Source organism: Melanotaenia boesemani, chromosome 2, assembly GCF_017639745.1.
Source record: "Melanotaenia boesemani isolate fMelBoe1 chromosome 2, fMelBoe1.pri, whole genome shotgun sequence".
NCBI classification, from domain to species: domain Eukaryota; kingdom Metazoa; phylum Chordata; class Actinopteri; order Atheriniformes; family Melanotaeniidae; genus Melanotaenia; species Melanotaenia boesemani.
The window spans coordinates 12999679-13119313 of record NC_055683.1 but is presented as its reverse complement, the minus strand read 5'-3'; the positions used below and the strand labels follow the sequence as shown (position 1 = coordinate 13119313).

General features: G+C 39.6%; 6 protein-coding genes across 13 annotated transcripts; 2 read left to right on the top strand and 4 right to left on the bottom strand.

The window, feature by feature from the left end:
- Positions 1 to 1312: 1312 nt before the first annotated feature.
- On the bottom strand, positions 1313 to 2578 carry LOC121630291 (pleckstrin homology domain-containing family F member 1-like). Its single transcript, XM_041970516.1, has 2 exons — positions 2296 to 2578; positions 1313 to 1892 (listed from the first exon to the last, which is right to left on the bottom strand). The coding sequence occupies exons 1-2, from the start codon at positions 2537 to 2539 to the stop codon at positions 1414 to 1416; spliced, it is 723 nt and encodes a 240-aa protein (XP_041826450.1). The 5' UTR covers positions 2540 to 2578; the 3' UTR covers positions 1313 to 1413.
- A 5932-nt stretch (positions 2579 to 8510) lies between these two features.
- Positions 8511 to 11009, bottom strand: LOC121631327 (bone gamma-carboxyglutamate (gla) protein). Its single transcript, XM_041972164.1, has 4 exons — positions 10761 to 11009; positions 10531 to 10578; positions 8988 to 9072; positions 8511 to 8798 (listed from the first exon to the last, which is right to left on the bottom strand). Exons 1-4 carry the CDS (start codon positions 10816 to 10818, stop codon positions 8696 to 8698), a joined length of 294 nt encoding a protein of 97 aa, XP_041828098.1. The 5' UTR covers positions 10819 to 11009; the 3' UTR covers positions 8511 to 8695.
- Positions 11010 to 15266: 4257 nt separating this feature from the next.
- Positions 15267 to 17988, bottom strand: LOC121634168 (matrix Gla protein). Of its 2 annotated transcripts, XM_041976675.1 has the most exons (5): positions 17845 to 17982; positions 16451 to 16531; positions 16305 to 16334; positions 15992 to 16097; positions 15267 to 15817 (listed from the first exon to the last, which is right to left on the bottom strand). In XM_041976675.1, exons 2-5 carry the CDS (start codon positions 16509 to 16511, stop codon positions 15652 to 15654), a joined length of 363 nt encoding a protein of 120 aa, XP_041832609.1. In that variant the 5' UTR covers positions 16512 to 16531; positions 17845 to 17982; the 3' UTR covers positions 15267 to 15651. The 2 variants fall into 2 exon arrangements, with proteins under 2 accessions (XP_041832609.1, XP_041832617.1); XM_041976683.1 differs by lacking the exon at positions 16305 to 16334 and having other exon boundaries at positions 17845 to 17988.
- A 30189-nt stretch (positions 17989 to 48177) lies between these two features.
- On the top strand, positions 48178 to 50950 carry LOC121631000 (retinal cone rhodopsin-sensitive cGMP 3',5'-cyclic phosphodiesterase subunit gamma-like). The gene is made up of 3 exons (XM_041971597.1): positions 48178 to 48266; positions 49779 to 49937; positions 50037 to 50950. The coding sequence occupies exons 2-3, from the start codon at positions 49795 to 49797 to the stop codon at positions 50152 to 50154; spliced, it is 261 nt and encodes an 86-aa protein (XP_041827531.1). The 5' UTR covers positions 48178 to 48266; positions 49779 to 49794; the 3' UTR covers positions 50155 to 50950.
- A 591-nt stretch (positions 50951 to 51541) lies between these two features.
- LOC121634766 (retinoic acid-induced protein 3) lies at positions 51542 to 60465 on the top strand. 2 transcript variants are annotated; one of them, XM_041977685.1, is made up of 4 exons: positions 51542 to 51601; positions 57456 to 58631; positions 59577 to 59632; positions 59756 to 60465. In XM_041977685.1, the coding sequence occupies exons 2-4, from the start codon at positions 57509 to 57511 to the stop codon at positions 59843 to 59845; spliced, it is 1269 nt and encodes a 422-aa protein (XP_041833619.1). In that variant the 5' UTR covers positions 51542 to 51601; positions 57456 to 57508; the 3' UTR covers positions 59846 to 60465. The 2 variants fall into 2 exon arrangements, with proteins under 2 accessions (XP_041833619.1, XP_041833610.1); XM_041977676.1 differs by lacking the exon at positions 51542 to 51601 and adding an exon at positions 56547 to 56838.
- A 3581-nt stretch (positions 60466 to 64046) lies between these two features.
- On the bottom strand, positions 64047 to 117474 carry LOC121649356 (RNA binding protein fox-1 homolog 2-like). Of its 6 annotated transcripts, none has more exons than XM_042000140.1 (13): positions 116512 to 117470; positions 104294 to 104344; positions 89571 to 89768; positions 88623 to 88796; positions 88144 to 88197; positions 87830 to 87922; positions 76080 to 76167; positions 75679 to 75732; positions 74899 to 75052; positions 73750 to 73792; positions 68622 to 68722; positions 66893 to 66968; positions 64047 to 65576 (listed from the first exon to the last, which is right to left on the bottom strand). In XM_042000140.1, the coding sequence occupies exons 1-13, from the start codon at positions 116755 to 116757 to the stop codon at positions 65532 to 65534; spliced, it is 1377 nt and encodes a 458-aa protein (XP_041856074.1). In that variant the 5' UTR covers positions 116758 to 117470; the 3' UTR covers positions 64047 to 65531. The 6 variants fall into 6 exon arrangements, 5 of the variants coding, with proteins under 5 accessions (XP_041856074.1, XP_041856064.1, XP_041856084.1 ...); XM_042000130.1 differs by lacking the exon at positions 73750 to 73792 and adding an exon at positions 73245 to 73287 and having other exon boundaries at positions 75679 to 75735; positions 116512 to 117468; XM_042000150.1 differs by having other exon boundaries at positions 75679 to 75735; positions 89619 to 89768; positions 116512 to 117467.
- Between the last annotated feature and the right edge of the window lie 2161 nt (positions 117475 to 119635).

The following is a 119635-nucleotide window of genomic DNA, read 5'->3' as shown; positions in this document are numbered from 1 at the left end:
GTGATATGACTTTATGTATTTTAACACTAGCCGTTTGAAGCACTTCATAAGAGGGCTACGGGATGGTGATTGTTGAAACAGGAGGATTCTTTGGGACAGGGATGATGGTTGTGGTTTTGAGGCATGTGGGGACAACAGCCTGGCTCAGTGAGATGTTTAAGATGTCTGTAAAGACCTCTGTGAGCTTCCTGGCATAGTCCCTCAGCACACGACCAGGTATGTTATCAGAACAAGAAGCTTTGCAAGCATCAATTCTGCAGAGCGAACTCCTCACACTGTCCGGGGACAGCATCAACACCGGTTCACCCGGGGGGTACAAGAACAAGAAGTACAGTACAAGAAATAAGTTTTTTGTACTTTTTTTCCCCCTGTATAGGGTTTAAAAGCATTATCATATAAATTGTTTTTACCTTTCACACATTTCTTTTGCAATTTTTTAAGAACTTATTAAAAAAAGCTATTTTAATGTCCAATGCATGACTCACTGACATTATAAAACCTCCACCATGCTGCTCCAACTCACCTGGCCTTAAATAAATGTGTCATCATGATGCATCTCCAGAAACTGAAGACCGGCCATTAGGGTGACTCATTCATATGAATTAGGGATGTTGGAGCAGGAAGTCATTAAAAGCACTGCTTTAACAAAAAGCAACTTACACAGCCCAACAACATGTTGTAGTTTGGGCTCATTATGTAAAAAAATCCCAAATGTTAAGATTATGACAGCAAGTCTTTGATTTATGACATGAAAAGTAAGAATGGTGCATAATAAGATACTCAAGACCAAACATAGATTCTTTACCAACTCTTTAATGTTTTTTTTTTCATGTAGCAGCAAAATGACAGATAAAAGGTGCAAATACTTGTTCACATGTAAACAATGACTGGAAGGAAATGAACATTTCGGGTATCAATATTCACAGAAAGAAGTTCCATCAGAAAAGTAGGCTAGTGTCAAAATCTGAGACAAAAACAGACAAAAATATACATTTCACAATACAAATCATATTTAATCTCAAGGACGTTTTGACTTTTGTAAACATCTTCCTTTTACAGCTCTTACAGTGCAGTTCTCTTGTTTTTCTACCTGTCCTAATCTCCTCCCTCCAAACAAACATAGACATACGAAAGTGCTTCAAACAAGTTAAAAATAGGTCCCCGCTGACAGGTGTCAAACCCCACCCTGCTGGAAGATGTTTAACTCCACTGCATACCTCACCTGAATGGCTGGTGTCATATGTCATATCATGGACTACATTTCCCACCCAGATGTCGTGCAGAAGTCTGGACTCCACTCGGATCGTTTAGATTACAACATTCTGATTAGATATTTTAGTCTTAATTATTCATTAATTGTCAGTGTGTTTTTATGCCCTTTCAGGTGTGCAATCAGCAGCTGGGATTATGGCTCTACACCTCCATATCATCACTAAATTCATCCTCATCCTCTACGCTATTCTTCCCAGTGCTGTCCCCCCTCTGGCGAACTATCTCCTCTTCACTAGTCAGCTGGTGGCACCTCTTGCATATCCTCAGCTGCTTGGTGGGGTGAATGTGATCTATGACTCCTTTCAGCTTGGAGCACTGGTGGCACACCACAAAGCCACACTTTCTGCAGTGGTGCCGACGGCTGGTGTTGGAGAACTTGACAAAGCAGCGCATGCACTTTTGGGCAGCTTGGTCAGGAATCCAGGAAACGGCAAAGCTGGAGCTTGGTTGGTAGCTGCCGGCCTGCAGCAGCTTGCGCTGGCAGCTGTCGATGTGCTTCATCCAGCCCTGCTTCTCCTCGTATGACATGGCGGACACAAAAAAAGACTTGCGAGGAGTGCAGATGAGCCACTGGTGCTTGAAGTACTCAGAGTCCTCCATATCTTCCAGCTTAATAGTCTCTGAAATTACATTAAGATTATTTTAAATCAGCTGACAAAGATGTGTTTATGGTGGAAAATATTCAGTCTTAAAAGTGCTTAACATCAGAATTTCTGTTTTTTATGCTATTCATATCTTTGATAATTGATGTGCAAATCTTCGTCTACCCCTATGTTAGCCTATTTCCTAAAAATATAAAATCATGTTTGAAACAAGACATTCACATCCGTGATGAAAAGTGACTGAAAGTTAGGCAAAGATTTATTAACCAATTAAACTCTACATCTACTACAAAACTAAAGCACCTTGATAGTGATGCAGTTCAGCATCTTGTCAGATGGATCCTTGTCTCTCTTTTTAAAGCATATTTTCTCCTGAATTAAAGAATCATTAGGCAGCAGGGAAGACAGAACAGTTCCTCACCTAAAGGGATGATCTTCTGGTTTTTGTACCAGCGACCTTTCAGCAGGATGCTGCCGTACACCAGAATATCGTTGAAGAGGAAGAACATCTTCGGCTCCCATCCCTTACGACCCTGCTTCATCAGACAGCCCTCTCCAACCAGAATCCGATCCGGGCTGTCCAGCGGTGCCCCCAATGAACCAAAAGCATTCTGCACCTCTTGGATACGCTTATGGTTTTCCTTCTCAAATGATAGCTGATCCATCTCGGTGGCCTAATCTCGGTTCCTGGTGCACAGTTTGTACTGCAGCTGCAGGAGGAGTGAAACCTTTTATAAAGCCCTGCTTCCTGCTGACGTAGAGGGACTTTTCAGGTTCAGACTGAGAGGAAATGTGTTGTATAAGGAAAGACAAATAACACAGAGCAGCAGGGCAACATTTGCATACTTATTTATGTTGGATAACTAGTTTTTTGTTATGCAAGATTTTGATGATTGAAACTTACGGTAAAAGTTGACATGATATCATACTCAAAGGAATGTGGATCAGTGGAGAAAGGTTGGCTGAGTTAACCATCTCAGTTATGACGAGCAGCCTTTTCTTTAAAACTAAATAAATAAAATAAATAAATAAAAATAAAAATGATTTTGTACCTTTGGATGTAAAATGATTCATTCATCTTTTTGGAGTAATTATTGTCGATCAAAGTACGAGACAAATCTAAATTTAGTCTCAAAGGTGATGAAAACAACTAACCAAATAGAAAATAATCATATAAAGAACTCAAATGTGCATGATTTGTTTTATTAAATGTAAGTATTAGCTGTTTTAATATTGAATTAAAACAAAGTCCAGCTCTCAGTCATAGAAACTCTTTATGTGGGAGCTGAGATATTTCATTTTCTGACAGGTTATTCTCTATGCAGCTATAAGCCTGAAATTTGATTTGATTTGAATTATTTCACACAAACTGTGCCAAACACAATACACACACCAACACAATAAGAAAACAATATTTAACACAGAATTGAAACTATGTGTACATATATACATATGCATGAAATATACATGTAGTCTATGAATTAAATCTGTACCCACCTTGCATACACCCGTCTTTATGCATATTTACATACTTATAGACATACCCCTACACATACACTCACACAGCAACACACATAACACATACAAATGCATCCACTAAACATGTCTGAAAGGGGGTAGGAAGAAGCAAAACTTATTTGATCTTACTAAATGTTAGTTTTACTCCACTTTCCTCCTATTTCAGACTAATTATATTATTCATTTTGAGGACAAGCTTTAAGAGTGTGTAAAAATGGAGGAACAATCAATAAAAAGATGTGAATTTTCTGAAGAGTTAATGAAGGCGGACTAGAAAAGAGTTAATGTTTCCAGATCAGAGAATGTAGCAGAAATGCTAAAGTCAGACTCCTTCATGCTTTCTTTTTGCATTGTGAAATATTTATTAAAATACATCCTGATGTGGGTTTGGCACTGAGCTGCAGCTGTTTTTCTGTAACTGCGGAAATGAATCAGACACTAACAAAAGGATTCCAGTTAGCAAATCAAATCCTCTCCTCTAGAGGTAATCATTTTACCGTATAAATCTGCACCACAAGTTTCCCTGGAAAACCTAAAGTGACAGAAAGTTTTTTTCTCTTTCTGATCAGGAAACAGTTTTATAACTTCAGCCATGCAGGTAACAGTAATGTTAAAACTCAAGACAGAGAGGCTTCACCTCCATCACACTGCCATGCAGCCCACACCTGCCAAGAGTTTGTCAGCACCTTGAATTTATTGAAGGCGCATTAATCTACCTTTAAGGTGATGATTCTACAAATAAGAAAATAAAAAAAGGGCCCGGTACCTCCAACAAGTCCTCCAATCAATAAGATCACACAGGCATGTGAATAAACTATGAAAAAACCAAAAAATAAATAAATAAACTGTGTTTATTTAAATATTTTATTTGTAGTTCTTTCTTAAAAACAACAACAAAAAAAAACCAATATGACATATGAATATTTATCAACTTCTTCAAATATGCTTGTAAAATCTGATTAAAACTAAGAAGTCCATTTCAGGCGCATCCCCACATTTATTCCCACACAGAATCTCACACAGGTTTACCACACCAGGTGCAGATCAGCTCATTTAGTTTGCCGAGACTGAACGAGTTGCCTCAAAAAACAAGATAGTAGCAGATCTTTAAAAAGATCTCAAAATAATCTGAACTCAGCCATTGCACTGTCTGGAAAAACCACAAAACACCTGCTGACATGCTCCAGTCTGGCTGTCCGATCAAGCTGACCCAGAGAGAAGACTGCAAGATGGGGAAAGAAGTCGCCAAAAACCCTACAATCTCATCACGGGACTGATCCTATTTTTGGGTTTTTATGGTAAATAAACACAGTTAGGGATAAAATATAACCTTTAAACTCCTCTTAACATATGACACATTTTTCTGAGGAGGATGCTAAGATTTTACACACTGGATTTCTAGAGTTACTTTTGTACTTTTTTTAAATGTTGGCTTTAAGTTATTTATTTTTTTAATTCAATTAATCTCTAAGGCTAATGTAGCTACGTTCGACATGAATCAGAGTTAAAGGAATTAGTTTTATTGCTTGAACAATGATTTATCTCAATGCCTGGCAAACTGTTTGTGTGCAGGACTGAGACAAATGCTCCCGTTTTTCTTCTTGTCTCATTATTTTTATTTATGTGCTGTTTCCAAGCATCTTATTTCAGTCGCTCTCTGTTATCTTTGCCACAAAATTTAATCTTTTTGCAGAAATAGACAAACAGTAAACAACAGCTGAAAAAAACTGGACCATTAGAATGTGGTACAACGAGGAGTATTTACACGATAAACTTGTTGGACTGAATACTCAGAGCTCAATCGGGGTCAGAAAAGCACAGAGCCACGCTTCAGAAGTCCTTTTAGAAATTCTTTTCAGCTGTGTAATGCGCAGTATTTATCAGTTCCTTACTGTAAAAGTTTTTATGTGTCCAACCAGATACTTCGAGTACCGCAAGCATCTTGAGCTAACCGTCATTATCTCATTTACTGGCCGTAAAACTGAAAATATGTGCAGGGATTTACAGAAACACATCCAAACATAAATGGAAATTAAATAAATGAAAAAACACTGAATGCAAGAACAGTTAATTAAAAATCATTTCTGATGAGGCTTCAGGGAACAGTAGATGAATCAGCTAATAGTCAAGATGCATTTCTGTGGACTTGTGTCAGGTGCTTTTTTGTAAAATTTGTTCCTATTTCTTCAGGACGTCACTTTTAGATAATGTTGATCTGCTGTGAATACGTTTTAGGCCACCTATCATTTGTTCCTCCACTTGTCCAGTTTTACTTAATTTATGTAAGGACTCACTGCACATCATGCTGAGTTATCCCAGCTTTGTTTTTTTTTAACTAATAGCTCTTTAAATGATCTTGTTGGTGCATAAATACAATTTTGTCTGTGAAATGCTGTCATATTTGTCATTTTGATAAATACAAAAAAAGAAATGGAAACAAAAGTGTGGCTGCTGAAAAGTTTAAATCCTCTTCTTCATCTCTTGATTATGGTGTTCCACAGGGATCTGTTGTGGGGCCTTTATTGTTTATTTTATATTTGCTGCCTCTGCGGCACATTATAGGCTCTTTTAAAGATATTTCTTACCATTGTTATGCTGATGATATTCAGCTATTTATTTCTTTTAAACCTCAGGATGTATTTAAGATTCAGATCTTTCTGGGTGGTGGGATGCTGTCAGGAGCTGGATGAATGATAACTTTCTTCAACTTAATGATGCAAAAACTGAGGTTCCTTTTTGTGCCTCTGATAGATTTTTCCCAAAGATAGCTGAGAGTTTTGGTCCACTTGCCTCATTTATTAAGCCCTCGGTTAGAAACATTGGTCTTCAGATGCTCATATAAAATCACGTGTTTTTATCATCTCAAAAACATTACTAAGCTGAGTTCAATTGTTTCACGTGATGTTTCTCTAATGTGACACTAATCCATCTCTTGTTCGAGGAGTTTTTCTATGCTTGAGTAATGCACAGTTCAGCGCTTCCTGACTTGAACAAGTAAACACATTACTTTATTAAAGTCAGCAATCAGGAAGAAGGACAGAACTGAAAATGCATGAAAGAAAAACACATATGGAAGTTTTAAACCATTACAAGAAGATTTTTTCATTACAATTTTAAGATGTGAAGAAAGTGCCCCGCTGTGTGACATACACTCACAAGCTGACATTTTGTTTTAGGTCACATTTGCACCTGGATAGTCAGGGGGACTTTGTTGGTGGGGTGGGGGAATTGGAAAATCTTCACACCTTTGGTTTAGTTTGCTTTCACACTGCATTTTACCCAAGTGAACTAAACTTATGTTAGTGATTAGGATGTTTTAAGACTTACCAACAGAACTTTTGTAATGTTTCTAGTGAAGGTCCCCCCATCAGTGACTAATCCAGCATCCATTTTATATCCTATCTGTACTGTGAGCTCTCTTCAGCCAGCAAAAGCCTATTGCATATTGTTTTCTAGACATGGAAGACATGGAAACAGAAAACAACCATATGTTGTGCCCGTTTAGTCCCTTTCCCACTTTCTTTTCTCTCTCTTACTCTGATAATGTCTTCTTGCATTTCTTTGATGAATCAGCTATGACACATGTTCAAAAACGGCCGATGTGTTTGTATCAGTTTGCTAGCGTGTGAAGTGAAACATGCAACGTCCTGCAAGAACAAGTGCATAGTGTGTTTAGTGTAATTTCTCAGCCTCAGGACGCTGCTGGGCAACGATGGCTCAGAAATTGGTTGGAAATTTACGTAGTGCACCTGTAACTTCTATGCTGTGAGACTACAGCATTTTTGTTTAGAAGTTTGGGCCTCATTTCATAATGTTACATTTCACCTCAAGGCATGTTACAACTCACCCTGACCATGGAGTCAGTTGTAACATTTCATTCCTTGTGTTTGAGATCAAGCCATGCATTTTTCTGTTTGTGCTGCACAGGCACTTTCCATGCCATTTATTAGCAGACACTTGAAGCTAGTTTGCATAGCTGTTTGAACACACTGGGTTAAAAGAGCTCGAAGTAAGAGACAGAAATGTCAAAATTGTTACAACTGTCTCCCCTAGCCATCAATGATGCTACACTGCGATCATAAAGGGATGGACATGGTCAGCAACAGTACTGCTGTGTTGTTTAAATGATGCTCAGTTGGTATTCAGGGTTTCATTTACACCTGATTCTGACCCTGCTGTCTGAATGTTGCAGCTGAAATGGATAGTCATCAGACCTGTTTACACTTTTCCATCTTGTGTTGTCCAGGTTGTTGTCCTGATCTCTGACACCAGCAAAGCATTTTCTTCCAAACAACTGCTGCTCACTGGATGTTTTCTCTTTTTCAGGCCATTCTCTGTAAGGCCGTGTATGAAAATTCCAGCAGATCAGCAGTTTCTGACATAAGCAAAAACAATGCTCAATCTCTTGTAAATCCTCTTTCTTCCTCATTCTGATGCTCAGTTTGAATTTGGGTGAGTCATCTTACCCATGTCTACACGACTAAACGCACTGAGTTGCTACCAGGTGTATTTAATAAAGTGACCAGTGAGAGTTTTTATGGTGCTATAAGTCCACATGGACTGAATGCAGCAGTTTGTTTTTTATTTATTTAAAAAGAAAGTAGATATGATGAGTACGCAAACTGTAGCTACTGTGTGCACAGGTCCAACCAGAGCCTGGCATGTTGCCATTTTTAATGACTTACTTTTGTTTAGCAGAGCCCTCTAGTGGTCAGAACATGTAAAAGCAGCTGGATTGGATTAATCCTTTATCGAGGACTCGTTGAAATACATTGAAATTAAAATTTTCAACCATAGAAAAGAGAATTTAAAACTTGGATACTTTTTCTAAAATAACAAAAGCTATGCAGTAGTAAGTGGTCAGTACCAACTAACAATTTTTTCTCATTTTTATCTTGCAGACTGGTCTCAGTGAAGTAGCTGGGATGTAGCCTGGTCTTTCAGGGTTGGTGTGGAGAACTCAGTGTGGTTCTATGATTTCATGGACAAGCATGCAGAGGCATTTTGTATGTTCAGTGAAGTCTACAAATATGGTCTTTTGCCCAATAAAGGGTTAAGGATGTGGAGCTCATTGATCCATTAATGACAGATGAGGCTCATAAAAGAGATCACACAGCAGAGATTTATTTTCTTTTATTTGCTTTCATCACACTACTGAGATACAACTTTTGCAAGTCTGTGCAGGAAAGACTACGATCTCATTCCGCTTGCAGAAAAGGTTCAGCTCAAAAGCAAATCTGCAGATGAAAAAGAAGATAAGAAAAAAGGCAGCTTTGCTGAGCTGTAAAGTTTTGGTCTTGCTTCTAATATGGGATTGGCCCGTAGTAGGCGGTGTAGGCGGCAATGATGCCATTTGTGTCCATCATGTGCTCACAAGCCATGTTGGCCTCACAGACTTCTCTCAGGCTGCAGAGGAGAGAAGCACAGAGGCGACACAGATTGTTATTCAAGATAAAATGTAATCTAATCTAACCCTTCATCTCCTCTGGAACCTGACTGGATGATGCTGAATAAATATAAAACATACAGATTTGCAGTTGTGAGCATGTTTGCCTGCAGTTCTTTCTAGATGATGAGAAAATTGTATAGAAGTACCTCTCCAGCTGAGTCAGGGATAACTGCCCGGCATTTCTCTTCTGTCTCACCACCGTGGAGGCCTGCTCCCTCTCCACAAACAATCCTGCATGTCACGCACATTCAACATGGCACTGTGTTATCAACAGCTTCTATCACCAAGAAGTGAGAATCTGAACACAATTTAACCATCAAGCAGATTCAAATACATCTGTAGAGAAAAAAAATCCACTTTTATTATAATATGTCAGTTTACTTTGGTAAAACTTGGCTGATGTTAATTAAACTACCTGATTTCCATTTAACTGTCCCACCACAACATAACGTTTTATTTCCCTCCCACTTACATTCTTTTGTCCAAAGCTTTCTTTAATCTTTCTTATTTCATGGCTGGTACTGTTTAGTATTCTAGACTTTTATGAGTTTTATATTCATGTAATTAGAGGTAACTTTTCTTTTCATAATAATTAAGTTGATATTTAATTTACATCTTTTCTATGAGGGGAGGTGCAATTTAGATTTTAAGCATGAATGCGTTGCATAAATGTATGTGAGTAAATGTGATTTATTATTAATCTGATCTGAATTTTTTATCATTTGTCAAGGTTTGAATATTATCAATATTAGCAGTGTATCATGCATTTTTAAACAACCCCCTTCCTTTCTTCTTTTCATCCCCCCATTGTATTTAGATATGTATAACATTACAAATATTACAGTTAACATGAAACAAAAGGCATCAATTTTTTTATTTTTGTGAAATTAATAGAACTTTATGTAAAAGATTTAACATCACAGCACAACAACAACAACAATAATAATAATTTATAAAAAACCAAACAGCTTTGTGCAGATGTCTCCAGTGAGATGTGGATAGTTACAGATTTTATTTAGTAATAAAGGAAAATAAAAGGCTGTAATAAATATTACTTTTATGAAGTAAAATATCAGACTAATTCTCCTTTTTGGGCAGACAAGCTGAGTTACATTTATGAAGTATTAGACTCCAGCCACCATTTTCTTCCATGAAATATGAATGATTTTCTGTTCCTTGTTGCTTTATTTATTTATTTATTTATTTTTATTTTACCAACCCTGTCTTTTTGACAAATTAAATGATTTCTATGTGAAACACATTGTTGGAAAATGTAGCTACCACGCCCTCAGACGATGCTCTAAATGCCCGACGGGAGACTTGTTCCTGGAGTTTTTATGGCTGGACACATATGTTTGGCAATTTTCACAATGATATCAAAGCTTTATTTAAAAAATATAACAAAACAAAACAAATTTACATCAGAATCTATTAACATACATTTAATTTATATAATTTAACTGACAACACATACACGCATGTGTAAGTTAAAATTTTGATGCAAACATGGATTTTTTTTTTTTTTTTACTGTGACGTAATTATGATTTTAAGAAAAAGATGTAAATCCATCATAAAACTGCAGCACTGAAATTTTTCGTGAAAACGTACCTTATTCAATTATTTTATAAAGCGGGGGATAAATATTACACCATAAGTAATTAAATAGTAGGGATTGGTCTTTTTCATACCCTCATCAGCTGGTTTGTCATCTGCAGGCTGGGGTCCGGTGGCGGCACCTGTCAAACATGAAGGAAAATAATGCAAATAAAGATAAGCTGAACAGTTTTATATAATTATTTTCCACCCATTGGCAGGTTTTTAAACATTGTTTAATATTAAGAAAAATTAGAGGAATCACACAGTAATAAAGCTCTTTTAAAAATAGCTTTTCTTGCATGTCTTGCTTAATAGATCTTACCTGAAGTCACACAGATGACTGCCACGGAGCACAGAGCCAGGATGAGCAAAGTCTTCATCTTTTTGCTTCTTTCTTTCAACCTTCCAAGAGTTTGACCTGAGACTTGAGCAGCTGTATCTCTCTCTTTCCTCTCTTTCTGCCCGTCTTCCTCTCACAGGAACATACTTAAACACAATGTCAGTTTATAGATGTGGCCCTCGTTGTGACATGGGTGTGTGCTTGGCTGAGGGATTGTATATCACACACACCCACACAGCTGCAGAAATACACACCTCTGCAAAAATCATAGATATAAAACGTTTTTATATGTGTTTGCATAAAAGGAGGGAAAGACTCAGAGGTAAATACATAACTCTAAATACATAAACATAGTGAGAACTCTGCTGCTCAAGTCCTCACTAACACCAAGAAAGTGGATCAGATCAGTCCAGCTCTGAGGTCTGAGGTCTGAGAATAGACTTTAAAGTTCTGCTGCTTGCATTTTGTCTATTTTATTTTAGCTTTTCATTCTGTTTTTATTTAATTAATTTTACGTCATTAATATTTGTTTTTTATGCACTTGTATTGCTTTCTGCACCCTGCTGTAATGTTTTATGTAAAACACTTTGAATTGTCTTGTACATGAAATGTGCTTTACAAATAAATTTGTCTTGCCAAATGAAGAGAGTGATGCAGACAGTGAAAGATGTATTATACAAGGTAGGGGATGAGTAGACGTGTGTCAGGTGCATATATCCATCCCTGGCAGGGATATTTAAATAAAGCAGAAGTTAATGATCAGTTTAAATAACAACATAAAGATGAACAGAATAATTTCAACTTGCATTAAAAGGTACACACAGTAACTCCTGCTGTCCAATTCAAACATTTCAAGAAATCTGCAAAAAACCGTGGCAGCTGGCCTCCTGGAGAGATTTTTCCAGCTACCACAAACTTTTACATTTAGGTCACTAAGTGCATGTTGTGAGGAGAAGCACGTAAAACTAAACTGATGAAGAAAAACCGCTGTCTCTCATGATGTGACATGATTTTAATCAGAGGGGCCTGGTTTTTATAGCAAACCGCAGAGACTTCCTACACAAAGAAGGCAACAATTACAAGCAACCCTTGTTTGTTTAGGAAATATGCAAAGCTATTTTTACCATAACACATTTGTGGTTTGGTAATTAAACTGCAGGAAGCAACAATGGTACATTTTTAGAACCCAGCTTTCCACAAAAAGCACATTCCTGTATTTTTATTATTATTATTATTTTATGAAACTTAATATTGATGCTTTATTGACAGCTGCATCTGTTACAGATAAAAACCCCAATTTTAAAAAGTTAGTAAAATAAAAACAGAATGTAGTGACTTGTAAATCTTATAACCTGTATTTCATTCCCAACAGAACATTAACAACAAATCACACAGTGAAGCTGAGACATTTCGCCATTTCATGGAAAATATTAGCTTATTTTAAATCTGATAGCAGCAACACATCTCTAAAACGTTGGAATAGGGGCAACAAAAGGCTAGAGCGGTAGTGGACAGAAATAAAAAAACTAGTGGAGGAGCATTTGACAGCTAATTATGTTAACTAGCAACAGGACAGTACTGGGTATTAAACGAGCATTTCAGAGAGGAAGAGCCTCTCATGTGTAAAGATGGGCAGAGGTTCACCAATCTCAGACAAGCTGAGTCTAAAAATTGTGGAACAAATTCAGAAAAATGTTCATTAATACAAAATTGTTAGGAAAGATTCAGTGAATTGGGAGGAATCTCTGTGTGCACAGGACAAGACCAATACTTGTGATATTCAGGTGCTCACAGCATTAAAACAGACATGATTCTTTACTGGAAATCTCTGCAGGGGCTCAGGAAGACTTCCAGAAATCACTGTCTGTGAACACATGTTCACCCTGAAATCCACAAATGCAGGTTGAAGCTCTTTCATTTGAAGAAGACATCACAAATTTACACGGTCTTCTCCGGACCAAAGTTCATTTAAAATGGTCTGAGGCAAAGTTTAGAACTGCTTTGTAGTCTGATGGATCAAAATGTGAAATTTTTTTGGGAAACCATGGACGCTGTGTCCTGCAGACTAAAGAGGAGATGGACCATCCAGCTTGTTATCAGCCGACAGTTGATAGCCTGCATCTCTGATGGGATGGGTTTAGATTAGAGGCTTTGGCGTGAGCAGCTTCCACATCATTAAAATGTGAAAAGCATTGCATTCTGTTTTTATTTATATTTCACACAGCATCCCAACTTTTTTTTTTTTGGAATTAGGGTTGTACAAACTGTTTAATTTCCAAAAGCCAGCACTTTAAAACATACTATGAAAGATGTGTTTGGTTTATTTTTCTTCCTTCTTTTCTTGTCTCAGTGGACACGTAGATTTTGGACCGGCCATGGCAGTGCTATATGTAGGGTGTAATTTCCCTGTCTGGGTCAGTGCTGCTGCCTTTTGTCTCCTTTCAGGGACAAACTTTAAGAATTCAAACAAGATAACTTTCGTTATGCACACAAGTGGCAACGTGGCAACACAGACAAATGCAGTATAAAAACATTTTTAAGTGTGTGGCATGCTGGCAAGGACAGTCATGCACAGAAGCGGACTGCACAGATTCCCCCCACAGTTTTGCATATACATATATATATATATATATATAACTGATTAGTTTATTAGAAAATATCTCTGGATGCCACATGGAATAATTCTTGTTCAGAGCATGGCACTAGAAAAGGTGGCTGTCGACAATGTTTTGTTTACATTTCAGAATGAAGGCTTAAACAAGAGCTTCATGAAGTGAAGTGAAAGCAGGGCAAGGCAAAGCTTGAAAAGTAGAATAAACATTGGTAGGACTTTTCCCAAGAAGAAAAACACTGATGAAGATCAAGTGTTTTTAGAGTGATGCCAAAGGTGCTTGTTTTTCCTGCACAGGTAATTTAGCTTGTGTGTTAACAGATGGGCTGCTGTGTGAAATGTCACAAGTCCATCCATCATTTTCTATGCCTGCGTATCCAGATCAGGGTAGCAGGGGGAGGTGCGGTCCGTCCAGATTTTCAAAGCTCATAAACCCATATCTTATTCTATATAGAAAACAAAAACATCATCTAAATGTTGAAAGTGAAACATTTCATTATTTTATGATCAAATATGACCTCTTCTTTAATTTGATAGCAGAGAAACATCTAAAAACAGTTGGAATAGTGGAAAAAAAAAGTAAAAAAAAGTAAATGGTACTAAAAAGCAAACAACTGGAAGAACATTTTGTTACTAATTAGGTTAATCGGCAACATGTCAGTAAGATGAGCACCAAAGAGAGGCAGAGTCTGTTTGTTGTGGCACAATCTCAGAAATTTATTCTTCAATGTTAAATTGCAAATACATTAAATATTTCATTATCTGCAGTACATAGAATCAGAACATTTTAAGAATTTTGAGACTTTTCTTTGCATGAGTGACATGCAAGTGGTAAAAATTCAAATTTGGACACTTTGGGACCCCCAGGTAAAACTGCTTTAAAAACCAGAGATGATTGGGTTGTGGATATCAATATGTGGGCTCAGGAAAACTTATGGAAATCCTTCACACAGTTCATTATGCATCTATACATGCAGGTTAAGCTGCAACTATTGGTGAACGTGATGCAGAAATGCTCCATCTTCACAGGGCAACAGCTTGTTTATAATGGACTGAGGCGAAGTGGAAAGCTGTTTGTTTCTGTATTAATACCCCCCCCCCCCCCTTCAAATATCTTTATTATTCTGCATTTCAGAAGGATTTATTGTTCTTTATCACTCATAATTACTCACTCTTTGATAAAGAGTGGTAAAGATAAAACCATTTGCTGAACTTGGAAAAAATGTTCATGCAATTTTATTTAAAAAAAAATTTTAATTTAAAAAAAGTATTAAATAAAAAGTGATGTTAATAAATCATCTGAGCCCTGTGCCTATTTTTTTAGACCCATAATTAAACAAACATATTTGCAATCGCAATGTCTGTTTGAATACTTTTGCAGTCATAGTAAAGAGAAGACTTGTGATATATTAAGCTGTGTAAATATCAATATATATGTTACTGGTGATGAATAAATGAGGATGGCACATGGCACAAAGATTTAGTTGGGCCTAAAAGAAAATAAAAAACAAAACAAACATTTTCAGGATAAATATCAATATTTCCTTTTGGAACAACGCCGCTGCAGCTTCACACCTCGATCAAATCATAATATGTGAAGATTAACTCAGCAAAAGCCAATTATGATAAAAAAATTAAGCACAACAGTATTTGAGACAGTTGAGCTGGGGTTTTCAAAATGGTCATTTAGACACAGCTGGGTGACCTTAGGTTTTAAAACTTTAATTAAACTAAACTAAAACTTTAGCTGTTATTGTTTGAGCCTTTAAAATACATGTAGCTGTACAACCGCATCGGTTTCTTGCAAACTGAGTTCAAGATGTGATTCAACCCTTCGGAAACCCAGACAAATGGTTAAAAACAGCTTAAGGACCAAACCCATGGAAAGGAATTTTATTTACATTTTTTTAATACAATGGAAATCATCACTGACAGCAGAGCTTGGATAAGTATTGGATAACATAGACGAGTTAATGCACAGTGAGAAAAACAGTTAATTCAAACACATCCCGTAAAGCTCATAAATGGTGGGAAGGTGTGATAATTGTAGATAAAAGAAATCCATAGAGATGAACTGTAGATTTCTACATGAGTATAATGATGGGTTGTTGAGCCCCCCCCTTAATGCCTCTGCAATTTTTTAGCTTGCATCCCAAAGCCGAAAGTGACACCAAATACCACAACATATATGATATGAAACATGATAAAAACATGGAGTAAATGGATCAGATGAAAAGGATGATTTTCTGTTTATGTTTCACTTTAGATGCGGCGAGTCCCAACTGCTCTTGGGGGCTGTTGGGGTTGATTTTGAGCTCCAAAGTATCTCTGGTAGGCTTGCTGGACACCGTAGCGATTGGCGTAGAAGCGGCAGGGAAAGTAGTCCTCACAGGTCTCTGCACGTCTCTCAGCTGGAGACTTTCTTTTCCTAGAGGACGATGAAGGGAAGCGTTATTTAATTCAAACTGTTGTTATTATGGATGTTTTACGTATGTTTAGGTATTTAACAGTCTATCTGGGCTTGACTATGATGTGGCATGTGTGTAGTGGTTTTGAATCTACTTGTGTGGTTTGTGTGCATGCCTGTGGGTGTGTGTTTCACCTCATGAAGTTGTATTGCGTGGATGGGTTCCCTCTGGATGGGCTGTATACGTTGCCCCTCTGTGGCGGGATGAATGAGTTGGCTCGAGTTCGAGGCACAAACAACTCTAAAACCACAAAACGTTACTGAACAAAAAAGCTAATCTTAACATGACCGGCATGCCCGCCTTACAGCTGTTCTGCATCAGGAGAAATAACGACTGGGGTGATGTTAGTAAAGGGTAAACTAAGGATTAAAATCTTTATGCTGTGCAGCAGGCTTTGTTAGAATTGCATGCATGTTTTTCCAGGACTGAGATACAACATTTAATCACCTTCAAAGGATTCTGAGCTTTCATGAGAATCTATGGGAAAAACATGGAATTGGTTAATCATAAATGATGAGTTCCTGTTTAAATGTGAAACATTATAAGGTAAAAATAACTAATTGCAAAATGAGGGCGTCTGGGAGGATTTGTACCATAGCAAACACAGACAGAGACTGCTGCGAAGAGTGCCAGAAACTGAAGAAGGCTCCTCATCCTGGGGCGCTTAATCTAAGCTGGAAGAGAGTAGAGAGGAGTCAGATCAGTGAAGTGAGAGTAAAAAAGGAAAACAAAGGAGAGAAAGAGGAAAGAAAGATCATATGATAAAACTATGGGTAAACAGAAGAGAACCACAAACTGGGACAGATGGCTAAAAATGGCAAAGTTTCTATATCTGTGCCTGTGGTTTATTTTCTGCTGGAGGCTGAGAAGCAGACATATAAACAAGCAGTATATGTTGTGTTATATGTGACATATTGCTGCAGAATGTATGTGTGGCGCAAATGCATGCCAATGAAACGGTGTATTCATTTAGCCAGACTGAAGAATCAGTGTTTTAAGTAAAAGTCAAGGCCAATCTACAGCACCCTGCTCAAACTTCAGTGTGTCAAGATGAGCCATGAAAGAATAGCTGTGGCTGAGAAAAGAAGCCAACTAATTAAATCCAAACTCACTCAGCTTTGCTTAACAGACTGTATTTGTAAGCTGTGTGTGTTCTGAGCAGCTCAGCACACTTATACTGCAGATATCGACATGCATCTGCTCAGTCACGTGTATAGATGACCACAGCAGAGCAGATATGACACCTGTACAAATACTAAGTCTGAGCGTGCACACCCAAACACATGCAGATGTACTTGCACGCTTTTGCTGCAGAAAAGCTTTCATCCCCATCTTCTGTTTGTAGGATTTGGAAGGAATTTTGTTTCAGAAGCCCTCCTTTTCGCCATCAATAGCAGCTTTCATTATACACGAGTACGCATGCATAAAACTCACTGACGTGGGCTTACACACAAACATGCACTCACAGCATCTACCGCAGAGGCATATTTTGGCTTCAGATGTACCCAGATGCACAGCGGGCAGAGGGTGAGCCAGTCTGGACCCCTGAGTTCACAGAGCAGCTTCTAAAGACTGGCATGGACAGCGAGACGAGTGTGCATGTGTGTAAGTGTGTTTGTGGGCATCAGCTGCTGACAACAGTGTCTGCAGAGTTTTATGTCTGTCTGAGTCTTAGTAGGGGTTTTCCCCCCCTGGAGGCAAAATTTGCCCACCTCATTGGAAAAAGCCCCTGGCACAATGTTAGTTGTGCAAAGAGCCAACCCGAGACACCATATTAAGTTCTGCTTCCACAGAAAAGAGGCCTACTGTACTCTGAGAGTTACATGTTTTAGTTTAGAAAAATCTCATAGAAACTACAAGATTGGACGTCAGCTAATACAGAAATTTATCATTTCAAAGACTGTTTGCCTTTTTAAAATGTGAAAAAAAGCTTTCTAAGTTTCACCTGGAACAGATTTTAATAGACCATTTGCTTTAAGGCACTTACCGTAAAAGATAAGTATGGAGTTAGAAGAATTGGGAAATATCTCTGTGTTTTCTCCTGAAGAATATGTCCTAATTCTTCACAGCAAAGCTTTTATACTCATCCCACCCCCCCATCCCTGCATCTACTACCTACTGACTACCTCACCCCACCTCCCTTTAGCGCTCTCTCCTCCTCTCTCATGCTATCAGCCCTCTTTTCCAACACTTAATCAGACTGGAGTATTAGCTCACTCTCTCCTCAACTTCCACGCCCTCACCGAACAGCACAGGACTGGCTGGAAAGGCCATGAAGAACAGAGAAAAACAAGCAGGAGACAAACACAGAGAAAAGGGTCGGGGCAAGCTGGCACAGGGACGTATAACTTGCCTTATAGCAGGTACACGATAATATTCACCTCTGTTTGCCAGCATGGCAGCATGACATGAAAAGATTCCCCATGTGGACACAACATGGACCGGCTCCACTTACTGGCCCACATATATTTGTGAGACAATGGAAAATTGTTCTGCACAGCTGACATTCAGGGAAAAATTTTACTTTAAAATTCCCTGCTGGTGTTAATTCAACAATTTTATCCTCTTGCCACAAATGAGAGCTGCAGTACAGACAAATAACAAATGACAGCATAGTAAAGCAATATCAAACAAATTGTGTCCTTAGAAGAAATTTTAGGAGATAAGAAGTGTACACTCAATGTCTATTTATCTTTATAGAACAAAATAATTCTTTGCGTGTCTCTCAGAGGAAAAATATTCATTACTGAGGCAGCAAAGGATACCCTATATGTCTTACCCAAATGAACAGTCCATAAAAATACAAATAAGCATATAAATTTAAATTAAAAACTAAAAACTGTTTGGTCTTCCCTGGTCTAGCATATTACTTCCAAATCTGCTGCCTTCTTCAGCATCATGATTCTAACTTTCCATACATGCCATCACCCTCACTTTCGATGATCTGTTAGGAACCCCATTCAATTCTAAATGACTTACTTCAAGAATAAATGACTGTATAACCTCTTATAAGGCATAAGAGTGGAGTGGGTGGATGAGTTAACGGAGAAACTGAAATTAGAAGACAACATCTGGGACAATGCTCTTCTAAGAGTATGTAAACAGCAGCACCCCCTGAAATTAAGCATAATACAACATTCTGCATTGCATCCACAACTCCAAAGCAACACTAACTAGAATATATCCAAACCCAGATGCTCGCTGTGACAGGTGCTGAAATAATGCCGACTATGTCCAACTCTGACAACCTACTGGTCTGTGGCTTTGATAGAGGCTCTTAATATTAATCACCAACCCAATGCTGCATTAACCATATTCAGTGCCACAGACAGAAGACACTCTACAATAAAGAAGTTATAAAGACATTATTTCTTTTACAAATTGCTTGCATGCAGAAGGATATCATTACATTGGAAGTCAAATAATCCAGCTGGTGTCATCACCTGGTTTTTTCAAGCATCTACTGTCCTCTTTAAATATTTTTTTGGAAACTTATTAAACAAAAACAAAATCAAACATAGAGCTTTTTCTGACCCTTTGCTCATACCACAACTTTGTCTTGTGAGAGTTCATGCAAGCTTTAGACTGTTAATGAGGTGCAGTGCAGAGTCGGAAGGGGGGCTGGCCCAGTGCATGCACAGTGCTTCAGAGTCCAAAACATTTTAGTGATAACAAACAGTTTAGTGACGGCGAGCGAACCTGACCGAGCAGCAGCTTACGGAATTCAGCCATATATGTTTGAACCAGACTCCGAGCCTGAGAGTGAAAACACAGAGATGGTGGAAGAAGCATGTTTACAACAAAACGTTTACAAAAATGTACGTGTCAGGTCACTTCACCCCACTTATAAAAAAAGAAAACACAGGGCTCATTTGTGCATTACAGGGGGTTAAGCTTCTAGGCTTGTCCCTTAGCATTGGCATTAGCTGTGTAAGCAGTAAAGCATGACTTTATATCATTATATTATTCCATGCCTAAAGCGTGACTTTAGGCGTGGAAGAGGGGCTGACTTATTCAAATAGCCTCCTGTGATGATGAAATCCCAGGGGCAAATTAAAATGTACCCTTGTTGGTGGTTCTGCTGTGATCAAAGGGCCCAAACGAAAAACTCAACCGTCTTTAAAAGAAAGGCTTTCAGGGAAGTTACGGTCCAACACCAATACACATTTTAACTTGAAAAAGTGCAATTTCAGGGTGATGACTCTTTTAACTGTCTCAATGGTTTTATGACCTAATTCAACATATGCAGCTAAAGAAGATAAAAAATACTCTCCGGGGACCCAGAGACAATTTTTGTACCATCTGGGACCCAGTACTGTCACACTTTGTACACTTAAAAGTGTATCCATTTAGTACCATTTAGCAGCTCCTCTGGCATATGCATTTTTACTTGTGATATTCTCACAACTAAACACTTAGGACACAGTCGGTCTTTCTGCTCAGTTTAGTAGTCTCTTCCTCTCAGCAGCTCAGGTGTTGCTCCAACAAGATAGCTAATGCCACAAGTTGAAAAAGGGTCTTCAGGAGGACCTCCTGAAAAAAAAAACAAACCAACAAACAAAAAAGCAAACAAACAAAAGTTTGTTTCCAGTCTCTTTGGACCTTCCCACAAAAGGCAGCGACCAGATACTTGTACAAGTCTACTATCTTGATGTCCATTTTCTGGACATTTAGCTGTATCACAAGGAGTGTTTGCCTCAATTACGGATGTCCCTTTCACTGTTATCAATAATGACAATGGCAGCGTGGTCAGAAAACTTTTGAAGGTGATATCTTCTTGGATGAAAAATCTCTTTACAACAATATTCCAGAGAGATATCAAGGGTGTAGCTTTATATATATATATATATATATCACTTTACATTTACATTTAGTCACAAGCCCTGGTATGAGCATTAAGTTCATTTAAAGCAAAGTAAGTAGAAAGGGTACAAAAATATAAAATAACTGCAAATAAGGCATGTTAGAGGTGTTAGGATAAGAGATTTTCTCTGAAAACAATGTATTTAATTGGTTAATGAGGTTAGAATGGGATGCCACTGGTCTGAAAACATTTGAAGGCTCATTGTACCATTGTGGTACTGAGGTGAAAACTGTTTGTACAGAACCTGCCTTGTGTGTAGGGATGGTAGCATCAGGCGATCGCTGACGGTCAAGAATGAGCATAAACATAAATGAACTCACACAGCTTGGCGCACAACCTGAAGTCACTCGATAAGTAAACATTAGTGACTTGAATTTTATTGAGACAGCTTGTGGATTTCAGAGATTAATGAAGTGCTATGTTCCTTTTTTGGTTGACTGGATACCAGATGTACCTTCGTGCTCCAGACTACCAGGAGTTTTATTGAGCTTGTTGTAAAGCCTGCTGGAAGATCGTTATAGTAGTCAAGGCAAGACGCTGGAGAAGGATAGCGGGTCATCAACCCTGACACCAAGGTTTCTCACAGCTTTGGTGAGGGAGATAGACGGATTAACTCCAATGATCAATAGTCATTGAAGTTTAGTTGAACTTGGTGCTCCTTCATCCTCCTTCACTGTCCTTATTTTCTTCTAAGAGAGACATTAGGGTCCTTTAGCAAGAATGACAGCTATCACTGGGTATCTTGTTCATCGTTGTAATTCAATAAGCCATACAAGCTGAAGGAGGTGGTGTATGCTGCAAAAAGAAGGTGTCCAGTACTAAACATTGCAACAATGCTGTGAAGAGCCGATAGAATATTAATGTTTGTTGTTGCATTTTAACAACATAGATAGAAGGAATTCATGGCCATGTTAAAAACTGCTGATAAGTCTAGTCTTTAAGTAACTAACTATGGAGCCTCTCTCTTAAAGCAGCAGGTCTACACTTGGGACATGGGGGATCAAACTGCCAGCATGAGGTCAGTGTACCAGCTCAGAAACCACAATCATGTTGGCTTAGTGCGCTATTACAAGAGCCCAGCCTCACTCCCACCTCCTCACACAATGATGCTTTTCAGGACCCCTTTATGACTCTTTTACCAAAGGCACACTGCATAATGTTGGCCTAACCAAGTAGTTTTGGTTGTTTAACCGAAAACAAAACATGGGACTTAAACATGAATAAAAGAGATGTATTCCACAGCTAACGTAAAACATGCTTTAGTCCTACCTGCATATTATTTAATAAAAGTAGCATTGAATAGCCAACTACAATTCTGTTTATCATTTTTATTTATGTATGTGCACAATTACATTTTGATTTTTTTTATTTATGTTTGTTAATGTGCAAATGTGCAAAAAATTCAATGAACTCATTTAACTTCTATTCACTCCCCTACTCCACATAAGTCCATTTAACTCACAATATAAAGTAGGAGCAGGGGTGAAGTTACTTGATGCCAAAACATAAAGTTAAGTACTCGTACAGCAGCTGCAGCTTTTTCAGTAAGTCTTCAGAGCGCCTGCATTAATGTTAACATGCATGAACAATGTCCCATGGAGTTATGTAATTCTATGCTACAGTTGCACCAGCGCTCTGCAAATAGCTCAGCGAGAGCAGACCCTCGCCGGTAAACAAACCAGAATAGAGAACATGCCAGGATTCAACAGGACTCAGACAGACAGATAAACATTTAGTCAGACATAAATATTGAGATAAAATTCAGTAACAGATAAGAAAGGAGAAAAGGGAACACAAAAGCACAGAGGAGCAGAGGTAAATGGAGTCATAACGAGGGATGGAAAGCACATGTAGTAGTTGGATGTTTTTAGCTTTGTGGTTCGGTGATGTAGTCATTATCAGCACTGTGGAACCACTGAGCTGCAGTTTGGTCTTTTTACATATATTCAATGTCCACTTTACACAGATGTTGACACAAAGGTGCAAATAAAAATTAAAGGGAGATATTTAGATTTCAGAGTTAAGCACTCTTTCACTTGGTACATGTGGTTAGGCTTAGTGGGTAGCGAAAGATAAGCTTAGAAAAAAGGGTTCATGAATGAAAAACAATAGAACTTTGTTTTACGTTTCCCCCAATATTTGTTTAGATGTGCACCTATACAACCATACTGTACTTTTCATATGTCTCCTCTCTCTTGACTTGTAGGTAATTTCTGTGTTTTAGCTTTCATTTACTCCCTCTTGTGCAACTTATGTCTTGTTCTGAGCAGTCACTTCCTCAGTCAACCATGGCAAGATAAAAGATAAACGAGAAACAGAGGGAAGGAAGAAACAGGATAGGAATCAGTTGGCAAGGACGTGTGTGAGGGTTGTGACTAATGAAACACACCTGTACAGCACATCTGCACATGAACTGGGATTTGGGGCTATCAAAAGTTATCTTAAGGAAATTAGGTAGGAGAGAGAGACACACTCTGTAAGACCTTGGAAAGGGAAAATTACTGAATAACACTCTGTTGACTGTGAACATAAGAGGCGTGCAGGAAGTGGGTGGAGGAAGCTGTGAGAAAGGAAAGAATGAGCATTTGGCAAAAAGAGCATCAAGAAATGAGCATGCACTTCATTACGAAGCCTTGACCACAAATGTGTAAACTATCCAAGTAATGTCTGCAAAAACACATTTTCTAATCTGTTTGGACAGACTTGTATTTCCCTCAGCGGTGTGCAGGTGGACCTCAGACTATTTTGTGGCGCAGTCAGTCAGAATGGACAAAACACAGGCAAACACAGGCAAAATGTGAGCTCTGGTAATTTTCCTATTTTTGTATCTGATGTTATTAATAGTCATTGCTCTGATTCAATTTTACATGTGGACACTTTAAGGAGTGTGTGACTCACACAGAGTCCATAAAAACATCATGTGATGTAAACATGCTGCTCTGCCCTGTCCGTGGAATGACAGGGAATCCGGCCAGACTGGATAAAGGACAGACATTACTCAAGACCGTCCTCCTCAGACGATTCTCTTACCCTGCGGCTGTGATTTTTGCCATGTGAATGTGAACAAAACTTCATGCAGATTTATGTGCTTTTGGATGTTGGAGAAAAGTGCAGAACCTTCAGAACTTCAATTCGGATTTTCATGAGTGACATATTTTGAAACCTAACATATTGAATTGGGCATATACAGAATACTTATATAAAAGAGTCATTTATTTGTGGAGTTTATTTGCCTTTAGGATTCTTTTCCAGGGATCAAATTAACATAATTCCAAAACTTATGAACTAACAAACTTACACTGAATACTGGAAATACTGAATACTGGAAATTTTTCTATACTCCAAACCTACCCTTCTACCCTCTACCTGCCTTTATATGCCCTGAATATTCCTTTAAGCCTTTAAGTTTTGATTATGATTAAAATATAGCTACCGTCTGTCATAACATACACCCTATACCAATACAGTAAAATCAAACATTTACATTTCAGAAATTTTCAGAATCTATTGTGACTCTGCTAAAAAGTTTATGTGGACAAATGTATGTATTTTGTTTTCTTGTAAAACTGGACTGAAACTAATTTAGTTGCAGTTTCTGGTATGCACACTGTTTATTACTAGTCAGTTTTGTACCCTAAAAAGCTTCCATTTGGGGAAATATCTTTGTACTCTGAAGAATTGGGAAAACTATCACTGTTGACAATAGAAGGGAATATATTATATATGTTGCGTGTAAGACTTGCGTGTAATGTGCTCATGGGCTTAAATTTAAGGCCCAATCCTGTTTCTGTTTTTTTTAACCAAGCAGCAACCTCCACCCGTAAAATGTGAAGCCTATGCGGAAGTGAAAAATCACTCATCACTCACTCATCCTCTAGGGGCTGGCTCCAAAACAGAGCAAATCCTTATAGACTCCCATGTTAAAAAGACTAACTTCACTCCAGAATTAAACATGTTTAAATCCTGGCGCAAAAAAGACATTTTAGGACTAATAGGTCAAGTTTACCTTCATGACAACTGTTAGGGGGTGAATTTTTTTCTAACTCATCAGTTTGGATGCTATTTAATTTTGAAATTCTGCATAATTAGGGGCGTGTCCTTTTGATTGACAGTTATCCAATATCTGCCGCAAGAAGGGAGAGTGCAGCACAACCGTGGTTTTTAGCCGGTGTTCTGTCAGTTTAGCATAGGCATCAGAGTAGCATACATTAGTTAATGTGTGTTAGGGTTAGGTGCAGTCGTCAGTTTGCACGATGCGTATGCTGATCGGACAATGTATGGTAAACTGACAGAACAGCGGCTAACAGCGCACCTTAGCTTTAGCCTGCCTGCCTCTGTTACCTGGTTAGCTACCGTTAGCTCTGGGTTAGCTCGGTTAGCTCTTAGCTACAGGCAGCTCGGAGTTTGATGGGTGGCAATCATCCACCAAGATGGAACACAATTTTAAATTTTTTGCATTCTTATTGATGCTGAATATACATTTATGGGTGTTCTGACTTCCTTCTGTGTCCATCATTGCAGATGCATCCGGTGTATTGTGGGAAATTTTTGAAGCATGGTCCGAGGCTGCCTTTGTTTGGGGTGTGGCCCTCAACCTTAGGCCTTCCCCTTCATCCAAAAGAGAATCGAGATAGCCCTTACCCTAACGCGCAAAACAGAGGAAGGTTAAGGGGTAGAAATTGGATTCAGCCTTAGGGCTGGGATATACTTCCTGTGAACGCAGCTTACATGTCAACGTTCTGCTACGTTTCTGTATATACTTGCTGCAAACGATGGAAGAACAGTGTGGCCAAAACATAGTGAAAAAGTCAATCTACAGGTCACATTGTATTTCTGTGGCATCAAACCCCAAAATGCTTCCAGTCTGTTACCAACTGTTCAGGTACAGAGTACAGAGTGTTTGTCACTGTACAATGAGGAGAGAAAAATCATACAGATGCTTGTGGACAAAGTCCAAGAGATGGTCTTCAAAACTATCCACTATTGTGTTTACATCTGACCTGTTGTGTTCATGCTCTTGTTTGCATGAGCACCTCTAGCATTCAAGTCAATATTGCAACTCGCACACATGACACTTTACCTTGTGTCAGTGCAAGTGTCTTATGTGACAAATGAATACTAGGAACGTGTGACAGCCATGATACGTACATGGACATGTTGCTAACAGCAAGGACTGTATATCCCAGCCTGGATTTACTCGGGTGGCGTCTTCATCACTCCGATAGGGTCTGCGTAGCTCCTCAGAGTCCCAACCAAGTGGCAACCCCTGCCGGTAAAATGTGAAGCCTATGCAGAAGTGCCAAAAAATTGCAGTTCACCCCTCATCCCCAAAACACAGCAAATCCCCATAGACTCCTATGTTAAAAAGACAAACTTCACAGCAGAAATAAACATGTTTGCAAAAATCTATTTTAGGATTAATAGGTCAAGTTTCATGACAACTCTGAGGAGGGTGAATTTTTTTCTAAATCATCTGTTTGGATGTTATTTAATCTTGAAATTCGGCATAATTAGGGGTGTGTCCTTTTGATTGATGTGTATCCAATATCCGTGGAAATAAGGGAGAGTGCAGCACAACCGTGGTTTTTAGCCGGCTAAAAGCACGCCTTAGCTTTAGCCTGCCTACCTCCGTTAGCTGGTTAGCTACCATTGCTCGGGGTTAGCTTGGTTAGCTCTTAGCTACAGGAGTTTGATGGTTGTCAATCATCCACCCCCACGCTCACAGCCCCCCTCTCAGCTTGACCTCTTTGCCCATTTTTGGACAAAAATGGTGACGGTGGGAACGCCCAACGAGTTCCACTTTTGCGCTTCAGAAACGAGCTGAGGTACGGGTGACGTCATGGAGGCTCCGTCCATCTTTTATATACTATGGTCCCGACACACAGCTCTTTCCAGACCTGACGTGCACCCTTGCTACACAGACGGTTACGCAGAGGGACTCCTTTATGATTGGTCAATTGTGATTACGATTTTCCGGATTTCTGAATTGTCTCGCTGAATTTGTGTAGTAACCACCATTTTTAAAAACAACACCCAAGTTAATAAGAGGCTGATCAAATTGTTTCTTTGTTTTCTTCCTCAAGCTAATAAAGACACTGAACCATACTGGATGCCATTGTTGTTTTAAAACAGAAAATACGTACCAGGACTTAAGAGAACCTCAGAAAGAACCCTGACCTAGTGACCTTACCGGTCGATACCACCTCTGCTGCCACCATTCAGATTAAAGGGAGAAACTGCAACACGATACCAAAACGACACGTGCCCCCTATGTTCGAGTGCGAGAGCAAATTCACTAGCATCGGCTACGCCATAATCGACTGCACGCAGACGCCGCGTGAGTATAAATCCACCTTTAAAAGTCAGATCCTCACCACTCAGCCATACTTCATATTAATTTAGCACAAAAAGTAAGTAAGTCTGCTGGACTATTTTTATGTTGTAACAATGCTTCTTGGCAATATTAATCAAATCAAATCAAACTTAATTTATAAAGTGTTTTTCATGCTGAAGGCAACACAAAGTGCTTAACATGATTAAAAAAAACAATTCATGCATATTAAAATTAAAACAAGACTTTATACACATCAAAATAGATTACATAACAATTAATAAAAAACACTCATTAAAGTCTTTCATAAAGTCACACGCACACACGTATACACACACAAAGGACAAACATGACTCCCTAATTTCTATCTCTAAACTAAAAAAGTATAAAATACTAAAAATGATAAACATCTGGCTTGATCCTGCTGTGAAGAAACAATATCATGGATCCATCCACACCAGGAGTCAGTCCAACCATGTCCACAGAGGCCGCTGTCATGGCAACCACCCCAATCAGGGCCTACACAACACCCACAGCATATTATGATAGAGTATTATGGCCACATTTAGAAAAATATTTTTCACGGGTGTCTGAAACGCTAAGATTTTTGGAAAAATGTCAACTCCATTATCGAAATAATCCTGGACAATCAAATACTTTTAAAACTATGTACCTTGGCAATACTAAAACATGTGTTGTGAATTAATGATATGTATTTGACCAAAATCTTATTGATTGCTGCCAAGAAAGCTATCACAAGAAACTGGCTTAGACTGGATCCACCGACTATAACAGAACGGATGAACATTACTAATGAAACTTACACAACGGAAAAAATGACCTATGCTCTCAGACTGAAAGAAGACATTTTTATAGTGGGAAAACTGGACACTATATGACAACAAAGAAACAGTTTGAATATGTTCATATCCATGGACTATATACTGGACAGCCACAACCAAAAATATCTCAACCTTTCTGCTTTATTTTGAAGTTTCCTGTTTCTGTTTTGCAGATTGAATCTAAGTATGTGTTTGTTTTTCTCTTGGTTTTACTTTTACTATTCTTTTGTATGTTTTTGTCTGTCTGTATGTTTTTGTTTTTCTGTCTGGTTTTTAATTCTTGGACATAGCACCTTGAGTTTTATTTTGACATGAATATGGATTTGAAGCAAAGGGTGAGGGAGCATGAAAACTGTAATAAAAAATTATAGTGTAAAAAAAAAAAGAAATAGTTGGTACAGTGTCCCGTATCTACCTGGAGTAGCTTCATTCAGGACACTAAAAGATTTAGTGATAGATGCTGAATTCCAAGGGTACAGAAAGTAGGATCTATGGATAACACAGCTTGAGTAAGATCATCTTGGGAAAATTATCTTACATTTATCATGTCTGATGAGGAGTGGAGTACAATTTGGAGATGATAAGTATATTACCTAACCACTAAAAGCCTCCTGACTACCAGAAAAAAAATTGTTTAATCAATATTTTTTCTTTATTCCACCGACTGTTTGAAGGGTAATGAGAAAACTCTGACAATTAAACTCGTTCTCCTTAACTGAAAAATACAGAACAAAATTCAGGAAATAGCTACAAATGTCCACTACAGAAGACAATTCTCAAACTCTTAAATGTTGTGGTAAAATGTTGTTATATTCATTTAGAAAATGGTTTAATGTGTTCTCAAGAGATATCATAAAGAAATATTACAATAATACTTCAGGACTACATTTGCACAAAAAGAAGTTATGCACTTACTTTTCCTCTTCTTATGAAATGTGATTGTGGTAATGAATGCCATTTTCCTTAAAGAAAAACAGGATGTTCCCAAAGCCCCACCCCTATAAATGTGGTACCATTCAAAAGCCCTGGATGTCCTTTTTAGAGAACAAAATGAGTGGGTTTAATAGCGTGCAGGGGGATGGAGATATTCAGGTTTACAAATGTCCTCCACAGAGGACAAATTTATACTACTGGTAGTCAGGAGGATAGAGCAAGAGAACTACAATTTAAAATTATGCACCGACTCCAAATTTCCCCTGCAACATGTAATGAATTCAACTCTACATTTTTAAAATAAATGTAAAGTCTATGAAGGTTCTAATTTACATTGGATTTTTTCTTGGACACTTACTACTGTCTTTTGGCACAAGATATGTGAGGAAATAGACAAAAAAAATAAAATTATGAAAATAAAATAAAAATTTATCCTTAGTGGAGCATTTTGTGAAGTTGTACTTCAGCACAGGTTTCACAAACCAGGAGAAACTCAGTCCACATTGTCATTAGCATTACGACTTTGAAAAGAATCTGCAAGAAAATAAATCTATTCTGCGGAAAGAAGCAGTCGGACTTGGAGGAAATTGCTGCTTTTGTGGAAGGAGAAATGGCTGGAACTGGTACAATTCTGACTTTATTCTCATAAAATTATGACATTATTCTTGTAAAATTAAATGGACTTGTACTTATAGCACTTTTCCAGTCAGCTTGACCACTCAGAGCCCTTTCACATTCACCCATACTCATATCCCGATAGACATATTGGGAGGCAATGCAGGGTTCAGGGTCTAACCCAGAGCCTGGAATCGAGCCCATGATCTTCCGGTTGGAAGACAACTGCTCTTCCTCCTGAGCTACAGCCATCTTTATTTTCATAAAACTCCAACTTTATTCATGTAATATTCCAACATTTTTTCTCGTAATATTATGACTTTTTAAAAATAAAATTATATCTTTATTCCTATAATATTACTTTATTCTTGAAGCCTGTGAAAAAAGTGTTTTTCTTAATGTGACCCTAATACTCCATTGTCCCATAAATCATGTACCATTGGGAAGTCTTTTAATTTCTCTTTAAAATTGTGCGACATTTGTAAGTAAAATATTTTTGTGGGATCAGCAGCAGTTGGGAATTTGGGTTGTGAGCACGGATCCTGCTAGAGGTGTCAGTTGGATCATAGTGTCAAGTGTGGAGAAGATACAGAGAACAATAACATTGCTGATCGTGGCACAGATAGGGGTTCAGTTGGAAGCAGTGTGATGGTGTGGCATCATCCTTACTGGAAAAACAAGGTTTGTCATCCTTGGAGGTGATCTAACTGCAGAGATATACAGAGATAAAATCCTGTAACCAGTAGCAATTCCATATCTCAAAAGTCTGGAACTGAACTCTGTCCTCCAAATGAAAAAGCTCATTCCCTCAGAGGGCGATCCAACACTACCTCCACAATTTGGGGCTTCAGTAGATGGGATGGTCTGTCTTTAAGCCTGACCTCAACCCTAGTGAACACCTGTGGGGGTGCTATGTGTGCCAGAGTGACCAACACATGCCCAGCTTGAGGTGGAGGTACCAGGCTGTTCTGGCTTTGTATGGTTCTTCCATGTGAGGGACCGAGGCCAAGGATGAAGAGAGCGCAGAAGGTTTGTTTAAGAAAAAGTCTTTTGACATTTAAACTTACAAACTTACAAAGGAAATGGTAACTACCGCTACAGAAACGGTAACTGCTGTTGTAGCGAGAGTGGCTGGCCTGGATCTTAGCATCTCTCTCTCTCTCTCCCCGCCGCCACCCTCCCCTCGCCCTCCCTCTGCTTGTAGCTGTTGAGAACAACTGCACAAAACTGACGTTACTCCAGCTGCGATCGACTAGTTTTGCCTCACGTCAGGTCCCGGATGTGTGGCACAAAAGTTTGAATTTCAGATCTGAATTTGAATTTCAGATCTGAATTTGAATTTCAGATCTGAATTTGAATTTCAGATCTGAATTTGAATTTCAGATCTGAATTTGAATGGAGAGAACTGAAACTGAACTATGAAAATGAATTAGGGAATGAATTTTTTCAAATACGAAAGGTTCAAAGTTACCAATATACACATTCAAAAAACAAAGATTCAATATCAAATATGGTAATTTGGATTCAGTTTTTTAAAGCAATTATTCAAACAGGCATATTCAGATTCAAATTGAATTATTCAAATTCAAATATAAAGAATTCAGATTCGCTCCCCAGTGGCACAAAATTTATCCTATAGTTAGTCAACCACCCTGCCAAACTTGCTAATAAAAAAATGTGAAATATAAAAGAAATATTAAGTATTACAAAGTGTGTATTAAATTAATGGAAATAAAGAAAAGGGTTACATGACCAGACTCACTGTGTGTGGCTGCCGAGGCGGCCATCACATTCCACATCCTATTGAGGCAACTGTTCACTAAATGAGTACATAAATTGTTATGTCTTGTTTCTGCACACTTCAGACTCCACTCCAATAAACAACACCAAACAAGAGTCAATCGCAGAATAAGCTGTTTGTACTGGCCGAGAAGATTTTAATGGGCACAGCCCACATAATCAACTCTGCTGCTTATTCCGGCAATTTCCTTATAAATGTGGCTCCATTTAAAAGGAAAACAAAGCAGACTTTTCAATAAGATTTATTGCCAAGAAGCATTGTTACAACAAATAATCAACCAAACATTAATTTTCTTTTGTTTGTACAATCCCTGATTAGCTTATCATAAAGGGTGAAAGGAGGATAAGCTAGCCTAGCAACAAAATTCTACCAGCCCCCAAAAAAGTTCTCAGATGGCACTGAGATTAGTACATTAAATGAACCTCTCTTGGCAGCGGTGAAAGAAAAAAAAATCTATTTCCTTGTGACACAGAAAACAGGCTGAGAGCCTTTTTATGCTAAACTGAGATAAGCTATTATAAACTAAGCTAAGCTAATCTAAGCTAACCAGCTACAAACTCCAGCTTGCTTCACATGAGAACAGTGCCAATGTTCTCATAAAAGTTTTCCCAGTTGCACAAATTACATTTCCTTTGCACACTTAGTTCAACAATGAACCTTATTTTTTAAATTTTATTTTAAATAACATTTATAATTAATGTCATGTATTCTAATAACAGAACAGTCTCCACTCTGGTGATTATTTAAGAAAACCTGTTTCTGTTACATGATTGATTGACTCAGCCTGAGCAATTAAATGTCATATTCAATGTCGAGAGTTGGTTTTCAGATCTTGAACCGCATAGTAGTCATAATATTTATATACTCTTGCTATTGCAGAAAAGCCTTGATCCTTAAGAAAAGATTGTGATTTTGCTCACTGAGAAAAGTCCTGTTTATTTAAATTCAAACTGCCTGGTGCTGTAGATAAGAGAAAACGATTGCTGAGTGTTTTTAAATGACTTGTGGTCACTTACCTCTTCTGTAATCTCCCACTTCTGCAACCAACCAGTTATTACAGAGTGTTTACATTGGTACATGTAACTCCAATTAAGAAACTGTGTGCCTCTGTAAAAGATGGTGGCATTATTTGAGTTGGTTATAATTTAGCTTTAATCTTAAGGGAAAGCAGATTTCACAACATTTGTTTCACAAGACATGTAAGTTTCCATTATATTTGCGTGTGTTGGGTTTAAAACTATTTTTAAATATCTGTGTTTTAAAGTAGAAGTTCTAATATTGTAAAGTAACCAGGATTTGACTGAAGAGGTGCTTAGCTTTGACATATGAGCTATATCTTAATTGCTGAGTAAACTATTTAACTAGCCTTCAATGTAGTAATAAATGAGGTTAAATGGGAGATTTACTACACTTTTTAGTGAATCACACAGATGTGTGTATGTGTCTGTTCATGTTTTTGTTGCTGCAGATTTACCTGCTTCTATTTCTCATAAGGGTTCTATCCAACATTTTTCGTTTTATGTGCTATTTACTTTAGCCCCCCTACTGCTCTTCAGGTGCCAAATATAACAAACAGACCTGCAGGGCATGCAACCTAACCCATGAGGAATTTTTCTTGCACTCTTTCATAAATGCACAGAATCAGATAACGTGTGCAAACAGACAACACAAACAAGTGATCACAGAGAGTGGTTGTGTTTATAAAAGGCTGGCGTGTGCCGCGATGATGTGAGAGTACAGGATGGAAAGACTCAGCCATGTGCAGTCTGCCACTGAGGAATTTCCTCAGCCGAGATCTGACTATGGTTGTTATGCATGACCACAAACAGACTTACTGCAACAATCTGCACTGCATCTGTAAATCAGTCAGATATCCAACTCTTGCCTCTGGTTTTTGTCTATTTTTTTCTCTCCCTCTACCCTTAGGTAACCTGTAAACCCCCTCTATGTATTATCTTCCACTCTCTGCTCCCATTCCCAACATTAAAAGAAACAACAAACAAAGATGTCCCATTCTCTGCTGCTGGTCTGCAACATTTTCTCTTGGCTCTGTGTTCCTGCTAATTATCCAAAGCCAGAGTCCAAGTCCTGGACTGTATTTGCACTTTTTGGGATTCTAAACTTAAACTTTACAGCTGTACTTCAAGCTGTCCACAACCTAAAAATAAAACATATAAACATGCAAATATTATTGTTAACACTAGATATTCATGCAAAGGGGTTCATAAATGGGTAAGAAATGATGACCTGTCAAGTGCATTTCACCCTCTGTTTGTCTATTTTCTTTTTCAGACATCGCCCCGACACTTCATCTTTTCATATACCCCTTTGTGGTTGTCACAAGCAGTTGGCATAATGATATGTATGCACAACATAACAGGCTAAGCTGAGAAACAACAAATCGCCCATAAGTAGCTTGTGACACGCAGACAGCTGGTTGCAAACAGTGATGAGAAGCCCCAAGATGCCACAGTTGCACCCGACAACCCTTCAGTTTCTTCCTGGCCCACATTCTCCTGGCATCAAGAGCATCAAGTGTCAAGTTTTACCCAGTGTAAAAGAACAAGGTCTGAGGTTGAAGTCTTTCAGCAGTACAACAATATAAAGCAGACCTACAGCAGCATAAAGGACTGAGTGTGCAGGGAAAGTTGGTCTGCACTGACATGTGACCTAAGTACCAGAGGTTTTGATGTTGGCAATAAGAAGCATTGAGAGGATGTTCGGCCATGAAGGACTACAACCTGGTGTGGCTGAACATGGCTATAAAAGTGGCTTCAGCTATTGAACCAAACCTGGTTTCTGACTCTAAGCAATGTCAGACTTTAGAGAGAAACTTTCAGAGAAAACACTATTTGTTTAGATGTTACACTAGTTGAAAAACATTACCTTCATGAACCTTGTGAAGTTGCAGTGATTTTTCTTTTAGTCGTGTCTCTCAGCTAAAGGTTACATAGTGACCCAGTAATAGACTGTACGGATGAACATATTATGATTTATTTGTGCATAAATCACAGGCGCTATGCTCCCACTGGGATACCACATAAATTAGAGGTTTCTACAATGTGATATTATGTAATAATATGTCCTAATGTATTATGATTGTCCATAAGTAATCAATTAGTCCTAAGCTCAGGCCTTAACAGACAAGTCTCTCCAGTTCATTATGAGGCTAGATAATGGTGTGCAGTGGAATGCAAGTCCACACTGCCAGCAAAACCTCTGACTTTATTCATAGCTGACTCTGGTATGCATGAAGTGTCTGTAATGCTGACCTGTGGTCAGATACAGCAGTGTGGAACCTCAGTAATCTGCCCTCTCTAACCCTTTTGGCCAGACTGGCTGACAAAAAAGTGAAAGGAAGATTTTTCTCTTTCTCCATGTAGAGGCTCTGTTAAGTGGGACTCATGCACCTCCTAGTGGTGAGAAATGATAACTACAAGTGGAAATAAGACTTGTATGGAATAAACCGGTTTTTGTACTACTGTATATAAATAAAAATGTGATAGAAAGTAAACATACACCATAGATTTTGAGGTGTGAGCTTAAATGCTTGTTATATACATTTCTTTGGCTCTATTGGCCTTGTCCTGTCTCTTTTGATTTTTGGTCTAGATCCACATATTAGACAAGCTTAATTTCCTCTGTAATACATCAAATCCCCTTTTCTTTCAGCAAATTAAATGTCACACATTTCCCTTATAATAAATGAGACAACATAAAAAGTATGTGTTTGGACATTTTTTGGCCTTATCTAATTGTCCCATCATGGATGTGAGCTTTAAAGAAAAGATCAGTTCCCACACATAGAAAAGTTTCTCCATTTCTTCCTCTGAGACCATTCATCAGAGTCTTTCAGAGTCTTTGGACTTAAAGCTATTAAGCTCGATAAGAGCCATCTCTCTGGAGCTTTTTTGACCTCTTCCTGACTGCCTGAGAGCTGCTGGCTAAGACTTCTAATGAGATATTAGACCTAATGGTGGTACCTGGGGAGGAGTGTAAAGTGTTATTCCTTCCTTTCTTCTTCCCTGTTCCTTCTTCTCTTGGAACCCCACTTCAAGACTTCTCTATTTAACTGGGAGATGAAACATCTCCCCATCAATCACTTTGTTCTGTTGACCTTTCTCTTGATGTTTTGTTCCGTCTTTCTACCACAGCCTGTCATTCCTTTGTCTTTGATTTTCTGTGGGACCTCACTGTCATACAATCTGTCTTTTCTATTATATGTCTGCATATTGCTGCAGTGTGAGTGGTTGATGGACTGAAGAAAAACTTCCACTTTTTTCCTCATATGCCCACAGCTGAGATTTAAATGCAGAGGAAGCTTTCAAAGTTCATTGAGGTACAGGAAACAAGATATACCGCAGCAGAGCTGTATCCTTATGAATAAATGCCCCCATGAACGGATCAATCTGGAAATGTTGTTGCTGTCTCAAAGAAGAAATCCAATTCAGGATGAATGGTTAGTAAAAATTAATTGCTATCGGGTAGTGCAACATTTTTATCTTAAAAAGACATAAGGACTTTAGAGAATGAGTGGGCAGAGGAATGATAAATACCCAAGATAAATGCCCATTCTCAAAAGGATATATTTAACAGCTTGTCTCTGTCTGTTTTATGAGAAGCATCCATGGGACAATGGTGCATGAATATTAAAATGGAAAAATACTAACCATGTGTTAACTATAGAAGCCAAGAGCAATCCTTCCTGTAATTACTGTGTTTATTTTTTATGCCATTATCCAGCGATCAAGAGTTAATTATTCCATTCCAATTATTTCATTATTTCATTATTTGAAGTTTTCATAAATTAAATTTTCTCATTATATCAAGAAACTGGTCTTTTCTTAAAATAACCACATACTGTAACTGGTTATTACAAAACAACAAGTTTTCTCCAGATCATGAGATGATTAAAATAACCTAAAAAATTAGTTGTTAGCACCTAATTTAATCGGTAATTGTTGAAAATGATCACAATCTACAACAGTACATTAAGGCAACTATGTGATATTCTATGTGCTTCCTTAAACAAAGACATCTTTTTGCTTTATTTCCTTTTTTAAAATTAAAATCAAGTATAAAGAGTGCTAAGCATTAAGAGCAAACAGAGTGATATTTCAAGATAACATAAATAATTCTGTAATCTCGAGGAAACAGTTGTTGTTATCTAAAGATAATGGGATACTTAAATCATTATCTCAAGATAACAATGTTAAAAACAGGCTGTTTCTGAAGTTAACATCTAAACTTACGTACGTATAAATTCCAACACTGACCATGTAAAATGAACTCTTAACCCTAACTATTTAGGAGTGAGAGTGAAGCAGAAAAGTTAAGTGACTTTTGAAAACATTGTGTCGGACAGGTTTTACGAACATGATCTTTAGAAACTGTGTCTGAATATCATCCTCCACCTCCTCTACATGAACAAATACAAAGTGTGTAACTGTTGTCGTGTTTTAATCCACAGTACACAATAGATGACCGACTCCCTATTCTCCTGTTTCCTGCTCAGAAGATGTCAGCTGAGGGGACATCCATTAAAAAAAAAAAAAAAAAAAAAAACATCAACCTGAAACCAAACACTCTTTCAAACACTCTTTCCATGTTGCATGCTCGTCATTCAATCACCTGAAACACCTGTTACTGCTGCTGTAGCAATTTTAGCACCAGAGGCTATCAATTCCACAGTTAAGCTAGCCAAACCAAAGTTAGCTTAGCTTACTAGATTTTAGTCAGCAATAGCTTGTTTGTCAAAGACATTAGATCATTTTAGCATTTTGTTCTTTTGAGCTAACTTAACAATAACTTAGCTATAATAACAACAAGAGCTTAGGTTAATTGCTAAACTGTTTTACAAGCTTTTGCTATTTTTGTTTCTAACTTGGAACTCGAGCAGGCCACAATAACAAGGCAATCTTGCTGTTCCACTTAAACTGAGCAGTTCGTTCCCACTTATTTTAGATAAAACTGAGTATCTCCATTTCCTTTGGTATGAAATGTTTAAACACTGCTGTCCAAACAGAAAGCAACTGGAAAATCAGAGCATACTCAGTGTGTTATGTAGCAGGAATATTGCAGTTGAAGAACATTATGAAACATCGATTTGTAGTAATAGCATGTGGATATTTGACCAGGTCTTAGTTATTTAAAAATCTGCCATAGCTTCTTTTTGTGGTTGCCTCCTGTCACAGTAGATCCACAAATATAATACACATAATAATATGATTAAGTGATTAATTTACCTGTTATATTTAGATGCAGAGAAAAAACTTTTGAAAACAAAATTTTATGTCCCAAACTGTAATAAGGAGAAAAAACTCAGCAGAATAAGTTTTTGATTAAATTTCATTGGCTCATACTTATTATTAAACATTCATATTCACCAACTTTCTATGTCAGAGTCTAACTTTGGCTGTTAGACTTTCCAATAAGAAATATTTAGAGCTTTTGAAGCTTTGTGCTGACTGAGGGAGACACCATCGTGGCCTTTTAAGCTGTATTTATCGGGTTCAAGGGGTTTGTTTCACTGTCATTTTAAAATGCTCAGTGTGGCATTGTTTTTATTATCTCACAGCTGCTCAAAACTTATAGGATTCATAATGTGTATTCCTCAGCCTCCTGCGCATTTTAATAAGTGCCCTGAAAGCTAAAATCCCTGCATTGCAAAGTTATAGCCTTTGTGAAGTATTAATGAGTATATTACTGCACTGTGAGCTGGAAATGGGATGTTTAGATCGCTGAGGGCAAATCCGGTCTTGCATTCATGTGGGACTGAATAATGAAGCCGAACAGATTTTGAATTTGTGGGCTACAACTGCAGACATAAACATATAAATAGGCTTTAATCTTGTTCATTAGTACTGCCATCCAAACATGTGTGTGTATTTGTGTGTGACTGAGAAAAAGAGAGGTGGAGGGAGACAGTTATGAGAATGCTGTTATGGCTTCAACATTATTAAAACTCAGACTCGGAACGATAGCTTACTTGATGCATAAAATCTGCACGGTGACTTTTAACTTATCTTGTTTTTAAGTATTTGAATTTTTGCTTTTATTATAATTTTTTGGTGATTTTTGCTTTTTGTTGCTTCCTTTACTACTTTTAATGATTTTGTTGCACCATCTGTATTGCTTGTGTTTTATTGTACATGACATGTGCTATACAAATAAACTTGCCTTGCCTTATTTTTTTTTTTCATACCTTTTTTTCTATATCTAATGTAGTTGTCATAATCAATCTTTTCATTCCATTCGTTTTGTCAAAGCCCAACAACACATGCAGAATTTATCAGGTCTAGAGGCAGTGAGGAAATGCAGTAAATGTGAACGATGCTAAATGAAAGACAAAAAGGTGCAGATGAGCTGGAGGAAAGCTCTTTAACTTGTGTGATAAACAGCAAAATGATAACAGAGTCACCCTTATAGTGTGCAAACCCTCTCAGCACACTGAATAACCTTTTGTTTTCTTATTTCTCCTCCATTCAGCTCTATCTATAATCTGTCACCACACTTTGCTGCATTCAAACACAGGCAACACACACTCTGTCTTTTATGTCCCCTTTTTTTTCCTCTCTTGGTTGCTTTTTGTAGGAGCCTGGTAAATTGATTTTCAGGCAACGCTGAGCTTCAACGAGAGATCTCTGTGAAATGTAGGTAGTGAAAAATCTAATTACAGCGCAAGCATTCATGATCCACACGTGTTGTGCATTCCAACACAGTGAGATACATTCACCCCCGAGTGTGCTGCTAATATTTCTGCCTCGGCAGGACATGCGACCTGGAAGAGCGCAGTATATGTCTGCACTTTACTACAATACAGTTTGTGTTTCTGGCTTTTTTTAGGCATCATTACCCTCTGATAATTACTTTGAATACTGTTTCTGGCTCTTTCCAGGCTCCAGGAACGCTACCACCTACACTATCCTGTCTTGTGTCATGACAACGTCAAGCTCTTTCACTTAGTGATATCCAATTAGTCTCACCCTCTGAGGAAAACACACTACAATCTAATGAGTGTCCTTAAAGCTTAAAGCCTTGATTACAGCCACGTTACTATGTTGCAGCTTCGCCCATCAGCCCTTTTGCTTTGTAATCTTTTGTATTTCAGTTTCGCTTTTCTTTTAAATCTCTCTGACCACAGTGAGGAGCTTGCTCGACTGCAAACGCTACGTGGGCATCTCAAAGCATGAAGGGTTATTTGGGGCATCTGCAGGTCAAGTTTACTCTCAGTGCATGTGCATCACTCTTCCTGCAAGACTCACACATAATTTAGAGATTTTCTCTTATGTGTGAGAAGCAGGTCTACCTCAGCTTTACACACTAATGGGTTTATGTTTCTCTCTGCAGCTGAGCAGCTCTGCTGTCTCTATGGGGAGCCATTCATTTAATGCAAGTGATAAGGAATGAAAACTACATTTCCAGCTGTTACAAAGGGGTTAAAGCTACGAGAAAATGCACATGAGGTCGGAAACATTTGATGAAGATAAATATAATGTGCTTGCTTCAACATCTGGTCCACACAGAGCAAGAACTCTTGTTTTTCTTTGTTTTCTGAGGACTTCAGATTCATGCTGAGGAGCTGCTTGCTCCAGTAGTTCAGAACTTACAGGAAACTTCTGCTGCTGTCTTTGCTCACCCTCTCAGATGAGTGATTCTCTGCAGTCTCATGTTTTTGTAAATCTGCTTTGCAGTTTGTGGCCGGCTGGTTGCTTTATGTCTTTTTTCATGTTTCACATTTGTTTTAGGATTCTGCTCTTGGCCAGCAGATTGTGTCCTGCTCTGAGGAGCTTATTGATCTCTTGAGATTCCCTATGCAAGCACAAATGTCTCCTAGTTCTTCAAAAAGGAAGTCCAGCGGTGTGCAGCTCAGCAGGAGAAAACATTTTATATTTTACTGTATCATCATTATATGGGAAGAGCCTACATCATGCAGGCTAATACAGTAGCTTCCTCCAGCATTTTTAGTGTTATTTTACAAAGAGAATTATTAGCTCAGCTGTGATATCTGCTGCAGCTTTTAAACATATGGCATAGCACATGTCATATGGACAAATGATTTATGCTTGTAAATGAAAGTATGTGTGTTTGGATTAGATTGTGGTTGGTGATGAGCATGAGTTATTCATTTATGCTGCATCAACTATTCAGCTGTTATATTATTAAAATTTAAGTCTTTTCATAACATTTAAACCTTTCATTAAGTATAGATCTAATGTGTTTACTTCACCTTCATTAGATAAAATCAAATAATCAAGGACAAAAACTGATCGTGAATTATTTAGTTCTTGCTTCCATTTCTTTTTCATAGAAAGTCAAGGCTGCAGCAACTCACTGTGCTCAGCATGTTTTATGGAAGAAAATCTCAGTGTTTATTCATCTATTTTATATTCTGACATGTTGGCTGCAGGGCAGCCAAGTTGTTGGCCTGATGTCTCTCCTCAGCACACTGTTGCCTCAAATGAAATATGGAAAACAAATGATTGCACACCCACTTGCTTGCTGCTCTGCATGCAGCTCAGCTCAGCCTGAGAGGCAAAGGAAAAATAGGATTTTATGACAGAAAGAGAACTTGCTGTGATCAGAAAGATGATTTATTTATACACAGTAAGTTTATGTTTTCCCTCTTAAACACTGAAAAATTGGAGAGGAAAAAATGCAAATATGAGCACCAAATAAAAACAAAACAACTACTTTCTACATATGATTTCTTTAATAGAAAAAGAAGACAATGGTTTTGTTTGTTTACTTAAGCAGCGGCAGCTTTTAGATAACGGGAGGAGGAGGAACAAAAGGCTTTCTAAAAATGTCCACAGAAAGGCTGCGTGACGATAAACGATGTAAGCCTGTGAAATGAGATTCAGGTCAATCTGCCCTTCGGAGAATTGTTTCCTCTGTTCAATTAGTTCAGCATGCTGACTTCTTAAGGTCTTACATAACACTGACACACAAAGGAAAATTGGCATCACCTCCGAAAGAATGCCAAAATTAGAAAAGCTTTGGCCATTAACAAAAGTATAAATGATCTGTTTTGTGCAGCAATAAATAGGCTAAGAAAGAAGAAGAAGAAGAAAAGATTTACTTTCCCCTCCTGAAAACACACAAGTTACTAAAACCAAGGAGTCAACAGGTTGACAAGCAGGAAAGACTGCTTCCCAGAAACTGAAACAGATGTCAACAAAACAGCTAATTCACTAAAAAAATAAATTAATTACTTCTGGAATGTGCTGGTTGCCATTAAAGCCAAAGATTTGCTCTAAAACTGACGGGACTTTGCACCTAAAAGCTTAAATGAGCACGGCAGAGAAAATGGAAATGTGTCATGCATTTGCATTTCAAGTGAATTTCTGTAAAGCCAAGCTTTGGAATTTAATTTCATGGCTAAAAAGTAATGAGTTGTGTAAAATTCAAAGCACAGGATGCAAAAATCCACACAACAGAAACAACAATAACCACTTTGTGAGGTTTACAAGTCTGTCCCCTTTTAAAGCAGATGCATGGGATCCCCAAAATTTTGAACACTGAGTAAAATGTGAATTTAAACAGAATGCAGTATGGTATATTAGTATATGTACAGCAAAGCAAGTCAAGTAAAGCAAAACCTTCACAACTCTTTGTTCCAGGAGGTGAAACATTGCTTTAATTGATTGATAAAGTGTAATTCTAGACATTTTCCTTTTAATTTATCCCCTTTTCTCAATATTTAATTGCTCAAACAAACTTGTGTAGAGATGATGGGGTGGTTGAACATTAATAGGGACACATGAAGAATATTTTGAGAAAACTCTTTCATTTAATTTGAGAAAAAGTCTCATTCAGTAAGTTGTTCAATATTTGGCAACATCACAGGCTTAACATCTGAGTAAAGTTCTACATCTGTGGTTGCTGTCCCTTTGAAGTGGAAATTCAAGACTTTATTTTCCTCTTTTTTGCTTTGCAAATTACAGCAAATTCATCAGATCATAAATATCAGAAGATAAAATCAAAAGAACTTTTAGTGCTTCACCGATATTTTGTTCAACAGAAATAAAAAAAGTTTCCTACCAGGAGATTAGAACCACTCATGTAAACCCAATCCAATGCGATAATTTTAGATGTTGATGCATGTTAATATAGACTCATTCAGTAGATGTGTTAAATAATTTCAAACTGATGGTACATGGCAGATCTTTTTGTGTGCATATGTTATTTTATTGCAGCTTGGAAGGATGAATGTTGGATTTTTTATATTTCTTATTACTCATTTAGCAAAACCTTTCAAACGACGAGCAGCATTAAGCTTCCATGCAGTAGGAAACCCTGTGGTAAGCTTTAAGTACCAGATCTATTTAAAGGATAGAGTACAAGCAGAAAAGAGTAAAGAAGTGTAAGTGCATGTTAGAGGTGTTCCTGCAAGACTCCTGCCTTGTTAGCAAAGCATCGAACATGAAATGAGAATATAATAAGCTTTGATCACTTTGATTAAACAGTTGTATATTTTATGCTTTCTATATCATCTAAATGAAATTTAGCAAGTGTTGCCATGTACATTAGATAAAACAGTTAATTACTTATTATCAGTTATCAGTTACTGAGATATTTCTGCCTGGTCTCATACAGGCTGCTATTGCAAATCAGGTGTAAAACTGTGTTATTTGTGGTTCTCAGTTCCATTTCATGTTGTAAAAAGATAACACCATTCCCTGTTATTTTACCCTAACTCTAGTTATTTGGTATGTTATTTTAGCTTGAAAAATTATTATTACATGTAAAAAAGGTCCAAAGTGGTGTGTAATTCGCATGCACTGCCATGACATGTTGGGTATTTTTCATGAAAAATATCCAACATGATGATTTTAAAGGTAAATATTTACCTTTAAAAGATCAGCTAAATGATGTTGTTGATGATGATTGGCATTTTTAAAGCATAAAATTAGAAGAAAAGTACTTTAAATTAATATATTTCTGAGACAGACCTAAAGCGGTTTTAGGTCCTGTGTACAAGCAAAAATTTGCTAGTTGGTTTTTGCACAGACTGTATATGTAAAGAGGACCTCACCATTCCAACATCACTGGTCTGTGAACTACCATTTTGAACTCTACAAACCAGCATACTGGTCAATTTAGAATGATGTACCTACAGTATATTTTAGGACGAATATTTAATGGATAATCAGAGACTAATTGGGTTCAAAGGACACAGATTTAAAGACACCAGGGTTTTTTTCAGGAAGCTAAAAGACCTTTACAAAGACTGGGTCCTTTTGTATGATGTCTAAGGTTTAAAGTCGAATTCACTCAGCAAGATATTAAGCCTTTTTTTTTTTTTTTGTCCAGCATCCTAACATACAGAACGGTGGTCTGCGTGCCATATTTTGCTTAACAAATTTGCTCTACCAAGGGAGACATGTTATATACATGGCTGCCTTTGATATTTTTATTATTTTTATTGTAATTTTATTTTCTTTAGTTTTTATATGTCAGTACCGAACCTGACAGGGAGATAGAGGAAGAGTGAAGAAAAAAAAAAAAGGGGGGGGGGGGGGGGGGGGGGACAGGATTAAAATGTGTAAATAACAGTTGTCTAGGCTGCCTAAAATACACCACAAAAAAACCCCTAAACAAAACAATATAAACTACCACAGTACTACATGATACATAAAGAAAATAGGATAATGATGATGTGAAAAAGTACAGTAGTCATCAAACGTACCTGCAGAGAAACGTACCAACACACAAACATCAGCAACATCTAGTCAGAAGCGGATGGGGAGACGAGCACGTTTGTGAGCATGCACGTGTGCACGTGCGTGTGTGGCCATGCAACAAGGAAGAAATGTGTGCTTGCAAGGGGGCCATGATCATGCCACACCTCGAAGCATCAGTGGGGGACGGGGGGAGCCCGAGGCCCCAAAGGCCCAGCAGGTGCACAGAGCACCAAGCCCATGACGGCCAAAGCAGACAGAGCAGCGGCCCACTTAGACCAGAGCAGAGGGGACCCCAGACTGGAGCTTTATTCTAATATCTGACAAAATGTTGGCAGCTCTAGACAAGAAGTCCAGTTGTACAGAGCCGATTAACAAAGATGTCCTTGTGTTTTAGTGTTTTATTTCCACTTTTAGGCAGCAATCAGAAATTACAGCCAAAAGCTTGAAATTGTTTTAAATGACATGAAAAAGGTGCCTGAATCGACGCGCTATTTGCATGGACGGCCTTGAGATCATATAAAATAAACTATGTGGAATAATCGGAGCCTTGAGCTGCTTGTGGTTGTGTGTTTGCTGTTGGTCCTTTAGCTGTACTCTGCCATGAAAACAGTAATATTGTATTAGATTTCTGTAGTGTTTTTATTGCACCCAAAACTCATACCAGTGAATCCATTGTTCATTCACCAGTCAATCCTCAACAATCACCATTACACAATCATACACCAGTGATGCCAACAAGGAGGATGAGGCATCTCGTCCAAGGATAAAATGACTGGAACTGAACCACCAACCTTCTGCTTCCACAACCTGCTCTACCACCTGAGCCACCCCACACCAGACCATAAAGTAGATCAGCTGTGTTGGTGTAAAAGATTTACACAATGACTATTTACAGACAGAGCTGTAGTCTCAGCTTTTTTTTTTTTTTTTTGCTATCTAACATTTTTGGAACTGCTGTGAAAGTATTTAAAATCAACCTAAGTCGGCCCCTTCTGGCTCAAACCAATCTTCAGCCATCAGCATCAAACCACTGTAGTCAACACTGACAGTTATGTGCTGTTAGGTTTTTGGAGGACTGCTACAGAGATTCAGATTCTTAATTGTCATTGTATGATATCACAAAATTAAAAAAAAAAAAAAGTGTCTCTGTGTCTATGTGGGCTGAGGACTGCTGCCTCTGTGAAAGTATAAAATAACTAAAAAAACACCTTTTCTTGACCGCAGCCCCTTTTGAAGCTAAAATATCTCACCTAAAAATGTGTTTGCCTCTCAGTTCTCACACTGGAAACGCAGTCGTCTAAAAAAAGTAAATATTTGCTTCTGCCACTAAAAAGATAAATGATCAACTTAAGAGTAAAACCCAATGAAATAATATAAAATCTTGATTAAAAACAGTTTTGAGTTTAGAGGCCAACACTGCTGCCTAAAAATGGAAGATATCAGGTGAGAACGGAACGTGTTGCATGTTTAAAGTAGGCTCTGTAGGTCTGTGACCTGCTCTATAACTTAACACTAATACCTCCATCTGACCTCATATCCACCAAACCAGACAGTCTGAGCTCTCTGCCCCTGTTCATACATGTTATGACATGTGTAGATGGATGTAGTTCAAACAGGAGACTATTACTTGTCAAGGTAGTTAAATTTTCTTCGTAGAAGTTTCCTTACTGGAGCGACGGTCCAGATCATGGCTGCTGACAGTCCAGAGTGACACCACGTATGGTGGTTTATTCCTGTCTAGACATATTTTTTAAATGTGTTTTTATTAGTTAAGAATAACCACTCGTGCTTTCTTTGAGCTTTATGTGTAGCAGGGAGCAAATGTCCATTCATCGCTCTGATCGTATGTCATGCACACATGAAGAGTTTACTGTGCTGCTTAGTTCAGGCAGACACCCAGAAACCCACAACGAGGAGCATGTTTGTTTAAGTCATATTTAGCTTACGTGTACAGAAATTTGACAAGCTTTAAATGTTCCCTTCCAGGCCAAATATATGACGCACACAAAAACACACACTGCACAGTGCAGCTCTAAAGTCTTGCCTCCGTTTTCTGTCCCGATGCCATGTATTAATGCTGTGTCCCTTCCTTAATCTAATTAGTAGAATAAGTATTAGTGAGTTTTACAGACAGAAGCTGCGAAAGGTGACACACTGACCTGTAAATGAGTTTGTCATTATTATTTATTATTAAATAAATGGGTAAAAAAATGCTAAAAATCCATAAAGATCAGGGATATTTCAGCTTTCTTATTATTATTTTCATTATTATCTTGTTTTCACATAATTATCACAAGAATTATTATCAGTCATTACCGATATTATTTTTATTATTGCTTAGTATTTATTTTTCTTTTATTTCTTTCATGTTAAAGATGGCCACTTTACAGTGTGTGCTCGTTTTCACTGACACTAATATAAACACAGTCAGATGGTAGATTCTTACTGTAATGGCCCAAATTAAACCATTACATTACAGTGTGTGTTGTACATATGCAGTGTGTGTATTAAAGAGGCCAGGTCCTGCCAGTCTTCCGTCTGTTGTTAAAGAGGCTTATTCATTCTCCTGGCCTCCTTTAGATCCAGGAGCCCATTAACGGCCTTTAAAGCCTCAGCTGACACATGCACAGGATATGACCAAGCCTAAACCCACATCAGTTCAAATAATCTGGCTCGGTTTGTTCCTTTTCTTGAAAGGAAATGAAACTGAAATGGTTTAATAATGTGAATAATGCAGCTCTGAATATGTCAGTACATCTGTTGCTTATTCTATAACCCATTTGAAGGTTCGCTTATGGCATCCCAGGTCATCACCTCACCACTTTAGTTCAAACTCAAATGACTCCATGACTTCTTCAGTCAGGCCTTAGGATAAATTGTGTAGCTGTAATGTAATGAAAATTCCCATTACATCTAAAATGTATGCATATGCAGTAAAAACTAATTCCTGTATTTGTGACCTCTAGACTATTGCAACTATTGGAACAGACAAAAGGAATCTTAATTCTCCCACATTAGCTTCTCTTCAATGGCTCCCTGTGAGAATCTAGATGAGAATCTTATATTTTATATCCATAAAGACATCATAGCTTCGCTTTATCCCAGCAGGCAGAGCGCTTTGCTCCCAGGCTGCAGGTTTACTCCTGTTTTCTAAATGTAGAGAGTAGCAGAGCCTTCAGCAATCCTTTGCTGTAGAACCACCTTCCAGTTTGGCTTCAGGAGGGACACATCCTCTGTACTGTACGTTCAAGCTTAGGCTTAAAACTTTCCTTTTTGATCAAGCTTACCAGGTGCCTCTGAGCCATAGTTGTTCTGCCAGCGGACCTCCCATTGTTACTGTGAATGCTTCTCCTCTGTTCTAGTCTCTTTAAAAGTTGCATTTAGGCCATTTTCATGCAATGAAATACAAAGATTTTCATTAAGCAGACAGAATGAAGAAATACTGATTGATTATTAAGAAGCATGAGGTTAAAGGTAAACATGCCCTTTCTTTTGTCTTAAGGCGTCTCCATGCAGCAACCAGCTGCTTTTCTGAGTCTTCTTGACAAGCACCAGGTGTTAATGACTGTTTTATCATTCTACCATCGGTCCTGCCAGCATGGATGCCTGTTTCTCATAACAAGTGTGCAAAAACCCCAAATCATGAAGTCTAAACAGACATAAAACACATACTAAGTTATTCAAAATACCTGGAAAATTATATGTGAATGAAGACAAAACAAAAAAAGTTGAGTCTGATTTTTCGAGGTCTCAGTCTGGTCATAAAAAGAAAGGCATGTTTTTGTTAATTTTTTACTCCTTAAATAAAATAATGTCTAAAAGGGTTAGCTTAAAATGTAAATATCAGCATATAACAATTTGTAATTTTTGATTAAATCTTGTCATTTCTACAAGGTAAGCTGGACTTTTGTTTGTTGCATTAAAAAAAAGCCCCAACAACAGCTCACATGTGAACACAGCATCTCACATGGACATGAAACGCGAGCGGTAGATTGTCTCCGAACAGTACAGCTAAATGCAGGAGTGCTGGGGTTTAGAGGGATAAGCCGGTTAAAATCTTTCCAGAGTGATCTCTGACATAGTCTAATGGGTCGCCTGCTCTCCTTCTGTAACATGGCTCGGCGGGAGGGCAACGGTGGGATAATGATAACAAGGGCACTGACGAGAGGGGAGGGAGGCAGAGGAAGCTGGTTTGGCTGACCTTTACCAGTGACCATGTGACTGGAAAAGAAGAGGACGTGGGGATTAGAGATGGAGGTATAAAAGCAGAATGTGGGCAAGCTGAAGGAGAAGACACAAGGAGCTCTAAGGAGAAGCCTCGCAGAAAACTCTAACAGGTAGGAACCAACGCTTCTGCTGACTTGACTAGCACTGACTCAAGAAGTCTGACTTTTCATCTATTACTAGCTTCTGTTAAACTAGCCTATGTTTACAGTGGTGTATAGATCAGGAACAGTGATAGCTGCTTTGGATTAATTCCAAAATAATACAAAGAATTTGGGTAAGGGTGGTTTTTGTTCAGCAACTGTGTGTGTTTAACTACAACTGTTAAAACCAAAATTACACACCAGGGGTCACCAGCTCTGGACCTCTTGGGCCACTATTCAACAGGTTTTAGAGAATTACCTAATGCAACAAACCTGATTCAAATCAAAGGGTTCTCCAGCAGCTTGTTGTCAAGTTCTACACAAGGCTTTTGAAGACCCATTAATTTTAGTCAGGTGTGTTGCAGCAGGAAAACATCTAAAACTTGCATGATGTTGGCCCAAGATGTCCATAGTTGTTAATTTCTGCTATACACTAATGCAAGGAAGAACTTTATGAATGAATGAGGGACAAAAACAGTCTGTCCATTAACTTAAAAAATAAAAAAAGCCTCTGTAGAAAAGAAAAAAGGAGTTAGGGAATTATAACAGTATCATTAAACTAGCATCTCATGAGAAGGAGGCAATGATCTGGAATCAAGAATAAAACCTTAGCTAATGAGGAAATGCAAATGCAAAAAGACATTGCTAAAAAGCCAAAGACAGGGCACATGTGCATGGATTTTCCAGTGCTTAGAGAAAAGCCGATTGACTGTGGGAGCAACAGTCATGGCAGACAGATGGCTAATAACCTGTTGGACAGCATCACTTCAGTGCAGCCTGCCAGAGGAATCATGTACTCAGGAAAAAACTCTAGTGGCCCAGATCTGCTGCTGCTGATGCAGGAGGTGCATATGTTTACGAGTTACATAATGGGCCAAAGCAGTGTTTTTCACAAAGTAGCCTAACAGGATTAGCAGTGTCAGCAGTCAGCGGAACAGGGGTGAGATGTAGGCTTAGGCAGGACACTGCTTAAGATCTGGTTTAAGGTGATAAGTGGAACAGACAGGGATTATTTTTTTGTTTTTCTAGAGATTGGCAGTGGCATACATTAACACTTACTGACAGTTGTAGCCTCAGTTGATTAGCAAGAGACTAACAATGACTAATCAAACCCCCCCCCCCCAAAAAAAAGTAGATTTAACTGATCAACTGACCTCAGTCCTGAATAATCCAGTCAATTTAAAGTTTGGTATCCTAGCTGCATACATATCCACCCCCCGGTTGGAGCTGGAGAGCTGATGGAAAAGTTTGAGGTCAAGAATGAAGGTTGTTTTCTTGCTGCACATGTGAAAGGGCAATTAGTCAGTCGAGGATTGCAATGGGATTAGAGCTAATCTGGCTGTTTAACCTAATCTGCATAATCTCCACTGATTGGCATTAAGAGCTGGATGAAAGCAGGATTAAAGCAGCAAAGCAGAAGGCAGAAGAAGCCACAGGAGGAGAAGAGGGCACGTTTTCTTAAATTTCTTCTCTTTTTCACAGCAGAAACTCAGTAGAAATGAACGCAAGTCCACCTGCAGGAAGCGCCCTGGCCCCCGGTGGCGCCACTGGCCCCACAACACCCAAGAAGGGACCACCCAAGTTCAAGCAGAGGCAGACTCGTACATTCAAAAGCAAGGCCCCCAAACCAGGCCAGAAGGGGTAAAAATCCCATTTACAATTCTGTTTCTGTTTATCTCTTCGATGCACACAGTCAAATCAGACTGCAGCCTCTGATGTCTGTGTTCCCTCTTCTTCCAGCTTCGGTGACGATATCCCTGGCATGGAGGGTCTTGGCACAGACATCACAGTGGTGTGCCCATGGGAAGCCTTCGGCGACATGGAGCTCAGCGACTTGGCCAAATACGGCATCATTTAAACTGCCTGCCTTCCTTGCCTGCCTGCACCTTTCCTCTGTCTGATCCTCTCCTCCCTGCCTTCTGTTCGTCCCAGCTCGGCACTCCGTCATAAGCCTGCCGGCAAACTCCCTAATGTCCTCTCGTCTATCTACCTCATGCCTAACTCCACTAAGTGGACAATGTTATTTTTATATTATTATGATAATAATATGATACTGTTTACAGTATGTATATATACTTGAAATAAGAAGACGAGAAAAAATCTCCACTTACCTTTTTCCCTTACCCATCCACCTAAACTATTACAGATGAACTTTCCTCTCTTCCTCTGGACTTTCCTCTCTTCCTCTCTGTGTCCCTTCTCACCCATGGCAACGGATGCAAGCCAAATGCTAGCACAACACTAGCTTGTATTTGCTTCTACATGTCTGTTAAAATGTAAATATATGTTCTCAGAGCTGTACCTTTTTACCTTGTCTTCCATCTCACCTTTTGTACTTCCCTCTTTTGTTTCACATTGTATTTTCTACTCCTTCTGGCCGATGCTATTGTAAACACCAGGGGATGCCAGGAGAGTGTGCAACATGCATTAAAAGGTGAAAGCTACAATGCACTTTCAAATGATCATGGAGGAGGAACTCCCTTTTATCTGCTCCGTCTCCCTCTCTCCCTGCTGCTATCTGAACCCAGGTCCCTCCTAAGAGAAAATAAAGACATATACTGTATGTGTTTTGTGTGTGTAAGCACAATACTACAGAAAATGTACTGTGAACTGGTATTTACTGTAGCTGCAGTAAAGTGTGTCTATTTTCAGTACTCATGGTGTCCCTCTCTTTTTTATTTATCTGATACACAAAATGCAAACAACAAAAACAAAAATAAAACATGGTGGGGTAAAGGTATTAAATAGCTTGTTTTTAGATTAATTTTTCTATGAATGTAAGGTTTAAAAACTTTTTCCATTCATGTCTCTTAGCTCATTTAGCATCCGATTGGCCAGTCTTTATTAAATCACGATAGCCATAACAAGTCATGCTCATTCAAATGATATTGTAACACATAGTACGTAACCATGTTTATATAAATATATATCTGGGAAGGTTAATTTGATTTGCAAAAATGCATGAAGTAATATAAGCAAGACAACAGCTGCAACAAAGTCTGAGTTTGTTGTTTGACAGAAGATGAAAATATGAACTCAAGTCGTTATTTTCAGCCTGAACTAGGTGCTGCGCTGGCAGGAAAACCAACAAACTTGATGATCAAACAAACTAGAAACAACACCAGAGAAACTCACAAAACAAGTATACACAGCAAGCTATAATGAGGACCTGCCAAACTTTCAGGACGGGGATGAGTAATTAGGTGGATGGATGCAGGTGGCTGATAAGCAACAAGAGACAGGTGGTGATACTGGGATCCAAAGAGTAGATGAAGATAACTGAGAGCATCTAGAGGCAATGCCAGGTAAACTCAAACTCACACGCAACATGACAAACTAAAGAACAAAACCACTAACAATACAAAGCAACAAGAAACAGAACAAAAACAAGAAGCTTCAAACTGAAAACCCCAAAACAAAGTCCAAAGAAACAAGCTAACACCCAACAGCACAACAACCAGGAGGGTTTCAGCACTGAAAAAGATTATGTAGGCAAATAGTTATTTAAGAAAACATGTTTCTCAATGTAAATTTACAAGTATTATGGCGTTTTCATTATAAACTGAGTGTATTAACATTAAAGGGATATTTTGTCTTTGAAGTGAAGTTGTCTTTTTCTTAACGCTATGCTAACTGCTACTCCGAACCACACAAGCAAATTTTCACTGTATAAAACTATTCAAACCTGAAAGGTCTCAGAGCTTTGGGTGGCTGCTGTGTAAAGGGGTTTTTACTTTTGGATCTTACTGTTTTTTAATCTGTCTCTATTTTTTTAACCCTAAAATATTCCTGTGTTTTTTCAAACTTGTTGGGGATTATTTTTGCTAATTTGTTTGCGCTCTTCTGGGCTTTTCATTCATTTTTACTGTCTTCCACATCAAGGTTAAACTCAGAGATACTTGTTTAAAAAAAAAAAAAGGTTTCCTGTGAAATGTGTGTGTCACACAAAACCACTGAAGACGTTGCGGTATATGTGTCCTGTTAGCGCTGCTACACAAATACACCAAAAACAGAGAGTAAGACATGGAGCAGGTGCATAAACTAATATGATGAGAATGAACATACAAAGAAGAAGATGGCAGAAATATTACCCAAAAAGACAAAATTTGTGTGGATTTTTCTTTCACTGATTTTACTTTACAAGCCATTTCATGCTCAGTAGCTTTTGTAGCCCAAACACAGCAATGCAATCCACTGTTGCACCTGTGCATGGATTGTAAACAAAATGGTTAGGTTTTCAGAATTATTCACTTCGGGATCCGGTGTCGTAAGTTTGTGTTTTTGGGCTTTCAAAAAGCTGGTTCCATGTAGACGAAATGTCCAACTTTAGCAGATTAACCTAAACTTGTCTTAATGAGGACATGCCTTTAAGAATCAGCCGGCAAAACTTTGTCACAGTTGATCAGGTTGTAGAAAACCTTGAGCTGTTACAGTGATGTGGAGCATCTGACAGTTTTCAGTTAAGAAGGTAAAATAAATGTATATAAAATATATAAATATATATGTAAATATATATATATATATTTAGAGATATATTTAAAAATTCAGATCTGAATTGGTATAAAACTCTTAAAATTTGCTGCTGTGTGGCCCCCTTCTATTTAACTCTTAACTTGGCTCCTCATCAAAGATCCCTCTGACTGCTGTCCTGTTCAAAAGTGCTTTATAGACTAATCCAGGCAAATACTTGAAGTATAAAAAGTATAAAAAGTTGTCAATCTGACACTAAATTCTGGGTTTCCATGGTGCTGTCAAGCCTAACATGTCGCAACAAGTCATGCTTATTATGCTAGTTAATGCTAATGGACTAAGAGACAAAGGGCTGGTCTGCTTCTGAGAGTAAATAATTTAGGAGATGACATGTTACTGAGCCTAGACCGTCCACACAAGGACAAAAATGTTTGGACTTCAGCTCTAGTCTCATAGATTATTGTAAAAGCGTGGAATTTGCATGACACATTCAGATAAATGTATGTTTTTGTGTTTAAAAGAGGAAATATGCATAGAGCAGATCAGAAAAATGTCTCATTTACTAAACCTGATGAAGTTGTATTTCATTCTGGGCTGAGACAAGGAGAGATTCTGCTGTTACACTTTGCAATGATCATGTTGACGTTGGACCCTTAAATCAGACACGCTGGGAACTTTATTCTCGCTGCTGTTTATGTAAATAATTTTATTGTAGTTTTCAGAAGACTATGAAATTGGCCTAACCACTGGTACATTTTAATCCAGGTAAACAAACACACAGACGCATCGTTTCACCGCATGCAGGCAGGTGACGCTCCCAGTCGCTCATAACTGTCCCTTTATGAGAGACCTGGAGTTTGCATTTTGTTGCTTATCACAAGCTAGGTGATCGATGAAATAATCTTAAAATACTGATGAAAAAAAACCCCAGATATTTAATTTATTAGGATCATTGGTCTGCAGTGATTGAGTACAACTAATTACTCTAGCTAGTGCAGTATTACTACAGTACTTAAACTGAAATGGGGAGGAATGTCGAGTGGAATTTTTTATTCCCCGTGTTTCTCTTTTCTTTATTGTGGTTGTTGTTTTAACCAATAACTAACAGACACAAAAAAAACAAAACAACTCATTGGCTCACCTGCCCTGCTTTAACAGACATCCCGTTCTTAATCAAATGAGTTCAATATGACGTTAGCCCACCCTTTACAGCTATAACAGTTTCAGCTCTTCTGGGAAGGCTTTCTACAAGGTTTAGGGGTGTTTATAAGTATTTTCGACCAGTCTTCCAGAAGCACATTTTTGAGGTCAGACACTGATGTTGGATGAGAAGGCCTGGCTCTCAGCCTCCGTTCTAATTCATTCCAAAGGTGTTGTATCGGGTTGAGGTCAGGACTCTGTGCAGGTCAGTCAAGTTTATCCACACCAAACTCGCCCATCCATGTCTTTATGGACCTACTTTATGCACTGGTGCACAGTCATGTTGGAACATGAGAGGGTCATTTTCAAAATGTTCCCACAAAAATAAAATTCCAGGGAACTCCTTTCCCTGGAACTAAGGGGCCAAGTCCAGCTCCTGAAAAACAACCCCAAACCATAATGCCCCCTCCACCAAACTTCACACTTGACACAATGCAGTCAGACATATACTGTTCTCCTGGCAACCGCCATACTCAGACTCTTCCATCAGATTGCCAGATGGTGATTCGTCACTCCAGAGAACGCATCTCCACTGCATCCAACGCTTTGCATTGCTTTTGGTGATGTATGGCTTGGATGCAGCTGCTGCTCGGTCGTGGAAACCCAATCCATGAAGCTCTCTTCAAAAACTGTTCTTGAGCTGATCTGAAAGCCACATGAAGTTTGAAGGTTTGTAGCTATCATTCACAAAGGTTTGTAGAAACAGTATGCATGCCTCGGTGCTTGATTTTTATACACCTGTGGCCATGGAAGTGATTGCAACACTTGATTTCAATTATTTTAATAGATGAGTGATTAATTTAGGCAAAATACTGCACATTCATCAGTAACTGCGGACCACTGCCTAATGTTGCCAGTCTAGATATTCATTCTGCTGTCAGTGTTGGCAGACAGCAGCTGGTACCAGGTTGCCAACACAAAAATGGCAGAACAGACAAAAAAAGCTGTCGGATTTGTATTGTATGGATAAATCTATGGATGTAATGGACATGACAGACAGCCAAATTTAAAGGACTGATCAGCATGCCAGACATGATTGTGTAGTTTATTTTTAGATTATCCATTAGTGCTGCATATGTGGAGGTTTTAAACAATATGCTGCTGTAGATTTCCAGAATATATGTCCCATTCAACTGGTGCTTTGTTTGGGATGAGATTTGGTGACTGAGTAGGCCATCATATATTCAGCTTACAGTCATTTATAAAAGAAACTGATATGCTCATTGATAGATTTAATGTTATTATGCTGAAACAAACCAGCCGAAAAAGGGCACAATCTGGTCATGAAAGGATGGATAGACAGCAACGATACTCAGGTTGGGACCAGGATTTAAATAATGCTCAAAACATATGCAAACCCCATTTTCAAAAAAGTTGGGAAACATTATGCAATGCAATAAAATCTATCATTTGTTCAAACCTTTATACATTTATTTAACAAGTTCAAATTTCAGTTTATTCACTAAACTTGTGGATGTTTTCTGACTGAGTTTGCAAGTGGTGAGACACGCCGCATCCTTACCATGAAAGACGAGCCTGTGGTGGATGGTCCTTTTATACCCAATCCTGACACCCTCACCAGCGAACATTTAATTTAACTGTAGCATCATTGAAAAAGCCAATATTTGGATATTTCATAAATATTTGTGACTTTTATGGGTTTGTTTTGAAAGAATTAGTAAATTGCTGCTCTTTGTTTTGAAAACTTAACAAATTTTCCAGAAACTGTGGTTGTAGAACTGGAACACAGTTCTTAAAGTGAGCAGGGATGGATTCATGCTTTCAAGTTGTTTGTCGAACCCTAAGCCATTTTATAAGGACTTAACAAAAATCCATTGCTATTTTTGGCTTTTTATTATCAAGGGATTATACACTTCCCAGTAAATCCTAGTGTTGGTTGTGTATATAACTAGTTTTTACAAAGCTTAAACAACCTGTTGAACATCAGTTACCTAATCATGAGCAAAGTCTTATAAATGTTTGGCTCAAACTACAAATTGTCTCATGCTTACACTGACTGTTGGGTAAGTGGAAAAGTCCTGGAAAAGTATATTACCTGAGACTTAAGGCAGCCTATTGGTGCTTTTGAAATATTAAGTAGATATTGATGTAACCGCTTACCCATGTATGTGCATCTGTTCTGCTGTGGCAACAAAAAAGCTTGAAAAAAACAAAAACAAATAAAGGTCCGTCTCTCCAGGATTTGTGAAACTGGTGTATTTAGAGGCGAAGTATGATTTCAGATTAAACTAAACACACCCTGTGAACACTTGTACAGACATGAGCTGGAGTGTTTTGTAGCGACTTGCAAAAAGCAACAGTCAAAGCATTCTCTAGTCCTGATCTCGCTCCCCCCAGGGCCAACTACCAAATTTCAAATGCTGTTGCTATGCTCCTGTTTTGTATGACGGTGACACCGGGATGAGTCAGTTGGACTCACCTTAACACCTTACCTCAGAACATTATGACACAGTTGCTTCAGACACAGATACAGTATCTACCTTATTAACCAATGGGATGCAAATTCCTATGGGAATTTCAGAACCATGGAGGTGGGACTTTGCTGCCATCATTACTTCCAGGTGTATGAGCCCCACCTATATTCTCAGGGAGGGACCTGGGCAAACAGAAAGGAGGGGTTTAGGAAGGAAGAGTGACTCGGGGTGCAGGTTTCAGTTGATGCGAGGTCAAAAAAATCCTTTCTTCTAGTGACTTCTTCTTCATCTTGTAACTTTTCTGTTGTTTGGACTTGAAAGAGATAGCAGCGCTTCATCATGCTAAGAGGTGTAATGAATGCACAATGCGAGATATTTAAAGTCAAACTTTAGATTTAGAGTTGTAGAGTCTAAATTCACTTCTGAAAGGATAAAAGGTAAGTGACTTTTTTTAAAAAAAGTTCTTCCTTTTATAATTATGCTTTACTTTGTCTCAACTTTTAACTGGCAACTCATCAGGAAAATGCTTTGTGCTTCATATTCAAATCAGTAAATCTCTGTGATCTTATAGTGATTTGGAAACATTTTTTAAACACATTCACAAAAAGCAGGTCAGAGTCGGTGTAGAGATCATATTTGTTCAGTATTAAATCTACCAAAAGGTCATCTTTAAATCTTTGACAAGGGAACAAAGCCTCCACTGTAGGCTGCAGGAAGTAACAATCATCTATCAGGAGTGAATATCTCTGTCCGTCTCTAACCTCCAGTCTGACCTGTACAGCGTATAATAAACTCGATGTGTGAGAGATCTTTCTGTCTTCTTATTATTCTTGCTCTGCCTCAGCCTCTCCTTTTGTGCAGCTTTTATTTTCTCTCCATGGCTTTCACCCCGATCACTCACTTCTCTGCTTTGTTCTGGCATGTTACACTCCCTGCTAAACCTCTCTCCCTTTTAGCTTTTCCACACTGAGGTGTGTTATTTCATGTTAAAGCTGAAGAATCAGACTTATTTTCATTGATAGGGACTAACATAGTGTCTATTTTTTTGTCACAGGAATAACAACCGGCTGTATTAAAGGAGATTTAGAAAGGAAGACTGAATCCTGAATGATGGCTTTTTCATCCAAAAAGCACAAATCTGTTTTCCCGCTCCTCTTCCTCCTCTATGCCCCTCTCACTTGTCTATCCCAGTCAACCAACAGCAGCTCCAACAGCAGCTCAGTCAGTCCCACCAGTTCCTCTGATATCACCACCCCGCAGAATGTGCGAGGCTGCGGCACAGGACTGGATCCAGTATACAGGTATCTGTGTGACCGCCGGGCAGCATGGGGGATTGTGTTAGAGACCCTGGCCTCTACAGGCTTCCTCTTCAGCATGGGTCTCCTGTTGGGCCTGCTGCTGTGGTCCTTGTGCACTTGCATATCATCCCGGCACCAACGCAGCAGCATCGGGGGCGTGGTGCTCTGCATGTGCATGTTCCTGCTGGCCACAGCTGGGATCTTTGCCATCACCTTTTCCTTCATCATCAGCCTCACCCCTCAGACCTGCCCCACCAGGATCTTCCTGTTCAGCGTGCTCTTTTCTCTGGCCTTCTCCTGCCTGCTGGCTCGCTGCCTCGCTCTGCTGGGCTTTGCAGCTGTCCGTGGCTGGGGTGAGCCCGCTGTGGCCCTGGGGCTCTTCATCGTGCAGGTCATTATCTCAGCCCAGTGGCTTATCATCGTGCTGGTCCGGGACAAGAAACCCTGCGAGTACAGCCAGGAGGAGTTTGTCATGCTCCAGATCTACGTGCTGTGCCTTCTGGCTATCGGTTTGATCCTTTCCCTGCAGGTCTTGTGTCGCTCCTGCCTCACGTACAGCTACAGCTACACAGGGCCCACCAACCAGCAGTGGAGGGTCCAGGCCATGCTGCTCTGCCTCACGCTGTTTGTCTGCACCTGCATCTGGGTGGTGTGGATCACTATGCTGGTCAAGGGGAACTATGAGATGGGCCGCCGGCCGACTTGGGATGACCCACTAGTGAGCATTGCCTTGGTGGCTAATGGCTGGGTATTGCTGCTGGGGCATGGGTTGGCCCAGATCACCTTCTTTTGCAGAGGGGAGGCCACATCTAAGGATCTCCCTCTGAGCTTTGAAGGCTGGACCAGCCCTAATGCTGATGTCCCCGGACTGGGAAGCCAGAAAGAGGGAAGAGAAAATGGAAGCTTTGAGAGTGACGGTGAAAACAGGAGAGGTGAGTTGCCGCAAGTTGATAAGGGGAAGCACTTCAGAGATATCAGAAAAGGGACTGTAGGTGCTTTCATGGCTGAGAGATGGTCCAAAAGGGACTTGACTTCCTGTTTTCCACCAGGAGGAGAGTAAAACTGTTTTTGCACAAATGTAAACAGTCAGATTTGATTGTTTTTGTTCAGGATTAGATTGCAAATTATTTCTCCCATTAAATAAACAAATTGCTTCAGCCAACAATCTAAGCGCTGATATTATTCAAGATACCATCAAATTAACAATTAAAACAAATGTGTTTACCAAAGTAGCTGCCAAGTCATTATCTGACAATTAGCTGATTAACTGGATGATTAGTTCAGCTGCTCTCCTATGAACAGTTGGATAGTTAATCAAACAACACCTTAGATTTCATTAGGTTTGTGTGCAAACACCTTAATGTTTAAATTAAGCAGAAAAGCTGTAAGATACATAAGTAAAATGTTTCTAAGTTAAATGCTTTGGAGAACTCAAACAGAGCACCTAAGTAACTGTTTAATTAACTAGTAAAGACACTTTAATGATGATAATCCAGATTTAACAGGGATATTACTCTCTCTGGTAGATTTAGTGGCAAGATCAAGATTTTAAAGCAGGATTATCTAATGGTCTATAAATAGTAGCCGCCTTACATGGAAGCTGCACAACTTCAGTTTCAAACTTAGTATGTGGGCGGGTTTTACTTGTGTTTATAACATTTCACCTGTAGGAGAGTCACAGATTTCTTCTTAAACAAAGTCTTGTCTTAAAGTCCTAAAAGGATTTGATTCTACCCAAATCTTAAAGTAACAAAAACAGCATGTTTGGGTGTTAAATCCAGGTTAATTGAATGCAATAACATCAGGTCTTGTTGTCCATCTTTGTGATGAACTATGATGAGCTGATTATTAGCTCACTGTATCTCGTCTCCTTTCAGGCAAGCGAACTGAGCCGAAGCTACGATCGCCCTATGAGTCTGCATTCTCCATGAAGGCGAGTATTAAAGCAAACTGATTAAACGCGCTCTGTAATTACACTCTGAGCAAGGCTACTGAAAGCAGTTTATTGTGGTTAGTAACTGTCATGACTTGATAGATGTATGATTTTGTGTTTCAGGAGATCGACCCTGACAAAGATTACAGCATTCCTCGTCCTCAGACCACCAACTACAGTGAACCGTATGATGACTATTATGGACAGGATTAAAATGACAGCTATTGTCATGATTGTTCACAAACATAAAGTCTACAGCAAAGCCAAAGGAATAAAGACGGCCAAGTTGTGCACTTTTAAATATGCAAATGTAAATATTTATGTGTTTGATGTAAAATGTTCTGCTGAGGTTTGTTGCCAAGACAGAATGGGAAATCTACATTATGTGGAAGTGAGTCTGCTTTGGGTCTGGGTTGTGTCTTACTCAGAGATAGTGTATATAAAGGCCCTAAGGTGATAAAGAAGGTGTGAGGCTGTCGGTCTGCGGGTGCCAAACTGCTGAGCAGAGCAGTGATGCCATGAACGGGGGCAGAGCAGGGCAGAGAGGACAGAAAACAAGAGGAGAGAGAGGAGGTGAGATTGGAGAGGAAGACATTTTGGATGAGATGAGACAAGACAGAAAGGAGGACAGGAGACTTGTCAGCACTGTGGGACAGCTCATGCCATCACTGATTAACATCCTCACATTCAAAGTCACAGCTTGAGGGATCTACTGGTGTTCCTGAATGAAAAGTTATTTTTTTTATTTGGACATTTGCTGCTTTTTTCACTCATTTTCTATCCAGTCCTTGTACCGGTCCATTTTAAGGGTTAATTAAACCATTTAACACTGACCTATGAGTCATTCAAGGATTAAATAAGGCACCTCACTCCAAAGAAAGAACCAGTTTTGTGTTTACAAAAAACTTTATAGGCCACTTAAAGAACTAACTTTAAATGGTCTCTTAAGGAACTTTACCACCAGCCTGCTGCACATAATTTATCTCCATAGTTGCATCTATTAAAACATGACAAAACATTCTGATAGATGCAAAAATACTGTTTTTGCAACAAGGTGATTCCCAAAGAGCTATTAAAGCGTGTCCTTCAAATAGTGGAGGAAGAAGAGCAAAGAAGGAGAGGCCTAAAAAGTCAACAGCATCTGAAAGTGATGTCCTAACAAAACAGAGGGAAAAAAATCCAGCAAAGACCTGAAACAGGACCACAGAGATGCATCTTGATATATCTACTGTTCACTGAAGCCTCATCTGAAATGGTCTCCATGGAAGGGTGGCTGTCAGGAAGCCATGCTTAAAAAGGGGAGTGGGGAGAAAAGGCTGAGGTTTGCCAAATGACACAAGAACTGGACTGAAAACCAGTGGCAACAGGTCTGAGGATGTGATAAATCCTCCCCAGAGTCCAGACCTCATCATTTATTGCAGCAGTTTGGGAACATCTGGGTAGATAACAGAAGAAAAAGTAGAAAACATCCAAAAGGAGAGCTTTGGAAAGGCGCTTGTCTAAGAGCGATCAGACGGTGTTAGAGACCAAATATTCACTTTCAAGTTGGTAAAAATGGTAAAACATCTGTTTTGCATCATGTGCTGCATTTCCATTTGTTTGCACTCTTCCATTTTTTCCTGCTAATGAAGGATAGCACGAAGCTCGTGCATTGGGCTGGATGAGGGATACATGTCTCTTTACCACAACACTTGCAGAATATTTTACAAATAAAAAGTTGTTTAAAAAAATATAACTGTTTTCTTTTTCTGCCCACAAGCTGCACCTATGGAACATTTTTGGTCGATTAACCTCAGGCACCCACTCATCCACACATGGAACTCAGTTGCAGTGTCATAGCTTCACCACCAGGTGGCAACATTTGTGCACTTCAAGAATTATAGAAGTACTCCAGCAGTAGTTATCAGATCAGAGGCAATGTCATCACAAACCTTAGCAAGTTGATGGCATTTCTCTACATTTGTTCATGCTTTCCTACCATGACCTCATGTGATCTACCATCCACAAAGGTCAGCTCCCGACACCAGGCACAACCTCTTACACTCACTCCTTTTATCACACAGCCCTCAATCTATTCTTCCAATTAGCCAACTTCAATTACTCAAAAAGAGCATGCCATCAAATTGGCAATTGGCCTCTTGTGCATTAGAGCAATTAGTAGGGATATGAGGTTTCCTGCCACATCCAACCCATTTACAGCCATTAACTGCACATGCAATTAAAGCTTGTTCCAGATTGTTTCCCCCCATGGCTGTTATGAGAAAGTTTTGGAGGCAGCGGAGGAGCTTATCGCAGCAGAGGATTTGCTTTTTCTGGAGGGATAAAAGTCAAAAGTGGACACCAACCCAGCGTTATTAGTCGGGCTGCCTCCATCAATCATTTGATTCGCATGAGCTAATGCAGAGATGAGGAGGGTTTTTTGGGGGACGATCCGAGATGTGATTCAACAGTCAGTTTTACATTCCTGTCCTGTTTAATCTGAACTGGTTCTCCAGCTCATGTTGCCCTAACTGGAATCCTTCATGGCACTCAGCCTGGACAGAAAACGATAAAGCCATATCTGGAAAAGAAAAGAATTAAAACTTTTACGCAAGCACCTGACCCTGCAATCCTGTGAACAAAGAATTGAAAGACCAGAATAAAAACCAAACAGTTTATTTATTATATACATTCAATAATAATGGAGAATAAACAGAAGGCAGACACAAGGATGGCAAAATAACAGTGAGAAAATACATGTCACTTATTGAAGAAAAAAAAATTAAATGAGCTTTTAACAGCATGTGACCCAATAAAAATACAAAAAAAACAAAACCAAAAACCCTCCACATGCAATCAAAACCCATTTATTAAACACATAAATCCCACTGGGTCGACTCGAGCACAGCGCAGGGAGGACTTTTGCTTCTGTGGCTGTCCAGCACACCTCTGTGGTGAGTTCACGGCCTTCCAAATAAGATTTGCTCCAATTAGCAGAGATGACAACAAGCTAACACAAACAACACTGCAGAGTGAGGTGGAGATGCTGCCGTGTGAGCATCTCCATCCCTTAAAAGATCACCATCATTATCGTTTGGAGCTTCATTATCACCATAAAAGCAAACCACAGGGGTCCAGACAAAGCAAATTAAACCTAAACCATCTGATATGACTTGTGATTACCATGACGACCACAGAGGCACAGAGCAGAGATAACCTAGATTATTGCAGGAGGCTGACTCAGGTATCATAGAGCTGCTGTGGGCCACTTGAGTCTCTTATTCAGATGCTTCACACTGGACTTTCCTCATCACACCTCACCATCCTCCTCCAGCACTATGATTTGAAGTCATGCACAAAAGAAAGACTGACACTGTTCTACTCTCCCAAAAGCATGCATAGCAACACTTCTGATAATACTTGCAAGGAACGAAAAGAAAAAAAGAAAAAAAAAGAAAGGGAGGTAATGCTCATCAAAAATATTCATTGGACTTACTGCACAGTTTCACAATCATACAAAACGACATACCCCTCGTCACGCTGTCCGCTCCACCCTGAGCGCGCCGTACCCCCTTAAAAGAGACAGCGGGGGACGTTGTTATCCTGTCAGCTAATGATTAACGGCTCAGCTTCTCACCTCCACCTCCAGCAAAACGCCCACACGTTGTTCCATTGTTCAAAAAGGTTGCCACTGCTGGGCCGCGGGGGCCTTTTTTTTTTTTATCCCACATTGTGCGACCGGCCCTTCGGTATTTTGGCCCTGCTGAGAAAAGCGATTCTAAATATCCTCTCGTGTCTACACGTCTGTCTTTCAGCGAATCCCTCATGTCTCCATCTGTCTGCAGCAAATACCTCCAAAACAATCTGTGTTCACATGAAAGCAGAAAAAAAAGCACCAATAAATTAAGAGTGACTCTAATTTTAAGTGTTTGCAGGTCAGAAAATCTGAGTTGCTGCAACTTTTAAACATTTATTTTGTTGTCTTTTCTCTTGAAGATGCTGCTTTAATAACATTTCCTAGCTGCTACATCTCCGTACTGTAAAAAAAAAAAAAAAATACAGCTTCAACCCACACTGTCAAATATTGCAAATAAAAAAAAAAGAAAAAAAAAAAAGGCAAAAGTAACGGCAAGACACAATCACAGAAAAAGATACATCAGAACAAAAATGTGCTTTCTTCTTAAAAATCTTTGGAACCAAAAAAAAAATAATAATAATAAGGCAAACAATAGCAGTAACAAGTTTGCGAGCAGGTGGAGATGAAGTAGGACAGGTGTAGCTGGTAGTTTGGTTTACCAAGTCCTTTCACTGATGCCTTCAGATGCACCGGTAAGGACAAAAATGTAAAAGTATTCAGAAAAAGGAATTCCTTACAGGGCTTAAAACTACATATGCATGTGGATAAATGAATTTAAATATGACGAAATCCCCCCCCCCCCCCCCTACGTCATTACATCAGCTGCAATGTGCTTCACTGTTTTCTAATCTGGGCTTTTCTGTTGGGATCTCCTGTTCTGCTGAGCTGGGATCAGACACAGTTTCTGTCCTGGAGCCTGTAAAAGCTCTGGTTCCCATTTCACCGCCTGGCAGATGATTAGCTTCTCGCCGCTTCTGCTAAATCTTCTTTTTGTTTGTGTTCTTTTGTCCCATCTGATCCGTTCGCTCGCTGCTATCGCCGCTGCAGCTGGAATGTCTTGACGGTTTAGGAGTCAGAAATGTACAAAGTCCTTATTTGGAAGAAGCGCTAGCGGATCAAGGACGAGCCACAGAGGGTGGGGGTGGGGGGGGTGAAAGTGTTTCAAAACGAACACGCGTGTGGAGGTCAGTTCACAGCTGAAATGAGCAGAGGCAAATTTTCCTTCTTAGTGCTGAAATCACTGAAATGTATTAAGGTGAGAAATAAAAGGACGAAAAAAAATCTGATGCAGAAAAAAACAAAATGCATTGATTTTTTTTTTTTTCATTTTTCTTTTTTAAACTTATTAATGGCAACAAAAAAAAACACAGATGAAAGAAAAGCTGAGGTACTGCAGAAAAAACATTACTTGTTTTTCCTTGTCATGTTCACATATAAGCATGTTTGTAATTTATTGGATTTCCTTTTATACTTTAGAAGTTGTAAAACTTTTGAAAATGACAAAAAAGAAAATCATTCATGGTTGTTGTCAGAGATAACAGTGGTTGCTGTCAGTCAGATTCTTCTATGTTCCCTTCAGATTAATCTTCAGTATTCTAGTTAAAATAAAAAGAAATAATTCCTATATCTTCTGTATCAAACACTCCATTTGATTTATCTTTTTATTATAATATAATGACAAACCAGAGGGTTGATGGTAGTGGGTCGTAGTTATGTGTCTATGTAGTGTTTAAAAACATGGGTACCTTTTTACAGTAGCGCTGTGGCAGCTCTATCATTCGCTTCAATAAATGGAGAGAAAACGTGTACTTGTTGCTTAAAGTAAATGTGTGTATACAGGTCAGATTACAGGGCAGTGGATACACCGTAGAGTTCAGCCACTTTTAGGAAAAAAAAAGGGGGTTTGTAGTGTGTCGGATCACACAGGAACAGCCGTCTCTCTCCTTCCGGGTCCCATAGTGTTTTTAAAAACATCCCAAAAATCCTCCTCTGTGACTCCAAGTAGCAGCTCCAGCTTTTTTTTTCTTTTCTTTCTTTCTTTTAGAAGTGGGAGATGCTCCTGGAAGTTTTTTCATTGATTCCATGTCAGCGACAGACAGAAGAGTACAGAGTTTGACTTGATGATGTGGCAATGACCCATCCCGCCACAAAGGGAAATAACAAAAAAAAAAACAAAGTGTGAGTTGTCACTATAGTCTGCCTGCAGAAAAATGGAGGGGAGCTCCTGCCAAACAGAGCTTGAGAAAAGGGATTTTTGGAGCAAAGTGAAATTCCTTGTGGTTTTTAGTAAGGAGCAAACCTACTGTATCCTGCTCGGTATAAACTGGCCTGAAAGACAAACAGACAAAGTTGTGAAATAAAAACTTTGAACATCTGTTGTAGTAAGTCTATCCATGAAATGCTGTAAAATACACAAATCATTTATTGTACAACACAATTTCAAGAAAGTTGGAATACTGTTTGCATTGTAAGTAAAATAAAATTCTAAAATTCGAGACGCAGTTTGTCTCAGATTGGTAAACCTCTGCTCATTTTTACATCTGAGAGACTCTGCCTCTCTGAAATGCTCCTTTTATACCCAGTCATGTTACTGACCTGTTGCCAGATAACCTAACAAGTTGTCACATGCTCCACCAGTTGTTTTTGATTTGTACCAATTACTTTTCCAGCCTTTTGTTGCCCCTATTCCAACTTTTTAAAAAAATGTGTTGCTACCATCAGATGCCCGTTTCCACCAGCAGGGCCGTGTCGGTTTGGTTGGGTAAATCCTGATCTCTGTTCCACAGCCAACCGTACCTTTATCTGGTATCTATCTGGCATCTATTGCCATTTCAGCCGAATAGCAATAGATGCGCCAGCTACGTACAGCATGACATTATAGCAGCACAACGTCTTCTTTGAGTTATGAGGAAGAATGCGATCCAGAAACAAAGGAGGAGAATGGTGGACATCCAGAGGATTGTAATCTTCTCTTTTTTTAATGAGTTTATTTATCAGGGACAATTCAAACATAAGACATATGGAACCACTGATTTTGCATAGAGAGTATAAAGCATTAAGCTAATTCGTAACTCTTGTCCTGAATGGAAAATGGAAAGTTTTCTAGTTTTGTGGCTTTAATGAACAAAAAATTCAGTTTATTCAAACACAGTGCTGTCGCTGCTTTACTTTGTCGGACAGGAAGTGATGACTCTTTCGACCAATCAACAGAACGCAGTCTGTCAAGCTCCACCCTTTTGGGTTAGATTGGTAAAATTGGGACCCTGATGGGGTCGGATATTCTGGTGCTCTTCCCAGTTTTTGTCTGCAGAAATGCAAAAAAATACGCACCAACCCGTCCTGTACTGAACCGGTCCCCGTTGGTGGAAACGTGGCTAAAATGAGCCTGGTTAAAAATGAAAAATAGCTAAAATTTTTCCATAAAATGGTAAAATGTCTCAAGGTTCAACACCTGATATATTTTTCTGTACTATTGGGATTCAAATCTGGGTTCATGAGATTTGCTAATCACTGCGTTCTCTTTAAATCTAACAGCACCCCATCTTGTGGAATCAGGGTGGTAAATGTACTAACATCAATACAGCATATGCTTAAAACAAAGCACTTTAAAAACAAAAAACAATGTCATGTAGTTTTTTACTCACCATGGCTCCCACTCCGTAAGCAGCAGCAGCTGGAGCTAAAGCGTGGTAAGGGTCTGTAGTGTACACCCGACCATAACTACAAATACAAGCAGAAAACAGAGTATTTTAGCTAAAACATGGACTTTTCTGAGGTTTTTTTAAAGCTATTTTCAGACATTAATATATATGTTGGCAACTTTTGATGCACAATGAGGTAATGTGAGTCTTTTGAAGTGACTTATGAAAACATGATTAATATATTCTGTTACTGTTGCTCTGATGCAAACCTTAACTAATATTTTTTTAAGAGAGATGAGGATTTCTCTTGCAACTCTTCCAAAAAAAGACATTTTTATTCTGGCTTTTTTGAATTATACTTTTTTAAATTTATCACGCCTATAGAGTCTGAGATGCATCTCATGGGTCAGTTTTTTTTTTTTTTTTTTTTTTCAGTATTTTAAGGTTTACAGAATCTGATTTTGTTCTGTCAAAGCCATATTCTCAAGAGTAAAACCCACTAAGTAGCTTGTTCTGCTGGTTTCTACTGTCCTCTTTGCCTAGTTTGGAACAGCTTCTCATTTCATCCCTTTCTCACAGTCCATGTAAAGTAGCGGGCCAGCCCAACGCATCGGGTAGACGGGCTGGTTCCTCGAACTTTCTACGAGATACATGAGACTGTCTGACCTTGACCTGTCTGACCTAGGTGGAACTCGGATGGTTGATTTGGCTCTTTATGTCCCGTAAACGGGGCTCTAAATCAACTCTTTGATCACCTGCTGATGTGGCTCCTATATTTCTAAATTTAAAGCCAGGATATGAATACAACTGGGTGCAATTAATAATATGTTCTTTCAATATTTTTTTCCCAGCAAGGAACAAAGCAACTTTAGCTCTGAACCCATCTGAAATGATCAACTTTACACTATATCTTAGTAGATTATTTTACATTACGTAATAACCATTAGCTGCTCAAGGCTTGGGAATATTTAATTAGAAGTCAAAGATGTATTAAAGTAAAAACACAATCATCTTAACTAAATAATCCTAAACAGTAATCTGAGTAAAAAATGCCTTCAGAGCCCCCCTCTAAATCTCTGACCTGCATGAAAGCAAAATATCCAGATCTCAGTGGCTCTTACCAACATTTTGTCATCAGCATGCTCCTCTACCTCCTTTCTTTTCCTGTCACCAGCATCAATCTTTGCACAGTCCAACCACTAGCCAACATCACTTACTTTCTTTAAATTTCACTCCTCATTCAGCTGCACTTTGTTCAGGCAGTACTGTGTAAACTATGCTACACATGCTAAAATAAGCAGCCAGCCAATGGATGTGTGACTCTGGTAGAAAATTGTTCATAGGAAGTGTAGTAAAAGCACTGCCGCTTGGCTCTAACCACAGGGGCTCTTATTTCTACTCATGGTACTACAGATGTAGCCACAGTTTAGATTTTTCCAGCATATACCAGCAAAATAAAGGAAGATCCAGCTAATAACTAGACTAATAAAAAGCACACAAAGAACTATGCATGAGCCTGACCCCCTTATTGCACATGACACAGGATGAAGCAGGTACAGCTGACAGAAAATGACCACAAGTTCACTATGTCTGATAGGTGAAAGATATCAGATACAAAGATCCAGATCCTGAGACTCCTGATTCTTCTCTGTGCATCATGTCTGTACCTTGGAAGCGAACCATACAGAAAGGTGTGTTTATCTTGTCAGCGAGTGTCCTGGGCTGACCTCACCTGTCACTGTAGGCAGCAGCTGCAGCGGTTGCTCCGGTTACAGCAGCAGGTTGGGCGTAGCGATAGGCGGCAGCAGCGGCAGCAGCAGCAGGGTACCCTCCCTACGGACGGACACACACACACACACACACATACATAACAATACTAAGTCGTAAGCATCCAAGGAAGCTGCAGCTATGATGTCTAAATGAGGGGAGATGCAATTAACTGACATTTGCATGAGTTAAGTATTAAATACTGGTATGTAATAAACACATACATGCAAAATTAGGACTAGTGAATGGTTAATTCAAGATGGAATTGAAATAATTTAATTTAAACATGTTTATGTACCACATAAACAGTGCAAAATATGTTTCCGTGTGCTCTGAAAATGTAAAGCTTCAACGTGTGTGAGTATTTGTGTACTGCATTTATGTATAAGGAGAGAAGGAGGTGTGTGGTGCTGGCGTGGAACAAAGAGCACTCTATCAGTGAGAGAGAAGGGGAAATTGGACTGCCAAAGTTATTGTATTACCACTACAAGAGAGAGGGGCAGTGAAAACAGTGGGAGGAGAAAATGTTCACACACCTCAGGCCACATAAAAGCCTCACTGTCTTTAAAGGACACAAGTAATGAGGAGATGCATCAAACAAAATCCTACAGACTGAAGACACTAATGGATGCCAGTGTTTATGGCACATTTGTTACTATTATCTGTTCTTTCACATGAATTAAGGTAAAATAAAAACAGAAAAATGGAAAACAAAGTCACACACAGACCCCACACAATCCTGCACCGACTCTCAAATCATCTCCTTGTGCTGAAGCTCTGCATGCAAGACCCAGTGCTACAATTCAGACCCTTAAACATAATTTAAATAAAAATAACCTCTTTCTCACACACACACACATGTACATGCAACACCCCACTGCATTTGGACTTGATCAGAATAAAGATCAGCAAAGCACAACAGAAACACCGAAGCATTATCTGAGACGCCTGCAGGACACGGAGCAGAGGCGAAGGGTTGAGGAAGAAAAAGAAAAATAGGAGAAAAAGGGTTATAAAGGGGAAAGAACGAGGCTCTGAGAAAGTCTGCATGCAGCAGCTGATCAGCACATGCTTTAATTATTATCCTGGGAGGGGCAGTTAATTCAGGAAGAGAGCATGTTCTCCATTTCAACTTCAGCCCCTTAAGGCAGAAGCTTCTCACTCCGCTGACCGGAGCTTATTGTTAAACCAGACCCTCTGGATTTAAAGGAATAATGCAGGAAACCTTTTGCAAAAACACTCATCATTACATCCAATTTAAAAGCAAAATGTATTTTTTTTATTTATACTTAAATAAAGATTACAGTTAAAAGTTTACATACACTTGTAGAGGGAATAATAATTCTTTCTGCTGTTGTTTTTGGGACAAAAGCAACATATCTGAAGGATTAAACTTTCCATTCTATATATATAAAAACTCAATGGAAAAAAAAGGATATGAACAGACTTATGTATACACACACACTGGTCACTTTATAAGGTACTCATGCACAGTTGCTCGTTAACACAAATACTTAATTAAATAAATTCAGTCATGTAGACATGGGAAGTTCAAACTGAGCATCACAACACGAGAGAAAAGGGATTTAAGTGAGTTTGAACGTGGCATGGCTGCTGGTGGAGAATGGGTTAAGATGAAAGAAAGGCAACTGGAAGTCATATAAGCATCTAACTAACAACACGTCCAGCCTTGAAGCAGATGGGCTGCAGCAGCAGAGGACCACACCGAGTGCCTCCCGTCAGCTAAGAACAGAAAACTGAGGCTATAAATGTGGAACTGCCCCCCCCCGCCTTCATATTTAGACCTCAGCAACTGTGGACATTTTTAAATCTTCTTTAAAGACTTAGTTTTACAATCTTGCTTTTAAACCACTCTGAGCTTTGGCATTTTTATTTATTCATTACCTTTTTTGCTGATTATTTGTTTCATATCCATTTTATTATTATTATTTTTTTTTTTTTTTAAAAAACATACTTAAAAATAAAGTTGACTTGACTATAATTCACACAGAGTCACAAAAACTGGACAACAGAAGATGTTGTCTGGTCTAATGAGTCTCCATTTCTGCAGCTACATTCAGATGGTAGAGTCAGAATTCGGTAGAAACATAAAAACATGGATCCGTCCTGCCTTGTAATGGTTCAGTTGGCTTTGGGATGTGGTGGAACGGGAGATTGTCATTGTGGATGTGCAGCAACTTTGTGATGCTCTCAGGTCAATATGGAGCAAACTCTCTCAGGAATGCTTGTTCACCTTGTTGAATTTATGCTATGAAGAATTAAGAGGGTTCTAAAAGGGCATCTGACCTGGTACTAGCTAGGTGGGTCTAATAAAGTGGCTGATCAGTGTGTAGAATATGTTCTTTTAGACAACATATCACAAAGCTTGAACACAACCCTCGCTACCATCTGATAGACATCACTGCCAGTTCTCCAAAACTTATTCCCATCCCCATCTACAAAACTCCCCTGATGTAATAAAGTTCAGGGTAAAAACAGACTCATAAATATTCTTTTATTAACTTCCCAAGCCTGTTTTATCTTGTCCAGGGTTTCAGAGAAGCTGCACCCAATCACAGCTGACACAGAACGAACAGGCCTGTCACGATGAATTAAGTTGTATAATCACAATTATTTGAGATAATGGTGATGTCTGTATAATCACCAAAATCATCTTTATTCTAAAGTCTAAAAGGCAAAAAGATAAAGACGTATAAAAGTGTTTATATGCATGTTTTTATATAAACTTTCAATAAATTATTGATAAAAGAGTTTAAAGCAAAGCATTGACTTCAAACTGAAGAAAGACACAATTATGTTTATGATAAATAATCTGGAGTGGTGCACAGTCGCCCTGCGATGGACTGGCTCCCTGTCCAGGGTGTACCCAGCCTCTCACCTCCTAATGGTTGGGATAGGTTCCAGCTTCCCTGTGACCCTGAATTTAACTAAGCGGTGTAGAAATGGGTGGATGGATTCATAAACTATCAGCACACAAACACTTAAAGTCAATTTAGAATCACAACAGAAAAAATCCCTCAGGTACTGGGAGAAGACCAGTGTGACCATAAATAATCGGATAGTGATTCATAAGTTTGTGTGTTAATCAGCCCCTCCAGGATTTTGTGGTGTTTTTGTGATTAATGTGACCTGAAATGCTCGATTTTGCAGCAGCTTTTTGTGAAATGTTGACAGAAGTTTCAGTATTTTATTTAAAGTTCCAGAAATTAATTTAAACAATTATTTATGAAGTTCCAACATTATTTATTAAAATAAGTACACCTGGAGCGTATTTCAGCCGAATGCTTGTAAAGCTGCAAATTATTGTTAAAAGAAAGAACAAAATAAATAAAATCTGTTATCACATTTCAGATAGTCTCCTGCAGCGTTCAGAAGTAGAAAAGTGTTTGTTTTTCACTAAAATACTGCACGAGGTACAAAATAGCTTTCGTCCATGATTCCAGTCTACACGGGGAATGCAGTTTCAGGCTCTGAGTCTTTATTTGAGCATTGATTAACAGGAAAGCAAGCGAGAAATAGAAGAGGTAGCATGCAGCAACAGGCCCCAGACCGGGATTCAGACCTGAGCCGACGGCTTTGAGGAGCTGCTGCCTCTGTTTGCGAGACAGCTGCTCAACCAGTTGAGCTAAACTCCTCCCTGAAGGTTGCGGAGATGTCATGCACGGTGCTGCGCTGTGATTTTAGATGGTAGTTAAGACACATTTCTCCCACACACGTCTGCACGTTAATCAGAAACAACTTGTTACTCATGTTTTTCTCAGCTTGTCTTCTTGTCGGTGCTCCTGATGATTGTCCGCTTTGTTTTCATACAGTTATATTTCTTTACAGGTATATCAGGTAACATAGACGAGCGCTGAGATTTGTCAAGTTGCAGCAATTGGACAAAATTGTGCAGAATTTGTGAGTATTGGCTGAATTTGTGTAAATAGTTGAGATTGCGACATTGCACATCTCTGGAGGGACTGGTTAAAAGTGGAGGGACAGCTGAAGCTTGTGTGTGTGACAGAGAGAACAGTGAGCTACATGCAGCTCTGCATAATAAAATAAAAAAATAAAAAAAAGTGGCCAGCTTAGAATTATGGTTTTTTCTTTTTTTTTTTTATAAAAGGTAACTTCCAAAATGTCACAAAAACACCAGCAGAAAGCTTTAAACTGTCATAATAAAAGTGACTGATAAGAGTATGTAAACATGTGTTCATAACTGCAGGCATATTGGTATTTTTTGCCAGCAGGAAAACCAAATAAATCCAAAAAAACTAGCCAACCAGACAAAAGATCAGGTTCTCTTTTGAACAGACTGGAAAGAAAAATATACACTCAGTACGATTTAGTAGTTTAGTCGGCAAACAAACACCTTCCTTAACCACAAGTAAACAAACTGCATGTTTAAGTGAGTTAGTAGAAAAATAAGTCAGAATTCAAAGCAGCTGTCATTTTCTTTCTTTCTTTAAAACAACTAAAAGACAACATGGTCCAAATCAGATCAAAGGATGATTTATAAGTTCAGAGAAGGTAGTAAAAGTCAAACAATGCACACTGTTGGGTTTGATGTTGATGTTGACCCTACCTGAGGCAATCTGGGACTAAGGACTGAGTCCTGAAACACTAGTCTATAGAGAAAACAGAAACAACTGTTGTCAACCTGGATTCAGTCACTCACACACACACACACACACACTTCACACACTCATACACTGATCCACGCTGCCGCATCCGCCTACAGAGCAGCCTTTGTACTGGTGTTTAAAATCCTCCATCCTATCATTAACATGTCACAGTTCTTGTTGATATTTTCTTAAAAACTGGTACAAAAGAAAAAAACTAAAAATAAACAACCACAAGCAAAAATCACTTTATATGATAATAGTAAATTGGTGGCATTTTGTGTTACTATCCACTTCTGGGTCATGAATTCACCATTATGCAGGCAGCTCTGTGCAGCGCATGACTGGATGCACATGCAGAATCACCCTCAGAGGAAAAACAAATAATAAAATTTAAAAAAAAGAGCAGGAGGAAGCCGTGTGGGGAGGGAAAGAGATGTTGTGTTGGCTGGAAGTGAATTTACTTACATACAAGTCTGCAGCTCCGTAAAACCCATCCTGATACACCACGCTGAGAAGAGGAGAACATAGCAGAGAGGAGGAGGAGGAAGTGTGGGCAGGTAACGGGAGGGGGAGGGGGTGCAAATGGAGTGGTGCACAGTCCCAAAACCCAGGGTGGATGAGGATCACGACACAGCAAAAACAAAGAGAGAGAACAGGAAGAGAGAGGAGAGAAGAGAAAGTAAAAGTGGTTATTTCACACCCATGCAGCATGCAGAGGAAATACAACTTCCATTTAAGCTCCACAAGTGCAACTAAAAGCATTAGACAATGCACTCGTGGGGCTAATATATTAAGCTCATTGAACTGAAATGAGACCATAAACTGCTATTGTTCCCCAGCTTTAAGAAAATTAAGGCGATAAAGGCCATTTGGATTGGGTCATTTTACAGGAAATGATGCCTGGGAGGTGTAGTTTTCAGTGGAGCAGATTTGGAGAGTGTATTTCCTGCATCCACCCCCCCCACTCAATAATCTCATTTTGTTTAGCTTAGCTTAATCATATCACCATTAACTAACCGCCAGCCAATAAATCAGTCAACTCAGCTTTGATCAGAACAGTTGTGAACCCATTAGACAATTGTCACACCACAACATGCACAGCACACACAGTGAGGGGACACACACACACACACACACACACACACACACATAAAAAGAACATGGTAAAAGTGAGTCATTTGTAGCAAATCTGTGAACAAGGTGACAGCATTTGTATAATGACTGAGTGTGGTCTGTGTGTGCTTATGTAAATCTGCTGACAGTGGTATCTCTGTGTTTATTCAAATGAACCTTCAGTGGTGCAATCCCATCAGTTCGTCACACTCCACTGAGCAGCTTATGAACTGACTAACACTGCCAAGTGGACTGCTGAAAAGAGTGAAGTGTGAGTAATGTTTGAGAGGCGAATGAGCACAGCTGTGCCACACAGACCTGGTCAAATAGAATTTGGAAAGCAGTTCATGAAGAGTTGCTCAATAGATTTACATAAGCACTCCACTAAACAGGTTTTTGACTCTTCTAGTTTCTAAAATGTGCAATGTAAAACCGGCAGATCTGGGGCAGCTACATGTGAAGTCAACAGATGTTGTTTATAAAGAGGCAGATTTTGTTTACCCAGGGTAGGCAGGGATGGCAGGCTGCGGCACAGCAGCCCGCACGGCGCTGTAAACGGGCCGGCCCCGGCCCCTGAGGTGGGCGCCGCGAAACGCTGCTGCTGCTGCTGCTGTCGTGGCTGCTGCTGCTGCTGAAGGGTAGGGGAAGCCAGGGACTGCAGGGGAGAGGTGGTGGACAGAAAGACAGTGACAAATTTAGTGAAAAAAGTGACCATGTGACTGAAAACGTAGGGGTTTTGTAGGGGTACAAATGCATCTTTAACCTTTAGCTGTTTAAACGAGCTTCACCATCTTGGACAACTGGAAAGCTGTTGTGGATTTGCGTTATATGAGCCATCATGTTGCAACTCACCCTTTGATCCAGGTCAACAAAAATATTTTGTTGTTGAGATGCACTCTAAATATCAAAATAATGTAAACTGTTTAATGTAGTGGATCCAAAACTTTTTGAGCTGCGACCCCCAAGATAACAATCATTGATGTTCTCGGCCCTCTATTATTTATTAACCTCATAATTACTTTGTTTCTGGAATCACAGAAAAGATTTAAATTAATCCCACATCAAAATTTACAGTGTTGCCCAACACCCAAAAAAACAGACCAAAATATCCTTTTAGTAGGCCAGAGCCTGAGAGCAGTAACGGTGTCAGTAAGAGAAGAGCTTGGTAAGCAGAACTTCATTATATCATCATAATAATGATATTATTCAGGCGGGAATGTGACAAACGTAAACATGGCAGTAGATCTCTGCAGTAGGTGGACAGATGCAGGACTGACTTACCTGCGTAGATCTCTGGTCCGTACACGGCCCCCACCATAGGACTCAATTTCCACCCTGCTGATAGTTACAGAGAGGAAAAGAGGAAAAAATGAACAGGAGCTGTTTAAGAAGAGTACAAAATACTACAACCCTGCTGGATTTGAACATGCATATATACTACATATGTAAACGTTCGTCCTGCAGCTCGGCTGGTGATCTTTGTTTCTTGGTAAAGAGACTTTGTTTTTATGTGACAGACTCACTGCAGCACACTTTGTACAGGGATGTGTGTGTCTGAACTTGCAGAAATGAGCTGGGAACATATGTATTTATCTCTGCTTGCCTCTCCCTGTGTACCAATGCTGTCTGGGTTATTAGGCCAGCTAGGCTTCATTGTTAGTGTGCGTCATTGTGGCTGTTACCATAGGGCAGCGTGCTGAGAGCCTCTCCGTTAGGGTAGGGGCTAACCATTTTCTTGTTAGTCATCACCCTGGCGGTGGCGTTATTCACCTGGGGATGGAGGAGCAGACAGTCAAGCACAGACACAACAGCTCAACACAGGAAAGAAAACAGCACACAAAGTCAAATGTAGGCCAAGGCTGATGTATGTGTTTGCTCTTATAACATTATAATGAACACGCCTGCTGCTACCGTGAAGCATTATGACTGTCTCCATTCTCTGCAAATTTCTGAGTTTGACAGTTGTAATTTCTCGAGATGATTTATAGCTGCAGGCTTGTTAATAATGAACACTGCAGTCATTTAGAGCAATGGACAATTTAGCTGCGTAAACATCTCATTTGCAGTTTCAATCATTCGGTTCTATGTAATTAGTGTTTTTGTCATCAACGATAACATGAGAGTGGACTTAAACTTAGCTGTAGCCCACCAACATAATGTGATGTGAGTGGTTTCTATGGTGCTGAATTCATCGTCTCGCATTTGACTTCTGGAGTTAAGAGTTGGTACACACTCGTAGGGGGGCATGTACCTCTACAGAATAGCAAGAGGCAACATCACTGGCTAGAATATAAAAGTCAATGTTGCTGTACTTTACCAGTGACATGGCTGCTAACTCTTTATGGCTCTCTGTATATGCTGGTGTGAACATCTATGTTTGTGCAAAAGTGGATGGAGATTGTTATGGCAATTTTCAGCCATGCAATAAAAAGCAAGCTGTGCAGCAGAGATTTAATGATTCACTATGGAGGGATGTAAAAGGTGGCACGGCAAATGAGCTGTGCTGTTTAGTTTTTTTTCCCCAGCATGCACAGGTAAAACTGTTGTGAATCTTTTAGGTGTGTGTGCATGCTCGCTGACATTTCTGACTAATGCTTAGGCATTTTCAATTCAAGATGGCCGATAATCTTCTCTATGAGCATCAAAGGCTCCCACTCCAGTCCCTTGATCTATCCACATCTCCCTTTGATGGGTTTTAAGAGAGGGAGACTGTAGCTCTGCGTAATAACCCGCACTGTTCACGCGTGCTGTCGAAGTTGCATATTCGACTGTGTGCCGAGCTAAAGATTAATGACCTTTTTGGTGAGATGAGCAAAGAGTGTGTGCGACAAAAGAAAGGGGGGAGAGTGAGGAATGAGAGTGCTCATGTGTGCATGCACGCTGTGCTACCATTTAGAGGGCCATTAAAGCCTCGACTGCTGCTCGCATTGCCTCTCTCTGTGAGTCATGTTCTTTATCTGCAGCATTTCATTCGAATGGAAATGAGGTTTACCCCATTTTTCCCTCATTGCAGATGACAAGGTCAGTGGCAAATGATTCAATTAGCCTAGCCTGGCTAGCTGTCTGACACAACTGTCCATGCACTGAGGAATGAAAGCATTCTGAAATGTAAATCAAGTTAACAAATCCACATAATGTAAACAGTTTTGCAAGGGAATGAGATTTTGTTCACACCTGTTCAGGTTGTGTGTTGACAAGTTATGTGAGTCTGTGTGTATATATGTGTGTTTGAGTCATGCGTAATTAAAGAAACTGGGTCGACAGGAACACATGCAAAAATTCAACAGAGACCAATATGGAAGGCAAATTGCAAAATGTAAATGATTTATAAGACATCTTTCTCATCCTACTTTTGCTTTTCCCAGTCCAGTTGGGACAATAAACCCAGAAAAAAAGGAAATCACATTTCCATATGAAACCAAACTTGTGGGGTTTACATACCTAAAATAATGTAAATAGAAATAAAAATAAGAAGATATATTTAAATGAAATACAAAAAGAGAGGGAGAGAAAGAGGGGGGTGCAAAATTTCGTTTGACAAAATTAATCATATTACACAGAAATTACACGCAGCCATATATGGGCGCATCACATGACCAAGAGTGAGTAACAAACTAAAAAAATAAACAAAATAAATTCAGCCAATCAGCAAGCGTCGGATGCAGCGTAGAGACCAATCAAAACAACCGCAGCACTCCCACGTCAAACACATACGAGACACGGATGGGACAGGAACGTTAAGAAGGGATGCAGGTGAGAGGTAAAGAGACAGAGCCAATACTTATTCATAAAACAAGAACGTAAGGATGGAGTGAAGGAGTAAAAAAAAAAAAAGAGAAAGATTCACATGAGCAACACAAAACAACTGAGAACAATTACCGTTGAAAATAAAAACGTATATACCAAGGTGCATCATTCAAATAAAGCAATTAGATTTGGTGACCATTCTCCTGAAAAACCTCATCATATTTGGTGGGTTGAGAAACAGAGCACCAAAGGATGGAGGGAACAGAGAGACAGAAAGATACAGAGAGGGAGAGAGAGAGAGAGATACAGAGAGATAGAGAGAGAGAGCAGTCCTCATTCCCAAAAAAGGAAAGAAATAAAAATCAACATGAGACACTATGCCAGGCATTAAAACTGTGTGTCACAAAGTAAGACTAGTACAGTACGACTACAACTACAACTACTGATACACAGACAATCCACTACAAGAAAACCAAACCAAAAGGAAAAACAAAAAATAATAAAAGGCAGCATAATAGAGACCCAAAAACAGCGAGGTAAACCCCATATCGGTTTAGAGATGCATATGGTTGCGCAAAACTGGCCGATTTGTTGAGTGATCAGAAGCCAGTTGCACCAGCTGTTCATTGTTGGATTGTTTGGTGTGTTTAATGATTCGAGTTGCTTTAAAAAGGGATTGTAACATTCAACTCACTGCTTAACTAGATATAAATACTAAGGATTATACAAAAAGATGGACGTTATTTTACAAATTAGCAATGCTAGTTTACAAATAATGTGATCAAAGTGCACCAGGTTGCTGTTATACAGATGAACAAATAGCTAAAACTAGCATTAGCTATCTGATTTATGATCTTGTTTAGAGTCCACATATAAGCTAAACATGCTCCTTCTTGTAGAAAACTGCAGGGCGTTGAAGCCTATGCCAACTAAAGCTAGGTGAAAGGAGGATAGATGTACATCCCTACAGCAAATTTAGTCACCAATAAATCAAACGTGTCTGTATTTGGACTGTGGAAGGGTATGAAATCCACACAGGTAAAGGGTAAATACTGAGGTTTCATTCACCAGTGAAGTAAATCTGAAGCTATCATCTGAGAAATCTTGATAAGAAACTGAGTTTGAAATGTTTGAGTAGAATTTGAAGCCAGTGAACTAGGGTCACATCCACACAGAGACGAAATGATTTAGCTTTTAATAAAAAGTTTTCCGTACAAATGGAAGTTTCTCCCAGAAGTAAACATCAACAGCTTGTCGTTTTTTTCCTGAAAGTTGATGGTTCAGTTTTCAGGCTCCATTATAGCCTACAGTTTCCCAAAAATAAACAAAAGGCTATATTGAGATAACAGTGAATTTCATGAGATGCTAGGATGTGAATAAATCTGAGGAGGAGGTTCTTGGCTGTCTTCTTCAGTTGTAGTGATCGAAGCTGGAAAGAAGGACATGTAATACCACATCCAGCGCCACTGTGGCTGTTTTCTGTTGTATTCCTTCTTCACTCTCTGATGCTCATTGATTTTTTGGTCTGATATCCATAATGATAAACAACTGTAGCAACATCACATAAACTCGTCTCTGTGTGGAGGATGTGTAGTGTCGCTAGAGGGTGGCAGCATAGTTAGCTGGTAGTTGCACTTGAAGCACTGGGCCTAACTGGAAGCTAGAGCTCCTACTTGGTGGAGAAACAAAAAAACATTGACAAAGGAAAATGGGTAGAGAGACCATCACCAAGAATTTCTTTCATCTCTGGAAATACGTGAGATATTTTAGGAAGGTGCTGGTCAGTCATGAGTTTATCGTTTGCAACCTCAGACAGGAAATGAGTCATTTTAATCTCTGCCAGGTCAAAGTCTTATTCCTTTTTCCCATTTCTCCAAACTGCCCATCATGACCTCTTTGGAAAAAGACAAAAACTACATTAAATGAGCACCTGAACTTTTTGGGGATTAGTTGAAATTTTTCACCCAACAACAACAAAAGAAACCAGTCTAGCGTCAACTAGTGCATGAGTTTGATTATCTCTGTAACTTCTACAGGTGTTTGACATATTTGGAAAATGGAAAAAATGTTTCTTAAATCTGCTGTTAGAAAATATATGATGGATTCATGAAAAACTGGTGCAACCAAGCTTAGATCTGAAGTAGTGTAGTGTCCAAATATAGTGTAGTATCAATGAAACAGATTCTGATTTACAAAGTTCCAATTTGCTTAAGTGAAATAAAACTGTGTGCTTGTGTGATTGTTTAATGTTTTCGCTGACAAGCAAGGCTGAGGGGAGTTTGGGGGGTCTTGACCTGTTTTGCAGCATGGTGTGTAGAGGTGCGGGCTGACACTAACTTGCTTCCAAAATTCAAGCCTGCATGAAATTATGTATGAAAACTTTTCCTAGATGTGTGGTGTCTTGATTTCTGAAAAACACAACATGTCCAATTTTAGATATGTATGCCAACAGCAGGCAGGTCAATAAAATAAAAAAGTAAATAAATAAGTAGTGCAGCCTCATTTGCCCTGCAGCTCTACATTCAATTAAAGCAATCACAGGCAGCAAAAGGGGGGCAAAGCTTTGCATTATTTCTGCTGATTTATATTAATCAAGAAGATGAAAGGGACATAAACTGAGCCCGATGGAGAACTGATGTGTGGCTGCATCAAGGAGGGTGATTACTAGTGAGGTGTTAATGACGTGGTGGAGTGGGGGGCATGTGGATTAAAAATATTACTGCCTAAATTAAACTTCATGAGCCCATTACATTAAAATCACCTGAGATGTGGAGAAGTTTAAACTACTGTAACCTCACATCAGATTATACATGAGACTGTGTCAAATGCCCCTTTCAAGGGTGGATAGCAAGGGATCAGACCAGTGATGGATGTTTGTACACAACTTACCGTTGCCGTAGAAACAGCGAGTGGTTACCGTGGAGACTGACAACAACACACAGAAGTCGTCAGGGAAACAGAAAAAAATATAATAAATGAAGGAACAAATAATCCTAGAAACAAAAGAAACCTAAAAATGCTCCCTCCCCCCTTCCTTGCCCATGTGGGGAAAAAAAAACAAAAAAACAAACAAACAAAAAAAAAGCTAATAGCAGCAGTGTTACGGCTCAGGACAGACTGAGAGGAGGAAGAAGAGAGAGAGGAAGAGGAAGAGGGAAAGGGAAGGCTAGCTTTTAATAATCTGACCGTCATTACATCAGTGTGACCGGTAGCAGAAGGGTGTTTGGTGCTCTAAAGATGGTAGAGATGGATGGAGATGTGGGTAAACTTTGCCTGATTCCTTCAAGAAATAGAAAATAAAAATAAAAAACCCTTCAAATAGCTATGCCAAAAAATGGAATACCTCAAAGGAAAAGCAGGAGGAGAATAGAAATTCATCAAAGAATAAAAAAAGGTTGGTTTATTGCTGTCTAGCTGTGTTCCGGTCAGAAAGATACAGGATTTTTTTTCTTTAGCTTAGATTTTGCAAAATATAACTCATTCTTGGTGGTAAAAATTACACCACAAAGACATGAGTGTGTGTTTAGACACTGGGCATGGGTTAGGGCTGGGCAATATATCGCGATTTTAAAATATATCGAGACTTTATCAGATGCAATATAGAAGGAGGGAATATCGTTTATACTGAGATAGCTTGTTTTGAGTTAAAAGCAATTTTCTTTTGCATTTTGCACAGCTGTATTTTTGTTATGATCATTAAAAATTATTTTTAATTTGTTTTGTTTTAGGAGCATTTAATTAATATAAAGGTATTGAAGTTCAGTCAGCTGTTTTAAAGCACATGTGGTGCTGATCTTTAATAAAAGTATATTTAGCACTGAAGGCTGTATATTACAACTGTCTCTTTGGTTACTTGACAAAAAATATATAAATATAGAGATATATATCGTATATCGTGATTCAGGTAAAAACATATCGAGATATAAGGTTTGGTTCATATCGCCCAGCCCTAGCATGGGTAGAGTATAATTTCCAGTATTTAACCAGTCACCACAAAAAAAAAAGAAGCAAAAAACAAACAAACAAACAAAAAAAACTATGAAGTAAAATAAGACAGAGATGACAGGAAAACAGAAATGTTAAAAATACTGCAATAATTTTAAATAAATTCACAATGACAAAGACAAAAACCTGAGGAAGGTAAAGGTTTAACAAAAAGAGAAAGAATGAGCCAACACACAGAAAGACAACGGGTTGAAAAGGGAAAAGTCCAAGCTCTCCTTCACCCTTTCTTTCAACCTTTTTTGACGTTTTCACACACAATCAAAGCAAACGCACGTTGATCAGCTTGAGTTTCATTCATTAATCTTGCAGTAACAAATCATGCAGTAACAGAAACGTTCTGATGGCAAAACAGAATTCATCAAAACCCAAAGACTGTGCAGGGAGGGAGGTCATCTACAGAAATGGGACAAAAGAAAAACAGGTAAGCCTTAAACTCAGGCCATCATCAATTAGGTAACTCACAACTTTCTTAATAATCAACCTAGACAGATAAAAACAGAAACACTGGACTTGAGGCCAGAGTGAGCTTAAGGCCGATGGGTCCCATTGAGGATTGTGTGGCGGCAGCTTCAGGTTGGTGAGGACACACATGATCATGCATGCAAAACCACAGGCACAACTTCATCTCATCCTTTTTACCACACACATCCATGCAGTGATGATGACACGCCGTACTTACAAGTCTCCCCAAAAACACCCTCATCGCTTTGCATGCATGGCTGCAGCACTTTTTGGCACATAAACACAACTCGACTAATCTGCACCATCGTGTCGCAATATCTGACTAAAACTCTGCGCTGCGGAGGAGCCGTCACTTCCCAGCTCAACACAGCTCAACCACAAACACGTCCTCTCTGGGGTAAGACTCTGGGATTCAGCTGGGTCTCAGTGCATCATGTCTTCTGTGGATGTGTAAATGGATCCACAGCAAGCACCTGGATGATCAATATTAGAGACCTTGCTAAATTATTCTATGTAGTGCAGGTTTTTGGTGCTGACTGAACTGAAAATACTGCGATAACAGCAGTTTATATAGTTGAAATGGAAAAAAAAACAAAACTGATTTACAGCGGATTTTTTCACAGACCAAACATCTGCAGGAGGAGTCTCCACACACGTGGACCGCAATGTCTGTGCACAACACACTAGACCTGGGACAAAAATGAAGGAACCTTGGTGCAATTTGATGATTGTTCTACCAAAGCAGTTATCATGCTGGTTAGGAGCCAGAGCCCACCTTAGGAGCAGTTCTTTGAGTTTCAACAACCGAAGCTCAGACTAAATCGGAACACACTCTTTGCTGGGACAGCAGAGACGTACTTATATCAGGGGCAAAGGGCGGGGCTACAAAAACCATCAAGCTTAGCTAAAATGTAAGGCTGTAATGACGCCTCACTGTAATCGATTACCTTAGATTACATCATTTTACCATAACTTCTCATGTTGAACCCCAATTATGGCAGCTACCGCTTCTGGGTGTGTAGAAAATTAAACTGTTTTTAAATCATCAATTATGTCTTTGGAACTGAACCCAAATAAAATGATGGTCTGCACTTTTTGAAATATTATGACAAAAATCTATTTAAAAAAAAAAAAAAAAACATGATAGAGATTCTCCATCCTCAAAATGAGTCAGCAGCATAAATATTTATTACAGATTGATTATGGATTAGCTGATTGTTGGTGCCAGTGCCTGACAGTTGACATTGTTTTGATTACTGTGTATAAAACTAACCCAACAATAAAGGTACAGTGTGTAAGAATTACTGAAATCTAGTGGTAAAGATGGACATAGAGATTACTTTGAATGCAAGGCACAGTTGTGAATGGACGGTGGCTGTCGTAGCCAAAATTCTTCCAGACATATGTGTTGTCATCTGTGAGTGGATCCAGTGGCCTCAGGTGCAGCGATGACTGCACGACAGGTAACTACTTCAATGTTCTGTACATGTGTAGTGTCTTCTTCTATGGTCCTTTTAAAGGTGCTACATATCCCAAATGGTGCTATAGCACCAATCAAACAAAACCGGTACTGTAGCTTTTAAAGCTCAGAGGGTTCTCACATCACACACAGTAGGTTGTCCATTCAGAGACACCGTAGTAAAAATGGTGGCACTAATTTGGCACCTGCCATGCCAGTGGACACATGGCAAATAGACATAAATGGCTCATTCTAAAAGAATAAAAAAACTGCTATTTTAGTTAAGTGATTAGATACCAATAGAAACAGTTTTTAATGATATAGAATTTGTTGGGTCATAAACCTTTAATTTTGCACATGCTGCACCTTTAAGTAAAACTTTGTACAAATGCAAGTGGCTACTACTTTTAATCATGTTTGCTAGTTGTAGACAGTTTGTTTGTGTACATATATGCAGACCAAGATCAAATAACTGAATTTTTTTTCATCTAAAGCTATGACCTGCCACAACAATTAAAACAAGGTAGCGTGAAGTAAAATACTGCCTTCTCAGGTAAAATGTTGAGGCTGCTGCATTAAACACCTTCACTGTAGCATCTGATCTGGTTAATTCAGATAAAAACCAAGCTTCAACATCATTGTGAAATCAAAGTAGCAGTAGATGAACACAGCCTGATGCACCATGTAGAGCAACATTCACACATTGCTTTTTGGAATTTTATTTTCATTGTGTGTTTTAATATTGTTAGCTGGAAAATAAAGATCCTCCATGGTAATTTTGTGATATATCAAATATGTCATCCTGCGGCCATCCTCTAAATATAAGGCTTGAAACCTTTAAGAAACTTCATAAATAAGAAGGCTTTGTTATTTTAAGAGCTGTAATCAAGCACCCATATGCTGAAAATCAGTTTCTCTCACAGAGATAATGCCAAATTTAGATTTTTAACATGGGATGAGTAATAATTGTTTTCTTTGTTGTTAACTTTACATATTAATTAATTACTTGCATTAACATGTTCAAAATTATTTAATAAATGTAGGCTTTTTTTTTTAACCCTGAAATTGGGACACCTGTGGAGGCTGGTCTACAGAAATTAAGAATAAAGTAAAGATATTTTAAAGGATGTAATAAAGTGGTTCTGTAGGAAAAGCAAACCAGATATTACAACCAGCCTTGAACCGGCACTGGAACTGCTCTGGTCTTGCCTCATACAAGTGAAACATGTGACTACAGATCTGCACGAACGGTTTATCTTTCATTGTTTTTGCCAAAATATCACAGATCAGTGATAACCACAGTTTTCCTGCACATAGCATAGATTCTACCGTATGATGAGAGAGGGCTGTTTTATGTTAGGACATACACACAATCACAAAGACATTGGGGAGGGTGAAGATGCATGAAGTGTGTATGACTCTGATTGCATACTAAGATACACACCGTCTCACCTATATATAGGGCTGTATGACTCTATATATATATATATATATATATATATATATATATATATATATATATAGTGAAAGAGATGATGAATGGATGAATAAGAAGCAGATAGACAAAGTGAACTGTAGTTGGGCCACTTACATGGACACATTGGAAGCGTACAGGAAACTGACTTCTTCAAAGCGCAGAGTTTTATCCCAGACAAAGAAAAGTACAGTGTAACTTTAACAACAATTCTCTTTCTATTCTTGTTCATACAAGCTACAAACATGCACACTATGGGCAGTTACTATGAACATAACGATGAACCAACTTCCATTATCATGCACCGAGGAAAAAAAAGAAAAAAAAGAAATTAAGAGCATTCCTTTACAAATCATTCAGTGAAAACTTATTCAGCTGTTTAGCTTTTTTCCAAGTGAAACAAGACCATGAGGCACTGAGGTGCAACTGATTTCATGCTAACTGAACAAGTAAATTTAATGGCCCATCACCAAAAACAACTCATTAAAACAGCCATACAGAAGAAACATGCATCTGTCTACACTACAGCCTCAGTTAGACTACAGATAGCCCGCTTTAAATATCAACCATGCACACCAAGGTTTCATCAGCTAAACCCATGCCAGTGGATAAAAGTAAACTGTAGTTACACAGCAATAATAGAAATTCAGATACAATAGGCCTATATTTCAGAGCTTCTGAATTGTAATGTAGTATTTTTGTCTTCTTTGTTTCTGAAAACACACTTCAACAAACTCTGAAATCATATGACCAAATAAAAGCAGGAGTCACTGCAACATCTGCAAGATTAGAGAACTGCCAGAGAGCATCGCCTCAAATAGACACCTCCCTTTCTCCTCAGTTGAAAGAATGTATAAACACAGATCCACGTTTTGTCCTGTGCCAGCCTTTTTTTTGTCTCTTCAAGCTCATGCACCATAAACACACAGAAAAGAGACACACTCTACGGATTCTCGCTGCTGGCCCACCATGCTGCTTGATGCTTGACTCGCTATAATACCATCACTACTACTGGAGTACGGCAGAATATACATGCAAAGTGACAGCTGAAAACAAAGACAAACCTCTCACTGCTTGATAAGTGACTGATGTCATGCACAACTTGAGGGAAACACAGAATTGGGTTAAAGCAATGCCAGGGGACAACACGGGCTGTTGACTCAGGAGACTGATGGAGGGGAAGTTGGCTCCATCAGTATCCACTCAGCTTGCTGACTGACTGAAGGTGGAGGTGGCGGAAGGGAGTGTGTTGTACCAGTGGATGCAGGTGGCTGTCTTTCATTCTCAACCACACTGCAGCAGAATTGAGACGACATAACTAAAAAGCATCCTGCCTCATCCATCATGCAGGAACTGACACACACACACACACACACACACACACACACACACACACACACCCACACACCACAAGGAAATTTACCACAATAAGCCCATGCAGAAAACCTGGCTTAAAGTGGATCAAGTCAAGTGATCAAATATAAGGAACTGGCTGAAAACCCAAATTAAACTAAAGAAAACCTGGTTTTAAAATCTCAGCACATGCTTCAGTTAAAGATAAAAAAAAACATAATATTTACAGAAAATAAACAACCTTAAAGCAAACAAACATCAAAACTCAACGGTTCATTGGAAAGAACTAGACTTCCATAAAGTGAGCATGCGTCAGTACTGCTGTGATTCCCAGCATGCTACTGCTGCACCAGGAGCCATTAGCTGTCACAACCGCACAGCCACAGCACCGGGGAGGGCAGCGAGGGGGTGGGGTAGGAGGGGGCACAAAGGGATTTCCACACTAGGGAAGAAAATAAGAGCAACTGACAGCAATCTGCCATGCATCATCCTTTCACTGCGTTCCTCTCGTGCCCGCCGGTGCCAGCTACACAAACATCATTCCAGTTGTTGCATGAGAAGTTGTAACATCAGTGTGGCTACGAGTTGTGCATCAGTGGAAAAAAACAAAAATAAATAATAGGTGAGACAATAGGTTAATGTGAAAACAATGCTGCAGAGGAAAAATAACAAGCATGCTTTAATCTTGTGTTCTTGCACCCCGCTCCATCATTCCCACCACAAAAACAAAAACCATTACACAAAATCAGGAAATAAGTCTCTGGATTAAAAAGAGAAACATATTGCAAAAGACCGGGGGAGTGGGATACCAGTGGGCTGCATCAGAGCATATCACGTAAGGGAGGATGGGAGCTAGCTGGCAGTCAGTGATCAAGCAGAATTATGATGGGAGCACAGAGAGAAGACAGAAGAACGGGAGAAAGGAAAATTACCTCTATCTTACGACCTTCCACCAGCGTGCCGTGGAGCTTTTCTCTGGCTTTCTCTGCGTCTGCGCTGTTTTCAAATGTCACAAAGCCAAAACCCTACGGTACACAGCAGAGGTTAAAGAGGGTGGATGAAGAGTGAGGAGGGCATTGTGAGGGGGTTTGCTGAGGGAAGACAATTAATCTCTGGACATACAGTTGTTTTTCAGCACCAACTGTACTTTCAGGAAAAGTCATATAAAGTCACATAATGTGCTGATGCCACATTAAAACGAGCCGTTCAATGTTATTTCAGATTTAGATGGTTGTTGGGCACTTACCTTTGAACCCCTTTCATTGAAAATAATCTCTACATCAAGAATCTTCCCAAATTGCTGCAAAAGAAGGAGAAACTAATTAAATATCAGTAAATAAGTGAGTAATTCACATTTAAAGCCCTTAGGAATCTCATTGGTATTACAGCTACTGAACACAAGGGGTCACTATTACACAAAAGACAACTAACAGTCCTAACATGGTGTGTGTTTTTTTTATTACTAAGAATTACACTCTGCTTTGTTCCATTTTTCTTTCCACTTTGTCACTCATGCTAACACACTGACACACATAGCCAGTTGGCCCTTCAAGCAATAACAAGACCCCCATGAGTGTATTTTCTTTGTGCTTGTTTAACTCTTGTCAGCCACTACACCCCACCCATGTAGAGGCAACCCCTCTGTGGAGCACCCAAGGCTGTCTAGACTGATTTATTGATCCAGCTAAGGAAAAATGAGGCCCCTCAACATTCCAGGATTCTTACCCCAAACATCTGCCTGAGGTCCGGGTCCCGAAAGCGGAAGGGGATGTTTGAGACGTGGAGGCGTTTGGGGGTCCCTTTGGCCTCTGCGGAGTCTCCTGCAGAGCCTCCAGCTCCTGTCCCTCCTGCACCGCACTGTACGCCCGCCTCACCCTGAGACGTCTCTTCTGCTTTTATCTGTTTTGATTGTTCAGGAAAGGAAGGTAAAACAAGTGGAATAAAGGTAAACAAAGGTTTATCTTTTAAGATTTTTTTCTTTCTGGATTCAAGATATTCTTGATTTCTGTTCATTTAAGCAGCAAAACTTAAACCAAATTTAAGTATATGAGAAAAATTTTGTTGAAAAGTTTCTACAGTGCAGTTCCTGCAAAATGCTGAGTTCACTTTGAGTGTGTGCAGTGCAAATGAAACGTAACGTGGCACATATACGCAGCTGGACAGACTGAAACTGTGTGCATGGCCAAAGTTTTGATCTTTAAGTCCCAAACGTGAGGTTTTGTGAAGAACCACATCTTTGAGCTATTTGCTAATGTCAGCATGTTGATATGCTCAGGAGTTCCATGCAGACATATTGTTGTTTATCAAGTGTAACCTAAACTGTTTTCACCACATTAGTGTAATTAGCTGTTAGCATGCTACAAATCATACAACAAAGCTGCAGCTGTTGGGAATAGTTACTCAAGTGCAGATCTTTTGGCTATAAAAATAAGAAATAGTGGCTGTTATTATAAGTCTGCTTGAGAGGAGGGGATCTGCATCACATTATTAAGGCACTTCATGCAAAAATTTTGGCATTAATGGCAAATCAGCTAATAAAGTTATTTCATTTTCTATAAAATGTAAAATACAAACTGCTGAGTGCCTAACACGGCCATAAAAAGAGCAGTGAGGAACTATTTATCCCAAAAACATCAACTACTAACAAAGGTGTACTAAACACAAAGTGCTTACATTGTTGTTGTTGGTTGTAGCTGTGGCTTCATTAACGCCAGCCCCTACCTCTGCTGTACCTTGGCCCCCAGCACCAAACATGGCCCCTGGGCCAAACTCTGTTCCCGGTAGGCCGTTTTGAGGAGGAGGTGGAGGAGGGAAAGCTGTAAAGGGTGGGGCCACCAAACCCTCCTGTCCTCCGGTCGAATCCTGAGAGCCCTGTGGGAGGGAGGATGGGGAGGAGAGGGGAGGAGGAAGGGGGGTTAGGAAAGAAGAGTCAGATGTAAATGAGCATATATATATATTCTCAGTGAGTCTTGTGCGGCATCGTAATGCAGCTCCAATGGGAGGGGGTCAAAACTCCTACTATCAAATTTCACTCTCTCGCTTAGTCACTCCCCAATTCCCTGCATATTAACCCCACCCCCCTCCTCGCTCTACCTCCATATCTCTGACAGGCATGTGTTTTCAGTCAGCCGACCATGAAATATTTACAGCAAACACATCTATTATTAAGAGTCACAAAATTTGATACACAGTTTGTGATACTAAGATGCTTTTGGGATGGATGGACGTGTGGGAGTTTATTACCATGATGCGTTTACAGCTACGGCTGCATTGTGTGAAAACTCATTTCTGCATTTTTAGGTTGCTTTAAAGAAAACAAAATACGCTCAATGCCTCAGGTCTTTTTTTCTTATCTGCAGTGTTACATCTGTATCACCAGCTGGATCGTCTACAGATTCTTTATAGCAGCCTTTCTTCTTGTGTGCTTGTGTATGTGGTGACTCTGCACTATTGCTTGCTTCAATTACTTGACACACTCAAGGGCATCTTGGAGTAAGTTGGGAAAAAAAAAAAAGAGTAAAAGAAAAGCAAAGGTGCACGACATATAGGAGGTGGAAAGAGTAGAAGGGATGAAAAATCTAACTAGACTGAGGATGTGAAAATATGGTTTCATTCAATACAGTTTGATGTTGTGTTACATAAGCTCCAGTGATAAATCTAGCAACTTTAGAGACAAACGTTGGCAGGTTTCCACAGAAAAATCGACAGCATTGCCCCATGAGCGTACTTTTCTCCCCACCTCCCTGCTCAGTGTGGCAGCAGATTCACTCCATGACACTGCAGCGAGTTGCACTTTAAATCTACATTTAGGTCTGCGTGTTGATTTCAGGATTACATATAAATATGACCGGTGTAAACTGAACTTAATTAGACAATAGTGCAGTTTTAATATGCTCTTATTGGGCTTTATTTGGTATTTCATTGTTTGCTACGAGAAAGATTAAAAATGTAAATAAGAAAGGCTTTAATAAGTCCATCAGTACCACCTTAAGCTGAAAACAGCTCATGAGAGTGGCCTAAAACAGACATGGTGTACGGTATAGTTCTGGTAGCTGGTCAATTTATTATTACCCTGGATCCAAATTCAACTTGTGCTTCCTGAAGACTGAAGATAAAAAAAAAAAAAACCCTTTAAGACTGCAAATGCCAAACACAGCCCACCAAAACCAGTCACAGGTGTTAGTTAGAGACTGGGTTACTGAGTATGTGACTCATGCCAGAGCTGTCAAACTATTCATTAAGACTTTGTGCTCTATTTTTAGTAGTATTAACTTTTGGTATTCACTCAATCATTTTATTCTTCTCTTACCTTTGATAGGAGCTGGGTTGGACCTTTTTTAAGCCTCAATAATTACCAGCATCCAAAGATAGATCTCTAAGCCCTCTGTAGATGCTGTAGATAAAAGGTCTGCACTTCTGTAGTGGCGTCTAGCTTCATCTCTACATAGAGATGTAAGTCTTCTCATTCACACACTTACAAAAACTCCTATTCTATCATGATACTCATTAATATCATTAGTGCAGACCCTGTATTGCAGGGGTGGTGAGGTGGCGTCAGGACGAAGATGAATCAACCCAAGAATCTCTGCAGTGCATGCAGCCATGTTTTATTTGATTTATTTGTTCATTTTTTGTGTTTTGGTAAGGATGTCTTCGCCAGCTTGTGTCATTACTGCAGGGTTTGATTTTGATCCTTTTTTAGAAGATTCTCAGAAGAGGGAAACTAGCCAATACAGTTTTAAATCAGCATCTCAGGTTTCCTCTCATTTTAGTTTGCACAAGACTTCAAAGATTCCTCACAAACCAACCGGCAGCAGGGAGGAAGAGGAGCAAAGGAAGCATCAAGGTAAAGAGAGCTTAATGAAAAGGTCCTGCTGAACTGTTTTTTTTTTTTTTGTATTGATATTATTTTACAAGCAGGTGCAAACAAAACCAAATAAAGCATTATCATTGGTCCAGTTCTTCTATTACTTATGGGTCTAATCAGGTTACTCGCTGGCGTGAAGAAGGTGTCTACAGCTTTTCTTTTTAATTATTTTTTTATTTATTCATTGTTTGCATATTTCAGTGTAATGACTTGTACCAGAGTAGTTAAAAGTCAAAATGCATGCCTGCTACACACACTGTCTGGTCTGCAGCTGTAACAACACACAGTGTGATTTGAATTTAATAGTAGGAGAGAAACAAACAATGAAGTTTTGATGCTGGGTTAAAGCTAAATGATGATTTATCATATAATATTACAATTCTAAGGGCAGAAAAATATATATATTTTTTTGTCTATACTTGCTCATCCCTAATAGAAACCATTAACCACTGGTTTGCTTTCTGCTATGGGCCATGTCTGAGCTGGGTGACGCCTAGAGACACGCTGTCTCCAGACAGCCTTTTTAATTAGACAAAGTAACTAAGATGCCGCAAAGCAAGCAGACTTGCTCCCTTTCTCTAATCCTATAGCCGGACAGCTGACCAGTCTTCTGCATTGATGTGCACACTCGCTGTAAATGGGCAGGTTAAGAGGCCCATCTGCAGCACAGATAGACTCTGGGTCCTGAGCCCGACAGATAGGAGAAGACTGCAGAATCCCAAAATAGGATGAGAAAAACAAAATCTGGGAATCTCACTGAATGCATGTCAAGGGAGTTAGTATAAGCAGCAGTCTTGTCACCTGGTGACAAGAGTTAAAGAGAGAGCATCAAAAGCCTGTTCAAAGAGATAATACACCAATAAACTCTAATCTGTGTGCACTGGTTAAGACATGTGGGCTTATAAACATGCAGTAGCCTGTGTTAAGCCACTAAAGGGTGTGTCCTGCAGGCACATCCCAACTCAAGGCTGAGTCACACAAACTGTACACACTCAACTTGTGGGGCAAACTGAAACAAGTGAATGAAATACAGTTGCAAATGAGAAAGGAGTTCAAGGCTGAACATGAGCACACAGACGAGCACAGAGATACTAATCCATCACATTAAAACAGATGCTACTTATAAGCAATGATGAGCTGGTATTTTTCTGAGACTGATTTAGGACACCAGAGAAGCAGCTTGTGGTTTATTAAACCCAAGTTACAACTTTGTTTATTCTGTGTTTGATGGTTTCTGAAAACCTGGACCATCTGTGCTATTACGCAATGTTCCTTTACAATTACTCATGTCGGAAAAAAATAGAGAAAAAAACCTACCAAGGTGTTGTAATATTAAAGCTGTTGTAGACATTTAGAGACAACAAACAAAAGAAGATTACTAAATAAAATGATAGACTGATAACCACGGGAGAGGGATGAAAGTTGTCAATGGATTTAGACCGTGCACACTTAGAAGTCAGCACAGACATTCCTGACCTGCTGACTAAGGAGCTGCACTCCCCTAAATGGCAACATCATATAGTCAGAGAGGGGGAGAAAGGAAAGAAGAAATGACGGAAAAATAAAAGGAGGGTGGGGGGGGGGGAAGAGAAGTGAGACCGTAGGAAATAATGAGGTGCTCCATTTCAGTTAAATCTGGTCTTAAGGCAAACTTTCCAGACTAAATTTTGACATTGAGAGCTATGATTTAAACAGGCAGAGCTTCATAAAAACGACATGAAAAGCACTCTGAGTATTAGCTCGACCGAGCTGTTTTTTTCTAGCCACCGGTTATTACAAATAAAAGAAAGCGTCATCTGGAAGATGCTCTGAATTCATGCATGCATACAGAAATACACAGCAGCTGAGTTACCTGTGACACCATATGTTTTTCCATACACAGAGAGGATGAGGGGGGAGGAGAGGCCTTTTCGCGTCAAGCCTTTTAAGAGAGCGCCTGTCAGCGTGCCAACTTCAGCCTCTGGAGCGTACAGCCACGTGGTGATGCTGCTGAAGCTCATCAATCACACAAATTCATGACAATTTGTCTACAGGAACTATCTGCTGTCTGAAAACTTGTCTGGCTGCAGACACAAATTCGCTACTGTACTTACAGATTCCTTTCGCTCTGCAATCCATCTCTTTCCCTGTGGTTCCAGTAAGTAGTGCTTGCATTTATCTCTCCCCCCTTTCTACTCTTTTCCCCTTCCCCCTCTCTTCATCCTCGCCTGCCACGCTTGATGAAAGCCAGAGGGCGATTTTTTTCCCCCCCTTTTAAAACCACCAGCACTCATCCTTCAAGTCACTCAAAGCTTCTTCTACACTGTGATGTCCATCAAATTACAGACCACAGCCCATCTCCTTATATGGTTGTGTCTGTGTAGAGGCTCCTGTCTGTCCTTCCTGACTCTTGGCCAGTCGAAAAAGGCCATCATTTTAGGTGCAGCAATGGTTCACTGGCACACGGTGAGCCAAGCTGACTTGCCTCAGACTTTATGCTTGCATACGGACAACAGCGAGGCACCACAGCTCCATTGTTTTCACTGCAGTGTTCGCCTGGAGGACCGGGTCGTGTGTGTGCAAACCTAACAGCATCCACAGAAAGGGCTACCACAAGTATGCATGGTCAAAACAAATCTGAGGTTATGCAAGTCTCATTTAGTCAACCTCAACTTGAGCATAACACCTTATGACAGCTTCATGACGACCCCATAGGACTCCTACATACATCATACATACATGACTAATCTCTGAATTTCTGTACTGCCAGCTCAAAAGTGCAAAAAACCCAACGTTGTGTCAGTGTCAGTAACTCTGTGGCCCCGCTGAGATCTGTGACATGCAGCCTGTCGGTTATTGACAGCTCTGATCATCATCACCGTCAGTATCATTATCATAATCACACCGGCAGCCCTTGCTTGAACTTGCGCGCTCACTTAAGGCAACGTGTCCTAAAAATAAAAACCTCTGCACTGTTCAGATGTTGATTTTCCCCTTTTCCCCACAAATACAACACACAAAATAACAATGCAGACAATAAATCATTAAAAAACAAAAACAATGGTAATTTAATAGCTCCACTCGAAAGGTTGCAAATGTTTCTCTGGTTTCAGTAGATGTGAAAGCGTACAGCATCATTAGAGATGCACTGATAAGCCAATTACCAGGTTGTATCATTGACAACCTTCTTGTAATCAAATATTTTCTTGCTTGTGTTTTATTAGACCAAATTAGAAAAAAAAAATAAAGGATTGGTTTGATTAAAATTTGTTTGATCATTCCTATAAAATGGGATCATTTGATGCATTTAATTAAAAAGAACTTGTACTGTGATAAATTAAATGTTTTTTTTTTCCATTAATTTCTGAAGAATGAATTAATAAATAATAAAATCATCCATAGCTAACAAATGTAAAGTGTCGTCCACTGTGTCTATGTACATGCCCTGTACCACCGGTGCTTAATTTAAAAAAAAAAAGAAAGAAATTTCATATATGTTTGTGTGTGTATATATATATATATATATATATATATATATATATATATATATATATATATATATGTGTGTGTGTGTGTATTGAGAGAGAGAGAGAGCGACATCTTATCCACTCCAGCTCTAAACATTGCCACTTAATGGATTTGGTGATCTTCAATTTAATTGTACACTTCAGATATATAAAAAAGAAAATCAAAGAAATCCATCTTTTGAGAACAATTTTCAGGCATTGTTTTGTATTTATCAACATAAATCTGTTAATATCTTGGTAAAGAAGAAACTCAGAGACTCCAACGTTGCCAGAGGCAGGTTGGAAGAGATGTGCATTAAAACAGTTACCTAGCTGTATATTAAATTAAATTATATGAACGAACAAGTGGAATTTCCAATGTTCAAGTTTATAATCCTAACTGAAAAAATACAAGTGAAGCTAAAACAGGATTATTCTACATGATGCCAAAAACAAAAAAGGCTAACTTTGTCTAAATATTTAAGTCTGACGTCCTCTTTAGGTATGTGACTGTTTGATAAATAATAATTATTTCTAGAACATCACTACATAATAGAATCATTCAGGCTTCTTTCTCATCACTGACTAACATTTGAAATATGTAAATTGATATGAATGAAAATCTGCAAATCAAACGAGTGAAGAAATGAAAAGTTTTAATGTGTTTATGCTCTGCTGCTCCCTGCAGTTAAATAAAATACTACGCTATTACTTCTGATTAGCTGCTGCAAGATGGGTTGTTTGCACTCTGTCAGAAGGATTTGGAATAAAACAACCCACCAGCGCAGAGTTACTGCTGCAGTGTGAGCTGAGGCAGCGTGCAGAGGCACAGCGTTGCTCTGCAGGAGTAGGTAACCTAGGAGATGCAGGAGTGCATACATTTAGGGCTCTACTGCACCACATCTGTGTTTTACATCGTTTGCAATCTGCCTCTCTTTGTGCATGTATGTGCACCATGAGGTGACATGTGGAGTGCTTTCACACCTCGTCCTACTGCATACAGCCTCAGAGCCCGAGGCAAATAGCAGTTAGAGCAGTATTAGTGTCGGACTATATCATTGTAGCTTTATAGACAGTGGGAAAGCAGTTAACCCTGAGGTGGAGTAGTTTTACACGGTGCATTAGGCCACCAGTGCTGAGGACTTGGTGGCAACAGGCTTCGTGTTCCTGTTTTTGTGAGACAGAAAGTCATTATTATCCCTCACATTCGAATTGAAGAGGGGAAAAACACAAACAAATACTATTAATCTAACAAGCCCAAGTATGCAATTACTTGATTAAACTAAGTACTTGTATTTCTGTAAACTGGTAGTTTGAGTGTATTGGTGGCAATATTATACATGCAGCAAATATTAACACTAAAACATGTGGAAATGCAAAAGTACCAACTAGACCAGAGATTCAGTAACACAGGAGCTCGTGGTCCAGCGTCCTGCAGGTTTTGGATGTTTCCCTGCTGCAACACACCTGTCTCAAATTAATGAGTCATCATGAGGCTTGTGTAGAGTTTGACCAAAAAAAAAAAAAAAAAAAAACTCTAGGAGAGGAGCCATTTCATTCGAATCAGGTGTGTTGCAAGCAGGGAAACAGCCAAAACTTGCGGGACCTTAACCTAACAAGTCCAGAATTGGTGATCCTTGCTCTAGACAATTAAAAAGACGCCATTCTCTTGATTGGCTCTTATGGGGCCAAGCATCCTGACTGTCCACCTCCACTGAGACAGGGTCTGAGCCGTTCTGTGACTCTGTCCAGCGTGGAGCATTATTTGGCTCCGCATTAAGTGTTGCTAATTAAATGCCCGACTAAGCTGCTGTGCACTGAAATGTGCATTACGGCGGGAAGTAAAAAGAAAAAAAAAAGCTTTAAGCTCCTAAAGCAGCTGGCACTAAACTCCAACACAGTTGGGTAAGTTGCAAGGCTGTCATTACCATCAAACATATTTTGAAAAGACAAGCTCAGATGCTAATAGACAGTCAGTACCAAGACAGACATCCAGATGTTCCATATTTCATCTGCTATCTGTTTACGGCAGCCTGATATCTGCAGACAGGTGGAAAGCTAGCTTTCACTAGCCAGCAGGTGAAGACAGACTGCACAGAGCTGTATCCACATACAGCTCGGCTAAGTATACAGATGTACTGACTGACTGACTGACTGGTTATCAGAGTAGTACGATTTTTAATTGGACATTATGTAACATGTTCTGTTGTTAACTGGCCAAAATCGATGCCTGCATCATATATATGTGTTATCATTGGTGTATTATGTCCTCTGCCTATAATATGACACATGCCCACATTCTCATTAGAGAAGAATTTTGGATTTGTTCATACATGTGACAGGTAAGCACCATGGAAGGGAAGCGCCATGACTGTCTGCCATCTTGAAACTATGGCAAGGAACCAGAAATCGCCAAATAGCACCAACTATGCGTTTTTTCCTGTGAGCCAGCTCACACTGAAATGTGGGAGAAGATAAACGAGAGCGGCTTACTAACCTGGCAAGTTGGAAAATCTGCATTCACGAAATGCAGAACCATGCCTATGCAGCAGCAGCAGCATGGGAGCCGTTTTCATCGTCACCAAGAAAGCGAAAAAGGGGACTTTAAAGGCAGCGAAACCAGACGATACAAAAAGGAGGATCAACATTGTGCTAGGCTAGTCTTCCCCAGGTAAAAGGAGCTGAAGACGGAGAAAGGTTTTTAAAGGGATGCTTAAGTTGAAGCTTTCTCCTCGACAAGTAAGTCAACAGTGCTGCCTAAATGAGCCTAAAGCTAACTTTTCTTATTCGGTTTTGTTAGACGGTGTTGCTCGTTACCATGAGCAGCATAACAGTAGCTTCAGCTAAAACACACCAGCCTTGTTGGTATAGAAGTGTATGTTTACATGTTTACATGAGTTGCTTTCATATATTCGTTGACACACTTCTATTTTGTCTTAAAGTTTTTGACCCTGACAAACCGTGCCACTTGTAATACCTATAGGATAAAAAAAAACGATATTTAGACTGGATGGAAATGTGGCAAAAGAAAGAACAGAGATCTTTTTTTTTTTTTTTTTAAGAAAAATAACTTGTCAATGTTTACAGCAGAGGTGTCAAACATACGGCCCAGGGGGCCACAACTGGCCCACCAGAGGGTCCAATCTGAACCTCGGGAATGAATCTGGTAAATATGAAAATGACATAAAAAGACATTACAACATAAAGGACACCGTATACACTATAACCGTTAAATAAAAGTAACTGCAGTTCCTAATTTATCCATGTGAGGTTGCATTTTTTTGTTCTGTTTGTTTAAATAAAAAACATTTACAAGGATTACAACACATGCGGAAATGTACATGTATGTACATTTAAAAAACTCCTACCTTTTGAAAAGTTACTCTAATCATAATATGAAATACTGTATTTGTCAGTTCCAGATACCTCTGATTAAATGTTTAGTGATTTTATAGATGCATTGTGATCTATAAGATTTAATGCATGTGTAAATGATAAAATAAGGCAAAATATTAAATAGGCAATTTTAGGTTGCTTTTCATATGTTTTCTAAAAAGACAAAAATGTAAACTTATTGATAATGTACTTGTATTTTTTTTCTACAAGAAAACAAAAGGGAATGTTTATCATTTTTATTATTTATAGGTTATAATGCTATTGCTTCACTGGTCCTGCATATTTGAGATCAATGTGGCTCCTAAATTAAAATGAGGGTGACGCCCCTGTTTTGAAGGGTTGCACTGGACCTAAAAGTTGTAACACTCGTGTTTCTTTTCTGAATTTCTATTTCGAGAGAGAAGTCCTGCAGTTTGGAGCAGCTTTGAAAAATTTTTTAAAGTTGTTTATTGTCATTATTCTTTACAACTAAATGTTCAATATAAAATAAAAGCGTTCACATCCGTTGATCATAGTTCTTAGAGAAAACAGAAAAAAAAATCAATGTGCTTGGGTTTAGCAGATTTGGAATTTAGCACCATCGGCACAGCAGCGTTGCAAATTATTAAATGACACACAGAGAGACCTGCATTTACTTCTTAACACCAAGTTACGCTTATCCACAATATTCTATAGAGATGTGTCAGCCAAAATAGAGCGCAGTGCCATAAATTTTACAGAGGTGAGATGTGACTGGTTGAGTGTCACCTTCACAGTGAATTCCCACATGGAACTGCCCCGCTACCCTTGGCCTCACACCCTCCTCGCTACTACCCTTATCCCCCATTTGGTGTCATTCCCTCTAAAAACAAGTAATGTGTTTAGCTTACAGCTCCTTGTTCTAGTAGAGGGAGGAGTGCTGAAGAGAAAATACAGGACAGAGAAAATTTTGGTATTTAGGAAGTCTGAAAGGGAAGAGAATTATGATCAAAATATTACCAGCATTACATCATATGTGCATATGTGCATAGAGATATAGTATAGGCCACTCCTAGTGACTATAAATGCATGTGTGTTATATAAAACAATAAGACCTGTAGCTTTATAACAGAATGTGTCCTCTCAGTCTCAGAGCTGTTCAAGTAAATATGAAGTTTGCTAAATTTGATGAACCAAATAACAAAAAACATTCAACACATGAATCCTTACTGTAAAAAAAACTGCTGTGACAACTCCAGTTAAAGCTGTTCACATTTATTCTGTGAATATACAATGAAGAAGTTACTTAAGAAGTTATGTTCATGTGTGCATTTGTGTGTACGCACACAAGCTTGCCCAGAAACAACTGCGCCTTGGCACCTGTCTCCCTCAATCCAAGGGACAGATGAAGTTTAAACCGCATGGACAGCTTGGATGACAACGTTGAATCGCTTGACAAAGCCATCCCCTCCATCCTCCGTGCACATGACATGACACACGCATACGTATGAAATATAACGTGACACTGTGTGCAGTCAGCATGACAGGGAGCTTGCAAGTGTAAACGTGCATGTCAACACAGGCGGTCTCTGCAGCAGTCTCTACCTCGTGTATGTGTGCGCTCTCCTCTTTGCTATCTCCACACCCCCCTCCAAAAAAACAAAACAAAAAAAAAAAAAATCCCAACACCAACCCTTAGGCCCAATGGAACCCACAACCAGAGAGCAGGACATGCTAGAACAGAGCCAAAGAGTAGCTCTCATCCTCGGGCTGTCTCTCAGCTAAAGTAGCACAGATACGCCCACCATATGTTAAGACCAGCCTTGCACATCAACTGCATTGCAATTCATGCTGTAAAGTATTTGCATATGATAACATTTTTGTTCTGCACTGTAAACGTCTCTGCTCTGGTGAAAACAACAAAATGATCTAAAATGAAAAAGCAAAGATGATTATCTTCAAAACAATCACAGATAAATGGGTGCAGAGCATTAAAAAAGTGAAAGGAGCAAGAGCTGCAGGGACAAGCCCTGCTGTTGGTCTGAAACTCTGCCAACTATCTGTCAAAGGCCTCACCTGGGCCAAGACACAGCAGAGGCACCGGCTATACCATAAACAGCACACCAATTACTGCTCAATGAAGCCTAACTAAACTTATGAAAAATAATCGGTGCTTTGCTTGTTTAATAAAAGAAGCTCTAGTGATGAAGTGAACTTACCGGGAGCATAGCTGGGTAGTACAGCCCCATCATTGTCTGATCTAGAGGAACAACAGCTGACCAGCTCTCCAGTATCCCGTTCCTTCTCCCCTCTCCTTCCCTCTGTGTCTCTCGTTCTCCTCCTATCCCTCCTCCCCTGTGTCTGCGCTCTAGGACCATGAGCTGATGATGGCTTCAGTCCACGTCTGTCTCACACGTTCAAATTCTCCCTCGTTCAGTCCCCCCTTTCCCTTCGCTGGCGTCGCTTCTTCTAGTTCTCCAGCACGCTAGCCTCGTCCGCCTGTCACTCTCAACCACTCTTTTCTCCGTCTCCGCGGCCCAGTCGCTCTGATCCCCCTTGGGCCTTTTAGTCTCTCTCCTCCTGCCAGCCTGAGTCTTTTCTCTCCTCCTCTCTCTTCTCTTTGCTCTGCGTCTGTCATTCACACACTTGCGTTACGCGTCCTGCTGCTCCCCCTGCTTCCTCTTGTTCCCGCCCCTCTTTTAAAACTTTCCCTCCCTTTCAGCCTCAATCCCTCCTATCCATCAAAGCATCCATCCTTGCATGTAGCCATCTAACCCTGTCTCTGGATGGAGTCAGAAAGCTGCTGTTGCTGTCTCTTCAAGCCCCTGGAGAGAGACCAGAGACAGGGAAGGAAGGAAGATGCTGTCTTCTATCCACACACTGGCTGCCTGAGAGTACAGAACAGGAAAGCGACCCCCACTGCATTGCAGCTTTTTTTTTGATGATTTATTTATTGCGTGGCAGCCTGTCAGCTCCAAAAAAGCAGTGGTAGGTAGGCCAGCCGGTAGACAGCAAGGTAGCTAGCTGCGTGGGTAGGCTCCTAGATCACCATCTCTCTGCTGCAGTTGTCTTCGTCAGACGGATGGAAGGATCTTAAAACTGATGGAGGGCCGGCCCCAGTTCCAGCACCTTAAAGCTCAACCTGAACATGAATCTTTATTTCACTGCATTGCGCCTTTTTCCTCTGGCTCAGTTCCGTCGCTTTCCAACACTGCATTGTTAGTAGACGCTTAATTTGCAGAGATGAGAGTGCAGTTCCTTGAGTTGCATTTTCATATGGGAGGGACTGAACTCTGCGGAAAAAAAGCCCTGATGCCAAGCATTCAGACATCTGCTGAGGCTGGCTAGAACTGGGTCCAGAGGGATGGAGAGAGGGAAAGATAAGTGGTGCTGGAGGGGGGAGGGACAAGAGGAGCTGGACTGGAATTGTGGTGGGGGGAGCAGGGACAGAGGGCCAGTGGATGTGAGCAAGAGATAACAGGATAGGGAGATAAATGGATAAAGGACCGGGCTGAAAAAAAAAAGAGTGAGGGATGACAGGATTAGGGCTGTAAGTGAGGAGGATGAGAGGATGAATAGGGGATGATCTCTGGATTAAGTACACAGACTGAACAGAGTGATAAACACACATGCAATCACACACAAACATATGCAAATAGAGTACACACAGATGTGCTGCGATTACATTCATGCTGATGCACCCTGGCTGGCAAACACACATGGACTCAAACAAAGGGCTACAGCCATCCAACACTCATCAGCTAATCCAAGCAAAGGATGCTTTCTTCAAAGACAGCATCTACCAATAATCCATAGCTCCTCTAGTAATAACCCAGTAACCGGTCTGATGTTAAGGCTTGCTATGAGACTTCCACCACAGCTAAAAATGACCGAACATTCCACTATGTACAGCCACTATAACCACATGCGTGTGTTTTTATGTGTGTTGCCAACCCTGATCGTTTCTGTGATCTAAACAGCAGTAGACTGACATGTCAGAATAGCCATGGACACACCCACGTAAAATTATTCCCACTCCACCCACACGGTCCAGCAGCAAGAACCAACAGGAGCCTGTCACTGTCACACTCACATTGGCACAGGCAGACCTACGGGCAGTTCAAACATGCATAAATAATATACGACAGGAGCGTTACCAAGACAAATGTACTGCAGCACAGAACGAGCCAATCTGGCTAAGCTAGGCTTGGCTAACTCTATTTGCATGATAACCAGCACCCAGTGTACTGGAGAGGCCTAATACATGTGCCCAAGGGCAGAATATATGAGAAAAAAAATACTTTTAAATCATTCATGGAAACAATTCAGAGGTGTATGTTGGCTGTGAATTTAACAGATGACTGGAGGGGTTCAGATATACCGCGGATCAGTTGTGCTCATCTTGCAAGCAGATGAACTCAAGCAGGTGAGATGAGTACAAGCCTGTATGAGTTTATCCCCTGCAGGCAAGCCACCTTAAATAACTTATTTCTGCATCTGTTCCAACTTAGCTTCACTCTTCTTCCCCATTTTCCTTTAATCACTCGGTCAAGCTCATTATTGTCCCATGAGAAGAAACTGTAATCTAAATAAAATGAACTCCAAGCCTTAAAGCTCAATTCTTGCAGCGCCTCCCTTTCACACCCTGCCAGGGCTGTATTCCCAAGAAAGGATGTACCAGAGGTAGAGCAGGAGCGAAGAGTCAAGCAGAGTATATGATGGGAAAATAAATGCATGAGAGAGATGAGGTCTAAGAGAATCACCCATCTTGCAATGAAGAGGAGGGAGGCTGGGGGCGCTCAAGCTCACAGGCCAACACTCCCCTCCTGTGGTACTGTCAGAGAGCTGCACATCCCAATCGCAGAATACACATACCAAGACAAAGATACACACATGTGAGCAGTAAAAAAGGAGAAAAAAAACTAATATGGTTTAAACGCACGCGCACATACACACACACACACATACACACTGGTCCTGAGCTGGTTTGAGCTGATCAGTGTGCTCTGCTGCTTGGAAGGAGATAACAAAATAGACAGCTACCCCGCCGCTGCAGCACACACATAAGGCACTCATTACTGAGAGCAATATGCATGGAGAGACACTTAGAATGAGAGAAAAGAGAGAGAAATGGAGAAACAGAGGGAGGGATAAAGGGAGAGAAAGTGTGAAAGGATATGAACTGTCTTGTGAAAAAGCCCCTGCATGAGGAGCGTGCGCAGAGCTTAGCTCGAAGCAGGTGATAGCATAATTTCTCTCATATTCCAAGGATAAAGTCTTTGAAAGGGAGGCTTAGTCACTAGCAACTCTCTCTTCCAGAGACATCACTTAAGAGCTACCAAAAAGCTGCAAGAGAGCAACATCATAACTCTTTATATTGATCCTGCAGCTGGAGTTCACCAGGCCGATGAATTATAAAGAAACTGCTTCTAAAAATATGCATTTTACTTCAAAAATGTTTCATTTTTGTCACATGAAACAAGATTAAATCTATCCTCTGTGATTCATTGACATTCTGAACATGTTTTTTTCATCTTGTGAACAAACAGCATTTGATTGGCTGCTCTTTAAAGTCTGTTTCAGCTTTTACAGTTTCTCTAGAGTAGACTGAAAACTAACATCTGTCGAGAGTCAAGGATTCTGATTTTTATTTATTGCTATAGTGATTTGCAAAGGAACGCTAATCTTACCTGACTGTGAGGTGGGTATCCATGGAAACCGGGGTTTAAAGGCTCATTGTTCTGCAAAGAGACAACAGGAGTGATGAGAGCAGTGTAAGTGGCTGTGCTTTTTCAAAAATGAGTGCCTGTATTGTTATGGCCCCAAAACTTGGACATTTCAATTCATACTTGCTTGACGACATTTGTCAGCTTGAGATTGCAAATATCTAAAATAGACTGAGTAAATATAACTGAATTTTTTCAACATTTTGATAATATTATTGGTGCATGCTGCTTCTATAATATCCAAGATGATGCACCAAATGATAGAAACATAATGACATCCCTTAACAGAGCATAGTTCATTTAAAGATGGAAGATCCTTCCATGAAGGAAAATGTGAATGATGTGACTGCTGACCCATAACCGAAGCTTACCAAACATTCATCCAACCGTACTAACCAATGAAAACCCAGCAGCAGCCCCCGTTCCTCATCAGCCCTGCCCCGAAACCACTGTTGTGGTTAATTGCTCTGTAATTACTTTTAATTAGATTATTTCTGTCTCTCTCACTCTTTTCTCTGTGACTATTATTTTCTCTGTCATTTTTGCCGCGGCAAGGGGAACCATTGTTTGCGGTACTACTACAGTAGAAGGCGGCAAAAAGAAAAAAAGAGAGATAAAGAGGGGGGGAGAAAGAGAAAGCGGGAGGAGGTCTGGAATAATGGAGAAAGTTAAACTAAACGATGATATTTTGACAGCAGCGATGCGTCCGGCACAGTCTAGCTTGCTGGCATGCCTTGCAGAGAAAACATGACCGCCTGGTGAGATTCATGCCTCTGCTCTCGATAAAGATCTCAGGCATAAGTCTTATTATAAGAAATGGGGGTGAGGGAGGAGGAGAAGAAGGGTGACAGTTAAGAGGAAGGTCTAAAAGGGTAATGGAAAGAAATGTGTGTCTGCGTGCATAACCAAATCATGGACAGGGTGACTTTGTGGTCTTTAGAAGTGCTGTTTTAATTCCATTTTATCAGGAAATATTTCAACTCTGTAAGCTTCCCTTTGGCCTAAATCCTGTCCTCCATTCAGCCAGCAGCTTTGGTGTGGGTGGTGCGACGCTGCAGCAACGAGAAAGGCAGATTTGGCTTCTGAAGAGTGTCAGCGGAGTTAACCTCCCAGCCCTGACCTCAAGCTGCGTGCTGCGGGAATCACTTCCTAATAGCATTCATCCAGCCAATCAAGGGCATGTGTGAGAGACCGAGGGCAGCAGTGACAGCAAACTGACACAAGTGTGTATAAACAGACAAACAAAGGGTCCATTAATCCAGCACTAGCTTATTTAGTTCAACTCTTTGTGACAGCGAAGCTTAGAGAGGTGGGCTAAGACCAAATACAGATGTGGGTCATGAAGGCAGTAAAGAAAGGAAAGGAAGTGTCTAGACAGAGTGGGCTACAGGGAATCCATGGGGGGGATGGAAGAAAGATGGAAAGGAAAAAAAATGTTAAGAATAGAAAAGAGAAACTTTTGACTTTGGGTGTGTATGTGGGTCCAGACTTGGGGCCCGTCCTCCCTTTTCCCTGTCTCAAACAGCCCTTTCTTTGTCTTCCCTCTCCACTTCCTGTTTCATCTGGAACCAATTTCCCCCTCGTGCCTCGTCCCTAGGGGGAATGCTCTCCTTGGTGCGCCGCATTTTCAGGGGAATGGACAGGCTTATATTGAAGTAGCAGACCGGCTGTAGAAAACTGCTGGTGCTCAACACAGAACAGATGGAAATGCAGCATAAGGGGGCTGTTCAGAGGTAAATCTCACATCTACCGAGCCAAGGGCAATGTCGACAAGAATGAGAAAAGTCTTCCTTTATCAAATATAAAGAGGAGCAATACCAAGGCTGTGCTGCATTTCAAACATGACTGAATTGGTATTGTGGATTCAGAGCACCAAAAACCAGAGTTAGCAAATTCATATAATTTAGGAGACTTGAATGTTGATAGTTTGTGTTCTGCACAGTGAAGATAAGGGCGTATTTGCTGCGCGAAAGTGGAACTCCAGTCACATGTAAACCAAAATTATCCCAGACTGTCAAATTGTAGAGTCATGGTTGGTTTTATGGAGTGGAAAAAAGAAGAAAGAGGAGGAAGAGTTTACAGAGAAGAACACAAGATGGGAGAGAGGGGGGAAGTTTAGCAACATCTGGAATCAATCTGTCTGCAGGAGAAGTGGGAGGGAGTTGGATAGAGATGGAGGGGGAAGGACAGACAAAAAAGAAGAAAAAAAAAACAAGATGAAAATGAGAGCTGAGACAGACACACAGAGAAGGAGGAGGAGGAATGTGGGTAAGAATACGGCCAAACCAAAGAAAGGGGAGAGAAATAAAACATTTGCAAAATGGAGACAATGAGTCATAAGAGAAGAATGCCATGTGATTTATATTTTCTTAAGAGGTGGGGGAAGGGATTGGGGCTCTGAACTTGAGCCCTAGTTTATTAAAGCTTTGTTAGCCCACGCTAAAACTCAATATACACTACACTTTTTTTCCATATAGTTTTGTTTTTAAGTATTTTAAATGTCTGTAAGACTTGTAAAATTATGGAAAGTGGTCTCACATTTGTGCCTGCCATGTTGGGTTAGATAAAGGAAAAAATTGTGCTGCATCCTGCAGGATTTATGTTGTGTTTTCATGCTGCACTTTTCCAAGTTTCCATAAAGTTAATTCTATATAGTTTGCGAGCAGGGAGGAGCCTTTTGAAGGCGCCGGGTGGTTGACTGCAAGGATTTAAGCCTGCACTGGCGTGGATCAGCAAAAGCACAGAATAAAAAAAAGAAAAAAAGAAAAAAAGTCACAGTTATAAACACTCTGTCTGCAGAGGGCAAAACTAAAGGGCGTCTCTCTCTTGTTTATTTTCGCCCTCTCTAACTTGCTATTTTAGGAGAAGGGAAGAAGTTGGGGAGTTACTGAAGCAAAAGGGTAGGAGCGGGGGAAGAAAAAGGAGCAGCAGTGGTGAAGGAAGGCAAAATGACATGAGGTCAACAGATGGTGAGAGGGGTGGAGGCAGAAGGAGGGAAGTGAGAGGGGTAATTAGGCAGGCTGCTGCAGGCCTCCAGTGGTCCCTAAAAGAACAGCCTGAGGAAGAGAACTCCATCAGTATGGCTTCATGGTGTCAGATATAAATATTAGAAAATCCCACCTGCTGTGGCCAAAAAATCATTACACAAAAGATGGCGCCTAAAACTCTGAAAGATTATTTGTTGTTTTAACAAAAGCACCAGCTGTAGAGCTGCTGGGTGGGAGACATTTAGGTGGACATTTAAAGCCCCCACTATGCAGAGCTGGTTATCAGGCGAGCATAATGTCATCTCCACCAACACTTGAAGCACGCTGGACTGACTGCATATTTCATCCTGAACAGTAGGTGGCGCTGCTGAGACAAGCACTACATCACAGGAATAGCAAGAGAAGTCGTACAGGAAGTTTTATGTATTAAAGATTATTTAAAAGTGATGTCTTGTTTTGTTTTTTTGTTGTTGTTGTTTCCCAGGCCAGGATTCAAACCATTTTTCGTCGTCTTGCCATCTGGTCTTTTTGCTCTTGAAGCACATTTACAAGACGGTTTACCAAGTGAGACCTCATTGTGCCGTGGTAAGCTAGGCTCACCCCGCTTAATGTGCGTTTGTTGTCCAGTTGAGTACAATACTGACATGCTTCCCTTTGTTTTGTTGCCAACGTCTGCTTCAGTCTGCTGTTTCTGCTATAGGTGCAAAGTTCTGCAGAAACACTGTTGTAAACATTAGTTCCACATTTCTGCGTAGTGAAACTCTCCTCCTGTCCTCTTATCCTTTAAAACTCCACTAGATGGCTGGCGCCCTTGAGCGCTGTCGCTTCTATTGCCAACAATCTCTCAGGAAGGGTGGTGTGCAACTCTATGGTGTAAACTGTGATGGATAGCTTACCCTTTAGGTGAACTATATAGGTTTTTCAGGTACTTATATCCCATCCAGTAAGTTTACAATCCAGCCACAAAATGTAGTTTATTCAGACTATATGATAAACCCACAATGAGTAAACCATGATAACACTATCATTCATAACAATTTTGTGACAAAAAAAAAAAATTACTACTATGTTGATTAAAATGAAACTCAAATAAGAAATGGAGTTAAATGCTGAGATCACATTTAAAATGGGTTTTGATTGGTAAGATTGTTGGTGTTTGAGACAAAACCAGTGCAATCAATGCAGTAACCAGAGGGCGCCAGCAGGGGGAGTTTGGGACCACTGAGCCGTGTAGGAAGGCCCCCCGTTTCCTCACTCCAGTTAATACACACAGGAGCCGAGGAACACTGGTGTCCTTGTGTTACTTAACTTATTCTCCCCCTTACCAGGTATGAACACTCTCATAATGACTATCTATGCCCGCAAGTGAGTAAATAAGTATTAAACCTACCAAGGGTTACTTTTGTAGCTTGATATGACTGTGTCTTTTAACGTGATAAACTAAGTTGTGCATCTGTGATGAACCACGTGTCGAGTTAGCATAATTAGCTTGAAGCTAACGGCGTTCTGTGCTAACCGAACCACCGTCTGTTGAGTTGCTGTAGTTAGTAAGACCCATGGATTATCTGAGTACCTGTACTGCCATGTATGTATGTATCCACTGTGTTCTGTGTTTCATTTCTGTACTGCTAAAATAAGAGTGCTGTTAATTCTGTTGTGACGTATGGGTTAGCGGCCTGATACCTCTAGAAACGAGCCGAGTCACAGTATGTTCATTCTGGTTGCTATATGATATTTTAGTATGTTCATTCTGCTGAAAGGTTTATAAATGTTGGCATTATAGTTGTATTTAGGGTAAAATCTGTGTCTACAGTTATTTGCAATGTATTTAATGCATTGACTCGAGTTAATACACACAGGAGCCGAGGAACGCTGGTATCCTTGTGTTACTTAACTTATTCTCCCCGTTACCAGGGCGTTTACAATAAGAGACTTTTTTTTTTTCCAATGAAGTTATATGTCTGTGTGAAAAGAACAAAAATAACGGCACCCATGTGTTTGTTTAATTGCCATTATTTTTTTCCACTGAAAGCCAAGACATGCAGATGAGAAAAGGCTTGGTCATTGTTTATCTGTGTGCTATTTCTACAAAGAACTGCTTGGTCTATGTGGTGTTCTTTTTATTTATACATTCATTTCACATAATTTATAGCTTCATAATGTGACAACTGAAGCTGTCCTGAAAAAGATTATGGTCTGTACATTGGCTGTGCTTATAAAGGTTGAGTTTCTATATGCACGTTTACATTAAAAAAAGAGGTGACCAAAATGGCCAAAAAATGGCTTGGAGTTTTAAGGTTAATGAATAGTAATAGACTATGTTCACCGTTTTGACTAATCAACTAATCGATTACTCATATTTATGCCTAATATGAATACACAAGCAGAACTGCTACAGAACTCAAGAACAATGAACACAAACTTTGCTCGATTGTCAACTGAATAAATGTAATTAAACTTTATAACAATGAAATTGTACATTTACACCGTTTAAAACAAATAGAAGTAGTAAGTATAAAAAATAAGCAATAAACTTGCAACTGTAGTCATCCATCTAAGTTTGACTAATTCTGTGGTGGACCAACAGATGGCCTGACAAAAAAAAAAAAAACAACACCTATAAATTCCTGGATTTGCCTTTTTCATTTGGGTTCTAATCGAATTGTGAGACGTTATACAAAAGATCCTCATTCAAGCATAGTAGCCTGAATACTTGGAGTCAAGCGCCTCAGGTTAAAGATTTGATGGCACTAATTTTCCACTCGGGTGCCACTGACCCACACCAGAGGAACAGGGGACGCAATAGTTTGAAAATGCTGGAAAACGACACATGGACGAACCAGTTGGCACAACGTAGAGCAGCGGAGCTCGGATTACACACACACAGATGCACACACACATGCACACAGGGAGACTGCTTTCTCTGGTAAGAACTTTATTGATCTACAAGAGCTTCACAAAACAAATACTGCTGTGTTAAAATGAAAAACACTGCATACTCAACCTTTATAATCAAGCTAAATATTAAAGCCACTTCTGCTTGATTCAGATTTCACATTTTCATCATTCATCAAAGGATATCACCAGGTGATAATTAGCAGCAACTTCAAACTCTATGAAGTCAAAATCTAAGAACTGAGGAGAAAAAAAGAAGGAAATAAATGGCACAGCCTAAGAAGACGACATAGCGACGACATTTGCGTCAGGAACTGGAGGAGAGGGAATTAACACGGCAGGCCATGCATACGAGGGCTGATGACAGAAAGTGATGTGATTGATGCTCCATCCTCGAAAAAGGCCCGGCAAAACTAATGGATGAAGCAGAAAATGATGGATGCACTAGAGACAGCTGACATGAAAGAACAGAGAAACAAGGCAACAAAACTGCCAGAACTGGGCTCCCTGGTGGATCTGCACTCAATGGCATAGCTTATTTTACTGCTCTTATAGCAGATATTTAGTCTGTTTAAAGGTTGCTTGCACAGCAGATGTACATTTATTAAGCAAGAGGTTTTTTTTTTCCTCAATCTTTTTTTTTTTATATTTATTCCCCTCCTTGTTTTTCCAGCAAATGCTCATTGGGTGCTCTTTTAAAATACAGTTGTGTGGACTCGCACTGCCAGTCACATAAGACCCTTGCATACATACTGTGATGATTACATTTTCTTTTGAACTTGTACTGAAACTATAACAGAGGAAAAGTGGTAAGCAGGAATGAACTAGCTCGTTCCAGCTCTGAAAGATTACTCATGACAGCACTTTTTCCCTCAACCTTGAACAATAAGAGTGAGTCTACACAGTGAGTCGGCTGCAGCGAAATATGTTTCCGTATTTTAAGTTTTACTTAATGCATTTTCTAAAAGAGTGGGAGTCTTAGACATGTCTGACATGAAGAGGTTACAGCTCATAAAGCTTGGAGCACTCAGGAACTTACCAGGTTACAACTGGATTGCTAAAAACAACAGATTCCTCCATGTATCTTCATGCAGATCCCTACAGAACAGACTGCACTGTTTTCTAAATGTTACTGGTGCCTGGTTTTTAACTAACAAAAGGTTTACATCTCCCTACCTTAATCAAAAAGTAAACCCAAGAATGTGATAACCACATAAAGATAATACACAACATCCACCTCTTGTTGTGGCAGCATCACCAAAGCCACAGGCATCCTGCATGAACACTTAATATGTTAACGTGAAAGCATAATTCCATTATTTTAAAGCGATTCCGTTTATTTAATAAGTAAATACTGGGTCTTATAATAATCCTAGCTAAATTTTTTGGAAATGTCCTATGCATGACTAAAGGTTTGTTACTGACAAACATTCCACATTAGTTAGTATTAGCATCAATTAGCAGTAATTTTACTGTTTCTGATGCCATAATTGTTGATTATGTGTCCCTTAATCAAATAAATATATTGTGTGCATTGTGAACATAATTGCGAACGTAACAAAAATAATTATTAACTAAAATTCTGACAACTTCTAATTCTTTAAATTATTTTGCGCTATTTAAAAATCTTAAATCTCATAAAGTTACCTGCTGCAGATGATTTTTTTTTGCCCTGCAAATTGCATCAACATGCTCCACAGACTGCTTCATTGTTCTCTGTCAGATCTAATTATTTCAGGTTGGGAAGACAAAGCCTTTAGTGCACCATGGATATGGATTATGTTACAGTGGCTAATAAATCAAAGCTTAAAAAACACACAAATCTATTTTAGGGGGAACTTTTGTGGTGTAACAGATTTTCAGCTGAATACTTATTTGATCATTTGTCTGCTTGCTTACGCTCTCAAAAACTGATACACAGATACAAACTTATTTGTGTGTGCCATTTAACACACACACACACACACAGTGCCTATAAAGCTGTGTATCTTTGTGAAATGTCAAGTTTTAAAGATGGCAAGATGGATAAAAAATTAAGGATACAAGCAAATCCATATGCAACAGCTGCTGCAAACTCAAGATGCCAACAGCACAACTACATCAACTATAGAAAAGGACGACTAATGAAACACACATTTACCCATTCAGGTGTATTTCATGACCCAAAGTGCATTATACATGACACTCGAACTGCTATAATCAACAATCCTGTGGCAATGCATCAGCGATGACCCCCGTGTGAGGGAAACACTGAATTGACATTTGGCTGTGTGTGTGGGTGGAGATGGGAACACATGTGACAGTTTGAGGGCAGCCTTGGGGAGCAGACATGTAGGGTGGGGAAGCTGTGACACTGTGACCATAAAGGGAGAGTTAACATGCAAGTAGCATGTTAAGAAGCTGAATCCAGTTTCCTTTTACAAGAGCAATGGAGGAGGAAGGAAAAAAAATACTGTTATTTACTCCTTCTGAAAGGCACCTTCCCTCTTTTTTTTTCTCTCTCTCTCTCATTCAGTCAAATTATTCTTTCATGCTTTGGCAATACAACTGTTGCAACTGTGGTGATAAGGCACGGTGAAGGGACAAAGAGAAGGAGAGGGACAATATGAGTTGAGCAACTTTGTCTGGAGAATTTTTAGCTTATCATTTCCAGTTCAAAAGTCAAGGGTGACTCTGCTGCGCTGTGGCTCAAAGTTTAACAGCAATCATTAAACAGCCGCAGGGAAGTTCATGTGAGACCACGTGGGAACGCGTATGACCCTCACACACATTAGCATAGGCTGAACCACAACTCCTGCCTTTTACTATCCCACCTCTGTGGATACGTCTTCTGACTGGGTTATTTATTATTAATTAATCTGAACAAATGAATTGATAAATTCTTTCTGTTTTATTTTCTTTGTGTTGTTTTACCTGCTTTTTACCTTGTTTTTAATGTGTTCTTTTATCTTTTAAAACATCTATGTTTCTGAAAAGCACTACATAAATAAAATGTATTATTATTTTTTATTGGAGTACATTCTAAATATTTTATAGTAAAATATAATTAAATTAAATTATATTAATTTAAAATTACTGTATAGAAAAAAAACACAGCTAATCTTCCCTAATACTGAATTAATGTTTGATTGATGTTGCATTGAAAAAAAGGAAAAAAAAAATCAATTAAGACTCATTTTTGTGACAGGGAACCCTTTACATTAATTTAAAGTTTACATCACATTAAAATGCAAACTCTGCCAAAGTCTAAATGTGTGTCAGCAGCACAGAGCTCTGAGGTCTACTGATGAGGAGGATAATGATGATGATGCTGGAAATAAATCTCAGGAAAAAGCCCTGAACAGGTTCAGCTAAAGTTGCCACTGTGGGCAACATAATTAAAGCTGGTGTGGATAAATTTAAAAGGTAGAATAAGAAAAACTAACTCTTTTTTTGTACTATTTCATAATAAAATCACTTGATAAACAATATTCACAAGCTAACAAATTTCTCAAGTTATTGTCTCAGAATAAAAATCTTAAATAAATTTCCTGAACACAAAAAAATGAAAGTGACTTAATTGCTGATTGAAAACTCTACAACTTTTAAATGACTCTAAATCTTACGGGAAAAAATGTTTTTTGTTTAACCAATGAACACATATTAATCAGATATCTGAGAAAACAAGATTTGCACAAAGGATTTTGATGCAATTTCACAAAAAAAAAAAGATCTGCAGGGGTTCATTCATCCCTGTATTCTGAGGGTGAAGCCATCAAAAACAGGAAAAAAAAAAAAACATTACGACTCATGGTTAACATTTTAAAGCTAGAACTGTTCACTGCTGGTAATAACCTCCATATCAACCACTCCTTTGCCTGCTCCCCCTTTGCTTTGGCCTTTTATAGCGATCAGTCTGGTTAATGCCCCCTCCTAAATGAGCTTTGATCTCGTTAGCGCGACACAAAGCCTCTTTACTGCCAACGATAGGACAAATCGGCTCTCCGAATCAGTGAGAGCGACGTACAGAGAGAAAGAGAGAGAGAGTTGGAAACTGTACTCGGGCTGCAGCCGAGTGGACCGCAGTACTGCCTAAGGGGGTTGCATCAATACAACCAACAGAGAGGAGGGGAGGGGGGGAGGAAGAGGGATGAAAGATGAAGAGGAGGGCACATGTGGAGCTGGAGAAAATAGACAGATACACACAATCTGGGTGATGGGAGATGGACTGAGAAATGGAGAAATAATCAAAAATGGCAGTTTGGAGGGGGGGGGGCATAGCGAAGAGAAAGCATGAAAAAAGGGGGGAGGGATTGGGGGTGCCTCAATGGCAGCCTGCAAACCAGGAGTCAATTAGCAATCTGGAAATATGCCTTTGGGGGGTTTAGGAGGGAGACAAATCAGAGCACACGCAGGAGAGGGGGGACCAGGGAGAGAAAGGAGGGGGTGGGCAGTTTGTATGAGGCAGAGCTCGGGGGGAGCACGAGCAACAAAGAAAAGAGGCTGCGCTCTCATTTATTATTACAGTGCTGATTTACAGTCAGCCTGGAAGGTCAGCAGTCTACCGGCTCTCTCTCTCGGTGGGAATCTTGTAGTAATTGTTAGGGGCATTTGGTCATAGGAGCACCCCCAGAACTCATCTTCTCCTTCCTGAGCTTGCATGCAGCCACACTGGCTGCTAATAAAACTCCAACTACCTGAACTGCCAGTATAACCCCTCAATGTCATTTTCTTTGCCTTTTTTCCCTCCTCAGTATAAACTGCTATTGAGCTGCTCATTTTAATTCATACCATATCCTCCTGCTTATCTCTCCCAGCTGATGCAATTCCAGTCATCCATCACTTTCCTCTCATCCTTTATCATGTTCCCTGATGGATGCAAGCCATCAATCCGAGTTTCCTTCCCTCTCCTGCAATCCACTAGCCTATCATGTCCATTTAAACCGCACGCTTTCCCCGTCTTTATCCTGCACCCCCAACATTTAATCTACTTCTCAATCTCTCCCAGTGTCTATCTAGTGATCATTTTCTCCTTCACCTTTCATCTATCAATCTAGTCATCACTCCTATCTAATCAATTTTATTTGCATGACCCCCACAAGTACCCAGCAATCAATACGGCCGATGGACAGTGCAAATCCTCCCCACGCCATGCCGCTCAGTCACATCATCTTTCCCCATCATCAGTATCCATCCTCTGTGAAACTCACTCAGTTTCACCCCATTTAAAGTATTTTACCAGTTCCTCTAGATTCAATTACACATAGGTGACCTCAAGCCATGTTCTCCTGCCCTTCGACCACTCTTAGTGCTGTTTCCCTTGACTAAAACACCAGCCATCAGCTAAAATTCACCCCTTGTACTATTAGATTAGAGACACTTCAGAAGCATATGTGTGTAGGTGTAAAAATTATGTGTGGTGTGGCGTGTTTGGAAGCGAGAGACAGAAAGGAATAAATAGCAACAGATCTGGGGAGAACAAGCAAGAGAAGTGCAACCTGCTTCAAGGCGTCCCTCTGGTTAACTGTAACGCCGTAGATTAGTCCGGAGAGACGGGAACGGCTGCTGAAGCTTTGCTGTCTCAGCTGTCGAGTCATGAAAGCAGGGAAGACCCATGTTAAGGAGGGCCCCCTGAGCCCCTTTCGCTCCTTCAGCCTCCAGCAAAAGGCTCTGTTCTTTGTCTTTCACTGTGGTGACCCCTCCCCCAATCCCTGTCTGCCTCTCTCTTTTAACACCTAGCCACAATCTGGGGGGCATAAAGCGATTTAATGGCACATGCCATGTGCATAAGGATTTGTGGTGACTTTAAACCTGATCAGCACGGTTTGGGTTAATTCTATCCATATTAATAATAATAAAACAATAGTTTGCAAGATGTGACAAAGCATGAGCTTACTTTGTGAGAGTCAGGCATGATGAATGGCTCTGATCTTTGCTGTGGTGCTGACTGTCATAGCAATGGAGCCTGTATCATATTACCTTTGTCTGGGTTGGTCATGCTCGCTCACTGAGCGGCTCCAGCAGCACAGCTACAGTATTTCAACAACGCACATTTTGCCATTATATTATTCACAAAACTCTCATTTTGGTTTAATTACAGCTTTTCCCTTTTTGTTGATGCAACGATGGCTCGACTATGCAGTGGATGAGAAGGAGGGCCCTGTCAAAACATCATTCCTTAGTGATGCTTAGAGACAAATGTTTCTCAGCAAAGAGGAAGAAAGGTGATAATTTCTTACAAAGCTGTAAGCAGAAAGCAGAGGGGGAAATGGGGGGAAAGATGTGAGGAATGGATCCTGTGTGTTTACATTGCATCCATACCTGTCCAATTTCAGCAACCACGCTCCCGGTCCCGTCTATCCTTGGTCTTTTGCATTCCGCCCCGGCCAAATCAGTCAGGGCAGCGGCAGTCTGAGCGTCGGGCTCCGGGTCTCCACGCTTCATTCCTCGGACAACCGCAGGACCCCCGGCCGGGTTTGCGGCTGCTGTATCAATGTCCCTTTCGCGGTCCATTATTCCCCGATTAACGGGAAGCATTATAGATGCAACGTCGGTCGACATTAACATTGGACGGCAGTCACGAGTCAAAAGTCTTGTTTTCTTTTCCCTTTGTCTTCTGGTGATTTTTTCACAGCGTGATATTCACAATGGACTTGGCTTTTCCACAAGACGCGTAGACGGATAATATTGAACAAATATTCATCAATATGGGAAGCTTACACTGTTTATTGTCTAACTTGGCGTTAGCTATGCGAGGCAGACCATTATGGCTATGGCAGGATCTTGCATAAAGACTAACAAAAAGAGCAGCTTTATCCTCCCCAAAAAAGTAAAACGACGCAAAATTGACCTATTTTAAATAAAGATCACACGTCCGACTCCCAGATGCCTGACAAGCTAATTAGCTAGCTAACATTAGCTAGCTTGCTAGCATTACATTCCGCTAGCTCTCTTTATAAATGTGGCTCGGAGAGAGCACACTCTCGCTGCCAAGAATAGAAAATGTTGGAAATTAGCTGAGCGTAATACTACTCCTTAAGCGCGGCCAGCCTGCCCTCTGTCCTCGCGCAGCTCTGTGTGTTTTTGCATTAAACTCCACCGTGGTTCCTACCAGCCTTCCCCTTGAATTCACTCCTTTCTTGTCCGTTCCCTCACCGTGGTCTGCTATGGATGAGTCTTGGCGTGCCGACCTGGCCAGCGACGGAACACGATTTCCTCTGGTCCCAACTCGTAGTGTTGGAGGGAGTCGTAGCGCACTGATCCGGGATCAGATGTTTCGCTGGAGAACGGGATTAGGTAGAAAAGACAGTGAGGTGAGCTGGTCTGAGGTCTGCGTTTCTCCTGGTTTCTTTCTCCTCCTTTTTCCTAATGCCCCCCTCACCACAGCAGAGCAGCACCACCACCTCCTTAAAGCTCACTTCTCCGTCCTTCACTTATTTAAATTTTTTTTAATATGACGATGGTTGTTTGCTGTTTTACTGCTCCTACACCTGCCAGAAAATTTGCATGTAATTAATAAAAAGGATGATTGTTACAAATAAATGAATAAAAAACATATGTGTTAACACTCAAAGGCAGAATAATAATCCATTTATTCATTATAAAAATCTACCACACATATAATACATAATTAAAATATACATAAAATAACAGTTTCTAATTTTTGGGGATTTATATATAATGTATTCATAATTAGCTTAAATTCGTTAGATGTTCAAGACATGTCACAAACGCTTTATAAATTTAATTGTTTTAAAATTTTCTATGTATTTTTTTAATTAATTTTTTTCACAATTAAACTAAATTCTAAGCCTTCAAAGAGCCAGAAGCTCCAAACATTGAAAGAAGAATTATTTAAAAAATGAAAAATAAATCAAAAGAGCCTCAAGTCGGCCCGTGGTGTTTGAGTTTTTAATGTTTAAGAGAATGATAGGCAATGCAAGGCAAGACAGGCTTATTTGTGTAACACATTTTATTACAAGACATTTCACAGTGCTTTACATAAAACATTAAAAGCAGTACAGATGGTGCAAAGAAAACATTAAAAGGTAGTAAAAGGGAGCAATAGGCGGCACTGTCGTCATTCTTATGTTATTGCGCCCCCTAGTGGAGAAAACTTATCTTACGTAGGCTATTGTCATATAATATAATTTATATAATAGTTTGGAGACAGAGTTACAGTGGCAAAGCTAATTAAGTCATAGCACTCGGATTTTTTTTAAGTGATTAGCTGTCACAAATTAGCATGTCTGCATAGCTGCACAGTGCCTTCCTTATTCCCTTAACCTGGTGTGCCTAACTACAACCATGACCTAAACCTATATTAAACTGTACCAACTTAAAAAAAAGTATAAGAGTATAAAGGAAAAAGTCCTTCTCCAACATATTTAAGACTTTATTCATCCTAATCTCTGAGTCGGGAGAGAGTTCCAGTTCTCTGGAAGACGTCCTGCTTGGTTCCTGTACCCAAGAAGTGGAGACCATCGAACCTTAATAACTACCGTCCGGTGGCCCTCACATCGCATGCGATGAAGGTGCCGGAAAGGCTGGTTTTGGCCAACCTAAGGTCCTCTGCAACTTGCCTACCAGCCCCATTTAGGTGTTGACGATGTAGTCATCCTGCCCATTTGCATCTGGATGGTGGTGACAGCAATGGGAGAGTCACTTTCTTTTATTTCTCTAGTGTTTTTAACATCATCGACCGATGCTGGGTGAGAAGCTGCAGGGATGAGTGTTAACGACTCCATGTTCTCATGGACTACATGACAGACTGGCCACAGTTTGTCTGTCTGGGGAGCGTCCTGTCTGATGTGGTGGTCAGTGATTTAGGAGCTTCTCAGGGCACTGTGCTGTCTCCTTTCCTCTTCACCTTATACATCACTGATTTTCAGTACAACACTGAGTCCTGCCACCTCGATAAATTCTCTGATGACTCAGCTGTTTAGGGTGTATATGAGAGGACGGGGAGGAGGAGTACAGACTGCTGGTGGACAGGTTTGTAGAGTTGACTGGCAGGAATCACTTGGATCTGAATGTCACCTAGACCAGAGAGATGGTGATAGATGTGTGGAGGAAGAGGACTCCTCTAACTCCACTGAAGATCATGGGGCAGCAGGTGGAGATTGTTGAGACCTATATACCTGGGAGTGACCATCAACTACAGACTGGACTGGAAATCCAGCACAAATGTTGAGTAAAAGAAGGGGATGAGCAGGCTCTACTTCTTGAGACGGCTCAGATCCTTACAAACAATGTCTGCAGCAAAATGTTGGAGATCTTTTATTAGTCTGGCGTCTCCAGTGTGTTTTTCTTTGCTGCTGTGTGTTGGGGAAGCAGCCAGCAACACAGAACTTTGGTCAGTACTTACTGTTTTAAAGGGCTGTATAAATAAAGTTGGCTTGGCTACCTGCTGTTGTTATACACTTGCCATTTAATCATACTTTTT

Bases quoted from the DNA above. Each gene is read 5' to 3' on its own strand.
- LOC121630291 (XM_041970516.1), bottom strand. From the start codon at position 2,539: ATGGATCAGCTATCATTTGAGAAGGAAAACCATAAGCGTATCCAAGAG. The intron at 1,893-2,295 runs GTGAGGAACTGT...ATGTAATTTCAG, and splicing joins CCAGAAGATCATCCCTTTAG to AGACTATTAAGCTGGAAGAT.
- LOC121631327 (XM_041972164.1), bottom strand. From the start codon at position 10,818: ATGAAGACTTTGCTCATCCTGGCTCTGTGCTCCGTGGCAGTCATCTGT. The intron at 10,579-10,760 runs GTAAGATCTATT...CATGTTTGACAG, and splicing joins AGTCATCTGTGTGACTTCAG to GTGCCGCCACCGGACCCCAG. The intron at 8,799-8,987 runs GTACTTCTATAC...TCTCCTCTGCAG, and splicing joins TCCCTGACTCAGCTGGAGAG to CCTGAGAGAAGTCTGTGAGG.
- LOC121634168 (XM_041976675.1), bottom strand. From the start codon at position 16,511: ATGAGGAGCCTTCTTCAGTTTCTGGCACTCTTCGCAGCAGTCTCTGTC. The intron at 16,335-16,450 runs GTACAAATCCTC...TTTTTCCCATAG, and splicing joins CTCTGTCTGTGTTTGCTATG to ATTCTCATGAAAGCTCAGAA. The intron at 16,098-16,304 runs GTGATTAAATGT...TTGTGGTTTTAG, and splicing joins AAGCTCAGAATCCTTTGAAG to AGTTGTTTGTGCCTCGAACT.
- LOC121631000 (XM_041971597.1), top strand. From the start codon at position 49,795: ATGAACGCAAGTCCACCTGCAGGAAGCGCCCTGGCCCCCGGTGGCGCC. The intron at 49,938-50,036 runs GTAAAAATCCCA...CTCTTCTTCCAG, and splicing joins CCCAAACCAGGCCAGAAGGG to CTTCGGTGACGATATCCCTG.
- LOC121634766 (XM_041977685.1), top strand. From the start codon at position 57,509: ATGATGGCTTTTTCATCCAAAAAGCACAAATCTGTTTTCCCGCTCCTC. The intron at 58,632-59,576 runs GTGAGTTGCCGC...GTCTCCTTTCAG, and splicing joins TGACGGTGAAAACAGGAGAG to GCAAGCGAACTGAGCCGAAG. The intron at 59,633-59,755 runs GCGAGTATTAAA...TTTGTGTTTCAG, and splicing joins AGTCTGCATTCTCCATGAAG to GAGATCGACCCTGACAAAGA.
- LOC121649356 (XM_042000130.1), bottom strand. From the start codon at position 116,757: ATGTTAATGTCGACCGACGTTGCATCTATAATGCTTCCCGTTAATCGG. The intron at 89,769-104,293 runs GTAAGATTAGCG...TCCCTCCCACAG, and splicing joins GATACCCACCTCACAGTCAG to GGCTCTCAGGATTCGACCGG. The intron at 88,797-89,570 runs GTAAGCACTTTG...CAATCAAAACAG, and splicing joins CTACAACCAACAACAACAAT to ATAAAAGCAGAAGAGACGTC.